This window comes from Dryobates pubescens, chromosome 4, assembly GCF_014839835.1.
Source record: "Dryobates pubescens isolate bDryPub1 chromosome 4, bDryPub1.pri, whole genome shotgun sequence".
Taxonomy (NCBI): domain Eukaryota; kingdom Metazoa; phylum Chordata; class Aves; order Piciformes; family Picidae; genus Dryobates; species Dryobates pubescens.
Genome location: NC_071615.1, coordinates 5670033 through 5791392, shown reverse-complemented (window position 1 = coordinate 5791392; position 121360 = coordinate 5670033). Strand labels below are relative to the sequence as shown.

General features: G+C 46.8%; 3 protein-coding genes across 8 annotated transcripts; 2 read left to right on the top strand and 1 right to left on the bottom strand.

Annotated features, from left to right (window-relative positions):
* The first annotated feature begins 4190 nt into the window (after positions 1 to 4190).
* Positions 4191 to 32435, top strand: SUN1 (Sad1 and UNC84 domain containing 1). 5 transcript variants are annotated; one of them, XM_054180370.1, is made up of 23 exons: positions 4191 to 4697; positions 10923 to 11020; positions 15453 to 15647; positions 15991 to 16181; positions 17219 to 17245; positions 17350 to 17541; positions 19182 to 19304; positions 20275 to 20358; positions 20683 to 20793; positions 22267 to 22365; positions 23005 to 23098; positions 23209 to 23267; positions 23997 to 24142; positions 24303 to 24527; positions 25011 to 25097; positions 25459 to 25502; positions 26520 to 26659; positions 27138 to 27388; positions 27931 to 28015; positions 28559 to 28674; positions 29170 to 29337; positions 30104 to 30196; positions 30626 to 32435. In XM_054180370.1, exons 2-23 carry the CDS (start codon positions 10944 to 10946, stop codon positions 30737 to 30739), a joined length of 2721 nt encoding a protein of 906 aa, XP_054036345.1. In that variant the 5' UTR covers positions 4191 to 4697; positions 10923 to 10943; the 3' UTR covers positions 30740 to 32435. The 5 variants fall into 5 exon arrangements, with proteins under 5 accessions (XP_054036345.1, XP_054036346.1, XP_054036348.1 ...); XM_054180371.1 differs by lacking the exon at positions 4191 to 4697 and adding an exon at positions 5894 to 6180; XM_054180373.1 differs by lacking the exons at positions 4191 to 4697; positions 19182 to 19304.
* An 840-nt stretch (positions 32436 to 33275) lies between these two features.
* Positions 33276 to 45871, top strand: GET4 (guided entry of tail-anchored proteins factor 4). Of its 2 annotated transcripts, none has more exons than XM_054180378.1 (9): positions 33276 to 33473; positions 37811 to 37889; positions 38305 to 38386; positions 39570 to 39719; positions 41301 to 41439; positions 43497 to 43637; positions 43721 to 43796; positions 43967 to 44039; positions 45590 to 45871. In XM_054180378.1, exons 1-9 carry the CDS (start codon positions 33319 to 33321, stop codon positions 45676 to 45678), a joined length of 984 nt encoding a protein of 327 aa, XP_054036353.1. In that variant the 5' UTR covers positions 33276 to 33318; the 3' UTR covers positions 45679 to 45871. The 2 variants fall into 2 exon arrangements, with proteins under 2 accessions (XP_054036353.1, XP_054036352.1); XM_054180377.1 differs by having other exon boundaries at positions 33277 to 33473; positions 41346 to 41439.
* Positions 45872 to 50094: 4223 nt separating this feature from the next.
* ADAP1 (ArfGAP with dual PH domains 1) lies at positions 50095 to 120237 on the bottom strand. The gene is made up of 11 exons (XM_054180376.1): positions 119912 to 120237; positions 107936 to 108066; positions 105849 to 105940; positions 94590 to 94672; positions 65629 to 65741; positions 62924 to 63070; positions 56685 to 56768; positions 53622 to 53684; positions 53156 to 53227; positions 52491 to 52719; positions 50095 to 51081 (listed from the first exon to the last, which is right to left on the bottom strand). The coding sequence occupies exons 1-11, from the start codon at positions 119994 to 119996 to the stop codon at positions 51053 to 51055; spliced, it is 1128 nt and encodes a 375-aa protein (XP_054036351.1). The 5' UTR covers positions 119997 to 120237; the 3' UTR covers positions 50095 to 51052.
* Positions 120238 to 121360: the final 1123 nt, after the last annotated feature.

Below are 121360 nucleotides of genomic sequence, written 5' to 3'. Positions count from 1 at the left end.
AGTTATCACCCTGCTTCTTTGTCTGTTGATATTAAACTCTAACATCTCATGGTCACTACAACCAAGATTATCCCTCAGACTTAACATCCACAACCAGTCCTTCTTTGTTTGTTAATACCAGGTCCAGCATTGCACTTGTTGGTTCTTCAACTACCTGCAGGAAAAAGTTGCCATCAATGCACTGCAGGAACATTTTGGACTGTGTGCTTGGCTGTGTGATCTTTCCAACTAATAGAGTGGTTGAAGTCATCCATAAGCATCAGGGCATTTGATCTTGAGGCTACTTCAGCTGCCTGTAGAAAGCCTCAGCAGCAGCATCTTCCTGGTTCTGTGGTCTGTAATAAACACTCACACCTGTATCACTCCTGTTTGTATGTCCCTTCATTCTTACACATAAGCTTTCAATGCTTTTTATCATCTCCCCCTGGGTTAAGCTCAACACATTCTAGTGTCTTATTCACATAAAGATTAACTCCACCACCTTGCTTTGTCAGTCTGTCCTTCCTGAACAGTACCTAGTCATCCATAACCACATTCCAGTCATGGGAGCTGTCCCACCATGGCTCTGTAATTGCAACAAGATCATAGCTCTGTGACCACACCCAGATTTCTAGTTCATCCTGCTTATTTCCCATGCTTCTTGCATTGGCATACAGACACTTCAGAGACTTAGCAGAGGAGTATCTGTTACCATTGTGGGTGTCACATAGTCCACCACCCTACAACCCCTGGGATAGCAGTGGAGCTGCTACCCTGACTCACAGTTATTCTGAGGAAGATCCTGCTTCTGCCCTGCCTTCCCCCCCCACTTTCATCTTCCCAAAGCAGCCCCTGCTCCCTCTAGATCATCCTCTACCCTGCCTAAACAGCTCCTGCTCCATCACCACCATTTTTTCCACCCATCCCAGAGCCAGGGGCAAGACCCTGAACCAGCCAAGATACCACACAGAGGAGCTCAGCTCCAGTAAGGAGGCCCAGCCAGCACCTGTGGATGATACTGGAGTAGTCATCAATTCTGGCCCTAACAACCGGGGGGCCACCAGGCCCCCCGGCCTTTGTTGTCACCACCACCATCACCCAGTGTGCACCAGGGGCACTCACCGGTGATGAGAGGAGGATCCCTCAGCCCAGATGGGCTCAGCTTAAGGCTTCTGTCTTTCCTGGGGGGGATTAAAAAGGGGAGTGGGCAGGAAGGGCTAAGTGGTCACACCTAGAGTGGGAGGAGACTCCAACAGAGCCCAGGTGCTCTGGGATTTGAGGGGGAAAAGGGTGGGAATGGGGCAGGTGGGGTGGAAAAGGGACAGATATGGTGGGAAAGGGGAAGTGGTGGTGAAAGGAGGGGATTTAAAAGTAACTTTTATTTTCCATATATCTTTTCATAATGCACAACTGCAGAACAAATGCACCAATACTTGATAAAATAAAGCACAATGGTGGCTATTGCAACAAAATCTTTCCATAATATCATTTTGCTTGGTGGGAAAATCTGTGCTTTTCTGGTCAAAATAACAAGTTTTAACACCATCTGCCACAACAAAGTTCTGGCAAAGCTAGCAGCTCATGGCTTGGACAGATTCACTCTGAAATGGGTCAAGAACTGCCTGGAAGGCTGGGCCCAGAGAGTGGTGGTGAATGGTGCCACATCCAGCTGGCAGCCAGTCACAAGTCGTGTCCCCCAGGGATCAGTGCTGGGCCCAGTCCTGTTCAATATCTTTATTGATGATCTGGACGAGGGGATTGAGCCCATCATCAGTAAGTTTGCAGATGACACCAAGTTAGGAGCAGGTGTCGATCTGTTGGAGGGTAGGAGGGCCCTACAGAGCAACCTTGACAGGCTGGATGGGTGGGCAGTGCAAGGCCATGGCTGCAATTCCCTTTGAATGTCTGGCTAAGTGTTCTCCTCTGTGGATTAATCAGGTCCATGGGAAGTTAAGGTCCATGCTTAGCACTCCTAGTATCTTTCTTTCCTGCAGCATCATTCTTCATAATTATAAAAGCATAGAATGGTCTGGGTTGGAAGGGACCTCCAAAGTTCATCCAGTCCAACCTCCTCTGCATTCAGCAGGGGCATCCTCAACTAGATCAGGTTGCCCAGAGCCCTGTCAAGCCTCACCTTGATTATCTCCAGGGATGGGGCCCCAACCACCTCCACAAACAAACTGTTCCAGTGTTCCACTACCCTTACAGTGCAGAATTTTGTTCCTAACATCCAGTCTAAATCTGCTCTTCTCTATCTTGAAGCCATTACCCCTTGTTCTCATTTTGAGGTGGAACTTCCCATGTTCCTGCCAGAGCAGAGCACTTCCCTGGCTGGGCTCTAGGGGAACAGAGGGAGATATATCCTAAAGAGGTCCTGATCTTATGCCACCGAAGAATTTCAGGGAGATTTAAACTAAGAGGTGATATTGCCTTGACTGTCTTAAGCCCTTTAATGTTTGCTACTCAAGAGACAGGAAAACAGGTGTGGAGTAAGTACAAGAAAGGAGTGCTCAGAAAAGTGAAGTGATTTACCCTTCTGCAAAGTATTCAGCCATATGGTGGGAGGAGGCGGCAGGTCAGGGGCTGCACATCCTACCAAACTGTGTGCTGGCTTCCAAGTGTTACTGGAATCAGCTCGGCTTTCACTGAAGCATGTTAAAGCTTTCATATAGCTGGAGAAAAAGTCTTTTAAACAGTAGTATCCTAAAATCTGTGCTGCATTGACATCAGCTGATGTCTTAAGTGAACATCTTTATCTTGCACCTTTTTCTGTTTAAGGACTAGCTGCTTTTACCCGTTTTGTGTCCAAGCAAGTACACAGTCTATTTACTTATTTGATAATTGCATATTTATTACCCAGTCTTTCTCAGCAAGCTGAGTCATTTCCCTCGCATGCACAAGTAAATACCAATTTTTGGCCTGATTACCCTTTTTCAAGTGACACTTGAACCATCCTTTTCTGCAGCACACAGCATGCTGATGCCTGCAAGAGATCTGTAGGCTCAGGGTGGGTAAAAGTTTAACACAATGTGACTCAGACACAGATTTGAAATTGAATGTATTTGTGTGCTTTCCCAAACATTTGAACAATAGGGCCTGTTTCATTGCCTCGGCTTTGCTGCTGAAAGCAGGCCTGTGACATTTCTGTGTGGTTGTCCAGCGGTTACTGTAGCCTGGTGTTGGCATTGGTGAAGCTCACTGGAGCACAGTGCAGGATCCGAAGTGCTGGGGGTGCTGTGCAAGTGCCAGAAGGCTTAGAGAACAGCAAGCAACAGACAGTGGGAAGGAAACAGCAAGAGGAGACACAGGAATACTGGGAAAGAAAGTCAATGAGGAACCAAGCAAGAGAGGCTGAAGTGAAAATTAGAGCTAACAATCCTCCTCTCTAGCAGTTCTCACTCCAGAGGCATCCACGGCTCCATTTTGCAGAGGGGGAAGCCGAGGAGGCACTGGCTGCAGCCGGCGGCAGGCCAGTGCTGCCAGAGGGAAGGGCAGCCCGGGGGAGCCGGGGCAGTGTCGCAGTGCAAGGGTTTGAGGAGGAGGAAAGCCCCAGGATGCGCCCACCATAGCGGCTGTGCGAGGGGCGGTATGTGAAGGCGGGGCGGGAGGCTGTGTGTGAGGGCCTCTGTGAGGGGCGATGCGTCACTGTGTGAGGGGCGATATGTAAGGGGCTCGATGAGGGTCTCTGTGAGGGGCTCTTTGTGGAGCTGTGCGAGAGTCGGTGTGCGAGGAGATGCGTGCGGAGCTCCGTGAGTGGTTCTATGTGGGGCTATGCGAGGGTGGGTGTGTGAGGGGCTCTATGTGAGGCGATGCGAGGGTCGGTGTGTGAGGACCTGTGTGAGGGGCGGTTACTGGCGGGCGGGGCGAGGCCGCAGAGGGGGGCGCTGGCGGCACGCGCCGCGCGGGCGGGGCGGGGTCTCCCGGCGGCCTCGCAGAGCGGGCGGGGCGAGGCCAATCTCAGCTGCCGCCGCTGCTGCCGGCGGTTCTGCCTTTCCCTCGCTCCGTCGGCGTCAGGTAACCGCCATCCCGGGCTCCGGCAGCTCCGGCCTCGTGTGCATGCGCTTTCCCCTCTCCGTCCCTTCCAGCGAGGGCGAGCCTCTTCCTCCTACGGCCGTTGGGTGGAGGCGGGGGCTATCTGTCGTTTCCCTCAGGGCTCAGGCCGCGTTTCCCCCGCCCTTCCTCAAGAGCGGGAGGGGGAGGCTGGCACACAGCTCGGCGCCAGCCCGCTGCGGCCGTTGCTGCGCTGCCAACCACCCCCCCTGCCGCCCCCGTTTAGCCGTCACCCGCTGACTGGTGGCAGCTGCCGCCCGCCACTGCTTCCCGCCGTGAGGGCCGTTAGGCAGCGGCCCGCGTGGGAGCTCCTAGGACGTTGTGTCTCGGTCTGCATCCTCCTCTGGGCTGGGGGGAGATCAGCGTCTTCCTTGGCTCGGGCAACTAGTCCAGGGAAGGCAGCAGGGAGTGAGGACGTAGCGTTGGAGAGCGGGCTGGCGCTGCTGGGTCAAATGCTGACCTCACCTTAGGGCCCGAAGTTACTTGGATCGGCGCTGGAAGGAGAGACGAATCTCTGCTATAGCTGTCTGCCTGCTTGGGTGCCTCTTGGCCTGGAGCTTGGACCGTTTTCTTGTCAGGAGTAACCTACATCTTTCCACTCCGATTTAGAAAGACCTGATAAGTGCGCGCTAGTGCATTTACTGCAGTTGCTGAGCTTTAGTGCAAAGGTAACGTTCCGTGATTAATGTCGTGGCCAGGTGCTGGGTGGTGCCAAACGTGTCATAGCTGTCCCCTTGGTTGTCACTTCAGGGCAGCTGGTGTCAGTGAACTGCTGCTGCGGGGAGTGTCAGACAGGATTTTGATGTAAAAGAATTTGGCATCACTCGCTGTAGTTTTATTGCAAAATATGATATTTCAGAGTGTACTCATTTCGAGGTGATGGAGCTGCCTTCCTGATGTTGGTTGCTCGTTAGTAACCCACAGGGCTACAAGTGTCTGAAACGTTGAACTGTCGAGAGGTAGCACCTTCTTCCTGACAGCCTCAAGAAGTTCTATGTCTTCTGGAAAGAAAAAAGTGTTTGGTTTGCTTTATTTTATGTATGTTTACCTTTAAAAGATGTTGTTTATAATGTATAACAGGAAAGGAAAGAGATTAGTAAATTTCATGTTGCTCAGTACTTGCAATCCCCTGTCCCACCCTGTCTGGTTTTCAGTTTAACATTACACAAAAAGGAAGTGAAATCTTTCGTTTTCTTTAAGGATTCTTGGTCTTAGTGCTTTGCAAGTGACTGTTACAGACCAATGCCGCTGCTGTTTTCAAGTTCTTGTCTAATTCCCTTTCTCACCTGTGAGGCATCTTACTATTTGCTAATTTTCTTAATATGATGGAGGTGAGTTAAAGGCTTTAGTAATCTTTATGGGGGGCTTTATGGACAAGCTTAGTAGGCTTTTTATGTTGATGTATTAGCAAATGTATTGTGTGTGAATATATGTATATGTGTCCTTAAATCTGTGTTGACTGACATGCGGCTTGGTGACTAAGAGCTGTGGACATTTTAGGCTTCCAGGTGTGGAGCTCGTTATAAAGAGGTGTTGGGCTGGATTTTATCGTGTTAATCATATTGAGGTTGTTTCATTGGGCAAGAAAAGCGTTTTAGGAACTCGAGACATGAAGTAAAACATGCCTTTTGTTGTCCGCCAGTGAGCTTGCAGTTAGAAGCAGCCCGAGCGAGGTGCTCCCCGGCGTTGGCAGAGCGTTCCCCGAAGCCGGACCCTCCCCTCACGGGGACCAGCGGGTTAAAAGCTGGGGGCTGGCTGCGGCGGCCGCGGCCAGTGAATTCAAACTCTGCCCCTGAGTGACAGGGAAACTCCGGGAGGCTGGGTCGGCTCCGCCGGATCCTGCGGGCTTTGTTGGGGCCGGGAAGCCATTTTGGGATCCCGCGGTGTGGCATGGAACAGCATGTCCTGTCGCCCGGGGAGCGCGCCCTGAGCCCGGGCCGCCACAGCGGGCGCGGCCCCCGGCCCCCCCCGCGCCGCGGCAGCCCGCCTCGCTGGGCACCGGCCGCGCTCCCGAGGGGGCCCCGCCGCGCCGGAGGGATACCTGGGCACGGTGCCGGAGCGCTCCGAAAGCCCCGGTTGTGTGGCAGCTGGTAGAGGCAGCTGGTAGAGGCCTTGAGCGAAGCGCTGGATCCCTTTAAATGCAGCGGCCTGGTGAGGCTTAGGCACTGAGCTCTTTGTGTCTGGGTGCGAGCTGGGCTTGGGGGTTCGTAGCTGAGAAAGGGCTCGGAGTGGTGCCATGCGGTGTGTCAGGTGCTGGGTGTGTAAACACTGAGCAGACGTGTTTGTTTCACCATATCTGGCTTCCATCACTCTTCCTTTTACAAACCAACTGAAGGGGTTCTTATTGTGAACGGGCCATGCTGCTGCTTTGTGAAGAGCCTCTTTGTTAGCGTTACGGTTTGACACCTGTCTTTGGGGATCTTTGCCATAATACTCAATGGTAATATTTGGTTAAAATGTGGGGCTTGTTACTTGGTGTGTTTGTGTTTGCTTATGTGTTTCAAAGGAATGCTAATATTTTAAGAATGTGTGTTTGGGTAAAAATGTTGATTTAACTTGAAGCTCTTTGCTCTTCAGCCTGTTTAAACTAGTACTTAATTTGATCTGTGGAAACATTCTTCGTGGAGTATATTTACTTAGGAATTCGCCATTATTTTACCCAAAAGAGTAATTTGATTGGTTATTCTGAACAATAGTAGAAAATAAAAATTTAAATTATGAGTAAAAAATGGCTTGCTCTCAGGAACTGACAGGGTTGCATCCTCCAGTTTCATGGTTATTAATAATTTGCCCAAAAGTCTGTTTAGCTTTTGTAGCACTAGTATGTTAAGTCATAGTGACTTAAACTTAGTTTGTTTATTTCAAAAGGTAAAGTTAGAATAGATTCTACTTGTAGTACTACCAGCATCTCTCTAAGACTTCAAATATATAATTTTTTTATCCCTTGTAATGTAAACATATAAGACATGCTTTCTTGCAAGTTTTCTCATTCTGTAACAGACTTCCTGGTTAATATTTCTACTCTGCCAGGGTGCCATTTATGAAATGGTGATTTACCACTTCCTTGTTCACAAAGGGACATCATGATGAAATGCCTAGATAGTATGTTGGTGGAAGTCTCTTTGTAACTCAAAAGATATAAATAGGGGTTTGTTCTTGACCTTGCTGGTGTAGTTTTGGTGCTTTCCCCCCACCTTGTGATGCTTCTGTGCTTCCACAAAAATGAAGAATACAGCAGTGCTGTATTTGTTGAGGCTGGCTAATTCTGAGGTAGTAGTGCAGCCTCATGTCACTTGGATGCTTCATAGACCAGATCCTCTGGAGACAGGCAGGGGGCTTTGCATGAAGGTAAATTCTGCTGCACTCATTATGGGAATTCTTGGGTTTCCTCGGGCTGTGGCCAAGTTAGAATGTGTGTCTTCTCCTGCCCTTCTACTTTGCTGATTTATTGTAATACTGATTCAGTTGAATTGCAAGGGAAAGATGATTCTTGAGGTTGTTGTCTGCTTCCTCCCCCCAAAAACCCTAATAATCCACTTGCAGGAAGGTGGGAGTTAGCTTAAGTTGAGGTGTATCTAGTGTTCACTTGCATTCTAGTTGAAATGAGTGCTTTTCTTTCTTAGGAACTGCCTTTAAGTTGTCTTATGAATGTATTCTTAGTACTTGAGGTTTTTTCATGTGAGTATATTCTTGGTTTTTTTCACTATACATCCCTTAATACTTAGATCTTTTTATGAGCTTCCAAAGAAAGAAAAAAGGCTACTTAAAGTTTCAGCCCAGTAATGCTTGCAACAAAGCTCTTACTAAAAGCCTACAAGAATCTGAATCCAGATAGAATTATGGTACCTAAATCAGAAATTTGCTGGGCACTCATGAGTGTTTAAAATGGAGCTAAGCACTGTGTCTACCTCTCAGGTTCTCTGCAGAGTTCTGTGGTTTAAAATTTCCCAAATATTTTGAGTGTGTTTCTTTCTGTTCTAGCTGTATATGAAAGAGAGTAACTCATGTATGAGAGGGAGTTACTGGCCTCCACCCATGATCTTTCCTGTAGCTTCAAGCGCTGTCTGTAGGATATTACTAAATAAATTCAGTTGATTGTTTTGTGGGTTTTGAAGAGATGGATAACGAAGGTGTTGAATTAGTAGCCAGGTGTTTTTTTTAAAAATCCATTTTCATAGTAAATTTTAGATGCCTGCTTCTGAAAATTGCAGTGGTTAACTGTAAAGATTATTTTCACATTTTAAGTCAGTTAAACTTGTTTTGTTGCTTTGAAAATTTGAGTAAAGGTTTTTCCCTTTGTGTCTGAATTAACTTTAGAGCATCAGACAAACAGTGAGTCAAACCAAGCCCCTGAGTCTTTTTGCACTGGTGTTTAGATGGCAAAGCTGTTATCTTTACTGGAAATCTTGGTGCTTTGAAAACCAGCTATTAATAGACTTACACATAAACACCTTCAAGGCTTCGTAGTTAACAGTGCCATTATCAAGTATGTACTTTATCTAATACTGACTTGATAGGTGTCAATAATATTATGAAATATAGCATAATTCTAGCATTTGATTTCTTCAGACATCAAGTAGAGAGAACTGGTGAGGAAAGGGAAAACAACGGGAAAAGAAAGGGAGCCAGTGTGTTGTTTTTCAAAGCTTGCCTTTGCCCTGCCCATGTGAGTAGCAGAGGCAGAGGGAGGAGCTGCATGGCTCCTGAAGCTCGTTCACATGGCTTCATTTTCCATGTGGGAAAATACTGCTGGGTGTCAAATCATGATATTGGCTTTTGAGTTGACAGTTAAAAACTAGGTTTATTGATGAAATAGTGTTCTAAGCAGTCACAATTACCTCCAGTGGAAACTAAACAGGCTTCACTAGCTTGTGGTTTCAAAATCTTTCTATTGGGTTGGACCAATTTAAGCAGATTAACCTTAATCATAGTTTTGAATTTCAGTAGGCACACATCTGACAAATCTGTTTGTCGTTTAAAACAAGTGCGATCTGATATCACCATCCCTCATCTTCAAATTCAGTGTATTTCCACTTTCAGTACTGGGGAATCATTACCTTCTGGTCCCCATTTCCTGTGTTCTAAAATGAGTTCCTATTTATTGTTCAGGTATGGCAGCAGTTATGTATTCTAGCAGGAGAATCAGACTGCTTTGCTAATATTTCCGCACTACTGAGCTAAGCTTCCTCTAAACAAAACAAATTTTACATACAAGCCAGTGAAAGCATTATGGCTCTGGAACAAGTGAAGTAAATGCAGAGAGAGTACTGCCATTATCTTTTTCTACTACATTAAAAAAACGTAAATAGCAGAAGTGAAACCTTTTTTTTTTATTAACTTCACAGATGTGAGGGTGGTGCTTACACTTCAATAGCTACAGTGTTTAGACTTGTGAGGTTTGATTTTTAAAAGAGAAGGAAATTGTGTATTCAGCAGTAATTGAAATATCCTCCTGCATTACTGACATGAGGATTTGGAGGCCACAGGTGGACTAAGAGCATTGTGGTGTTACATGCAGAGATTGCTTCTTGAGCTCTTATTACCTGTACCTGTGACTGTGTATTTTGTTTCTATTTCTTATGTATATCTAACTATTCAAATGAAAACTCTTATTTCAGCATAACAAAGTGCAAGATGAGATACTTATTGATAATTTGATTATAAGAATTGAAATGTAGCTAGGGTTTTTTTTTACCTTGGTTTAGACATGTCATCTCAGCTGTGTGGAATATCTTTTGCTGTTGCTGGAATGGGAACCATAGGTAATCTGAAAATAGCCAGGATCCCACTTTGCTAACCATGCAAATCCAGAATAGCCCGATCCCTGTTTAACTACAGAAAACATACTATCATAGAATCTTTTCTATAAAAACAAAACTTTTGTTGTGATTAATGAAGCTGAGAAGGGCTTGGGTTTTTGTGAACATCTTGAACTTGAAAGTCAAATCCTATGTAGTACCTTAAATAGTGACCCAGGCATCTGTGCAGTCTTCTTGATATGACAGCATCAGGGTGTTTTTCTTCCTGAAGCTGTAATACCTTTCGAAACCCCCCTGGAAAGTTTTACAAGTGTTGGCTGGACAGTTTGGTGTTTAGTTGTGTTTTGGAAGTGGATGGCACTCTGGAAAATGTACCTAATTCTAGCCCTGTGAGTCATTTTGCAGTTGGCTCCTCTGCTAGGGTGTGTATTCAGGGCTTTTTTGTGCCAGGAATAATTTAACCAATACCAAATATCACGGTTTCATGTGAAATGAAAGAAATTCCTGTAGTGCTTAGTGGATGATGTTCAAAGGTTATAGAGTAAAATAATTTGATTATATGTAAAGACTTCCTCAAGCTTCATCTGTTATGCTTTGTTGGTGCACAGTACAGCCTGTGGTTTGCTCAGTGGGCTTTCAAAGCGAAACTCATGGTGAGGAGATCTCTGAAAGCATGGCAACATGGTTCTTTCTATCACAGGACCACAGGATGTTAGGGGTTGGAAGGGACCTCTGGAGATCGAGTCCAGAGGTCAGAGCAGGACCACAGAATCTAGTGCAGGTCACTGTATGGTTAGCTTTTTTTGGGAATGCTAGTGTAAGTTATTTCCTGTGGAAGTGCTATAGCAGAGTTGTGATAAGAGTTTGGTTTATTGCAGCAATGTTTCAGAGAACTCGGAAATTGCTGAGAATAGACTGTTACAAAGAGTTGCAGTCAGAACCACACTGAGCTTCATGCAGTAATGATAAGGGATATCTAGCACCAGCAGCAACACTGCTGAAATACTGAGAGCTCCATATTTCTGGTTACAGACATTTCAATACTTTGTAACACAGGCTGAACAATGCAAGGGCTCTTTCGTTGACTTTCCATAATTTTAAGTCGTTGCATTACTCTATTTTCACCTTTTACAGTATGATTTGAAAACAGTCAACATGGACTTTTCACGTCTACACATGTATACTCCTCCACAATGTCTGCCAGAGAACACTGGCTATACATATGCACTCAGGTGAGAACTCTTTTCTTCTTGTAGAGAAACTCTGTTCTCAATGTTGTTAATTCTGGAGAGTTTAGCCTCTGTGGTAAGTAGCTAACTTCTTTGGAGAAGCATGCTTTATCTGCTCTGTTTTGAAACTCTCTGCTGCATCCCAGATGGAGGAAAGAACATGTGTTGAGCTAAGGACAATGACCAAGATTATGAGTCAGTGTTTATTGGTTGCTATGAATAACTAGTCTCCGCCTAGCTACAATTGCTGGTTTATTTCTATAAATACGTCATCAAAGTTCTTAGATATTTTCTGGTGTGTCTTGTAACTTCTCTGTGTGTTTTCTTTTGCGGCTTGGCACCATTTTCACTTAAAAAAAGCTGATTGATGTGCACTTATTGCTGCAAGTGTGGAATTGGGTTGCAACTCACATATTGATTACTCGTTTTAGCAAAACTACTCGTGTGAATTTAAAACCTCTATTCTAATGAACTTGGTTTAACTTGTCACTTTTCCTTGTGTAAAAAGGAAGGATTAGCAAGCACTTTCTTCAACATTTTCCTCTTGAAAAACCACTGTAATAATGGAGGAAAAGTACTTGAAACCCTGAAAGCAGGCAATGTACCAAGAGAGCAAATTTGCTACAGGCTTGTGAGCATACTCTTGCTATGTGTCTGCTGGCTGAGCCTGTCCAGAATGCTGTGTATTAATGATGTAGCTCTTTCCACCTTGGGTCAAACAATATTTGAAGAATCTGAGGGAAGTGTGAGTTGAGCAGAGTTGCTAATGGGACATATTCTCATGCTCAAGTTCATTGTCCCTCTGCCCCTTCTTCCCTATTTGTTTCTGATCTGGCTTGTTCTGCCTTTGACAGTACAATCTTTACAAAATCTGCCTGTGAGTTTCTTTAAAGAAAATGGCTTGTACGTGTAGTGCTGCAGAAAGGAGTGCAGTGGAGTTGGATACCACAAAGCTATTAATAGAGTTGGTTATGACCTATTAATAGAATTTATATTAATACTCCCTGGGATTACTGTCTGTTCATAACTATAGTGTTTCTCTTTTACCTCTTACTCCTTCAGCTCAAATCAGAAAAGCATTAAACTGATATAGCAAAATAACCTTTCTCCTTCTCGAAATTACAGCTCAAACTTGTGAATCTCACCCACTTGTCAACATATAATTTGCACCCTCCTCTTCAGGCTGATCTTTCCTTCTAGTCACTGTCATCTTTGGAGTTGTGTTGATTTTGTCAATTTGGGTACCATTAGCACTTCATTTTCTTCAAAAAATATATATTAACTTGATAATAATTTGGTTTGATTTTTTTTTTTCCTGTCAGAGCACTAAATCAGGGTGTAACTCTGCAAAATACTTATTAAAATCCTTTAACTTTTTAATATGTATTCTGAGACTAATCAAAGCAATAGCTCAACGTCTCAAGGCAGCAGCCCTGGTCAGAAAGTGTGTGAACATTCATATACTGATTATGTGCCTGAATCCATGTTGGAAGGCATCTGTTTAGCTATAGTTCTCTAGGTGTATTGTGTTCAGCTGTTATTGTCTTGGATCATCAAGAACATTGCTGCTTATTTCATTCCAAGGCAACTTACAAGTGACACTCAAGGTCCTCCAGACAAAGCTATAAGTGTGCTAAAATTGACAGATCCTGTTCTCACTCCACTTATGAAACTTGAAAATTAACCTCCTGAAGTCTAGGACATTATTATTCCGTGGAAGCTCATGTGAAGGAGGTATAAAGATGATGGCTAAGAGCTGGAAATACAAGACTAGCTCAGTCAGGATATCTGCCAGCAGCCAAGGGAGCTGTTTGTTGGTGGGAAGAAATCAGTCTTCACTGTTTGGCTGAGGTATCTAGGAGTCTAGTCTAATTGTGTCCCTCCTTTAAAATGTGGTGGGTTTTTTGTTAGCCATAGGTATTATATAGGTTGATTTCTCTCTGGTGGAAGGAAATTAGTTTAGCGGTCTTTTCTGTAGAAGAGAAAAAGGCCACTTTCCAAAGCATGGCAAGTTAGGAAACTTCTGTGTATTATCCTGCCAACAGATGATAAATAATTCATTCAATGTGAAGAGAATTATTATCCTCCATAAGTGAGAGAAACTAGTCTTTTTGCTTGAAGAAGAGATCCCGTGAATTGGTTTTGGTGTTTTGTTTTTGTTTTAGATGGTAGAGCCCACCCCCAGGCCATGTATTCAATCCAAACTGATACAAATGCTCATTTGAAACACTTAGGAACAGCAAGTGTTCATAAACAGAAACAAATTGAGGCTGGTCACAGCTGTCAGCTTGCCCTGTGTACTTTGTGTTCTCCTGAACTGAGCATCTGTAAAAAACATTGGATGAAGCTGAGGAAAAAAGCAAATGTGTAGTGCCAAACGAAAATAGCCAAACTCTGTTCTGAAACAACTGTTTAGGGAGGAGCTCAACAGTAAATTGCTGTGGCTGTGACCGTTTCAGAATGAAAATGGGAGGAGCTGTATTTAATTTCTATTCTCACTTCTGGTGTGGCAGAATGCAAGCTATCTAAACTGACAATTCTCAGATGTTGCAGAAATACTATCCTTTTATACCTAACCAAATATAGACTAGAAACCCTGAAGGTGTTTAAAAGATGCTGAGATGTGGTGCTGAGGGACATGGTTTAGCACCAGATTTGGTAGTGTTAGATAATGGTCAAACTTGATGATCTTAAAGTCTTTTCCAACCAAAATGGTTCTGTGATTCTGCAAATCCATTTTCACATGAGAAAGCTCCTACCTTACTTTCTCTCCCTTTCCACCCAGATGTAAGCAAGAATTAATAAACATCCTGTATGTAGTAATGTATGCTGGGTTTGTCTTAAGCTGTGCTTAGGCTACTGCCTTGCACAGGTTTGCACTGCACATGAAGCAGGTAGTGCCAAGGACTTTCTGTCAAATCTGTGTGCCTCTGGGTGATCAAAGTGATTTTTTTTGGATAAGCTTTGGTCTGGTCCTGTGGTCTGAGTGCCTGTCTGCTGCTGGAGCACCTAGATGCTTGCCTGCAGTGCATTGTCCAGGCTGGTTTTTTTAGCTGAAAGTAGTGCAATTCACATGCTCTGACACAGTCCCATCTTACATGCTTTGTTTTGTACTATGGAGCAATTGCTTTAATAGCTCCCATCTCATCAGTTAAATCACTACTGTAAGTGTAGCTGCTAAGTCTTCTGATGTTAACTTACTTGTATGCCCAAGTAATACAGTACATATTGTGATATTACTTTGTAGTGTTCTGGGATCTTTAACGATTCTGTGAAAAAGGTGATTCCATTAGCTAGTTTTTGCACAACGTAGTAGCTGTTAATATGTATTTTGTAAAGAGAGCTTCAATTTCTAATATAGATTGCACAGGAAAATTTATTCATTTAGATCTAATTTTCTTGCTTAACAAGGGGAGAAGGAGCTGCTTTTGTTAACAATAATTTGCTTTTAAAAAGCAAAACAACACCCCAAACTACTAACAAAACAATGACAACAAAAAGAAAAGTTAACTAGAAACAAACCAAAGCATTCCAGAGATACTGAAGTAACTGCTGTTGCCGTTATGTATACCCCTGTGGCATAAGAGGGCACAGGCTCCACAGACCTAGGGCACTTGGCATTTAAATACTTCAGGTCACAGCGCTGAGTGGTTCTAGGAGCTGGCCTGCTGCACAATGCTCTGTAACAGCAAGCTCTGCTCAGTACTGAATCTGTTCCTTTTGACTATAAATATGAGTATTCTGCTTTAGGCTAAACTTCTGTTTCAGTAAATGTATTTCTTACTGACTCATCTGCTTCTGTTTGCCTCATACTGCTGCTTTGTCTTCCTTGTAAATTTTCATGGAGGTTCTGGTAAAACTATGCAGCAGAGGTCCTGGGGTAATGATGTGAAGCTTGTCTAAATGTAAACTTCTGTAGGATAAAGCAGGGAAAAATGATCAGACTAGTAGTGTGGCGTATGGATCTTTGGTTCTCAAACAAGGAATTGGCAAATAAAAAAACTAAACTGTCTGTAAATGGATCTTTACCTTGTAACTTAGAGGGCATCATGATTTTTCCTTTGTTGTTAGGTGTGGTAAAGTAACTGTCCTAAATGGCTTCCTTTCAAATTGGTCCCACAAGAATGATATGTCTGAGGCTGTATACCAAATGCTTGCTCTGGATCAACTTCAAACATGATTTCCATGGTGGTTGTTTCTTTCTAACTGTGATTTGCTTTCAGTTGCTAAACTTCTAATATGATTTCTTAAGGGAATCTTGACTACCTACATGTTTCTAACTTACTTGGCTTATGTGGTGTAGCTTTTGGGAATTGCTCCATAACACTGGATAAACTGCTCTAATGGACACTAGGACTAGCTTGAGGGGTGCTCTTGTTATTAGTGGAATGTTGTCTTAAACTCTGCTAACTTTGCTGTTCTTATTTTGCTGCAGTTCAAGCTATTCTTCATCTGCTTTGGATTTTGAGACTGAAAACAAAATCGATCCAGTGTTTGATTCACCAAGAATGTCACGGCGTAGTTTACGGTTAGCTACTGCAGGATTTAGTAAATCAGATGATGCACAAAACGATGCCCATCATGACAGCTATTACACCGGGAGCAGGTCGTTAAGAGAACAGTCTTCTCAGTAAGCCTTTTTCTTTTCTTTTCTTTTTAAATGACCACGAGTTACTTTATTGGTTGGAGTCTTGAGACTTGCTGTTTGAACATGATAGTACAGACATGTATTGCCTGCGGGTTTGTTCTTTGTTCTCGGTGTTTACTGCCATACTTAAGAAATTACATTCAGCGTGTCGTTTGCAGTGAAGTCTTTGCAAAAGTATAGGTGCTTGAATGCAAGGATTTTCTTCTAAAGCTAATGTGAGCTGTCACATTGGTGTTAAAATACCTTGGCTGGTTTTTTAATTTTAAAATGAGAGATGAAGGTAAATTTAGCTCTGTGTCTTCTTTGTCTTTGCTTTGTTTCCTAGAACGGTGAAGCAACGCAGAAGTATGAATAAACAGTCTGGCAGTGCAAGACACACGCCAAGGAAAAATCTATCCAGCTCTCCCATTCTTAGCCAAAGCAGTTTCAACAGCCATGCCAGTGATGTGTCAATGGCATCCTCTGTATTGGGCGAGTCTTCGATTCGAGAGCAGACAGAAGTTGGTCATTTCTGGGGTAGGTAATCATTGCTCATATCAAACTGTGAAAATTGTCTGATACTGTCTTTTTCCCATCTGCCCTCATAACATGTGAGTGTACTTACTCTTTTGCCATAAATTTCTGATTGTTAAATGCCTACTGGAAATTCAGTCCGGTGCATAAACTTCACTTGCTGGCTTGGTCAATGTCAGGACAGGTTGCACAGTCAAGTGAATATGCTTGGCAAATGTATACAGTGCTGTGATGGAATACTATTGGATAGATGTAGTTATCTGCTGTCATTACTTTCTTGAAAGTATGCATAGGCTAGTTAAAGAATGGCAACAGGTAACTTTTCTTTGATATCCACAGGAAAAGCATTTTCTTATTTGTTCATAGACAGAAGTGTGTTTCAACTTAACATACCTTAATCTGAAAATTCAAATTAATGGTACTTAAGGATTTCTCAAGGGTTTTTGTGTGTAGCTGGCTGGTTTGGTTTTGCAAATATGCTTTCCTGGAACCTTCAATTTCATTGAAAAGGAAAATAATGGAATTGTCCACACAGTGTTGAGTAGATGATCAACAACTTACTGTGTCTTCCAATTCAGTCAGTATGCTTGTGACCTACCTAGAGTCCTGATGTTGTTTTAAGCTTAGTAGAACATGTTCTAAACTTTAGATTACCTGGCTCTTAAAACAGAGTCTGAAAAGCCAGTGGTACAGAAGTAGTTACCAAGCAACAGAAACAGCGTAAGCTTCTAATTAGCTGCTTTAAAGTCACATGGGAGCTAAGAAAAGGTGTAGTTGTCATTCATATTATTTCATCTGCTGCTTCTGTGGTAGGATGCTTTGGATGCTTTTCACTGTTACCCTATTAATGTCTGAATGTATGGATCTCTTCTGTGGTGGACTGCAAAATAGGTTAAATGCTAATCATAAAGTGGCTTGTCTTTGCAGTCATAGAACTAGTAGGACTTCTAATTTGAGTTTGTTAGATATCATAGTTGGTTCTGGGACTTTCTTATATTTGGAACCAAATTTTAACTAATTTTTTTTTTTCCTCTTTAAAGGTCTTGATGATGAAGGAGACCTTGAAGGTAACTCTGCTTTCCTTTTCTTTCCACATGCATTCTAGTTGATGTTAACTAGTGATGGCAATATTGATTTCAGTGCTCTTAATGTTTTACTCTTGGTTTGCTAGGTGTTGATACTACACTGATTCAGGGAAATGGTGATACAACAGCAGAAATGCAGCCCACAGTGAGCAATGGCTACACTTGCAGTGACTGCAGCATGCTTTCAGAACGGAAGTATGCTCTTACAGCGTATTCATCTTCTCACATCCCATCTTCCAGAATTTACTCTAGGGACAGGAGCCAGAAACATACATCTAGTAAGTCACTTGCTCTTGCATTTTACCTGGATACACTTTAGTTGGTGCATTTGCCATGTAGTGTTAAGTATTTTTCCTACCCAGCTAAATTTACCAATAATAAAATTCTAGCTTTGTATGAAATACATGGAGTTTCAGCTGATATAGACAAAGGTATTTGTCAGCTTCTGAGATAATAATTGACTTTTTTTTTTCCCCCAATGCTGCTGTAGGAATTAAACTATTTTAATCTAAATGCCATGGCATCTTAAGAAGCGAAATTTCCAAACTGAATTTAAACAATGGGCTGTTCCAGCCAGCAGTGATTGTAAGGGGCTTCCCATCTGGTGTCAGATCTACATGTCTTTATGACGCTTTTAGTCAGTTTCCAAACAGAAACTTCTATGTGGTCTATTTAGTTATTCTCTTAAAAGGAAATTTCAAGGTTGAGCAATATTTTTTTTTACTTTGTAGTGATTCTGTTATCCAAGAAATCTCTGAAAGGTCCATTCCTACTTTGTTTTGCCTTTTTTCTCCTCACTGAACCTTGCCACTATTAGATTGTTTTTAGATCTAGATCTCAACTGCCTGAAAAATCAGACTCCAAAGGGAAAAATGTATTCCAAATGGATTTCCTAGTCACTAATCCCTAAACCTCAGAACTGAATGAATCTCCTCTAAGATCCTGCTTTACCAAAGCAATCTCCATTTTATGGGTAGTTGTTCTCAGGTGTCTGCCTGTCTCTTGCATAGCATCTTGAGATTCCTGTTCCTCAGTTATCATGAAGAAATTGTTTCTTGAGTGGCCTTGAATTAGAAAGGAACCCATTTTGGTATAAACGTAGTTGTGTTCGTGAATGAGGTACACTTTCAGTAGCAAGAAATCACCTTGGACTAAGGTGTGACTTTGAATGCTTTGAGGCAAGTATTTCTCTTTGGTAAATATGTAGCATAGGTAGGAATTCTGTTACCTTAGCATAGTGAACTAAGAGTCCCAGTGTGTAAAAACTGTTTTCTGCGCTCCTGATTAGTATTTGTACAGGAGAATTTTACAAGGAACTCATCTTTGTATGTTCCTTTGAACTTTAATCCAGTAGTTTGGGTTAAACCTGAGGTGGGCAAGGGAAGGGGTGCAAATCATGGCAGGTTTTTGGAACATGGCTGACTCTAAGGAAGCATCTTTGTTCCCATGCCTCCTGTGTGTGTCTAGCACCTGAGGCAGAGCCCTGCATAAAGGTGAAGAAGGTGAGGAGTCCTCACCCTTTCAAATCTAAAATAAGAATGTAGTTTGTCTCTTTGGACCCTGTGACCCATGAAATCAGTATCAACAGCTCACATCCTTGAGAAATCTTCAGTTCTGTAAGCAAGGAATCCAGTCTATTTAGAGTTCTTTAATTTTCATGAAGAAAAGATATTCTTGCTGAAGTCTTATGTTCTGCCTTGAAGGCATTTTCACTAGGAAGTGTACTTACAAAAGCTTCTCTAATGTAGTGCATCCAGACTTCTCCCAAATCATGCTTGCTTCAGTTTTAGACTTCTGTCTAGACAAAGGCTTTTGGTGCTTCGTTCTCACACTTCCACAAGCTAACAGTCACCAGAGAACAGAAGTACATCTCCATGTAGGTGAATGATTTGTATTCACACTGTGTTTTTTTCAATAGGAGGAACCTATTTCTACATGAGTAAGATTCTACAATCGGTCAAACATGCTGCAGCATCTTTTGCATCACTATTAGTGCAATTATTTCAAATGGTTTTGCTGAAGCTGGGTTATGATTTTAAAGGTACCTTTTCAATTGTCTTCCTTGATCTCCACACAAAGCTACTGTGTTTGGGGTTTTTTCACTTATGGGCTTCATCTTAGCACTACAATGTTCTTTTTCTGTAGTCTTTTGGCTGGCACCTGTCTTTCTCCCCTTTTTTAATCTCTGTTCTGCTTGTCATACTTTCCCTCACTGTTTTGGAAGTACCAAGAGTCACATATGCGAGGTCTGTTTCAGTTAACAATTCAGACGTTGCTTTTTACTGGGAAGTGATAGAAGGCAATGTGTAAATTGAAAAACTCCCAACTGCTTGGTGTGATGGTGTCAAATCTTAACTTTTCAATATCTTTAGGTTTGGACTCTCTTGTTACTCTTAAGCCCATTGTGCACTTAAAGCTTCCTTAGATCCGTCTCGCAAAACTAAAACTGCCATCATCACTCTGCACTACTCTGAAGCACATCTTCTTTCCCCTGCAAATACTTAATTCTTCTGTGGTGCTTTCTCTGCTGCAATGCATGCTCTGCAAGGGAAATTAAGTTGCCATAGGTAGAAGGTAACTGATTCTGATTTTTGTGTGTGAATAAAACTCTCTCCTGTTCTTTCTCTCAGTGATTTATACCTTGTTAATGCTCTTTACTCAGCCTTTTCAGATCTCTTATAAAATCAGTATGGTCTGTTTGCAGAATGACAGGACTAGGGATTCAGGATTTGATGTGTTGTTACTTAGGCGTTTACTTACTGATTTTGTTACCTGGAGAAAGCAGAAAGGTCTTTGAATAAAAAGCTGTGCTGTTGCTTAAGAAGGACAAAGGGTTTGCACAGAGTAGGCTACTTTGGTCATTTTTGAGGTTTCCTGTGAGTAACATGGTTTAATTTAAAAGTGAACCAAGCTGGTTTAGCTGAAATCTGCATATGCAGTAGCTAAAATGAACATACAAGGCTTTGAACTTGAGAGTTAGGTTCCACATATGCTCTTTGAATGTGTTGCAGCTCACTCAGACTACTGTGCAAGCATGAATATAAAGGAGGTTTATAGAGAAGATAGCCATCTTGGTGTAAATGAGGAATCAATATGTAAGTATAATGATTGATGTTGTCTTTTAGCCCTGGTTTGTACACCAGGTTGTGGCTATAATAGTAATATCAGATGCCCTGTGATGCTATGTAAGCTACAAAGTAAATGTTTGGTTTGCAACTTAGGTGTAGCGGGGAGAACAGTGATTGTTTGGTGTACTGTAGTTCCCCAAGCAAGTTTTATTCCCCTGAAGTTTTCTTTGTGTGTTTGTGTGTGTTGTTTTTTGTTGTTTTGATAACTGATACTGTGAGAGAGACTTGTTCAGCTTATCTTTATTTGATCCTGGCTTTGTCCCATTAATCGACTGTTACCACAACCAACAGGTGATGACTGTAAGGGGAAGAAACATCTCGAAATACACACCACAGACCACATGCAATCCTCACGGGCTAAAAGTGTAGCAAGGACCATTTGGCACAACTTTTCTTATGCAGGTTGACTTGGACTTTTTTTCTTTTGCTTTTACTGCATCACAATATCAGTGTTTATCATACATATTGTTTTATATTTGTTTTGGGTTTTGTTGTTTGGTTTGGTTTTGGGATTGTTTTGTTTGGTTCGGGTTTTTTTTAACCTTTCATCTATTAAAGTAGGTTAGAAGTGTAAAATGTCTAGAAAATATTACTTAACACTTTTCCTGTTTGACTTGTTCTGATAACTGGTTTCTATACAAGCTTGGCAGGATGCTTAGCTATTAGTAAAAACAAAGTGTAGGGACAGCATACACCCTTGTATGATAGGAAGAGCAAGTCAGGTTGACTTACTGAGGTGTCCAGACTTCCCCAAAGTGCAAAAACTGCCTTTAAGTGAAAGCAGAGTGTGAGATATTGGTACACAAATTATTCAAGTAAAGAGGTTTTAATGTTTTATTTTTGCTCTGGTGATAAGTCAGTCTTTACAGGAATGTTATATAGAGATAGACTCTTCCCTGTAAGATAGGCATTCCCTAGCTTGAAGGATAGAAGCATCAAGAACTCTTGAGTGCTCTTTATTTAGCCAAGGCAAATTGAGACGCTTCAGTCACCTAAATGCTTGTAAAACGTTGTCTTGGTATATCTGTAATCTCTGACTAGATTGGCAAGTATGCCTGAGTTTAAAATGTAGGGTTATCTTCTAATAGTATGCTACTTAATTTATTCTGTAGAATGAACAATCCTTGTCTTAGATACAGTAAGTGTTGGCTTCAGTGGTCTTGAAGTTACAGCATTTTGTTAGTGTATTTGGTGGTTGTGGGTTGTTTGTTTTGTTTGTTTGGGTGTGGTTTTTGTTTGTTTGTTTTCTTTGGGGTGTTTTTGGTTTTGGTTTTTTTGGTCACTGGTTTTGTTCTTTTTAAGAGACTCCAAACCTGCAGATCCTTGGGAACATTCAGTTTAAAGAAAATTCAGATCTTGTAACTTTTAGTGGGGAACATTTTTCTGTTATTTATCAGTATGTATTAGACATCACTGTTAAATTCTTTCACTAGGACTTCAAATTTTTTGATCCCTCTTCTACACATGAACCTAGATAATAATCTTGACATGCACTTTGAAAAATACAATGCTTTTGAAGTAGTGATGTGCTTAAAACTTGCTTTTATAATAGTACTGTTTTTGCTATTCTCTCTTACTTAGCATGGCACTGTTAGGTAAACATGCTACAAAAACATTAACTTTGTTTGGAGAAGTGATATTCCAGCTCTATAGATGCTGTTGATCTTTCTGCTTATGCATACAAATTCTGTTTCTGAATCATCTTGGTTGTACTTGGCTTCATAGTTAATATTGGCTTTGCTTTTAAATAGTGGAAAAAAGAGATTTGTAGATTACTGAAAGGTGTGGTTTAAAATCATGCAGAACATGGAAAGGGCAGAAACCTTAAGCTCATTTGTGAATGTTATCACATGCAGTTAATTTGTTATGATTTAGGTTACTTTATGCTTCACATGTTGCGAACAGTGGGAGCAACAGGATGGCTTGTGTCTCAGAAGGTGGTGTCTCTACTTTGGCTGGCCATTCTTTCTCCAGGTTACTATCCTAATCCATGTGTGTGCATGGCCTGTTCCCTTTTACAGACTAGGAGTCTGCAGCGTGTGGCTTGCACCAGTTCATCTGTGCTTATGCTCTAGCTTTTCTATAGTGAAATGCATGTGCTGCTTTACCTTCTTTATTGACCAAAGTGTGCTTAATGAGAGGATATTTCTGTTCACAGGAGTAATGGGAGACTAACCAGACTAATTCATGGCAGAAAATATAGCGGGGGTCAAGAAGAATGGGGTGGGTTTTGTTTGAAAGTCACTTTTTGTCTCAGGATTCCTCTTAGCAGAAATTGATGCTGCTAGTCTGCATGTCTTGAAACATAACTGAGGTCTTCAGTGCCTGCTAACTTGGAAGCAAGCATTAATACTGAATTTCCAGCATAGCTGCATTGTTCTAACAAATGAACTTCCATCTTTTTGCACAACTATTGGTTTTGTTGAGTAGCTGATGCTACAATTCTGCTACACTTGTGTTACCTAGATGTTAATAAGCTGCATGTGTTGCCTGTACTCCTGCATTTCTCTGCTGTGCAAAGTATTCTTGGCCACATTTGCATGTCCCTCTCTTGGTTTCTTTGAACATGTGCTGCAGTAATTACATGTCATACTGCCACTTTTTGTCTTCTAGGGAGGGCAGCTTCTGGCATGTTCAGGTTGCTTAGATCTGGCTGGTACCAATTTGTTACTCTGATGTCTTTGCTAAAGGTGTTCCTTCTAAAAAGGTGTGTATCTTTGGAAAAAAATGTTTTGTGAACAAATAATTTGTCCAATTGTGAAACAATGCAATCTGATAAATGTACCATTTCTTGTAAACTTTCATCTCTTCCTCTAGATGCCTTCCAAATATCCAGGAGCTGTTACTGTTTCTTATCCCACTCCTGTTTCTATTAGGTATGTGAATTGTTTAGTTATATCACAGATTGGTGGATGCTTGCTAAAAATAGCATTTTTAGTTGAACTTTTGGTTTATGAAGAGGAAAAAGCAAAGTTTGTTTGAAAGCTTGAGTTATGACCCTGTTCACAAAGTACTGACAAGTCAGTGAGCTCTACTGTGGGAATTCAAACTCCTCTGTACTGGAAAAATAAGAAGTGAAGAAGTCACCCTGGGTAAAAAATGCTGGTGCTTCTCAGTAAGATATTGCAAAAATAAGTGTAATCTTTGTGAAATGCTAGGCTTCCATGGAAGCTTCTAAGTTTCTTCTAACTTCTATTAGATATTATGCAATGTGGTATGTAGTAAGTAGAGTACAGGACAAGATACTTTCGATTGTGTCAAAAAGCTGTATTTACATCTGCCTTTGGGGAGGATGGCCTGTCGTAATCCATAACTGCAATCTAGGTCCCCAGGAAGCAGCAGATGAAGGCTATATATAACATGGGGAAGTTGCCAGCTGTACCACTGTGTGAAGGGTGCTCCCTGATACTACTAAGTGTTTGACTTGACAATTTTAAAGCTGGCTCATGCTGATTTTTGTTTAGACTGGAGTAGTGTCCACTGTAATGTCTGCCTTGCAACATTAAGGTAGCTTGTGTCCTTTATAAGATGACAATTTGTAGGCACAAGCAGTCTCAAGGGAAAATTTTCTTGAACATCCTTTTTGCTTTTTGTGTCTGATCCAGGTGTATGGTTCTGTGGGTTTGATGGCTTCATTTCATTACTACCTTCACTGAACTGGACAAAAATTGATAGAATACAGAGAACAGATGACTCTAGTAGTGTTCCCAAACCAGAGGCTGATTCTTTTCCCCCTGTGCAACCTCCAAAGGTAAGGAAGAACAGTCTACGGAAGAACTCTCATAATGTTTAAACTTCTTTACTTGCACGCCTTCAATGTTTTGCAGTAACTACTTGACATAGAAGGGTGATGTAAATAAAGGTCTTGATTATTATATGTTAAAAACAACTAAAATATTTTTATACCTTAGGATACCATAAATGTCTTTGATCCTGGTCGTGTATATGATCTGGAAAAGCAAATGGCCTTCCTGTCTGAAAAATATCATCACCATGATGAACAATACAGCAAAGTGATGGTTCTACTCCTTAATCTTCAAGATCAGGTTGCCCAGATGAGTGACAAAAGTAAAACACTGAATCTAATAAAAAGTGTGATTGATCAACATCTTAAAGATCTGAAACTGGAGGTAACGGTAAGACAATCAGTTATTGATGCTTTTTGATACTGACCAAAGAATTCTGTTTTGATAATGAAGATTATTAGCAACTCAACTGCAGGATTTTTCTGTTACAGAATTAATTGATAGGTAGTAAATGCCAGGGAGTAGTCCTTGCCATTTATTCTTTCTCTTATTTACTGCTGACAAGATTTAATTCCAATTAGTTGGTCTAAAGTAGAATCTTACATTGCTAAAACTGGATTTGTCCTGCTTTCATATAACGAAAGAAGCCTTTTAGGAAGGATAAAGGGGTTTTGTGGTAAACTTCCCTGTGTATAGCCCCTACTACTGCTGAATCAGGCCTTTGTACTTAGTACAGATTCTATAACTTCTTGCAATACCTGCAGCTTCAGTCACTCACAGACTGAAATAAAAATCACACTTTGTAGAATACCTCAATTGTGCTATTTGAATACAAAATGAAAATGCAACACCTCTTTATTCCCTCTTTTTAAGACTGACTTCCAGGCTTTACATCGAGAACATGAGCTGCGCATCCTGACTTTGGAAGACCTACTTGGAAAGCTCTCTATTGAATCCAAGGTATTCAAGTTAGCTTTTCTAACTCGCTGTAATTGTAACCTGTTGATAAAGTTTTGTGTTGGCTACCCAAACCCCAGTTTGCTTCGCAGTAGCTATTGCACTTGGTTAACTCTCAAAGCTTGTTTATGTTCTTGCTTCACCTTTTTGGAGAAGGTTTCAGTGCAAAGATTAAAACTATTCCTTTGATCAGTGAGGCAGGTTTTATGGAGTTCAGTCTTGCTATACAAAAGCAGAAACAAGCTTGGAGACACATTCCTGTATATGTGGTGTTAAAATGTGTTTCTTTAACACTCTTTATCCTTTATGTCACTTGTGTTTCTTTCTGCATGTTAAAACCAACTTTTGTATTTGCTTTTTTTAGGGCATCCAGAAGGAGCTTGATATAGCCAAAGTAAAAACAATGAGGTATGAGGACTTTTCAAATACATTTCACTTAGTCCTGATGCTAACTGACTGTGATGTACAATTCTTCTTTGAAATACAACTCTTTTCCTTTGTGTCCATTTACTGACAACAGAAATTCTTAAGGTCAGTTAGAGTACTTCTGTCTTACAGTAGACTTTAACTGTGATACCAACATCAGACAAGGCCCACTTTGTGTCCTGTAGCAGTCCTACAACTAGAGTTTTTTTTTATTAGAGAAAGTTGTTTATATAGTGGAGAAGAATAAGTGACTTATCTTCTTCACTTAGTGAAGTTATACATTGTCTGCTCTTGATAGGCTTTATATTGAAGTTCTTTAATTGTATCAGTTCTAACTTTGTTCCCAGTGTTTGGTTTGTCAGCTATGGTACTTTCCACTCGTGTTCTGTGTAACACCCAGATAAAAAACTGCATCCCTACATTAAATAGTTTCCCTTTTGTGAACAGGAAACAAAACACACATATGCTGATTTGCAATTTAAATTAGATCTAAATGTAAAATGGCTTTGGAATGATGACTGATACCCTTTTCCATAATGTTCACCGAGCAGTGATCTGTTGGCCATATGTGACCTGCTACATGAGTTCAGCTTGACAGCTGCCTTTAATGTTATTCTGGTTTAAGTAAGGCAACCTGAAATTCACTGTAACTAGTGGCACACTCCTGTAAATAAAGTTTGACTAGTTTGCCAGAAACCTTAAATTCCAAAAAAAGTGTGTATGTATATATGTTTGACTTAGTAACTTGTCAGCCTGGTGATGTTCTAAAGGTCTGCTTGATTTGTTCACAACTTCAAAATACTTTTGCTTTGAATACAATAATCCTAGGTATGTTTTAATAACATCTTCAATTGCAAGCTCCCAATGTCCATGATGGTGAATAACTAAACTAGGAAAACACTCTGAATTAGATAAGTATGTTTACATGCCTTTGGAATTTGAGAAATGATTCAAACTGCTCTTTTCCTAATTATGAACTTTTTTTGGTTTTTTTGCCAGAGATGATGATGAACGTAGTCAACTTTTGTCTAAAGTTAAAATGCTAGAGCTAGAGTTGTCTCGGATGAAGTCGGAGCTGTTAAGTGAGGAAAGGGTGAAGACAAGTTGCAAGAAAATAGATCTCATTCATGAAAAAGTAGGTTCTGTAACTGTCCTAGTAAAACTTGGTTCTACTTGATGTCATTCACTAACTTTGTTGAAATGAAATGCACTGCAGTAAGGAATGTGGAGGTTATACTATTAAAGAATGTTAGTCTTTTATGAGGGGGTACTTTGCATTTGGTGTGTAGCATTTTACTAGATGAGCTTATGGCTTGTTTATCTGCATTTAAGATATGCAGCAGGAGTTCTGTATACAGTACTTTGCTGTTCTTACTGGTGTATTTTTCCTAACTCATAGAAATTGGGGTGGGGAATGTGGGGTGTGTGAAACTTATGTGAAAGCACCCGACTGGTCTGTTATTTCAGTGTCAGGCAATGCAGTTAGAACACATGTGATAAGTATATATTCAGGATAATACAGACGTCTGTCTTGAGCTCACATGAGACCATTATATATGGTACTACTTCATGGTTTATCAAGACTAATTATGACTGTTAATGACTTCTACTAGGTAGATGCCCAGGTCAAAGAATCTGTCAAGCGAATGCTTTTTGGTGATCGGCAAGAAGAGTTTCCTGAATCGCTTCTCCAGTGGCTTGCATCCAATTACGTGAGCAAAAGTGATCTGCAGACTTTGCTGCAGGATCTAGAGCTGAAGATTCTCAGGAATATTACTCTCCATATGTCTGTTACCAACCAAAAACTAACATCTGAAGTAGTAACAAATGCTGTGGCAAATGCAGGGATTTCTGGAATCACAGAAGCGGTGAGTGAGTTTGTTTTCAAAGGTTCAGATAAAACTTCAAGGAGTCTCTTTTTATAGGCATTTCGTAGAGCATGTTCATCAATGTAAGTGTTAGTGACTTTAAGAGATGTTAGGAACATAAACTGAAATGGGGAGAACTGCAGGAAATGCTTTATCAAGTGTATTCTGACAGCATTCCTTGTTGCCTGTTGTGAATGTTTGCTTTTTTCCTTAGTATGCTATCTTGAAAATTGACGAGCTCCAAAACAAATCCACCCCAAGTATACCAAGGAAATGCAGCTCAGGGTCTTGAGAAGGTGGGGAAAAACAAGAATGCAGCTTTTGAAGAAAATGCCAGCCAAGATGCAGCATGAAATAGTATTTTAAGTCAGACCATTATTTCCTTTTTAAAATGGTCTCTGGTGACAGAGGCTTTCAAAGACTTGTGATGGAGAGCAGCATCTCAAAGATGCCTATATACAGGAGTGTATATATCAAGTATTGTATCAGTTGATACTAAGTCTTTCCCTTTCCATTCCCTTTCTTTGTGTATACATCTGTAGCAAGCACAAATGATTGTAAACAATGCACTGAAACTGTACTCTCAGGACAAGACTGGCATGGTGGATTTTGCTTTGGAATCTGGAGGTAAATACTAGAGAAAACACCTGGGGGTGGTTTTGGTTTTGATTATTCATGTTATTTGTAGTATTTAGTTTACATTTCATGATTTTTATTAAAGGCTAGTAGAGCAGCATCCTTGTGTGTTGCCTGATCATCAGACTACTGCATGTTTACTACTGCTACTACAGTCTCTGCATGTTTACAGGGTTATGTGTCAGCTTAGGGATGTATGGATAGGGATAGAATAGTTATTCATTGTACAACTGGATAATAGAGAATCTCTGATTTGTGTGTGGGATATACAGGGATATAAATTGTCCCTAGGGAAAATGTGTATTTTTCAGCCCTCTTAAATGAAAAACCTTTAACTTGTTCTTAAAATACTATTGTGGAATAATAGAGGCATTGTATGCCTGGAAATATTATTACATTTTAACAATGTCTTAAATAGTTGGGGTTTTTAGGAAAATAAGTGGTGTAGTCATTAAGCTTTGCACAAATCACTTCCTTAAAAGTCTTCAGGGAAAAAAAGGTAACTTTCTGCTAAACTGATGTATCTCTTTTGAGGTGGCAGCATCCTGAGTACTAGATGCTCTGAAACGTATGAAACGAAAACAGCTTTAATTAGCTTGTTTGGAATTCCTCTCTGGTACTCCTCTCAGTCTCCCAGAGTGGTGATTCAGGTAATTAAAGGCCAAGTGAAGAAATCCAGTGATCTTATTTTGCACTGAGTGATTTGGTTTGTTTCTTGGATGCAGGATGTTTCTATCTAATATATTGGCTTGGGGAGGGGTGTGGGGTGGGTGCCCTGGGGTACTTTGAACTATGCTCTCTAGAGTGGGATTCTTCTGGTAGCTTCAGGGCACTGCTAAAGTTCTACTCTAGCAGAATTAAGCCCCTTTTAGGAGGCTTGGGTGGTGCATTGGACTTCTGTGAAGTGTGAGCACTGGCAGGATTCCTGTTGAGAAGTAATCTCAAGGTGGGCCTTTCAAACCACTGCTGGTAGTTCAGGTGGATGTGCTGTCTTCATGAAGAGATTATATTCTGCCACTTACTATCTAAGACTGTCCCTAATAATTCAGAAGTTATTACAACTCATTATTGCCAAAAAGTCATTACAAAATGCTTGGTTTTGCTGTCATGTCCCATCCTGTTCTCTCCCTCTTCATCCTGTCTAGCCGGACATATATCCTGGGAACTGCTGGGCTTTCAAAGGATCATTAGGCTACCTTGTAGTTAGGCTTTCAATGAAGATCTATCCAACATCCTTTGCAGTGGAACATATACCAAAAACACTTTCACCAACAGGAAATATCTCCAGTGCTCCCAGGAACTTTTCAGTATATGTAAGTCTGAACTGAAATTGATGTTTGTATGCATAAAGAACGTTATGTGTCTTGGAAAATAATCAGTCAAGGGAGGACAGCTAAGAGGAGAAAGTGTTTCTGTCACTGCTCTTAAAATTGCTTACAGTTTTGTATGAGCTTTGAGATCAGTATAAGAAGTGTTCCAACTAATTTGGGGGAAGTGATCTCTTTACTCTTGCTTTATACAGCAGACATTTTTGAAGGGAGATGATAATTTGTTGTTTGATCTAGTTCTTTCATATGCTTCTCTACTCCTCTTTCCCCATCTCCAGATTTTGGCTTTTCACCTTACCCATGATGTGCCTTAATGCTTTTAATTATTCTTAACTAGCTACACAGTTGTGTAGGGATGATTACAGAACACATCAGGCTGCATCAGAGTATAGCTGTGATATCTGAGAACTTTGTGCCTAGTTTTTTTAGCTGCTTAAGCAGTCATCTGCAAACATGGAATCTTGACTGCAATCTTGTTTATAACCTTGATGTTTCCTCATTCTTATTTATCCTGAGCAGTTGACATTTTACACTGTGATAGTGGTTTTGCCATGGAAATTAAGGGGTTTGAGCATGGCATGATTATTCTCAGGGCAGGAAACTCAACTATAGAGCTGTGTCTGTACAGGCAACACTTTGCTCATGGTCTGATAGACTTCAGAGTGCTGTCTGTTGATAGCTCTCCAGGTGTGTTTCTGGTTTGGGTGTGATTTCAAACTTAATGGAAGCAAAAATCCTTATCTTCTTACAGGGTCTGGATGATGAATATCAAAAAGAAGGCAAGCTTCTAGGACAGTATGTCTATGATCAAGGAGGAGAACCACTGCAGATATTTTCAGTGATGGTAAGTCTGGATGATAAGGTTTAAAGTGTTAGGAGAAAGATTCTTGTATTTTCTATGGTAGTGTCCAACAGCCAGTAAAGGAAAAAAAGGCCTCGCTCTGGGCACTGTGGAAACTGAGGTAGAAAGTACTTGTCTGGCTCAAATCCTATGGTCAGGATAGGTTAGAGGGAAGTACAGGTTTGTGCCATCTGGATGCTACTGGTGTGAAGACACTAAACACCTGAAGAGTCTGCTTCATGGTGTGTCTGTCTCTTCACAAATCATTAGTAGTAAGGCGCAGGAGGCTCTGTTGAAAGTGTCCCAGGAAGCTCCCAAGACATGACTTGGTTATTAACAAAAGTTGGTAATTGTGGAAATGGAAGCGACTTCAGCTGCACCTTATACCAGAAGCCTAACTGTGGTTTGTGTGTTTGCTTTTTGCTTCTCCAGGAGAAATGTGACAGCGCATTCCAAATAGTGGAGCTGAGGATTTCTTCTAACTGGGGACACGCAGAGTACACATGCCTTTATCGGTTCAGAGTGCATGGGAAACCTGCCGAGTAATCTCCGACACTACAGCTTTGGGGTTCCTTGCTGTACATTTTGTTCTCGATTTGTATATACCGGGAAGCCTAGAACACTGGAATCTTTAAAGGACAAGGATGCGAGATGTACACTGCAGAACTGTTGATCCTCTGATAAAGGCAGAAGACTGTCAGCAGAACTGTATAAAACAAAACACATTTATTTGCTCTAATGCTCAGCTTGTGATTGCCAGTTAGCTTTGTATTTTCGTGTCCATGCTGAGAGAAATAATGCATGCAACTGCTGTGGTTCATAAAGCCCAGTTGACAGGCAGGTGACACCTCTTTTATTACAAATGAATGTATAGGGGTTTTTTTAAAAAAGAATAAACACTTTCTGCAACTAGGAATCTGCTTTTTTAAAACCCAGGGCTGAAGTGCACACTCGTGTTAGCTTGGCACCATAAACCAAAAACTGTGGCACATCTGAAAACACCAACTGTGGCTAAAGGTGGCCTTCAGCTGACCCTTGGTTCTGACCTTTCTGCTGGCTCCAAAAGGGCACTTTTGATACGTGTTGCATATAACTACTGTCAGGGAAAATGAACACAACCAAAACTAGTTTAAACACCAGCGACTGAGAATGCTTTACTGTAATTTGTGGCCATGAATTGCTCTAAAAGTCAGGGAGAACTTTCACTGAAGTTATTTTAAGAGTTTTTACCATGGCAGCTTGGCCAATTTGTTGTTCTTTAGTGTTAATTCCAAATCGACCTTGATGTACTGACTATCTGGACTGGAGCTGAAAAGTCTGCTAAATTGCTTAGCAAACATTAGGATAGAGCAATTAAACAGTCTTCATTTGTCAAAAGGAATCTCTCTGGGACAAGAATTCCTTGGGCTGGTTCATTGTTATGCTCAGTAAATGCTGTACTGGGAGAATGCAGTATGTGGACAACACGACAGGAGTGAAGCTCTGGTTCCCATTTCCATGAGGGATGCCGTGCTGCCGTACAGGAATACGCGGGCATTCTTTAGATCACCCCCAGGAACCTTAGTCAGGTCTAAGCAGATTAGAGTTGTGTCTTGTGCTGAGAATGCACCATTTCCAGGTAGAACGAGATGAAACTGCCTATTGCCCCTCTTCTCCCTCCCCCCAGGGTTGCTACTTTGAAAATCCTTTTCAGAAAAGATTCCTGAAATGTCCTTGTATGCAGAATTTTTTATCTTGCCGTTCTGATGCATTTTATAGTTACACACAAACTGTTAACACAGGGAGCTGCTGACTGGTTTTCTGACTAGAGTTAATGTATGTTGCACAACAGTCCTCGAATGTTTAAAACCAAGTCTCCATGTAAAGAATTTGTTGTTGGTTGTTTCCGTTTCTCTTTTTTTTTTTCTTTTCCACTTGAGCTAGAGCCAGGACCTATGGCCTAAGCAGAGGAGCTAGATGACATGTGTACAGGTGTTTTCATATGCTAGGTTACATATTTAAAAGTAGAATTATCCTGTGTAAATTGAAATTAGGTAGCCAGGGCGGGAATATTTTGAATAACACTAACTTATTTTTTAAAAGAGCGAGATAATAGGACTTTGTGCAATGTATTTTTGTAAATGCTTTTAAAAAAAAAATGTCTGTTATTCTTTGCTGCCTCCAAACTGACAAGATGCTATTGAGATGTTTAAATAAAAAGAGTTTTAATTTTTTGAAAGTGCATGTAATATTTGGAAAAAAAAAAAAAAAAAGAAAGAAAATAAAAGTTTCTTTTCTGTATTTTCGATGAGCTGCTTCCATACGTGAGGATGCTAAAAGTGGTGTCGGAGTGGGGTAGGCAGATTCGATTTTCTCAAAGGGTTTGTTTCTAAATGCAAGTCTGCCTCTGAATCTCTCCAGCAGAGATGATGACTCTTTAAGTGTGCTGGGATGCCACGGGCAGGGCCACAAGCTTTCCAAGTGTAGCTCCACGACCAGGAGGGGATGATTAGGGCTAGAATTGCTTTTTTCCTTTATAGCATCTTGGCAGCCGAAACTGCTTTGCACTGTTCAGCACACCTTGAAAATTTTTAAGCAAAAGCTCTCCAGGGGTGGGTCATTTCTTGATTTTCAGCTGTGTACAATACAGCTGGGGGCTCTGGCCTGCTCCTTGGCTTGTGTTTAAAGCAAATTTCCTCAGCCTTGCCCCCGTCCCTGTGCCCTAACTGCTCTGCTCCTTTGTACCGACTGCAGCCCCCACAACGTTCCTAGAATTTTTGCATTGTACTTTTCCCCTGGGCTCACTGGTTTTGTGACATAGGAATCGATCGCAGGCCAAAGACTATGCGGGGGTTCTTGCTCGTTCTGGCCACCTCTCCCTTCCGCTGTTGCACCGCATACGCTCCCTCTGACAGGCCCCACTGCTGACCCTCCCCTCCGTGACAGCACAGCCCCACCGCCCCCGTGCTCCGCCCCCGAGCACCACGTGACGCAGCGCGCCTCGGCGCAGTTGTGGCCTCCTGAGCCTCGCGGGCCACCGTCAGAGTGGGCGGAAGCCGGGCAGCGAGGCGGGGCCGCTCCGGCGCTGCGTGCGTCTGCGCCCGCCCACCCCCGCCCTCTCCTCCCCCCTCCCCTCCTCCGCGTCGATGGCGGCGGCGATTATGGCGGCGGAGCAGGAAGCCGCGAAAGGCGGCGGCAGGAACCGCGGCGGCGTGCAGCGAGTGGAGGGCAAGCTGCGCGCCAGCGTCGAGAAGGGTGACTATTACGAGGCGCACCAGATGTACCGGACGCTCTTCTTCAGGTAGGGCCCGGCCCGCCGCCCTGCCCCTCCCCCGCCCGGCCTTCCAGAGCCTTCCCACGCATTCTACCCTTCTGCCGCCCGCCGCTCCCACACCCGTTCGCTATTGGCCGCCACTTCTGTCCATCTTAGTCTCTTGCTTCCTCATTGGGCTGTGAGGGGGCGGGGTAGGGCGGGTACGTGTGGTGATGGGTAGGGTGAGCGGCGCCGGCCCAAGCAGGGCCCCGGCCCAGCCTTGGGGGCAACGGTTGGTCCTCGAGTCCTTATGGTTAGGCTAGGCCAGGTCTCATCTCTTCAGGCTCGTCCGCCGCCGTAGGGGCGTGGCGGCTGTGAAGGGGCTTTGAGGTGGCGCGAGCAGCTGCTGCTCGCCGGGGTTTGAAGGTGAACTCCGACCGCGACGCGGTCGAGCCCTGCGGCCTGACCCGATCCGGCAGGCCCGGCTGAGGGAGGTGGCGGTGGTATCAGCAGCCGGGCACAGCAGGTCTCCCTGCCGCCGCCTCCCGAGAGCACACCGTCCCGTGTACGTGCAGGGGTGCGTTGCGTCATACTTCCCAGAGGTCACGGACTGTGCTTAATCTCTTTCCCCGTTCCCAAACCTCCCTTGGTGGCCACACGTCCCTAGGAGACCGAGTAAGGCCCTCTCCTGCCAGGCTGGATGAGCTCGGTGTGCCTCCTGGGCATCCCCTGGGGGCTCTTTGGGATCTTGTGTCCCTGGCTTCAGGTTTGCTGGCTTGTTGAAAAGGTCAGCTTGACTACGAAGTGAGTTGTCTCAAGGTTTTGGCTTGATTGTTGCACAGCCAAGAGACAGGGCTACTGTGGTGCCCGGTAGACGCTCGTGGTTGCAAGGATCACCTGCATGGGGGTATTTTACTAGAATCTATTTCAGTTGGTGTAATGTTTGGATACATGACAGTGACTAAGTAGAACAGGCCTGGACACTTCAGAAGTGTTACTACTTCCTGTTCTGTCATAAAAAGCATTTTTATTGCAAATCTTTTTTAGCTGTTCTCTGCCTCTGCAGTAAATTGTGGTTGTCACCTTTTCATCAAAATGTAGAATGCAGACCCTTGCTTTCAGGGGTACAAAATAAAGTATTTCTTTCTCTGAGCTTCCTCAGTTGGTCCCAGCTGTGTTTACTTGTTCTGCTAGGGGATGGTGGGTGGGAAAACTGCCTTCTGACTCTTGTTAGATGTCTTGTGGCAGCTGCTCAATGGAGCTCCTCTGAATTGGGATGGGAACAGGCCTGTGGGTATTCTCAGACAAATAGCCAGATATGTGGGGAAGAAGGTCTTCATGCATAGTCTGCTTCTGCTGCCAATATAGATTAGATCTCCTGCACTGCCAAGCACCATTAAATTAAAGCAGTTATTTTCTGCACTGACCTGATGGGATCAGCAAGGGCTAGGCCTTAAGACTGTATTTTAAGAATAAATTTCAGACAAAGCATGCCCTATTTTATAGTAAGGATTATGTGTTGTGATGGCTGCAGTGGCAGAAGATGACTTGGCTCAGCAGGTCACTTCTCATCCAGTCTCTGAATGCATTAACTCACATACTTTGCTTAAGCCTCCCTGAATTAATTTGGAATCAAAGATCCTGCCTATTCCATTTTAAATGCAAGAGAAGGAGGGTGCTCAATTAAATGAAAAGGTGACATTTGCATAGCTGAGAAGAGGGTTTTCTTCAAGGCAGAAAGTTGTAATGAGACTGTGAAAACTGTTTGGAAAGTCATGAAAGCAAAAAGAGAGTCCTGAGTAGTCCTGTCTGTCCTCACGTATGTTAATGTCAACAGTTTTCTGGAGACACTCTCTGTTCAGGAAGAGACTGGATGGGGTGCTTGGTGCCATGGTTTAGTTGATAGTGTTGGGTGATAGGTTGGACTCCGTGATCTCAAAGGTCTTTTCCAACCTGGTCTGGTCTATTCTATTCTATTCTATCCTAATGTGGAATTGTTACTGGGATAGCCATTGCTTACTTGTTTGAAACAACACTGGCCTGTAAAACATTTGTTCTGTCACGTGTTGTGTGTTGAACTTGAAATCCTGACTCAGAAGTCATAAACTGAGATATAATTGAGGGTGGAGGAGGGGAAGAAGTGAAGGAGGAAAGATTATTGTCAGTCTCCTGCAGACTGCTTATCCCTCCCTGTGATCCTCAGCAGGTGGAAAACTGCTGTTCCTTTCTGACCCTGAGCAGTGAGTCCTGTGATCCTCTGACCAGGAGTACCTGGGCCAGTATGGTTATTGCACAGGCTGGCTGGGTGGATTATTTTCTGTTAATGATTTTGAGGTTGAGCCAAACCTCCAAGTTTCACATCCCTGCTGTAGCTGCATTGGTGTCTCTTTTCCTGACACTTGTAGGTACTCTTTCTGGTAGCAATGACCTGTTCCAGGCTTTCCATTGTGAAAATATTTTGTCTCTTGTTCTAAGTGCCATTTAGATCAATGTTAGGAGTATTTATTTTTATTTAAAAGTCTTTTTTTTTAAACTAAGCCAAACATAGCCACAACTCTCTTAAATGTGCTTTCTGGTCTTCAGCAGTTTTCAGTGTTTTAAACCAGTGTCTGCTGTAATAATTCTCAGATTAGGAGCTCCTAAATAGCACTGCAAATCCAGTGGAAGTGGAATTCATGAGAGTGGATCTACAGAGTGTCAAATGCCTACAAGCAAACCTGGATGTGAGGCCAACTATAAAAAATGTGCTAGCTGCCATTGACTATCCCAGGGAGCATTTACTGTGCTGAATGCAAATCCAAATCCAAATTGTTGATACTTATTCCCCGCCAAACACCACGATTGTGCCATCCAGTATTACAGTTCTGCTGGTTTGGATGAAAGACCTGGGTGGTTTTTCGGATGATGAGCAGGGTGGGAGGACTGTCTCCTCCCTTGCTTGTTGTCTGATCTGATTTTACCAGTAGGAGCTGTCCCTGGAGCTGTCATGTGTGACAGGAGTCTCAGGTGCAGCACAAGAGCAGAGTATCCACCATTTGCTTGGTTTACTGTGAGGGTGGTGAGACCCTGGAACCCAGCTGCCCAGAGAAGCTGTGCATGCTTCATCCCTGAAAGTGGTCAGAGCCAGGCTGGACAGGGCTTTGAGCAACCTGGTCTAGTGGAATGTGTCCCTGCCAATGGCAGGGGGCATTCAAACTAGATCATCTTTAAGGTCCATCCCTAACCATTCCATGATTCTGTGATTTTTCCATCTGGTTACTGTCACCCTCTCCATGCTCACACTGTCCTGCCACTCCCCTGACTGCTTCACTTCACTACCAGAACCACTGAGCTCTTTCTGTTACCCCCTGGGGACACTCACACATTGGATCTACTGTACAGGGGTGCCTTAGGGGTGCTACTTGGTAGATAGCAAAGCAGTGTGGTAGAACTAACATTTTTTAGATATGAGTGACTTGGAAAGTACTTGGAAAACAGACTTGCTGAGAGGCAGTTAAGAGAAATGGAAGTTGGAAAGTGTATCTGCTGCCACATCTTAACTGCTTTTCTAGGAAGTTCTGAGTTTATATCCTAGAGATGAGACTCTCCAAGATCTTCAGTTAGTGGTAGTTATGATGTGCAAAGAGTCTGCAATCACAGCAGCAAGGCAAGAGGCTCCTGCTCTGAAGGTTACCACTGGGAACAAGTTCTTTTGTCCTTCACTCCTTGCTGCAGAAGTGGAAGCTGCAGCAGCTGTGTTTTGAAGTTTTCTATTTGAGAGAGCAAACTTGTTTCTGCTGTGAATTGCTGAGTCTGTGAAGCATTACACAGTAAAGCTTGCTGGCTCATCTTGCCTTCCTAGAGCTCATGAAAGACAGGCTGCTTTGGTTCAGCAGGGAACTAGTGTGTGGCTGATGTTCCCTGGCAGAGAGTAGTAGTGGTCAGAGAAACTTAAACCAGTGGAAGGGAGAGATTTGTAAGGAGAGGGCTGGAGTCAGTTGGGTGGTGCTGGGGGTGTGAGCTGTCCAGGAAACTCACTATGATGACTTTGGTTTTGTAAAGGATCTAGTGGGACAGTCTGGGCAGTGTCATTCAGTGCATAGGCATCCTCTGCTCAGGTGACCTCTTGGGATCATTTCCTTTTCTTTGTTTCGGCCCAAATTGCATTTGAAGCTCTCAGTTTTCATTCTTGATGCTCTTTGCTTGTATTCTGTCAAGTCTGGAACAGAAAAGAAATTCTAACTGGCAGTTAGTTACTTTGTTATTGACATTAACCTGTTGTAAAAATAAACCCCTTAATGCCTTTATTTGAGATTTTAGTGGTCTTTAATCCTTTAAAAGTAAGGAACTTTAACTATCCACAGCTATTCAGTGGTAATTTATCAAGGCTCTGATACTGTTTTCAGGTATATGTCACAAGGAAAACACGCAGAAGCAAGAGAACTGATGTATTCAGGGGCTCTGCTGTTCTTCAGTCACAACCAGGTAAGTCAACTGGTTTTGTGTGTGTGGTTGGAGGGCAGGGAGGGTTGTTATTCCAAGAAATCAAGGGGTGAAATGTGATTTCTCAGTGGTAAGTGTTCAGAGTAATTGCTTTGTAATCTCTTCGTTGAGCCTTTCTCCTCAAAGAAGGATTATGCCAAAGTGGAACATAAAGCAGAAGTGTTTGTGACTGTCCAGACAGTAATCATGGCCATGCTTGTTTTGCTTTGCTGGAGGCTTCTCTTTTGAGGCCATCAAATTACTATAATTTTTTTCATAAGGAAAGGTTGAGACTTGATACTGTGCCTTACCTGCAGATGTTGGTAAAAGCATTAAATCTGCCTCTGAGAAAATTCTGATTGATGTTTCTTCTATGTACTGATCTGTTCATCACTGCCAATATGTGTCTGTTTTGTAGCAAAACAGTGCTGCTGATCTGTCAATGCTGGTTTTGGAGTCCTTGGAGAAATCAGATGCAAAAGTAGCAGATGACCTTTTAGGTGAGGTGACCTTTGTGGTCAGTTTGATGGTCTTTAGATGTGCTTTCACTTCACAGTGACTGTTCTTAATGCTCTTGAAACCTGAAATTTTCTTGTATGCCCTCCCACATGGCTACAGGTTACCTTCATCACAGAAATGAACTGGGGGAAAACTTCCATTACAGAATAATGGATTCCTGATAACTTTGTAGGCCTAAAGCAAACTTGGCTGTCTTATGGCACCATCCTTTCCTCAGTGAAGCAGTAATGCATTGATGCACAGTCATTGATGTCCCCAGGGCTTCAGTGTGTGGTGGTTTGCCACCCTAGCAGTGCAGTAGTGTGCATATTCTTTGTGAGCTTTGGTAAGCAGGCAGTTCAGGGAGACCTTAAGAGCTGCCTGGCCAGACTACTGCTGTGTCAGGGGTTGTCCTGTCCTCTCCTCCCTGCACATATGACCTCTTACTTAATGTACCCCTCATTGTGGCACAGAAAGTTTAGCAATGACCTTGGTCTTCCTAGAAGCAAATATAAGCAAGAGCTTTTCTGCACCCCAGTCGCTGGCACTAACTCTAACCATCAGCATTATCACTGATAGAAGCAGCCACTGTCTGCATAACTGATGCTGTTAACTTCAGCAAGTGTCATCACTGGGAAGAGCTTGAGCTGAAAAGTAAAAAGACTGAAGAGATTTAGTTCTGTTCTAGCTCAAGCCAGGACATGCTGCAGTATGGGCAAACCACTCCTCCTAAGAACCTATGGATGGAGACAGACAGAAGCTGTTCTTGGATCAGCTCTGACATTTTGTATCTATGGCTTCTGGTAGTGCTTTTCCCAAACCTCCCTCCCAGTTTCCCTCTTGAGTGGCAAGCAGTCCCATAACCTGAAATCTTTCCTCCTTGGAACTGCATGGTGCTCTGGGGTGTCCTCTCCCAAACAATGAGATGGGGAAGCCATGTCTGGCTGACTGCAGCTTTTGGCTATGGGGGAATCATATCAGTATTGCTGGCTGGTAGATGCAGTATTGACTTGAGGTACAAGAAGGGACTGAAGTTCAAAGTCACTCTTTTTACAGAGGCCATTAAGGGAGCTTAAAGACACAGTAGCTCTGTAACTTCTGTGTTGTACCTGGAAAATGCACTAGAAGCAGCAGCTCATCCTATTTCTGTTAATACTAAATGTTTGTGAATCTTCTTGCTTCTAGAAAACTTGGCTAAATTGTTTAGTTTAATGGATCCAAATTCTCCTGAAAGAGTGGCTTTTGTATCCAGAGCACTAAAATGGTCCAGCGGGGGATCAGGAAAACTTGGACATCCAAAACTACACCAGTTACTAGCAATTACCCTGTGGAAAGGTAAGAAAAATCAGCTGGCTTTTCTGTGTTATGCTTGAAAATGCTGAAAGTATGATACAGTAAGGGAAGTACTTTGGAAATAATCTGAGGTGGAAATGATTGAGTTCTGCTGTTACCCGATTTTTTCCAGTAGCTGTAATTTCAAGCGCAGAACCCAAACCAGAACTGCTGTACAGCTCCCTGTAAAAGGAAGGCTGACTCCATCAAACTACCTCAATGTCTAAAGGACCATTAGGAGGAGAACTGCAGGGAGCAAGGCTGTTCTGTTGGGGGGTTTCAGTTTTCAAATCCTGACTAAACAAGACTGGAATACATCAGCTAGCATCCCAAACTGTCTTTGGGTCTGTACTTTTACAGACCGTGACCAGCAGGCTTATTGCAGAAAGAAAGCTGTCACCTTTGATTTATGTAGGGTTTTACCACTTGTGATGGGATGTAAGGTAAACCAAAGATCCATTAATAATTATTTTAATTGTGGATGGCAGCCAGTTTTTAGAGTCTTGTGTTCAAAAGATAAAAGAGGTGAGTGAGAACAGCTGAATAAATGCCATCCCTTCTGAGGGCTCTCCCGAATTAATAACTGCAAGGCGATTGTTTACTTTAAATTTTTCAGTGGCTGCCAAGTGATGATAGTGGTTTCACATAACAGCCCTGACCCCATGGTCAGCATTCCATCTCATTGCCTTTCTGCATGCCATACTGTTCTCTTGGGACTTAGGTTAGCTTGATGGCTGCTGCCAGCCAGAAAGGGAGGATTTTCCTCAGAGCATTTGAGTTAGAAGGCGAGACATGATTAGGATAAGAAACGGTTGCAACCTGAAAGTAAAAATCCCAATTTTGTAGCTGCCTGCTCATGCTGCTTTGGAAGAGCAGAATGCATGCATTTTCTTGGTATTTCAGTTTCATCAGAAAAGGCTCAGAATTTTTAAATGAAGCTTTTACATTCCAAAAATTAGCAGCTACCCAGTTTTGATTTCTTGGTGCAGCGACTTTACGTGACGCTGTGCTTCAAGTTAAGTGCTGACAAATCGCTGCCAGTTTTTACCCTTCTTCCCCTGAATAATTGCTGTTCTATTCAGCATATGGAAGCAATTTTAATTCTGATAGCAAGAGGGGGCTGAGCTAAAAATAGGAAATGCCTTCTTGCTGCGCACTTGGAAAGAAGGATGCTGAAGGTGCTGTTTGACTTCTTGGTGCACAAGGTCTAACGTGGAACTTCTTGGTTCTTCTGAGCACTGTTGATAGCACATGAAGTGTCAACACACAGCCAGATAAAAAGACATGACTGCAGCTCAGGCTGTTCATGCCAGCAGCAGCTGTGTTTGGTGGCATTGAATAAACTGTATTTAATAGCAATTGTTCAGATACATTGAGGGTAACATTTATTGTCTCCCTGTAGGAATTGTCTGTAATTTATAAAGTAAAAAGGCGACTCTCTTTTTGCTGGTTGTCTGGTTCATATACCATGTGTATAGCTCTTGTTCTTTTACCAGCTGTCATGTACAAGCCTAACAAATTTCTTTCTACATCCAGATATGGTGAACTGATTTCTTAAAAGCCATTTTCTTTTTCCTTTTGTAGAGCAAAACTATAGTGAATCTCGGTATCACTTCTTGCACTCCACAGATGGCGAAGGATGTGCAAATATGCTGGTAGAATACTCCTCATCCAGGGGATATCGCAGTGAGGTGGACATGTTTGTAGCACAGGCAGTACTACAGTAGGTGTTCAACTGTTAATATTAACTGTTTTGCTGGGGTGACACTGTGGTTGAGGCCAAAGTAATTGAAATCATGATAACTGTAGGTTAATCATACATCCTTATCAAAAGAAACTGTGAAACTGGCCAGAGCTTCTGAAACTCACTTGGCGAGGTCACAACAAAAGAAAAACATCTCAAAACTGGTCTGTTGAATTGTTCAGACTGGGGAGAGAAAGGAAAAGGAAAATGTGGTAAGGTCAAAACCTGCAGTGTTAGTTGCCTGAAGAATTCGTGTAACCTGTTTGACCCTGAAAGCACAACTCTTAGCTTTGTTAACACCACTGCATGTCTAGTTAGGGCTTACCTTGATGTTCTTACCAAGTCTGCACCTAAGTAGGCTCTATATTTACCTTTAGTGCAGTACTTAAGTTTCATTGTCCTAAGACAGAATTTGTCTTGGGTCACCCTGGGCTGTGAGCAGCAGGTTCTTGGTTTGACAGAGTTGCTGGTGGCCCTCATTTACTTCAGACATTTATTCTGCAGGAGGTGGGAATGCAAGCTATTACGTGCCTTTGCAGGGGCCGTTTACAATTAAGGCTGACAAAGCCAATTTTACTGTGTTTAATCAGCTGATGGCTTTCTTCAGTCAGGGAAAGCAGCTCATGGAGGAGTCTGAGGAGGAGGTGGAGACAGGACTGTGCAGCAGGGACTTGGGGAGGGGGTAGGTGTTGGGGGAGAGGGAGGAGGTGAGAGCGAGTCTGTCTCTTCTGGCAGCAGTGAGCTGTCATGTCAGATTTGTCCTGCTTTCCATAGCTGGTTGGTATAGACTGCAGTGCTTTTGAGCATTAGAAAATCCTTTATGGAAATTCACTATGTGAAGGGCTTGAATAATTTTATGGGGCTTTGTTCTGGATGGGGGGAAATTCTGGGGAGAAGTTGTCAGTAAGAGGTTGTTTTTTCAGCCTTTCTACAGCATCCTTTACTGGCCTGCGTCTCAAACACTGAACTAAATCCTCTTACACAGCAGTTTTAACGAAAATAATTGCAGCTCCTCGCTTTGCAGTAAGGCAAAAGAGCTCAATGCCCTTGCACATGTAAGGGTACAGAATTGGAGGCCAGCTTGTGACCAAAAATGAGACAGCTCGTGGCAGCCTTCCCAGTGCTTGCTGACAGCATTTGTCCCAGATAAAGTCTCTCGTTAGGCCTATGGGACTTGCAGAGATTGCCGGTTAAATTAACTGGACCTGAACAAAGACTTGATCCATGTGGGAAATCGATCTGTTAACTGGTGACAGATGGCTTGGGACCTCCAAGTGTAGCTTTAGCACCAGACTTTTAGACACGTGTGTCAAACTTACTAGTGGTCCTGATGCCGTGTTATTTTGAGGCAGCACTAATAGAGTGATAGAGTGATTGGGCACTGGCAGATACCTACCAAAAGGAGATGTGTTTGGGAGTAGATGGGACCAGAAGAGAGGTCTTTAATCAGGATTTTACCTCAGTATAATAAGCTCTGGACCAGTAAATGTGATGTCATGTTTAATCTGAATTACGTGACGGCCACTTTTGCCATGGTTTGGTTTCATTGATGCCCACTTTCAGTTAACCTTCCTGTGTACAATCTCTTTGGATCCTGGTTAAACTCATTCTGTTGCTATTTAATATCACAGTATCACCAAGGTTGGAAGAGACCTCAAAGATCATTGAGTCCAACCTGTCACCACAGACCTCATGACTAAACCATGGCACCAAGTGCCACATCCAATCCCCTCTCGAACACCTCCAGGGAGGGTGACTCCACCACCTCCCTGGGCAGCCTCCCTCCCAATCTGCTTATCCCACAACGCATTTCAGTAGCGATTTTCCTTGTTCTCAGTTGCTTCCCAAACTGTTGCCAAAGATGTACACCTCTACCAATCAGAGCTTTTGCCATCAGTTTAAACCTGAGATGATTTCTGTCTGCAAATGCAATAAAGAGTTTTGAGCATTTGCCTTCCTCCCTTTCCCTTTCTGCATGTGAAGCGACTTCTCTGCCTTTTTATTTTTAACTTGTTCTGTTGTGTTTTGTTTTGCAGATTTCTCTGCTTAAAAAATAAGACCAGTGCATCAGTGGTTTTTACAACATACACACAGAAACATCCTTCAATAGAAAAGGGGCCTCCCTTCGTCCAGCCGCTGCTAAACTTCATCTGGTTTCTGTTGTTGGCAGTTGATGGGTACAGTCTGATTTTCCTCATCTCTTCCTTGCTTTCCTTTTCTGTGGTTACTGAGATTACATTTCTGCTTGTTTCCTTTCTAGAGGAAAACTAACAGTATTTACAGTATTGTGTGAACAGTATCAACCTTCACTGAAAAGAGATCCCATGTATAACGAGGTGAGTTGCTCACGGCCGTAAACAGGATTTAACCTACAGAACTGATCTCCTGTCTTGTGATGTGTAGGTAGGAGTTGGTCATCTAGCTTGTGTGGTGTGACTGCTGCCTGTGGTATTTCCACCTTGTGAGTGAGGTAGCTGACATTGTTCTTCATCTTGTGTCGTTTCAGTACCTAGATAGAATAGGACAGCTTTTCTTCGGTGTTCCGCCCAAGCAGACGTCGTCCTACGGTGGGTTACTAGGTAAGCTTTATGCTGCCACTTGTTTATAGACACCACCAAGCTTTCCAGAGCAGTGTCTTACAGAAAATGGGTTTGCTCTTCTAATGAATTCATCAGGTTTTTCATAGCCTGTGGAAACAGTCCCTACTGTAGAATTCATGATGAGTTGGATGTGTGTGAAATTAACTTGGTGAAGCTAAGCAGGCTTTTCATTTTCGAGGAGGAGGGAAGCATGGAAATGACCTACAGTTGATTTCTGACATTATGGTATCACTTCCAAGTGTAAAGAAAAATCTTAATTCTCTTAAAACTTAATTTCCCCAGACTTCAGTGACTGATGGGCCAAGTCTGGGAATTTTGTAGACAGCTAACCAGTCCTGATATAAAATGAATGTTCCCAAAGTAGGAGTTTGGAAGCAGAATTTCCCTTCTAGAAGAAATGAAAGGGACTAGATAAATTCAGCCCTCCTTTCCCAGCTTTTGATTAAAATTTGAGCAAATTGAACTGATTGCTATTTTTTTTCCCTTGACAACTAACCTCCTCTGTAAACTGACTTAAAGGTGTACCTGCAAATAACTGATTCACTGATACCCAAAATTTGATGAAAACCATGAGCATCATAGATCCTAGATGCAAAAAACAGCTTTTCAGCAATTCAAGGATCTTTGTGAAGTGAATACAACAGGGAGAACCCACCAATGCTATAAACAAGTTCTGTTCTTGGACAGTTTCATGTCTGGAGGTGTGTCCTTCCTCACTTGGGTGGGTTTTTTCTTTCTGCTGCAAATACAGTAGATAATGTGACTTACAGAATCATAGAATGACCCAAGTTGGAAGGGACCTCTAAAGGTCATCTAGTTCAAGCCCGCTGCAGTGAGCAGAGACATCCTCAACTAGATCAGGTTGCCTTGAGCCCCATTGAGCCTCACTTGGTATATCTCCAGGGATGGGGCCTCAACCACCTCTCTGTGAAACCTGTTCCAGTGCTCAGCCACCCTTGTTGTAGAAAACTCATTCCTAACATCCAATCTCAATCTGCTTTTCTCTAATTTCAAACTCTTGCCCCTCATCCTATCACTGCAGGCCTTTGGAAACAGTCCCTCTCCAGCAGGCCCCCTTCAGGTACTGGAAGGCTGCTCTTAGGTCTCCCTCGAGCCTTCTCTTCTCTAGGCTGAACAACCCCAGCTCCCTCAGCCTGTTTTCACAGCAGATGTGTTCCAACCCCTTGATCATTTCCATGGCCCCCCTCTCGACCTGCTGCATCAGGTCCATATCCTTCCTGTGCTGAGGGCACCTGACTGGACTTCAGACTGGACTTCAGTGGGCTTTTTCCAGTGTACTCTTCTAGAGAAGGAACAGTATCAAAACACAACTACCCTGATCAATAAATTCTTAATGTAAATTAGTGTGGGAATACTGCTGTCCTGCTGAGACTCTTCTATACTAAAAAAAAGTTTTTTTTTCATTGTTGAATTTGGCATCTTAAGCAGGGCAGCAGGGGACTAGTGAGAAGCTTTTGAGGCGAGAACCTGAAATTAGCAATTTCGCCTGTCCTGTCCTTTCCTTCTAGGCAATCTTTTAAACAGCCTGATGGGAACTGGAGAAGATGATGAGACAGAAGAGGGCCAGGAAGATAGCAGTCCTATTGAGCTGGACTGAACGACCTCGTCACCGGGTGCTGTGTAGAGCTGACGATTCGCTGACTCCAAAGACACTTTGGGAATTGGAATCTTGCAGTTGTTTCTGGGCGCCTTCCAAAGGGCTCTCCTCCGGTCTTTTAGAAATGGTTGCTGAAATGTTTATAATGTTTGGTCTATATTATTTATGTAAAAAAAAAAAAATTAAAAAAGAAGAAGAAAGTAAGAAGAAAAGCAGAAAGAAAGAAACCAACACAACGTAGCCAAATGAACCAATGGGAGCAATTGTTAGCAGGTTTGCGATGCAGCGGCTTGGTGACTTTGATTAAAATGTAGTCTTCTACGGTTTCCGATGCAGTGTTCCCTTTTGCACAGTTAATTCAGTAAAGCCTAGATGTGGGTCTCGTACTTCATGGCCTACCCAATGCTGTCTTGTGTTACGAGAAAGCTTCCTCGCTGCCCCGTCGCCTCCAAGGAAGCTCTCGACAGGCAGAGGGTGATCAGTGGGATAATTCGTCTGCGAGGCTGGTGCCAAAAGTAAAGTACTGCAGGCCGAGCCAGGCAGCGTAATATGAGCTGCACACCCAAGAGACATTGATACCACGAGCTCGCTTCCACTGCCATCAGTTACACGCACGCCTTTCATCCTGCCTTGCACTCTACTTGAGGTCTGGCTCTGGCTGGGTGTGTTTTAACAGCTACTTCCTGAAAAGCACAAGGTTGAATTGCTCTTGAGTAAAAGCCAATCAGTGGAGCACAGGTAATTGGCTTCCACGTGGGTCTCTCTTGCCTGGGCATAAAAATTTGGCATCTAAAATACCTCCTCCTCTGGCTTGTGGCTCTACTCCTTGGGGGGACAGGTTCTCTTTCAGCGTAAGCTCACACTTAAGGGTAGGGTGAACAAAATGACTTGGCCACGAGTAGCGTAGGAGTTGGAACCGCAGCTGTACGGAAAGCAAAGGGATCCTGCAGAACTCTTGGTTCTTTATGATATATTTATTTTTCTTGGGGGGGGTGGGGGTTGTGATTGATTCATTTAACACTTTCTGATAAAAAGAAAGAAAAAAAAAGTAAAAAAAAAAAAAAACAACCAACCAACAACAAAACCAAACAAAGAAGAAATCAACAAACAATGGAATAACTTCAACCCCGGTGGTAGGCATAGCCATTCTCCATCCTCCTCCTCCTCCTCCTTAATGCAGCACAGCAGCTGGCAGTGGGGCAGTGACCAGATGAAAGGGTGGGGGAAACGCTTTATTTTTTCACGTTGAAAGTAAAAACAAAACAAAACAAAAAAAGTTTAAAAAAAAATATTACAAAAAAAAATAATTAAAATTAAAAAAGCTTAGATTAATAAACAGCAATCCTGCATGGGGGGGGGGGGGGGGGGAGGGAGGGAGGGAGGGGTTAATACAAATCTATTGACTGTATGACAAAGAAAAAGGCATTGAAAGGCAGACTTTGTGTTAATTGTGAAGTCTCAAATAAACACTTTATACCAGGACGGGTGAGAGCGCTGCTTTGTTCAGACTTCTGGGCAGAGGTCTTCCCTTGGTGGGGTTGGTTTTGGCTGCAGACCATCCAGACCTCAGCGCCACAGCTTTTACCTCTCTGCAGTGCAAGCAGGGTTTTAGCTGGGGACTGCTCCTCCACCCAGGATGATGCTGTAGGCATAATAAATGCTCTGGGAGGCCAGCAGTGGGTAAAAGCTATGTCAGGATACATGTGTGTGTGTATATACAACAGACATTGGATTATAAACACACACACATCTAAACAACTTCTTGAGTTGTGGAGCACCCTCTTACAGGAAGGATCAGGGCATGCTGGAATGTGTCCAGAGAAGGCCACCAGGATGAGCAGAGGGCTGGAGTTCCTCTCCTAATGAGGACAGAAGGAGTTGGGGCTATTCAGTCTGGAGAAGAGAAGACTCTCAGGAGACCTTACTGTGGCCTTCCAGTATCTTAAGGGGGCCTGCAAGAACGCTGGGGAGGGACTTTTTAGGGTGTCAGGTAATGATAAGACTAGGGGGGATGGAAAAAAAAATGGGTAGATTCAGACTGAATGTTAGGAAGAAGCTCTTCCCCATGAGGGTGGTGAGACACTGGAACAGGTTGCCCAGGGAGGTGGTGAAAGCCTCATCCCTGGAGGTTTTTGCAGCCAGGCTGGATGTGGCTCTCAGCAACCTGATGTAGTGTGAGGTGTCCCTGCCCATGCAGGGGGCTTGGAACTAGATGATCCTTGAGATCCCTTCCAACCCCGACAATTCTGTGATTCTATATTCTAGCTTAAATAATTGTGAGGGCATACAATTTTTAATACTATTAATTACACCCACAAAACCCAAGCTAGCTCTAGAAGTAACTGGCCTAGCCTGTCCTCTCCCAGACCTGCCTTTTCAAGTGAGTGACACTGTGTATGTGAAACATATGATTACATTTACTGTGAGTGCAATAGCTACAGTTATGCATATCCATATGCATGTGGGTATATGCCCTACAGTTCTTCTGAATTTACAAGCCCTATACAGCTCTGTAAAAAGCATGCACATGTCTATGTATACACAATGATAATTCTGCAATCACAAAAGTGCATCTACTGCTGTGTGTGAACTATATTTAGCCTATATATTTGCAAATTAAATGCCTGCCTAATGATAGCTACATCTATGTGCTATATTCAGAGCATAGAATAGAATCATAGCATCAATAAGGTTGGAAAAGACCTCAGAGATCAAGTCCAACCTATTACCCAATCCCTCCTGCCACCTAAACCATGGCTCCAAGTTACACATCCAATCCTTTTTGGAACACCTCCAGGGATGGTGACTCCATCACCTCCCTGGGCAGCACATTCCAATGGCATATTACCCTTTCTGGGTAGAACTTTCTCCTCACCTCGAGCTGCTGGATGATCCACTGTAGCTCCTGTGCAGTTTGGAGTTGCCTGTGAGTATTCAAGCAGCTTTCAGTAAAATGATTTCTCTGTTCCTAAGAAGTCACAGAATTTTAATGAGGCTGGAATAGACCTCTGAGATCATCAAGTCCAGCCTATCACCGGACACCACCACACTGACTAGATCCTGTCGCTAAGTGCCACATCCAATCTTTCCTTAAACACCTCCAGGGATGATGACTCCGCCACCTCCCTGGGCAGTCCACTCCAGTTTTGTCTCTGTGTGTGCATACCTAGATATCAAATGAGTATTTTAGATAAAATAGATACAATAGAAACCATCACCTAGACATAATTAATATACAGTGATACACATAAAGGTGTGTGCATGTGTGCAGCTCCTCCCTCTGCTCTTGCACTGAGCAGCTCTGGGTGGGTGCAGAGGGTTTCAGGAGCGTCCTGCACCCCCAGTGCTCTGCAACCACCCTCATCTTAGCCTGGAGAAGAGGAGGTTCAGAGGAGACCTTACTGCTGTCTCCAACTACCTGAAGGGAGGTTGTAGACAAGGGAGGGGTTGGTCTCTTCTCCCAGCCAACCAGCACCAGAACAAGAGGACACAGTCTCAAGCTGCACCAGGGGAAGTTTAGGCCAGATGTTAGGAAGCAATTCTTCACAGAGAGATTGCCCATTGGAATGGGCTGCCCAGGGAGGTGGTGGAGTCACCATCGCTGGAGGTGTTTAGGAAGAGACTGGACGGGGCGCTTGGTGCCATGGTTTAGTTGATTAGATGGTGTTGGGTGATAGGTTGGACTCAGATGATCTCAAAGGTCTTCTCCAACCTGGTTAATTCTATTTTATTCTATGCTAGGCTAGGCTAGGCTATGCTAAGGCTATGCTAGGCTAGGCTATGCTAAGGCTATGCTAGGCTAGGCTATGCTAAGGCTATGCTAGGCTAGGTTAGGCTATGCTAAGGCTATGCTAGGCTGTGCTATGCTATTCACGGACTTTTGTTTTAACGCGCTGTATTTTTAACACCCTCCCCCCTCTTCCCTCCCCTGCCCCAGCACCACGCAGCCACAGCTCTGACATAATAATTTATTGGTTCAAATGACATTTAGTACCACACTTGTCTTACCAGTGACAGAAGGAATGCGTACAGCCGATGAGATGCTCTCATTTACACACACCAACGTAAGAAACACTGCGGACAGGTCCACGGCTGGGGCTGGTACTTCAGTGGGCACTGGAAATTTCTTGTCTTTTTTGTTTTGTTTTGTTATTTTTTTTTTCTTTTTTTTTTTTTTGAGGGTTTAAAAAAAAAAAAATGTTACAAAAGAAAAGGTAAAATAAATCATCCAGCACATGGTGTGTGCAGGTCCCGGCCCACCTGCCCCGACCGCAGGAATTACAGTGCTCAACACAGCGCTGAAACATCACTTCAAGCAGCTTTTGTTTTGTTTGTTTTTTTTGGCAGGGAATTAAAAAAAACAAAACAAATTCAACCAAAAAAAAAAATTATTAAAAGAAGGAGGGTTAAAAAAAAAAATGTGCAACCACCAGTCTGGAGAAGCAACGTGCTGTTAGCCAGAGGGATGCGCCTTCCAGGGGTGGGCTGGGACAGGCTTATTGTGGTTCCTGTCGGCAAAACAGCACCTAATGCTCAGCCCCCACCTCCCAAACCCACAGCAGGCTCCCCCAAAATGGGGTGAACATCCCTGAACCATGAAATGGGAACGACCCAGGGAGCGCAGTGGGCGCCAACCCCAAAAGCTTTCCTTCCCTGCCATCATCTCATGGCTCAATGCAGGGCTGGGGGGAAGCTGTTCTGTCCACCCTAAGCACACAGCCTCCTCTTCCCCCCTGCCCCTCCTAAAGCTGGTAATGAAGCCAATGATTAACTCCTGGCTGACCCTAGCTGGGTACAGCTTCACCTCAGCTCCCCAGGGGAGGAGAGTTACCCTGATGCCATCAGGAGGCTCTGGCATTCTGCACATCACCACTTTGGGTGTTTCCAGGTTGAGGCTTCACATCCCATGAGGACATCACCACTCAGGGACCCACAGCCCCCACAGGAAGGGCTGGCAGAGAGCTGGGGCTGCAGAGGTGGTCAGCTTAGGCCCTCAGAGACCAAAGCCCCATCTGCCCCAGTTATGTGTCCCCAAGAGTCTTTGCCATCCCACCAAAGGCAGGTGGGACAGCCCTTTCAGGGGGTGTAGGGTGATAGAGTCTCAGGACCAGCTGTCCCAGCAATGCATCCCACAGAGCAGCCACAGAGCTGAATTTTGGGTTGGATCAGCATCTTCTCCAACATTTTGCTGTCACCCTTCTTGGTTTCCGACATGATCAAGTGAATGATGAGGGGAAAGGGAAGTATTATTATTATTATTATTATTATTACTGTTATTATTATTATTATTATTCATTATTTTTAACATTTCAAATAAAACCACGTTGTGTTGTAAACAGAATCTCGCTCCTCAGGTCTGCCCAGCCAGTCCCAGCTAAGGTTTATGTTTGAAATGGGCTTCCACTGGAAGATAAAAACAGAGAAAATCAAGTTAAAACCAGGACAAGCTGTGGCAGGCACTGACAGCCCAGCACAAGCCCATCCTGGGAATGGTCCTTGTCTTGCCCATGCTCCTTGGCTCCAATTATCCTTATAACTGGGTGGCCAATCATCCTTACAGCATCATGCCAGTGGTGACACAAAGGGAAGGATACAGAATCACAGAACTGCCCAGATTGGAACAGACCTCACATGGAGTCCAATCATTACCCTAACACTGGTGAGTCCTTGACTAAGCCATAGCCCTAAGCACTACTTCCACACAACTCTTAAATACCTCAAGGGATGGGGACTTTATCACCTCCCTGGACAAGCTGTCCCACTGCCTGAAAACCCTTTCAGTAAAGAAATTCTCCCTAATATCCAATCAAACTTCCCTTGGTTCAGCTTGAGGCCATTTTATCTTGTTCTATCACTTGTTACCCAGTTGCACAGATCAATCCCCACCTCTCTACAACCTCCTTTTGGGTAGTTGTAGAGTGATCACAGAATTACAGAACACATCCAGTTGGAAGAGACCTCAAAGCCCATCTAGTCCAAGCCCTGACCCAGCACTGAAGGGTCAGCACTAAACCACATCCCTAAGTGCTTGAACACCTCCAGGGATGGTGACTCCACCATTGCCATTGGCAGATCATTCCAATGAAGATATATTTCCTAATACCCAGCCTGAACCTCCCCTGGTGCAGCTTGAAACCATTTCCTCTGGTCCTATCACTTGACACTAAGGAGAAGGGTCTGGATTCCTCCTCATTCCAACCTCCCTTCAAGTACTTGCAGAGAGCAATGAGATCTCCCCTCAGCCTCCTCCTCTCCTGACTGAACAACCCCAGCTCCCTCAGATGCTCCTCATAGCTCGTGTGTACCAGGCCCTTCACCAGCATCATTGCCCTTCTCTGGACACTCTCCAGCATCTCCATTCCCTTCTTGTGGTGAAGGGCCCAGAACTTAACACAATATTCGAGGTGCAGCCTCACCTGTACAGAGGGACAATCACCTCCCTGTTCCTGCTGGCCGCAGTGAGAAGGTCTCCCCTGAGTCTCCTTTTCTCCAGACTAAACAACCTCAGTTCCCTCAGTTGCTCCCCATAAGACTTGCTCTCTAGACCCTTCACCAGCTTCGCTGCCCTTCCTTGGACATACTCCAGCACCTCAATGTCCTCAATACCATCCTCCTTCCTCTAAGTGTGAGACCCTCCTGCTTGGACGGTCTTTGCCTCCTCCCTGGGGTGGGGAAGGGCTGTGCCATTTCACACGCACAGGAGGGAGCACGATGCTGCGGCGGCCCCAGTCCCGCTCCATCTGCCCCATCCTCCAATGCACAGGAAACAAAAGGAGCCAAGGCTGAGCTCCAGCCCCCACCAGCCAACGCACCTGCATATTCCTGAGGCAGCATGGGCCGGCTGATGACCTTCTGGAAGGTGGTGATCCACTCCAGCTGGTCGTCCTCCGTCTCGCAGGCAAAGAGGAATTTACGATCAGGGGTGACGATGGTTATCCCGTGCTGCCAGTGGTTTCCCTGTGTGGATGCTGGGAGCCCCTCCAGGACCTTGTAGCTGTTTTCCTTGCTCCCAATAAAAACTTCCCCTCTAGCAAAGGCATCCTAGGAGACAGCGGAGGGCTCATGCAGGCAGGATTGCAAACAGGAGCTCTGCGTCCTGGGCAGCCAGGATGTGGCTCACCCTGCACCAACCAGAAGCCCCAGCAGCAGAGCACACCGGTCAAACACCAAAAGCACCAGCCACCCCATGGAGTCCTCCTCCAGCTCCTCCCAGGGACACCCATGACACACAACCAGCACCACAGGATCCAAAATCCTAAGCAGAAAACTCTGCAGCTGCTGCACAGGGTTTGCAAAGCGGTTTGGGTGAGTTTCCACACACGGGGCTACCGCAGGCTGGACACCATCAGGTCCACCTGGCAGTGAGGGTCAGTGCCCCCGTGGCTCTCTCAGCAGCCTGAGCTTCCCTGCAGATTATTGCTATTACTATTATTATGATGGTCATTCCCAACAGATAGCTCAGGAACCTTCCTCTTACCAGGGGATCTTTGAAATACATGAGCCGTCGGTCGTCCATGGTGAACCATCGCTTCTTGAATCCTTCTGTTTGCTGAAGAGTCAAAAAGTGCCAGGTTATACTTCACCAAAGCAGGGCAGCTCCTCTCTTACTGGGCATAACCCAGGAGAGTATCAAGGAGGAGCCCAGTGGGCTGCAGGAGTTGGGAACGGGTGGGTCTGGGGTCACCACAAGCCACCACAGCCAGGGGCTGCACCAGCTTGCAGGAAGGGGCAGTGAGAGGGGGATGGGGTGGTTGGTCTGTGAAGAGGTTTGGGATTTTTTCTTGATGTTTGCTCCCAGGTGAGGGAAGTGTCTTAACATATTCAGAGTGTTAAGGCTTTGCCTCTTTGGCAAGGGTGGGTCTGTGCCACCAGCAGACCCTTCATAGTCCTGCACAGAGCAGCACTCGTGTTTAGAGGGACTGCAGAAAAGTCTTCTGTCCTACCTTTGGCCCCGTTTTCTCCATGTACCCTTCCTTCAGGTAGTTTCTAGAAAGCTTTGGCACCAGCTGGAGCAGCCAAAGAGGAGAGAAAAGAGAGCACTGTCAGATGGCTAGCGGATCGCTGGGCGTGTGGGCAGGGCTGAGGTGGCACTGAATGGAAAGCCCATGTCAAGCTCACCCCCCAGCCCTCAGCCCACCCAGCAGCTCTGGCTGGATGCTTTAGCCTCCAGAGTACTCAGAAGAGGGGGTGCAGAAATGTGAAGTATCTTTGAGCACTTTGCCAGCAGCCCCCCAGGAGAAGCTCCTGGAACAAACCCCACTTCACTGGTCAGCTCTGGTGGTGCATCTCCTCCCCCAGCCACGGCAGGAACTCCTCACACAAGTCCTAAAGCACAATTTGCCTGTGAAACACAGCCTGCCTGGGCACCCCCATTCCTGCAGATATCACTGACAACAGCTACCAGCACCAGGGATATTTTTAATGCTGCTTAGTGACGAGGCAGTAGCTGTGAGATCTTTGCAGATGCCTCTAAAAGCTTCTCGCAAGAAGACAAGCCTCACCAAAACCAGGGCTGATGATTGTGCTCCTGCCTTTCACTTAAGCAGGTTATTAACAGCTCTGCTTGCCAGACCACCCTCCCACAATTCTGCCCACCAGCAGCTCTGGTCAAGCAGACATGTGGGCAAGGACACCCCAAAACACAACAGCCCAAAGAACCACACAGCTGTTCTGCAGCAGCATGGAACATCTTCGCCTTGGATGCCTCATTGTAGGCAATGAAGGCCCCTGCAGCATTCAGAGTCCTGGTGTTTGGTTCCTGGCACAGTGCTGCGGACACTTTGCTAAGCAAGGAGCTTGCCACCCTTGGCTCAGAAAGGTTCCTCTACCCTGCAAATGGGTCCCTGAAGCATCCTTCACAGAATGACAGAATTTCAGGGGCTGGAAGGGACCTCAGAAGATCACCCAGTCCAATCCCCCTGCCAGAGCAGGATCACCTACACCAGATTACACAGGAATGCATCCAGGTTAGTTTTGAATATCTCCAGAGAGGGAGACTCCACCACCTCCCTGGGCAGCCTGCTCCAGTGCTCTGTCACCCTCACAGTGAAATTTTTTCCCCTTCATATTTACATGAAACTTCCTATGCCTCAACTTCCACCCTTGCCCCTTGAGCTGTCACTGGGCACCACTGAGCAGAGCCTGGCTCCAGCCTCCTGGGACTCACCCTTTACATATTTATAAACACTGATGAGGTCACCTCTCAGTCTCCTCTTCTCCAAGCTAAAGAGCTCCATCTCCCTCAGTCTCTTCTGGTATGGAAGATGTTCCACTCCCTTAATCATCCTGGCACCCCAGGAGCTGCAGAGGCAGCCTGGGCGTGCTTAGGGCAGTGTGAGCAATTCGCACCTCTCCACCAGAGTCCACCCGGCTCCTGGCTAAACTTCTTGTCTCTTCAGCTCTCTGACAGGGCAAAGGTCATAAATGAGATGCTAATGATGGCAACACCCAGGACAGAGCTACCTTGTGTAGATAACCCAGAGGTCTTCCCCAGAGCTCTCCCTAGGCTGAGTGCTGTGAACAGCGGTTCAGTATTCCAAGGTCATAAACCGAACCTCACTAAACATTACACTCCTCTGTGTCCTCCAAAGAATAATTGATGAGAAGGGGCCAGCAAGTGAAAATACAAATATCTTATCTCCCACTGAAACTGCCAGAGGGTAAGAAGAGAAACACCTTCACCAACTGTTGAGCAAGTGGCAGGTCCATTATGGTCTGGGAGTTTTGGGGGGCAGTTTGATTCAGATGTGCCAACCAACTTGAACAGAAGATAGGGAAGGGGGTAGAAGTGATTGAGGGAAGTGTGTGCTGCATGGTGACTACTACAGCCAGCTAACAAGGCTCCTCTTATGGCTTTTTGTATGTTCCCAAGCTAATTTCTTATTAGAAAACAGTCTGAAGACCCTGCTGCTGGAGATCAGCTACCACCTGTGGGACCTTTCTTCTTTATCCTCCCCCAGGGATCAGGACAGTGTCAGAGCATGGGGCTGAAAGGAAGCTTTGGCTCTGGGGCTCCTTGGGGGTGCTTGGGCAGCCAGAGACACAGCCACCAGCCTGAGCCCCTCCCAGGTAACACAATTAGGGTTTGAAATCTACAAAGCCGAGGAGGTAACAGAGGGTAGCCAAGAAGAAGCAGCAGTGACGTCGCACACCGGCTGCAGTGCCACACGAGGCACCTGCTGCCAGCCTGCCTTAGCAGTGCCTCCAGTATTGCATTAGCAAAGGGAAATGAAATTAGCAGCTCCAGCGCCCGGAAAAGATGAGACAGAGATTCAGGAGGTGGCCTGCAGTGACCTGCACACAAGAACTCATCTCAGGGCTTGGCCACAGCACTGGCACGCTTGTTTTCACACAATCACAGAACTGCCTGCATGGCAAAGACCCTAAGATCAAGAGTCCAACCATAACCTAACATCTCCCTGCACACAACTGTTAGACCATGTCCCCGAGCACCTCATCTGAATGTCTTTTAAACATACCCCAGCACCTCAACGTCCTTTTTGGAGTGAGGGACCCAAAAACTGAACCCAGTATTTGAGGTGCAGCCTTATCAGTGCCAAGTACAGGGGTAAGATTCCTTCCCTGGTCCTGCTGGCCACACTGTTGCTGATAGAGGCCAGGATGCTGTTGGCCACCTGAGCGCACACACATCTTTTCTACCTTCCAGCCTTTACTTCGGTTTTTAACATCATAGCCACAGCCTCTGAGAAAGACACTCGTGGCTGCTGGATGCTTGACAGCACAGGAGTTACTCATACTCACAACTCATGCTCTGAGGGTGCCACATGTGGCGCACACACACACGTGGTCTCCAAGGGTGGGTGTTGGTAGCAGGTACTGCACGTGGGCTTGACATCCCACCACCACCATTTCAGTCCAGTGATTGTAAAACACTCTGAAGGATGAAGAGCTCTCCCCAGCCTTCCAGCTTGTTAACAAGATGCTAAAAATGAGCAAGAAGTGTGTGTGTGTGGGGAATAAAATAACAGAACTGCAGGAAAACTCACATCAACGTCACTGGCTCCAGGGAATGCCACTTGTAAGTAATGGAAACGTGCTGCCCGGATGGCATTGAACCAATCCACGATTTCCTACGAATGAGAAAGAAAAGCACAGTGAGTAACAGCCTGCAGGTAAAATCATGTGATCCTCTTGCATTTCACCTCTCCCATCCCTGTGTCCCAGTTGCAGTTTAGCAGCAGTCCTAAACCAAAATAAGAAACAGACAGAAAAGAGAGCACCGAACAGGCAAGGATGGGGAATGCCAAGCTGCTCTCCCAAGCGGCAAGACATCCACAGAGCTCTGCAGCCACTGGTGACCACCAAGAGGCAGAGGGAAGGATTTTAGCATGTCTGTGAACTGGTGAAACTTTGAAGTACTGAGCCCAGCATTGAGCTTGACCCTACAAACACTGCCTGACTCGCTGGCTTGGTGCAAAGGCAGCCTTGTACCTCTCCCCACCACAAGCCCATGCCATCTGGCCCCTCCAGCCATCACCACAGGCAGGACATGCATGGAATGCCTGAATCCCACCCACATTTTATCAACATACTTCAGTGTTTTGCTACCAGAGTAGCTAAATATCTCTTGATACTGGTACTCCAGTCATCAGTCATATCTGCCAGTCTGCTAGGGATAAGCACAAGGATACTCAAGTCACAGAATCACCAAGGTTGGAAGAGACCTCAAAGATCATCAAGTCCAACCTGTCACCACAGACCTCACGACTAAACCATGGCACCAAGTGCCACGTCCAATCCCCTCTTGAACACCTCCAGGGATGGGGACTCCACCACCTCCCTGGGCAGCCCATTCCAATGGCCAACAACTCTCTCTGGGAAGAACTTTCTCCTCACCTCCAGCCTAAGCTTCCCCTGGTGCAGCTTGAGACTGTGTCCTCTTGTTCTGGTGCTGGTTGCCTGGGAGAAGAGACCAGCTCCCACCTGTCTACAACTTCCCTTCAGGTAGTTGTAGTGAGCAATGAGGTCTCCTCTGAGCCTCCTCTTCTCCAGGCTAATCAACCCCAGCTCCCCCAGCCTCTCCTCATAGGACTTGTGCTCCAAACCCCTCCCCAGTTTTGTTGCCCTTCTCTGGACACCTCCCAGCAACTCAACCTCCTTCCTAAACTGAGGGGCCCAGAACTGGACACAGTACTCAAGGTGTGGTCTAACCAGTGCAGTGTACAGGGGCAGAATGACCTCCCTGCTTCTGCTGGCCACACTGTTCCTGATGCAGGCCAGGATGCCATTGGCCCTCTTGGCTGCCTGGGCACACTGCAGGCTCATGTTCAGCCTACCATCAACCAGCACCCCTAGGTCCCTCTCTGCCTGGCTGCTCTCAGCCCCTCTGACCCCAGCCTGTAGCACTGCATGGGGTTGTTGTGGCCAATGCGCAGAACCTGGCACTTGGATGTGGTCAATCTCCTGCCCTTGGACTCTGCCCATCTGTCCAGCCAGACTGAATCCTGAAATGAACACTGCCAGCCCTTTCAGGGGATGTTGCTGTGGCAGAGGGAAGACCATAGCAATGCAGAAGTCAGCCTCCAGCAAGAGCTAAACTTTGTTATGCTTTAAAAATTATTAGCTGTGAGGGAAAAAACACAGCAAAACAAAGCAGAAAAGGCTCTTGTGTGTAATTGAGGAGACCTCAGTTTGAAGGAGTTGAACTGGGGGTATCTCAAAAATGGCCTGAGGTGGCAGATAGCCTCCCTCTAAGCTCACTTTGCTTTGGTTTGTTCAGCTACTTGAAATTGCAGGGGGGAAAATACAACAAACCAACCCTTAACAGGGAAAATACAACAAACTAACCCTTAACAGGACATACACAGAGAATGCTTTGGAAAATTCTGACCTAGCTGTCTGAGGTTTTACTTACTTACCACTTGCTGCCCTACCCTAAGCAGCTAAGCAGACCCCAGATAGCAGCACAAAGAGGATCAGCAAGAGGAACTGAAGTTAAGGATGACCAAACCAGGCTGCAGGTAATGAACAATAAGCTATAAAGTTAAGATGTTGGTATTTCATACAGCCACCCACTGGATGGATGTAAATACATCTCTATGCAGGTCTCCTCCTCAGTTGTGATGAGAGACAGGGTCTCACCCTGCAGAAAAGCAGAGGCTAAAAGCCTCTTGCTGACTTCAGCAATTGATTGCTTCTCAGACTATTGATCATCCACTGCTGGAGGAAGGGGACACCACCACTTTTCTTTGTGTGAACCTGCTGCTGTGGATGCAAAGCAAGAAGGTTCAGTTGCTAAAAATTTTCTGTGTGCATAGTTCTGAACAAAGCCACAGGAAGAGTGAGGTGTGAGCAGACTCTCCCTGGTGTAATACACCAACACTGGACTGCTCAGACTCCTCAGTCATGAAGATGTTGGCTCAGCAGCAGAGGATCCTTCCACTGATTCTTCTGGAGCAAGCACAATAAAATGATCCACTGCCTGCACCTTTGCAGATGGCTTCTCCAGCCCCCCAACTTCCTCTGGACTGCTTGCAGTGCCACCACAGGCTCTCCCTCCACATGCCACCTCAGTGTCCCTCCAGTCCACATCCTGCACCAGAGCCACCCACGCTGCCTGGGCAGCCCCAGACTGAAAATCCCAGATAAAAACACAACTTGTTCTCACCATACTTGGTGTTCTTCCACCCCTGGAGCTCAAGCAGTGAGCACTTGTGCTGCTGATCAATCCCTCATGCCACCTCTTTCCATCCTGAGAGCTCCTGGTGTTGCTCAGGAAAGGGGAAGCACTGGGGAAGATTCCAAAGCTAATTTGCACAGAGACCGCCCCACAAAAACTGTATTTACAGCTCCTACGGCCTTCTATGGAGACTGAGCCCACCACTTCTCATCCTAAGGGCGACGGCAACACCAGGGATGGCAGCAACACACCGCAGCTTTCGAGCTGGTCCTACCGTGGCTTCCAGGGGAAGTCCTGCAGGGGGAGCTTCAGCCCCGGCCAGGAGCTCGGAGCTCTGGGAGAGCCGAGCCTGCAGCCTCCCAGCCTCCCACGCCCAGATGGAGAGCCGGGGGCAGGTGAAAGCTGGCTCCAGCATTGTGCCCACAGGAGGGGCAGCCCGGGTGAGGTGCCTCCAGAACACAGGGCAGTCTGCACACAGGTGCCACCCCACGTAGAGGATCTGTCTCCCACTCCAGCGGGTGCCCCAGCTTCACCCTGGCAGGTCCAGCACATCTGGTGGTGGGCAAGTGCTAACAAGGAACCACAACAGCATCCTCTAAAATGGTCAGAGCCCAAGACATCTTGGCCTGCCTCTCCAGACACCCACTGCTACCAGACACATCCTGAGAGCACCCAGATGTGCCTGTTTTGAGCAAGGTGCTGGGGATGGTTTCAGTCACTTGTTTGCCATCAGGACACACCAAGAAGCTGATGAAACCACCTGGCTGAGCCCACCCAAGAAGTACATCTCCAGCCAAGTCACATGTTGCTGTCCCACCCTGTGAAGCTGTGGGGTGGCAGCATGGCTACCTGCTTGGTCCATCCACCTCTCTCCCTTTGGATGCCTTACTCCAGCAGATGCCACCAGGGGGGCAGGGCTCTCCTGCCTGGTTTAGGGGCTGGATAGGCACACGTGGGATTATCCCATCTCAGACATGAGCTCAAGTTCTTCTGGGGTATTGAAGAGGAAGAGCCAGGTGGAGAGCAGCAGGTGATGCTCTGGATTACTGCTGAGCTCCTCGGCGGAAACCCTCACACCGGAACCTGCCTGGTGGGAGGTCAGCCAGATCAGTGACAGGATCAGGTGAGGAAGTTATCAAACCCCAGCTATATGAGACAGGAGCCTAAATCAGACCTGAGCAGTTCAATCCTGGGATACAAGAGGACACCCTGGGGCTGCCAGGAGAGGATAGGAGGGAGTGAAGGGCAGTGGAGGAAGGCAGGCATGTCCCAGGGCTGTCTCCAGTGCCAAAGGGTGGGAGCTTACCCCAGGGATGTCATCTTCTTGCAGCCCTTTGCTCAGCTGAAGGGGCACATCAGTTTCAGGGAACTCAAAGGAAATCCAGGCAGGCTGTTACCCAAAGGCATCAGAACACATCCTGCCAAACCTCCAACACGAGGCAGCAGCAACTGCTTGAGACCTGCAAGACTGCTCCCTTCACAAACCCTCATCAGAAAGCTCAGCATTTTAAACCCCAAGCCCAAGTAACAGTGAAAACCTGAGCCCATTCCTCACAGCTGGGCAAGGTGGACCAGCACAGCCCAGCAAAACACAGACAGGGGCACGATGGTGGATGGAGCTTTCATAGGAAAGAGCTTCTGCCTCTGTCTTTGGTGAAAACTGTGGCCAGGGAGGTACTTGAGAGCAGCTCAGCAATACCTGGCTGTCCTAAAGCAGCACCTGGTGACAAGCAGTGTCTGCTCTGTGCCAGGGGACTTGCACATCCCACCAGGCCAAGCAGATGGAGAGGAGGGTAAACAGAGGAGAAGCCCTGCTGGAGGGCTTCAAACCACAAACCACAAACACATGGAGCAAGACCCTGGAGGGTAAATAGAGGAGCAGTCCTGCTGCTGCAGCTCCCCAGAACCAACAAATGCACAGAGAAAGACCCTGTGGTGCTGCAGGGTGCAAAGGAGTGGGCAGGCTGAAGTGGAGCACAGGGCTGGAGAGACACAGCCCAGCTAATGAATCCCACTGTGTGGGCAGCAAACAAAAGCCAGGCAGGCACCACCACACTGTGCCACTTCCCCCAGAGCAGCAAGACCTGCCTGGCTCTAAGTGCTCATCATTGCTTTCTTTTTATAGAGAAATACACACATAAGGGAGGAGAGAGAGAGAGAATTCCTTTTGTGTCTGAATACAGCAGCACAGACACAGGCACACATCCATCCATGATGCCTGTGCCTACTATACACACAACACAGGTGTGTGCACACCACCTGCAGGCCTGTGTGCATGCACAAAACCAGGCAGTGCCACTCATTAACCCAACCTGACCCACACCTGACCCACTGCTTCCTGCCAGGAGCTCCTGTACCGTGCAGGAAGCACATCCAGCCTCTGCAGCTCAGCCCTGCTAGCACCACACACATCACCCAGCTCCACCACACCCAGAGCCTGAGCAGCAGCAGCAGCAGGGCTAAGAACAGCTTTGCTCACCTACAAGTGAAGAGTATCTTGGGTTTTGGTGGCATTATTGTCCCAGACAGCCTGGAGAGGAGCGACTGCTCTGAGCACAGCCTGCTTATCCCTAGCAGGGCTGCTTGGCTTGCCATGCCTGGATGAACAGCTGGGAATGGGCTGTGCACTGAGACAATCCTGCAAATCCCTGCTCTGTCCACAAGGGATTGCCCCCAGAAAGCCTCTCTGACAGCCAGGGTGCTGAAGAGGATGTAACACCAAATGCTGAGGGCACCATGACAGCCAGAAGAAAGCAGGTACTGTGAGCAGGACAGCTTTAGACTCTGATTTTGTGGCCACTGCAGGGCTGATGACATTTTATTGGGAGCCCAAAACATATGGGGAGGGAACAAAGTGATGAAAATTAGCCTGTGAGATGGCATCCACTGCAAACTCAGTCAGGTCTGCTCTCTGCTTGGACACCAGTATATGGAGACAAGACCCACTGGACAGCGTGGTGACTGCTCAGCGTAGCTCCTGTGCTGGGACCGCTGGGACAGCCTCCAGGAGAGCTCGGACCCCCCTCACTGCCTTGGTCTCCATGTCCACCTCCACGGACTTCATGCCCTCATTGTGCAAATGACTGCCCCAGATCTGTGAGTCCTCTTCCTCACACCTCCCTTCAGAGGCATGAGGGCATGGCAGCAAGGGGGCTTATGCCACTGCAAACCCGCATTTTCTAAAGCACAAGACAGGCAGAGAAACAAGCAGCTTCCTGGGTCTTCTACAATCCAGCTCACTCCCCTGCTTTGGGTCCTTAGAGTGAGCCCCCTCATCTTTCACTGCTCTACTCACCCTGTCTCCTTCTCCAGGGACCAAGAAGCCTGCCTTAAAAATGCCTCTGCCCCTAGGTTTAGTTCCATGCAGAGGAACAGCAATTCCTTCCATTTGCCTCTTGTTATTTAGAAGACAGAGTGTGCAGCCTTCATGCTTGGCAGGACACCACAAACACTCAGAGCTGGTTGTGCACCCTGTACCCCCATCACTTCCACACACCCCCAGCAGTTCCCAGCTCAGCCAGAGCCTGGTGTGCCACAGGCTGGCTCCGTGCCGTATCAACCCCCAGCACCACAACTCAACCCTCCTGGTTACCTCCATGCTCTCACCTTGCCATCTTCATGATAGACAAAGATGTTCCTTGTGCTATTGTCCTTCAAATAAGTGATCTGCAGTCCGTGTGGGTTCCCTATTTTCGCAGGCTGGAAAGTTGCATTTAGGTGTTCAATCTTCATAATTGCTTTGGGTTCTTTTGCCTGGAAAACACAGCTGAGTGAGCAAACACCCTGAAAATTGGCTCTCAAACCAGAAAGTAGTTCACTTGGTCAGAAAACACTCCTGATTGAGGCCATTAGCTAAAAAACACCTGACTCCCAGCCCTCAAAATTGCTTGGTGATGAGGCATCAGAGACTTTGCTCAGGTGTCAGCGAGTGCTGTCTGCCTGGAAACATTCTCTGTTCTGCAGCATTCAGCAGAGGTCAAGGGAAGCAAGGATAGGTGAAGTTTCATGACAGGATGTTGTGCTATAAAGACAAGCATCTTCACCGTGCCTCCAGTGTCACCCTCTGTTCAGCTGTCTCCCAACCCCTCCAGACTCTTTACCTAATGATAAGTGGCCACCATTTACAGCAGGGTGAATGCTGTCAAAGAAATAAATCCATTCAAGCAGACTGCTAACTAAGAGGCCAGGATGCTTTCTGCATTTCAAGCACCCACAGCCAATTCACCCTTGCCCAAGAAGATGTAGGATTACCCCCCCTTGTCAACTTCAGATCTGGGTGCTAGCCTGGCATCATGCCCATGTCCCCATCAAGCCCATCCTCTCACACAGGCCATTGGCTTTTGACTCAGCTCCTCCCTTTGCCCCCAAACTGGGAACTTTCTTTTTGGAGAGACAAATGAATACCTTACAGCCCACCTCTTAGGTGGGTTAGCCCAACAATAAGCCTGGATCAGGCCCTCCTAGGCACCAATCCCACTTGCACCCTCTGTGGTAGGTCAACTTCCCTTCCTACAACACATCTGTAGAACCTTACCACCCTTTCAGGACTGCACTGAGAAGTGAACCAGCATCACAAAAAGCCTTCTGATAGCACCAGTTTTAGGACACTGCCAGAGGCCAGCAGAAGGTAATGCAGTGGTGCTGTGGTCCCCAGCACCTCGTGGAAGTCTTTAAGCTTGTGGAGATGCTATCAGCTCCTTTGCAACTTGTGGGCACACAGCCATCATGAGCAATCATGGTAGGGAAATCCCAGCAAAGAGGACACATCTAGACAGCTTTGTTCCCATCACAGCTATGGTTAGCAATGAAGCAAAGCAGCTTCAAACTACAAGAGCAGTCAATAGCAAGTGAATGGGGGCTGCTGAGACTTTCACTTCTCCCTTGGTAATGACTGGCTCTCTCCTGTCCTGAGAGGCAATTGCACCATAACACAGCAAGCTGAAGGTGGTGCTCTCAAAGTCAGAGACCAGGCATGGAGAAGTGTGGATCAATGCTCCCCCCTGCTCTGCATGGTGAGTCCCAACATGACACCAAAAAAGTGGCTGGCAGCTCAGTCTGGGCTGCTCTCAACTGCAATGCTCAGGGGCAGCTCAAAGGTGAGAGGAAACAACCTGGCTTTCTCCATGCTGTGGAGCCAAACAGTAGAACATTTGTCTTCATCACAAATGCAGTTTTCATGGTAGTAGCTCCATCTCTCACAAGAAAGGAAATGTGCTCTGGGGAAAAAGACAAATGCTTCCACTGCTCGACTCTGGAACAGGCAGCCTGGAGTTCTTCCTCTGGGTTGCTTGTCACGATGTGCAAAGGAGGTTTCAGAACCCAGTGAGCACTGTGAGACAGTGATACCTTCATCACAACCTAGCCATAAATATGAAATCCATGTCAGCTGGATGATGCAGAGCCAGAGCTGAGAAAAACCTCTTTGTTGGTGGTTCAGGAAAAGCCTCCTGACTCAACAGAGCAGGACTGTCTGCAATCTTAGAATCACAGAATCTTAGAATTGTTAGGGTTGGAAGGGACCTCAAGGATCATCCAGTTCCAATCCCCCTGCCACAGGCAGGGACCCCTCACACTAGGTCAGCTTGCTCAGAGCCACATCCAGCCTGGCCTTAAACACCTCCAGGGATGAGGCTTCCACCACCTCCCTGGGCAACCTGTTCCAGTATCTCACCACCCTCATGGTGAAGAACTTCTTCCTAACATCCAACCTGAATCTCCCCATTTCTACTTTTTTCCTATTCCCCCTAGTCCTATCACTACCTGACACCCTGAACTGTCCCTCCCCAGCTTTCTTGTAGACCCCAATGGCCAGCAAGGTTTTCTCACCATGACCATGGCAGTGGTGGACCAGGCATGAATCCTGCCAATAACACTGCTGAGCTGCACCTGGTGCCCTCATCCTGGCATGGTCAGGGACTCTTCTCCCAGGCAACCAGCACCAGAATGAGAGGACACAGCCTCACGCTGTGCCAGGGGAAGTTTAGGCTGGAGGTGAGGAGAAAGTTCTTCCCTGAGAGAGTCATTAGCCATTGGAATGTGCTGCCCAGGGAGGTGGTGGAGTCGCCGTCCCTGGAGGTGCGCAAGAGGGGATTGGACGTGGCACTTGGTGCTGTGGTCTGTAGTCATGAGGTCTGGGGTGACAGGTTGGACTTGATGGTCTTTGAGATCTTTTCCAACCTTGTTGATTCTATGATTCAATGCTTATGAAGACTGTAAAACTACAAATAAAGTGGTGGCTTAGGAATGCCTTGGCCAGAGATGCTCTTACAGCTGTGAGCTCCTACCCCCCTGCAGCAGCCCCCTGTACTCACGTCGTTTTTGTTGAAGTACTTCAGTGCGCCTTCCCTCTCCGACAAGACGAACTTCCGGCTCAGGAACTGCCCATTGTCACGTCCTCTCTTCCACAGAAACCCTTCTCGGTACCCTGCAGCAGAAAGCAAGTGGCTGAGGCTCGGAGGTGAAGTGCCATGTGTAAAAATAGAGGCGGGGTAAAGTGCCACGTGTGAAAACAGAGATGGGGTAAGGAAAAGGAGAAGAGCTTCAACTTCCAAACCAAGCACAGCAGCTGTGTGGTTGGATTGCTCAAGGCATGAATGAAACAGGCCAGCTCCCTCACATTTGCCCTTCTTACTCTGTTCTTGCTCTTCTCCAACAGTCTGTGCCTCACCTGAAGGGAGGTTGTAGACAGGTGGAGGTTGGTCTCTTCTCCCAGGCAATCAGCACCAAAACAAGAGGACACAGTCTCAAACTGCACCAGGGGAAGTTTAGGCTGGATGTTAGGAAGAAATTCTTTATAGAGAGAGTGATTGGCCATTGGAATGGGCTGCCCAGGGTGGTGGTGGAGTCACCATCACTGGAGGTGACCTCAAAGATCATCAAGTCCAACTTGTCACCACAGACCTCATGACTAAACCATGGCACCAAGTGCCACGTCCAATCCCCTCTTGAACACCTCCAGGGATGGTGACTCCACCACCTCCCTGGGCAGCACATTCCAATGGCTAACAACTCTCTCAGTGAAGAACTTTCTCCTCACCTCCAGCCTAAACCTCCCCTGGTGCAGCTTGAGACTGTGTCCTCTTGTTCTGGTGCTGGTTACCTGGGAGAGGAGACCAGCCCCCACCTGTCTACAACCTCCCTTCAGGTAGTTGTAGAGAGGAATAAGGTCTCCTCTGAGCTTCCTTTTCTCCAGGCTAAGCAACCCCAGCTCCCTCAACCTCTCCTCATAGGACTTGTGCTCCAAACCCCTCACCAACTTTGTTGCCCTTCTCTGGACACACTCCAGCAAGTCAACCTCTTTCCTAAACTGTGGGGCCCAGAACTGGATCAGGATCAGCCAAAGCCAGCAAAACCCAACCAAGGGCAGCCTCATCCAACAACAGCACAGGAAAGACCCAGATGATGTTCATCTCACCACCGTGGTAGGAATTAATTCCTGGGAAATCAAATCTCTGATTCAGTCTCAGACACTGCTACCAGCCAGGCTCCTATCAGCATAACTGCTGCGTCCCGCAGAGCAGGCTGCACACGCTGGAGCTGAGCAGGAATAATGTCTCTCTGACAGCAGACAGACAGGCAGTAGGTGATGCCCAGCTGATACACTTATAACATGCAAGATTGGCTTAACGTGAGGCTGAGACGCTGCTGGGGCTCTGACGGCTGCTGACTGCTCTCTTGAATGGCAAACTGTTCAGCAGCTTGCTCTTGAAGTGTGTGGTTTAGAAACCAATGCCAGGCAGTTCCTGTTCCTGAAGGGTGCTGATTTTTAATGCCAAGCCAGTCAGAGCAATGGGAGAGTGCCTCAAAAGCCATTTCTGTTCACTCCACTAAAGGCAGAGACACTTTCAGAGCCTCTCTGTGTCTGACATTCGGGGAACGCTGGCATCTCGTAGGGGGCTGGACAAAGCTGGGCTTGGAGGAAAGGATGTCAGTGTCAAATGAGAGACAGGGGAGGCCAGTGACACCTCCAAATGCAAAGATGAGGGGATGCAGAAGGAAAGGCCATATTTTCCTTCAGGAACCCCCACTGGAGTTTGCCTGATTTAGCAGAGCACCAGGCACACAAAGATCAACTTTCAGCAGGTCCACCTTGGAGCACCTCGGCTCCACAGGTCTTGGCTGTGGGTCTCATCCATTCCTTCATCTGGAGGGCTTCATTACAAACCTCTGCATGGCAAAGGATGCTGCAGGCATTCCTCATTAAACTTGCTCCCCTCCACAACACATTTTTGGTGACTTTTCTTAACACTTCAGGGATGAAGAACACAATTACTCTGCATCTCCCCAAAGAGGATCTCAAATAATTGCAAATCTGTATAGTCTGTCTAAGGCTCAGCCCTGGCAGATGGACATCATATTGGTTATGTACAGAGAGATGGGAGCCCAGAGAGGTTTGGTGAGCTGCCCAGGACAAGACTGGGAGCCAGTGTCGAGGTCAGGCTGGAAATTCAGCTTTCCCTGCTCTCTTCCATAGGGAGATTTCATCATTTTTATCTTCTATTTTCAATCTTTTGTGGCAAAAGGCAACACCCAAACTCCACTCCAGTGAAGAACAAAAACCAAACCAACACAAAGTTCCATAGTTGATCTTCTGGCTCTTCCCAGAGCCATCACCTCTGCACAGGAGCTCCTGGCTCTGACAAAGCCAGCTGCTAATTTCACTGTACTTCAGTACAGATGCTCATAAATCCTTTGCTTGCTTCTTCCCCCCTTCCCCCCTCTCTTTTCTTCTTCCTCCAGGGCAGTGACACTGGGAGCTGTTCCTCTGCTCTGCCCAAACCTGCTGCCTGCACCTCTGTCAACATCCATCAGTGCAAAACACCATGAACTAGACTTGAACCCAAACTGAACCCCTCTAGGTTCCTCAGGCAAACAGTAAGTCAGCAAGATGTGTCCTCAATGTCCTGATCTAAAGGATTGTGAAAACAGCTAGAGAAGGTGCTGAGGAATGAGACTGCAGGAGGTTGAACAGGGAACAGATCTTACACTGGAGGGCATCAGAGCCAGAGAATTAAACCATCTCTTCCTCATCTCTGTGGGCTGCATTACCTTAGCAACAGCTTTGTATTTGGAAGTATCTGGCCAAATCCAGATCTTCATGAGGGCTGTTCTGCTTATGTTGAAGCTAAACAACCACTAGCCCTCTCTCACCTGCTGTCTGCTGGTGTTGGACCACTCAGCATTGTGTCACCAACAGGCCTGACTCTTCTCTCAAGGCACAGAACAAGAGATGTGACACCTGGCATCATCCTCCTGGATTGCCAGCACCCAACTGTGACCACAGAAAGCACTTCCTAATGAAGACCTGCTGGAGAGCACCTGTGGCCACTCTAAAACCATCACTCTTGCACTGCTAACACCACTGCTGTTTGGTCATCAAGTTTTCTGCATGATCTCAGCCACCTGCCAAGAAGACAAACCAACCACTTGCTTTTGTAGGCAATTCTGGCTCAAACTTGTGGCACTTGCAAAGAAAAGAGAAAAACCACCAAGCAGTAGTGACAAAGTTGCCCCACAGACAGCACACAACATAAAATGAAGTCACAGATGGGTGGCTTTGGCCTGTTATGTAGTATGAGGAACTGTCATTTCCAAACTCACTTCACCACCACAGCTAAAACTCTTGTGGGGCAAAGAAAAGAGTCACCACTTTGGTTGGCTGAAGATACTGTATGGCCTTGGGTCAGCCCCATTGCACTGGTGGCTGGAGATCCTCCAAGCCAGGCACCCAAAGTCAGCAGGACTCCTTGGGTGCTTGAGTCTAGCCCAGCTTTCTCACAGTCTGCAAGTCAGCAGAGGAAGCAAGGGAGAGGATTTTCTATCAAGACATAGTCCTTCCATCCAACTTCTGCCAGCAATGTGTTCAAGTTCCCCATTTTTTCAGAGGAGGGTGTTGCTACTTCCCCACCCCAGAAAGCTGTCACGGTGCTCATAAATGATGGGGGTGGGGTTTGGTCTCTGAGAATGTGGATTGTAGAAAGTGCCCCAAATCACTCTTTTCAGTTTCAGCCTTTGCTCTCAGAGAAGAGAAAAACCCTTCTGGAGGGGAGCAGCCAGACCCACTGGATTGAAAACCAAACCAACCCAACCCAAAAGCCTACATTCATGGCCTTTGCTTTCTGTCAACCTAAGTAAAGCACTATAACCATGGAGTTAACCACATCTGCTCTTCAGTTCCTTTGGCACTTTATTTTGCAATTTCACCCCAAAAGAGGCATCAGAACTGCTTGTTTCCACCATGCTTCTAGGGCCGTGGCAGAGCTAGGTCTGGTCCAAAGCTTTTGGGAGAAACATGTAGGTGCAGCCAAAACCCAGCGTAGCAACAGAGCCAGTATCATACCCAAGCCCAAATGCATCACCAGGAGGCTTCTTGCCTTCTTGTCTCACTGCAAGACAAAGCACAGGACACTGAATCAGGAGGAAATTGCTTATTTGTGTGTGCAGCTCAAGAGCAATTTCCTAGAATTCAGGCAGGGCAGCTCCACCTACAGGAGGAGGTTTTCTTTAAGCAGTTAAAATGCTTTGACCCCAATCCAGAGCTTTGGAGGAGATTTAAATACAACTCCATCACTTTGCTGCTGAAATTACAGGGTATGTATCACCACTTCTCTGCGTGTCAGAAGCCGAGTATCTTCTCTATTAACACTATAAGAAGTTAATTAAAGCAGAAAGGCAGATAGATGCTTGCTGGGGATGATGTGCCTGCTTTTCCTGCGAGGTTAAGGAACTGCATAATTATTTGGAGCAGCTGAGTGGCAAATCCCTGACATCCCACATCCCCGCTGGCACTGATGTCACAACCTCCTCTGAAGGCAGAGAGTCTGCAGGATCTTTCTTGTTTATTTTTATTTAGAATAGAGTAGGATTAACCAGGTTGGAAAAGACCTTTGAGATCATCAAGTCCAACCCATCATCCAACACCACCTAATCAACTAAACCATGGCACCAAGCACCCCATCCAGTCTCTTCCTAAACACCTCCAGTGATGGTGACTCCACCACCTCCCTGGGCAGCACATTCCAATGGCCAATCACTCTGTGAAGAACTTCTTCCTAACATCCAGCCTAAACCTCCCCTGGCACAGCTTGAGACTGTGTCCTCTTGTTCTGGTGAAACAAACCATGCTGTCCATAGCCACAGAGTTGGATGGAGAAGTCCCTATGGACTGGACTTTGAGGAGTGCTGCAGAAGGATCCATGCTCCTCCTGCTGCTGTGTCAGCAAAAATGGTTTGGTTTGATTACAGGAAGTTGTAGCAGTTCTTCCTGCAACACTCAGCCATCACCAAAGCAAGGCATCTCAGTGACTTCAGTTGGAATTGTTTTAAGCAGCCAGAACACAATTTTTTTCTCCTGGAGTGAGAACACCACTTTGTCCAGAGACAAGCTCATCCTCCCCCCTGCATAAGGTAATCCCCTCACAAGCAGTGCCAGGGTTGGCCACACAACTTGAAGAGCTCTCAGGGAAGGCTGCAGCCACACCCCTGCTTCACCGCACAGCACCAGCAGCTTGCCTATTTTTTTGGTTTTTTCTTCTTTTTCTTTTTGTTCTTCCTCTGTCTGCAGCTGTGCTGAGGAGCTTGTAACTTCCCTGAAAAGAATTCTGCAGTCATCTGCGGATAACTGCACTTCCTGCTGGTTACATGCTCAGCACTGCAGACACAGGCGGGCTGGAAATGGCAGCAGCAGGCAGAGGGGCCCTCAGACATGAGCATCCTTTCCCCCAGGTGTTCTCCTGCACAGACCAGGTGAGGAGCCACCAAGAGCTGCTGCTGCCCCCGCACAGTTCAGTGCTTTGGCAGGGAAAGCCTTGCCAAGAAGGACAGGAGAATGTGTTTGGTGAGCCTGCAGTCCACCCTCTTCGTGCCTAGGACACCTGAGAGGTAAGATCTTTGGATCTTTCAGGGGAGGTTTAGGCTGGATGTGAGGAAGAAGTTCTTCATAGAAAGAGTGATTGCCCATTGGAATCTGCTGCCCAAGGAGGTGGTGGAGTCACCATCACTGGAGGTGTTTAAGCAGAGACTGGATGGGGCGCTTGGTGCCATGGTTTAGTTGATTTGATGGTGTTGGGGGATAGGTTGGACTTGATGATCTTAAAGGTCTCTTCCAACCTGGTTAATTCTACCCTACCATTCCATTCCATTCCATTCCATTCCATTCCATTCCATTCCATTCCATTCCATTCCACCCTGGTGCATCTCAGGTAAGGATGAGTGCTTGGCACATCTCTTGTCGCACTCTGTGGCAGGAGTGAGAAGGGACAGGATGAAGTTATGTTAAGAGTGACATCATACCTCAGCCAGCCAGCCAAAGGAGCCCTGTGCACCCATCCCCACCAACACCCACACAGACCATTTGCTCATGCACACGCGTTTTAGAGGCGAGAATTTCCCATCTCTTCATCAATCAGTCCTCTCTTAATGAGCATTTAGCAGCCAAATTACCTTTGCTAAAGGCCATTTTGCAGAGGAGGGTTTCCTGTTCCTATGCAGCCTGCCTTTGCTGCCTTCCAGGAGCTCATAAAACAATTATTGTCCGCTACATTGTAGCGCCTCAGCTATGGATACAAGCAGCTGAGTAGATTGATTGCTTCCACAATACCCAATTAACCCACTCACTCTGCAAATGATTGACTCAGTCAAAGGCAATTAGCACTTGAATGGCTACATCAGACAGAAAGCCAGGATTTAGTAGATGATTGAGGTAACACCTTACAGACATCTCATTGGTCTTCTAAGGGAAAACATCACCATTAGAGCTCCTGCTTAGAGCTGGAAGTAGCTGAAGCCTTAGGTCCGTGGTTTTAGGTGGCACAGAAAACACAAGGGAGCAGGATCCCTTTACTCACAACGGGAACACCACCACATGCAACTTCTAAGGGGAACTTGAAAAGCATCGATGTCCCCGTTTCCCCCTCCTCTGCCTGCTCACACAGGACTGGGAGCACCAACCAGCTGAGCAGACCTCAGTGACCAACCCTCACAAAATGATAACTTTTCACAGAACCACAGAATGTCAGGGGCTGGAAGGGACCTCGAAAGATCATCCAGTCCAACCCCACTGCCAGAGCAGGATCCCCTACACCAGATTACACAGGAATACATCCAGGCAAGTCTCTGTAGAGTCAGTCCCCGAGTGCTGAGGGTCCAAGGTTGTCTCCAATCTTCCAAGTCCAATGTGTTTTAGAAAACCACTTCCAATATTAATGCCTTGCATGGCATCTTCTCCCACCACACAAAAAAAGCCATCTATACAGTTTGGATGTGGCAGCAGAAATACAGGGATCCATATCCTGTTTTCTCTCTAGACACATCACCCCAAAGTGGCACAGCCAAGACAAAGCCTCACTGTGGGAAGGTCAAGGAGAGCAACTCACACCCCCTGAAAGGGAGGGCAGAGCCTCTTTCAGATCATGTGCTTCAAGGTTGAAGCCAAGCAGCTCTCCAGAATACAGTGCCATTCTGCTTCATTTTGAGCAACAAAGCCTTTAAAATGGAAAAAGCCATTTGTTCAGACACCCAGCTGAATCAACACCTGAACTGAAGCCAAATGCATTGTCTCTGTGAAAAAAAAAAACCCAACCAACAACCCAACATGCAGCTGAGCTTAACAACACATCGAGATCCTGAGGCTGGTGGAAAGAAGAAGAGATCAGTCCCCATCCATAGGCATGTGGCATTTAAATGCAAGGTTGGACCCTGGCTTTCCAGACCCTTTTAGTGCCATCATGAATACACTTGCATTGCTGGCTCACAGCTCAAAATCCAAATTGCTTCTAAGCAAAGCCCCAATAATAAAGCTGAAATCCATTAAGCCTGTGATGTTTGCCACTATTTAAATCTGATTAAAATCGTACATGACACCACTAAGCCTAACAGTCAGAAAGCACTCCTGTCAGGCTTGATGTTTCCCCATGTAATCCAGACCCCCCCCCCCTCTTTCCCAGGGTTGTCAGCTAAAAGGAGCCATAATAAGAGATCATGTACCTAATCCAGCTTCCTAAGCTGTTTTTTAACTGGTTTCTTTAATCACATGTTATGATTCCCTACAGAGTAGCTCTCAGGTGACAAAGACATTAATACAGTCATTCAGACTCCCAGAAGGTATCTCAGATGGGATCACATTGCCCTTTGCACCAGCTGAATGCAGCAGAAACAGGACTTTGGTGGTGCCTCCATGGAGCAAGGGGAAGAAGCTGTCAGCAGGATGAAAGGTGGGGAATGGAGGCAGGAAGTGGCTGCAAGGCAATGTGGTGCAGCTTCCTCAGAACCTGGAGGAACCACTGCCACCATCTCAGAGGTATTGCTCCCTGGCCTGCCCCTGTATGGAGCTGGTCCTGCCTGGCCCTCTGCAGGCTGAGGGAGAACCCACCTACAGCCTCACATGCAACCACAATGACTTTCATACAGAAAGGGCACCCAGCAGAGAAAATAAAACCCCTTTGGGAAGTGTGAGTCTTGGTTTCCTGCTGACCACCTGCCTCCCCTCAAAACACTACATGGGGACAGCATCAGGAGAAAATATCAAGACATGAGCTTCCCAAGTCTTCACCTGACTGCTGCAGGGATATCAGGCTTGGTGCCCACCACAGAGGACGCAGCCACAGCTTTCCTTCTATCAGCTGATCTTACAATTGACCACCGATACGGCACAACTTCCACGGCGACTTCATTATTGAGCAAGTGCTTACATATGCAAGATAAGGCAGGAGCTGGCTGCTGCAGAGCAATTGGGTTGGATCTGCTGGGAGATGTTAAAATCCCTCTGCCACAGAAAATATCTTTACTGGAAGTCTTGCACTTGCGTTACCGAGAATTGGATGTGGAATCTAATTTTACTTGGAAATCAAATGCTTCCTCTTCAAGTGGCATCCCCACACGCCCACCTGGGAGCTGCTCACTGCTCAAAGAGAAGAAAAAAATAATAATAATAAAAAAAAACAACCCAGTTACAGGTAAATAACCTTCAGGTTTTGGTCCTTTGAAGCTGGAATTTCATTACATAAAGGCAGATGAAAGCTGAGAGGTTCCCAGCGCGATGCTCATCCCATTCGCCAGCACTGAATGCACTCAAAGCCTGATTTAGCTGGAAAAGCTGGGTGAGAAACCATTTAAGGACAGGCATGAAGTACTAAGTCATAATAACAGCCATACAGCATGTGCTGTCAGAATCATAGAGGCACAGAGTTGTTAGGGTTGGAAGTGACCTCAAGGGTCATCCAGTTCCAACCCCCCCTGCCATGGGCAGGGACACCTCACACTACATCAGCTTGCTCAGAGCCACATCCAGCCTGGCTGGAAAAACCTCCAGGGATGAGGCTTCCACCACCTCCCTGGGCAACCTGTGCCAGTGTCTCATCACCCTCATGGGGAAGAAATTCTTCCTAAGATCCAAGCTGAATCTTTGAGAGCAGCACCATTCCCAAACTAGAGACTGGGATCCTCCTTGGGCAAGTGATGCACTCCCCAAAGAATCTTCCCTGCAGCCATTGCAAGTTACACGCACAAAAGCTGCACAAGGTGTACTGCAGCTTTCTCAGAACCTGAAGGAACCACTGCCACCATCTCAGAGGTATTGATCCTTAGGCTGCCCCTGTATGGATCTGGTCCTGCCTGGCCCTCTGCAGGCTGAGGGAGAACCCACCTACAGCCTCACATGCAACCACAATGGCTTTCATACAGAAAGCAAAGGGGTATACACAGAAGGATTTGGGGATTAGGAATCTTTACACCTTTGACATGTACTACAGACAGACTACACCATCCTACACACTGCTGAGGCTTCAGCTTGAAATAACTGCAAAGTGCCAGGAACCACCTCAAGGTCTGGATTTCATACAGGCATCCTGCAGAACCTCAAACCACAGCTACAGGGATCAGGCTGAAATATCCTCCCAAGTCCTAAACAGTTTCACAGGGGTTTCTTAACCCACACCAGGACATAAAATCTCAGCCTGCTCACACAGATCCACCCAAGCAAGAATAAGATGAATTCAATCCCCTGACAAAGCTGTGCAGAAGTCAGCAGACAAGTTCACCACTGACTTCAGACAGGTTTAGGACCCTCTCTTCAGCGTCTCCCAGGCTAAAGCATTCCCCCCACGTCCACAGCATTGCTGTGCAACCATAAATCATGGAAGCCTGTCCTCAGAACATTCCTCTTTGTTTGCTTTGAAGGGAAATCCAAATGGCTTTGAGCGCATTTGCTGCGGTGCTAAGGGCTCCTGATCATCTATTATTGAGCATTCAACACATTTACAGTCAAAGCTATTGCTTTATGAAGGCAGTGGAGAATGTTTTTAATGAAGGACTGCATTCCTCTCCTGGCTGCTGGCTTTACAGCGGTCCCAGAAATCAGCTCCTACAGGACGCTGGTGGTACTGAGGAAGGGGCATTCAGCAGCCCAGCCACAACCCTCAGGCTGCATGAGGACATTGCATACCCTGGGTTTTTAATAAAACTAGCATCCCCTGTGCCCTGGAGCAGCATGATCCCACTTGGTGACCTCCTGTAAAGGAAAACATCAAGGCTAAATTCTGGCCTGACAAATCCTCAGCCGAGCCTCCATCGATTTTTTTTGCTACGCTCAAATTTCTCCTTCCAGCCTCTGCAACGTGTGAAAGTCTGAAGCTCACTTCCTCACTCAGCAACCTCTTGCATTTTAGGTATTTTGGGGATATACTGCTCATCACTGATGTACCACAGCCACTTCCCTCAAGGGCTGTCCTGGTTATGAAAACAGAACTGGCTCATGGAGGGAGCTACTGTGTCTGCACCTCAACCACAGCAATGATTTTAAAGCCAGCCCTACTTAGGCAGCTGGGGAGGCACCTCCCGCTTTGGTTTCACCGTAGGCATGCAAGGGGTGGGGTGTGGACAACTCTGCTGCTGCAGACTTTGCTGCTTCATTGGAGATTTCAAGGTGAAAACTCCTCTGGGCGTGCTGTAGGGGAAAAATGCAGATGGAGATGGGCCCAAGCCAGCCAGAAGCAGCAGCAAACACTTGAGCTTTTTGGTTGAGGCTGCTCTAAGGCTCAACTGCATCCTTGTCACACTCCAGGAAAAGACATGACCTCACTCTGGAAAAAATATTGTCTGGTGAGAGACAGAAGCTGTCCAGCCCTGCAAAGGTCTCCAGTGTAAAATGGATCTTCTTTAACAGACATTTAGTTAAGCTGGGGCAAGCTGCCATGAAATCAGCCTTTCCAGGTAGTTGGTTATTGCATTGCCTCCTAGTCTCTCCCTTCTCATTAGCAGAAGAAAGATGCACCAGGCTTTTGGTCCTGTGTCACTGCACAGGCAACATGAATGTGCACGGTGTGAAAAACCTCTGTGAGACCCAGGACACCAAGAACTACCTTCATAAGCCCTCAGAAATAGAAGGGGATGCTTCCCCTGTTCTTCCCCTAACTGTCTGCTATCAAAGCCATGGAGAATCAGCCTGATACTTCTTTTTAGCTCTCTCCAATTAGCACAGATCCATTTATCGACTGCAAAACCCCAAGGTTACAGGAACAGGCAGCCTGAGCAATGTCAAAATATACTATTTCAAGCTGGTTGACCTCAAGTAGGGAAAGCTCAAGGACAGGAGTGACTTGTGCTAATTAAAACTGAGCTGTTTCATGCACTCATTGATCTTAAAGCCTATACTCATGGGGTGGACTGACTCTTCCAACGGGGCAAGGGGCAAGCTCAGGGCATCTCCAGGGAGCATCCATCCCACATCCCAAAACCCAGGCAGCACATTAGGCCACTAAGGGAATCCAGAGGCAGAGGGGTCTCAGGCCATGTCACCCATGAGAAATTAAAGGAGTTCAGCAAACAGACACTGACCTCAGACTGACCACAACCAAAACTTCTTTGGGTTGAGTTGAGAGATGCAAATATTTCTGTTAAGGATGATGTAAAATGAAACAACAGTTCTCAGGTATGTTGTTTCGAGGGGAAAAAAACCTACCCAAACATTCTGCACACAGTGATCAGATGGAGGGGGGGGGAGAAAAAAAGCCCAAACCCCAAAATTTTCATATTCAACGCTTCACAGCCAGCCCTTTCCCGTTGCAGACAGTCCCACACTCCCCTTCCACTCTGCTCCTCCTGCAGCCACCATCACTGCCTGCTTTCATTTTCACACGAGAGCTGCAGCTCTTTGACTAATTATAGAAGCTTGGATCAGAGCTACACTGAAGGCAGCTTGACAGAACCAGCTGTTAAAATTACAGCTGGATCCTAAACTAGCTGTGAGCATCCAGCTTTAGCTTATGGCGGTGCTACCTCCCCACCCCCCACCCACTGGAGCCAGCTGTCAACACCTTGCTTGGCCAACTGCTCCTCCTCCTCCTCTGCTCCAGGTTCAGATCCACAGGTCCTCACCTGCAATTTTTGGCTGCCTAAATGCTTTTCTGCTTTAGAGGAGCTGAAGGCATCAGTGTATTTCTCTCTTTTAGGCATTTTTCTTTCCACCCCAGCTATCTGTAAGACCCATCACTACCCATCACTTCATCACTGCTATGTTCCTGGACTTCCTGGAGAGCGTAACAGCAGTTGCTGGCCTCTTGCCACGAGCCCAGGGAGGCAGACAAAAATAAAAATGCACCAAAGTTCTCTCTAGAAGAAAATCTGGAGCCTTTGCCTTTGCCTTCTGGTGGTGACTTTGTGTGGAGCTTCCTCAGCAAGGCTGGGAAATGGTGCAGCATCTTCCTTTGAGTTCCAGGGAGCCTCAGAAGGCAGCGTTACTCTTTGGGAGATGCTGCACTCTGGCTGAATCAGCACTTCCAAAGGCTCCTGAAAGGCACTGCAAGGCTGCTCCAGTTCTTGGTCATATGATGCCCACCCTGCAGAAACATCCACGCATGCTGGCACAGGAACAATGCCACATGCAGCTCCCTGCTTCCCTTGCAGGAGGAAAAAAACCAAACCAAACCAAACTGCTGTGGTCTCCCCTTGCAGCCCCTCCCTAGCTTGGTCTGTTAACAGCTCTTTGCTGCACCTTGTCCTCACTGTGGTCAGGTCTGTGTTTGACATTTCAATCATTTGTATTGCAAAGCTGCTCTACAGAGTGAGGGCTAAGAGGAACCCACCAGAGGCAGCTCCCAGGAGGATCTGCTTTCTCCACTGCCTGGTCTGGGCTCATGGCTGATGCTGCAGTGGATGGTGTTAGCCTGGCTGGGGATCACATCCAATCAAGAAACCAGCACCAGATATTTTTTGGTGGTGGTGGTGGGTTCTTTTGTTTTTCAAATGGATTTCTTTCCTTCCAAGGCAGTTTGGCTCAATATTTATTCCCCCCTGAAGACAGGCTGTTGTGTGAGTTTTCACTCTGCTCTGGATGAGGCTGCAGAGAGCAGGAGAACTGACCTGCACAGCATCATCCCTGTCTGCCTCCTACAGGAGTGGTGTCAGAGCATGCTGAGGTAGAAGTAGTTGTTTGTTTGAAGGCAATTACTACACTTCCCTCAAATTTGCAAGGATTTGGGGAAAGCTTTCTTGGAGCAAGTCCTGACAGGGAGTTGTATAATGTTAAGTGCAGGACCATACTGGGGAGGCATCAAAAGGACACTGCTGCTGTCCTGTCTGCTACAGCTGAACACTTTTTCCATTGGATTTCTTTCCTTTCTCCATTTCATTTCCTTTTTTTCCAGAGCCTTTCAACTTAATTTATTGCTCCCCATTAGACAAGAATTTGGGGAGAAATGAAAAATAAATATATATGCAAACCACCAGCCCCCAGTCCCCTTTTTTCCACACCCAAAACTCACAGCACAAGCACTGACATGTGGATGGAGATGCCAGACCTCGCAGCTGAGGGCATCGTGCCCTGTCCTGCACCCAGCGGATGCCAACACCACCACACCCAGCGTGGGCCAGGTGCTTGCACTGCTGAGCACCAAGCCCCAGGGGCTCAGACACCGAGCTCGAGGCACACCAAGCTGTCTTTAACCCAGGAGCACCATCCCCACGGTAAGTGAGATGTCTAATAGCTCTGTCCAGCCATGAGAGAGCTCAGGAGTGCAGGGAGGCAGCGCCTGGGGACCATTTCCCTCGGAGCCTGGCTCCCAGCGTGACTCGTGTCCCAGCCGGCAGCTGATGTCAGTGCCCAGAGAACAGAAGCCCTCTCTGTGGCTCCAGCAGCATGAGAAGGAGGTATCTGTGCCAGGCAAGGTTGCTTGCTGGAGCGATGCTCATGCTTTAACCCCCTCCTGACCACAGCACATCAGCCTCCAGTAACCTTGACACTGGGCTGGGAGAACTGCAGGGTTTTGGTTTCCATCCAGACACTCCCATACCCAGCCCTCTCCTAAATGCTCTTTGATTACAACCTCTCTGGACCAGGGCTGCTTTTCCAGTGCATCTAATACAGGGCCCAGAGCATTGGATGCAATCTGCACATAATGCTCTCATGGACCTTTAAAATGTAAAAATGCTGTTATATGCTTCCCTGAAACGAAACAGTGATGAGGTTTGCAACCTTTCTGGAGATGCTAGAACCCTACTGACAGATAGTCTGTCCTCCACACCCCTCTTGTCACACTTCCCACTGCCCCAACAATCACAAGAGATGCATCAGCAGAGCCTGTGCAGCACCAACCTCAAGGCCAGCAGCAAAACTCAGACAAGACAAATTCTCCAGTATGGTCCCTGTGGTGCCAAATCACTTCATACTCCAAGGCAGTGAGATGGGGCAGAGGTCCATGCCAATGCTGTGCAGAATTGATAGAGGACTAGGGGGAATGGAACAAAAATGGAAATGGGTAGATTCAATTTGGATGTTGGGAAGAAATTCTTCCCCATGAGGGTGGTGAGACACTGGCACAGGTTGCCCAGGGAGGTGGTAGAAGTCTCATCCCTGGAGGTTTTTAAGGCCAGGCTGGATGCGGTTCTGAGCAACCTGATCTAGTGTGAGGGGTCCCTGCCCATGGCATGGGGGTTTGGAACTAGATGATCCTTGAGGTCCCTTCCAACCCTAACAATTCTCTGATTCCATGATCTCCATGCCCTGGATTCCTTGTTCAGACCCAAATCCAGCTGTCTTCTGAGGTCAGTCCTCATCTCCATCTCCCCCAGGATGCAAACACAAACTGCAAGGGGTGCTTGGTGCCCAGCGGAGGAATTGCTCATAGTTTCAGCTGGGGACAGTGAAAATGCAGCCAGACTTTGGCACCAAGAGAGCAAGATCTTACAGCTGAGTGCAAAGAGAGCTGCAAGACAGTTTTGCTGAAATCCAGTAAAAGCTGAACCTGGTTCAGCCAAGTACCGGAACTGGCTGCTGGGAATTTACTGGAAAGAGTGATTTAACAGAAGGCACCAGTGATGCAATCCTAGCCTACACACCGAGCACCAGCACACGCTGCAGGGAACTGGTGTCATGACTTCCTACCGCAGAACATCTCCTCAGGCATGTCCAAATCTCTGCTCCGCAGAAGTCTACAGGAGTTTGCAACACAAATGCTGCACTACCCTGATTTTTCTCCCCTGATTTTTAGCCACACTACTAGTATTTTTTGATCTTCACCTCTGGCTCTATGAGGGATCTGCTTACAAGGATGGGAGAGAGGCAGCACCAAAGAGCACTTTGCAGCGAGGGATGCTCTGCAGATCTTGCACCTGGCACGTGCTACAGCTCTGCATCCTGAAAACGAGCATTTCCCAGCAAAGAGGGGCAGCAGCAGAAAATGCCAGGGCTTCTCTCAAAGCCCAGCTCTAATACTTGAGTCTTTCAAACATCAGAAGAGGATTTAATCCATTTTTGCACCTAGCATCAGATAACAGTGACATTAAAAAGCAGTCGGAGCAAAGCAGCAGCTCCTCTTTGAGGCTAAAAAGTAGAAATAAATTAACTCATTTCTTCATGTTGAAAATTCCTCTCTATGGACTAAGATCAAGGCCCACTAAAGCTTTTGACAGCTCTGTTTGCCCATCAGCCATGTGTGCATTGAGGTTAAACAGAGATTTATGCTCGCAGAAACTCCTGAAGACCTCAGACCTGTGGCTCCAGATTACAGATGCAGCCAAGGTTTCCAAGAACCACAGAATCACAAAATCACCAAGGCTGGAAGAGACCTCAAAGATCACCAAGTCCAACCTGTCACCACAGACCTCATGACTAAACCATGCCACCAAGTGCCACGTCCAATCCCCTCTTGAACACCTCCAGGGACGGTGACTTCACCACCTCCCTGGGCAGCACATTCCAATGGCCAACAACTCTCTCTGGGAAGAACTTTCTCCTCAGTCTCTCTCAGTCTAAACTTCCCCTGGTGCAGCTTGAAACTGTGTCCTCTTGTTCTGATGCTGGTTGCCTGGGAGAAGAGACCAACCCCCTCCTGGCCACAACCACCCTTCAGGTAGTTGTAGACAGCACTAAGGTCTCCCCTGAGCCTCCTCTTCTCCAGGCTAAGAAGTTCAACTCAGAACATGTTGGAAAAGCCACTTACAATTAGGCTATTTCTAAATTTCCAGCTATGGTGCAAATCAAGAAGCAAGTCACTGGCATTATCATAGAACCATAGAGCTGTTAGGGTTGGAAGGGACCTCAAGGATCATCCAGTTCCAACCCCCCCGCCATGGGCAGGGACACCTCATACTACATCAGCTTGCTCAGAGCCATATTCAGCCTGGCCTTTAAAACCTCTAGGGATGAGGCTTCCACCACCTCCCTGGGCAACCTGTTCCAGTGTCTCACCACCCTCATGGTGACATGGGAAACATGTCAGCAAGAAAAAAACAGAATGAGGGGGACACAAACTCTTGATTTGTATGGTACTATTCACTTTTCACATCATGCAGCCTGGGCTTTAAAGGTGATTTATAACTTTGCAGCATTATGCGGCTCTAAACCTTTTCTTCTGGTATTCAGAGCCTAATTTGACTTGCTGTTTAGAGAGTGACATTTCAAATGATAGAATCATTAAGGTTGGAAAAGACCTCTAAGATCATCAAGTCCAACTGTCAGCCCAACGCCACCATGGCCCGAAGTGCCAGGTCTACAAGGGTTTCTTTGTACACCTCCAGGGATGGTGACTTCACCACCAACTTGGGCAGCCTGTTCCAATGCCTGACCACTCTCTCAGTAAAGAAATGTTTCAGTAAAGAAATGTTTCCTAATTTCCAATCTAAATCTCCTCTGGCACAACTTGAAGCCATTTCCTTGTGTACTGTCTCCAGCTACTTGAGAGAAGAGACCAACACCCACCTCACAACAACTGATTTTTAGGCAGTGGTAGAGGGCAATAAAGATGTCCCCTCAGCCCCCTCTGCTCCACCTCCTTCAACCACTCCTCGTAAGGCCTGTTCTCCAAACCCTTCACCACCTTTGTTGCCCTTCTTTGGACACACTCCAGCCCCTCAATGTCTCTTTTACACTGCAGCAGCCAAAACTGAACACAGTACTCAAGCTGCGGCCACCAGAAATGCCTCCATGGCCATCACTAGCTTTTGAGTATGTTAATACAAACTGCTCTGCAGAGATTTCTCCACTGCTTAAAACACCAAACAGGCAGCAGAGATCATAAACTGATTTTCTTATCAAAGTTCATATGGCCTAATAACAAACCATTCCAAGCTGTGCTGCAAAGCCAGCCCCATTAGTCATCAGATCTGCTCCAGGATTGAACATTCACTGGAGCTGCCCTGGGTTTGTGCCACAGACCCTCAAACAAAGGGCAGGCAGAGCAACAGCAGCTCCACTCAGCCCTGTGCTGACACCAAAGGCTATTTTTATCACAAGGAGATGTTGTAAGCTCATAGGAGACCAGGGGAAGGTAGAGAGGGTGGAAAATACATTAAATGCTAAAGTATTTATATACCATGCCAGGTCACATAAGACGGCAGCGCATTGCCCTGCACCGTGGCCAGCTACACCTGCCCTCACGCCTGCAGCTGCACCGGGGCTGAGGCACAGCATGGAAGTCACAGTAGATTGTTTCAGACATACACCAAACCCAAACCAGCCAGCTGGCCCCCATCCCCTGAAAGGCAGCAGGATGCTCCTGCACCCACCAGTGCACCCTGTGCCTCACAAGGCTCCTTTCCCGAGCGGTGAGCTGGGCAGGTGACCTTGTTCTGCACCACCACATTCTCCCTAGGTACGTGCCAGTGGCTGGCCAAAGCCCAGTGAGTTGCTGCTGAGAGACAGAGAAACAGCTGCTGGTTTCTCTCATTGCTCTCATGAACCCAGCTTCCTAAGGAACCAAAGCTAATTGTCCATTCATCTCCTGCTCTGGTTTTTCAGCATCTTCAGTCAGCTCCCCACAGTTGCTAAGCACTCCACTCTTTTGCTTATAAGGCAGTGGGATTATTTACATGCTTAAAAGTCAGTCTCATCCCTGCTTTTGGTAGAACCACCTCTGTAGCAAGGCACTGCCTCTTTTTCCCTGAGGGGTCAGCATCTGCCTGCTCTTACTTTAAGCTCAACTGTACTGCCATCCTGCTCTGCATTTGTATGGTGCTTAGCACAGCACCATCTTGACCACCTGGGAAAAGCCAGGAGAACTTGCCTTGAGTTGGTGGAAATACAAACAGGAACATCAGTCAAGGATGTGGGCTGCATTTGGGGGGGGAAAGTGATGATGAAATCAACCTCATGCTGGTCTGCCTGAGAGAAGCTGAGAAGCAGCTGGCTACCATCCTGACCACACACATTAGCTGGCTCAAATCTCCCCCAGTGCTAAAAGCAGCTCTTGATTTAGCCAATAACGCCTTTGCAGGAACAGAGTTTCAATTCAGCTGCTGTACTTCACAGGCTTGTCTTGTCAGCAGCTAAAGGATGCTCCAGGAAGCACCTATAGCACTTCTAACCACTTGCAAGGAGATGGTTCCACACAACAGCTTTATATAGCCCACACCAAGTTGCTCCCACAGTTCCATTACATCAGATGTCGCCAGGGCTTGCAAGAGGAAAGGCATCGCACAGTCCACGTCACACTGCTCTGACCACAGAGCAGACCTCCCACCCCCAGACCTTCAGACGTCACAAACCAGCACATGCATCGATGGAGTAAGGCAGATTCCCAGCAGCCAAGGCAGAAATAGGGCAGGAAAAATAACCCACAACCCACCCTCCCTTCTCTTGCACCTCTCATGGAAGCCTGAATCTGGAGCAGCCTGCTGCCATGACCTTGGTGCTACGACAGTGCCCTGAACTGAGACTTTGCAGATGGCTCTTTCTTTAAGCCTTTTCACCAGCATCAATTTCTCTTTTGCTTCAACCATCCTTGCCCACGAGGGAACTGCAGCCAAGCCTGAGAAGGATGTATTGCAGGGCAGTGATTTATTGGCAATGGTAAGTGTGTATGTGAAAGGAGGCTGGAGAAAACGCTTCTCCTTTGAGCTGCACGCTCTCTTTCACCGCCTTATCCCCAGCGGTTTGCAGCACAAACGTCTTGCTGACTGCACAGAAGATGCCCTGGAGCCTGTGGGTCCAGCAAGGACACCCCCTCCTCCTCTTGTAGGGCCAGGGAATATGGACCCACACCAGACAAACAGCAGGCTGTGCAAACCCCAAAGCACAGCATTCAACTGGAAATTGCTCCATGAACTCTTACAAGAGCTGGTATGACAGATACCCCATGGGACAGTCCTGTTCTTCCTAAGACAGACTGCCACCACCCCCAGGACAGTGATGGGAGATGTGCTTTCAGTCCTTCCCAAGACTGACCTTCCCAACATCACAGCACTGTCACATCCTGGTGGGGCTGGGCTCTCACCTCCTCTGGTCCTGGCTGATGGACACAATTTTCCCATCGGAGTAGGTGATACCGCAGAGGAACTGAACTGTGTCCATGCTCATCTACCAGAAACCACAACCTCTGTCCACTACAAAGCCCTCTCCTGTCCCTGGCACCTCTTCCCATGCCCTCAGTGCTCTGCTAGTAACTGGGAACAGGGAATGCTGTTAGCTGGAGTGGACAGGGTGTTTTTCTGAGAGAACAAAGAATGTAACAGGAATAAGTCCATGTCTCAGGAACTCTCAACATATGACAACTCACAAATAAAACCCATGAACTGGACTAGTAGTTTGACACCCCCAGACACCCATCATCCCACCAAAACCATGCCACCACCCTTCCTCTCCCCTGTCCCACATGCATCACTGGGTTTTACTGCCTATGCAAAGCAAAGAGGGCATGGACAGCTCACATGTGGCTTCACACTGCCTTCTGCATGAGCCTCTCCTTAAAGACCACATGCATTAAGGGCTTAGCAAATGTCTCCAGGAGCCCTGATGCTTTATTTCTTTGCTCTGGTTGCCTGGCAGAATATTCCCCCCCGCCCCATGCTGCAGACTGCCTGATGTGCAATAAATCCTGTGCCCTTTCAGGCTGCCATTAGCAGTGGTTTGTTCTCTGGGTGCTGCTCAGCCCAGTCGTGCAGCGGCGTGGAGAGCAGTGCTTCGCTTCTGAGGTTGGGAAAAATCCCTTGGCAGGGCCGGTGTCCCTCTGACACCCGTAGCTCCCTGCTGGTTTGCTGAAATGGGATAAGGGACAGGAGAGGACAAGGTCTGTCAGTTAAAATAATTGAGTTTTAACTGCAACACTGCTCACCACTTCGTCTGATCAGGCCCAAAATAAACTGCATTACATCACTGCAGGTCAGACTGAGCTAATCAGGGTATCCTTCTTACACTGAGAAAGAACCTATTTATGTCCCGTGCCTCTTCTCTTCTGCTTTGCAGGCAGAGCTCCTTCCAACTGTGCAAGTGCAGGGGAAAATTAATTCAGCCTGCTGCCCAAATTATGCAAGAGCCACATGGAATGGAAAGTGCATATTAACAGATTTTACTATTTCAGGGCATTCTTTCATGCCTCCTAATTTATTTTGCCATCATATTTGCAGACAAATACAAAATAACATATAAGCCAAGTGATCTTTAGGGTGTTGACAGAAGACAGCAGAAGTGAGCAGGCACCTCCAGACAGTGTCTGCCCTTTGTAACTACCTGAGTGAACCTTGAGCTCTCTTAAATAACCACAGTAAGACCTAGCCCATAGTGCTATAGACACAGGAACACAAAGCAACGAAAGCTAAAGTCCTCTTCATCTTTGACCTTGCTAATAGGCCCCCAAATCTTCCTTGTATCTTCCAGTGTTTTCAGTTGCTCCATTAGAAGCTCTCAGGCCATCTAAGGTTGTGGTAACAGCATATTGTCTTACTCTGCATTCCAACAGACCATCCCACCCAGCTATATGACTGCCAAGCAAAGGCTCCTCTGACTTGGGCCCCAAAGGGTAGGGTTTAAATCTTCAGCTGGTGTAATTTTGAATTCCTCCACTTTTTCACTGGGACCTTTCACAATTTACATCAGCTGAGGGGCTCCAACCTCCCATGACTCAAGAATCAAAGCAGTGATGCCTGCTGGCACTTACTACCCTTTCTCCCTTGCAAATGATGCATTCCCACCCTGATTGCCTTTGGGAACCAAATGTCTCAACATGAAAGATATGCAACAGCATCTGGCATGAGCAAGGGAAAATCCCTGCTGCCTGGTCCTGCTGCAAGGGAATCACACCAGTGTGCAGAGCTGGTAGCAGCACTTTTTATCAGCTGTACCTTGCTGTGAATCTTCCCCTGTTCCTGACTGCTCTTCCATCTGATAAATTAACAGCAATAGGATTTGCTGGTCTATTTATAGGAAACACAAGAAGGCAGCAGCTACAGCAAAGGTGCAGCAGGCTGCACTCACTGATGCTGTTGCTTGTGCCCACATTGAGCTGGAAGCAACTACACCCTGCTCTAAAAGCATATAATAAACCAGTGCTGAACTGTCTCATGCAATGCTTTCAAGGACAGGGTGGCAACTGCTTTTGCACTGCCCAGCATCTCTGTGGGCTTGGTTGCTGGAGATACCCTTCAGCCCTCTCTGGCTGCACCAGCCTTGTCCATAGAATCATAGAATTGTTAGGGTTGGAAGTGACCTCAAGGATCACCCAGTTCCAATCCCTCTGCATGGGCAGGGACCCCTCACACTACATCAGGTTGCTCAGAGCCACATCCAGCCTGGCTGCAAAAACCTCCAGGGATGAGGCTTCCACCACCTCCCTGGGCAACCTGTGCCAGTGTCTCACCACCCTCATGGGGAAGAACTTCTTCCTAACATCCAATCTGAATCTACTCACTTCTAGTTTTGTTCCATTCCCCCTAGTCCTATCATTGCCTGACACCCTAAAAGGTCCCTCCCCAGCTTTCTTGTAGCCCCCTTCAGATACTGGAAGGCCATAATTAGGCCTCCTCAGAACTTTCTCTTCTCCAGACTGAACAGCCCCAGCTCCCTCCTGAGGACAGGTGCTTTCACAGTCCTAGTTAAGCCATTTTCCTGACAAGCACTGAGAGATTAAACACCTGGTGACCTGAAGACATGTCATCCCTGCCCACAACTCCTCCCAGGCCGGGATTCAGCTCTTCCCAGGGCACCAACTTCCCCTGGCATCTCAGCAGTAATGGGATGCATCCATCAGAAACCAAAGCCAAGCTCAAGAGGAAAAGACTCCCTTTTGCTCTCTCTTGGCCACCTTCATGTCCCATCCTCTTGTCTGTGGCCTGAGATACTTCAGAGCAGCTGCAGCTTGACCAGGTTACAATATTAGAGTTCTTCAGCCCTTCAGCCACTGTTCCCTTTTGTTTGCTCCATGTCTCCCTTGGTTAAAATAAATCCATTTAATTCAGAGGAATCAAAAGCATCCAAATGGATTAACTTTCAGCAGGACTTTTGGGAAGCATTGCAGTTACTGCTGCCCAGCAGCACCAGCAGGGGGGGAAAAAATGTGCAAGCTTTTTAAAATGGATCAAGATCTTTTTAAAACCTTCCAACTGCCTTGAGATTCAGATCTGGACTTGGGCAGCAATTACCACCATCCTCCACTGCTAGGAGAATGCAGCACCACTGTCCCATTAAGCTCCATTAAAAGGGATAATTAGCTGGAGACTGACAGTAATTCAGCCAGTTCATTTATCAGAAAGGATAAAGCCAGCCAGAAACACAGTAATGGGAGGGTCTTAAACCCAGTATTATCCTGTGCTGTTGTGCAACAAACGTATCCCCAGCAGAAGGGACAAGGACCACGCTGTTAATTGGGCTTGCTGGGGTGCAAATGATGTTTTGCTTCATAAAGTCTGGCTATTATTTAGCTCTTGTGCTACAGCTGAATTGAGAACTCAGCTGTGTAAAAGGGTGCAGCTAAGAATCGATGGTGGATCACCAAAACATTTAATCACTCCTTCACTAATCTCCCTGCACTACCTGAATCCAAACTGACTCCTCACACTAAAATCAATGCTGTTAATATACTCATTAACCATGGCTCTTTTGGAGAAACAAAGCCATCAGAGTCTGAAAAACTAACTGGGGAGCACAGGAACTGAAAGCTGTGTACAGCACAGGGCTTGTGCTCCAAGGCTTCTTAGGGGAGCAAGAAAGTCTCAAGGAATGTCCCCACAGGAATTTCCACTACTGAGAGTGGGCAGCTGCAGCTACACCTGTAACAGCACATCCCTGAGAGAGGACAGCTGGTGTTGGACTAATCCAAGACCAATGGATCCACAGCCATGGCTCCTGCTCAAGGCAAGGTGCAAGAGCTGGCTTCGATGCTCAGCGCTGCCCACACCAGGATTCCTGGTGCAGGGATTCCTGCACATGCCAGCATCTTTGTTTCCTCTCCTCGAGAGGTGGCCACCAGACAACCTCATGAAGGTCAACATGGCTAAGTGCAAGGTCTTACACCTGGGTTGGGGCAATCCCAAGCACAAAGATAGGCTGGGCAAGGAGTGGCTTAAGAACAGTCTTGAAGAGAAGGACTTGGAGGTGGCTTGATGAAAACTCAACATGAGCCAGCAGCGTGTGCCTGCAGCCCAGAAGGCAACCATGTCTGGGGCTGTATCAAAAGAAGTGTGACAAGGAGGATGAGGGAGGTGATTCTGCCCCTCTGCTCTGCTCTTGTGAGACCACATCTGCAGTGCTGCATTCCAGTTCTGGTGCTCAGCCCACTGAGCTCAGTTGATTGTAACTGGCACCCTCTCAGAAGAAGACCCAGCATAGTTAAGTGGTCCTGGTAGTTGGGTTATGATTCAACTCAATGACCTTAAAGATCTTTTCCAACCTTAATGATTCTATGATTGTGGTTCTGCTACTTCCCATCACTCTGTATGTCACAAGGCAGACATTTCCCATTGGCCTGGGAACTAGCCAGACCTTTTGGGGCAGCTGTTGCCTTTGCATCCCATATTGCCTCTTATTTATACACCATCAGCTCAAGAGTTTGCCATATCCTCCTGCCAGGTTTCCCTGCATGACTATCTCTGCTCTGACCTGCATGTCTGACACTCCTGTCCCAAGACTCATTCCTCCTAAGTCTGTCAGTTCAGCTGTGATAGCTTCTGCTTGGCATTTACAGGCTCCAGACAGTCTCTCCCCAAAGGATTTTCTGAAAGACACCGAATTTCTGGCCAGGGTTTTGTCATGCTGCCTGGAAATGGATGTTAGTCAAACTTATTCAAAGATGTTTTTTTTTCTTTTTCTTTCTTTTTTTTTTTTTTTTCCTTAATGCAATTATTGAACAAATATCAGAATGCAAAATTGCCCCTGGGATTGGAAAATGGAATTAAATCTTCCAACAAACATGAGAAAATGGATAACGACGTCTCTATTAGCAACAGAAATGTTTCATGCTTAGAAACTGGTAATCTAACACCCCTCCAGGGAATCCAGAATGGGGAGAAAAAATGGTGTAAGAAAGCACTAGAAAGAATGGGATGTACATACATTCAAGTGAGACACAGGCTGGATGTGGGGTGGATAGGAGGGCGTCCTCCTGTTGGTCCCACTTCAGTGCAGCCACAGGCAGCTCAGGAGGTCATTGGTGGAAAGCAATGGCCCAGATCCTCTGCAGTTCCCAACCGTGCTGAGCCAGGCATAATCAGGCACAGGAGGTCCACCCCATGCAGGGTACATCCTCCAAGCCACTGGTGTGGCCACAAAGCTGTAGCAAGCAGCGAGAAGGGCAGAGCTGGGATGTGTTGGCGTGGCTGAGCTTTTTCTGCAAGCACCAAGTTCCAGCTTGTCTTGGAGGGCTTATGGATGGCACAGCCCAGATAAACTCTGACATCACAGGCTTACATCAGCTAGGCACACAGGGGGTGCAGCACTGTGCATGATACAGTGACAAAACACCCACGTTTCACCCAAGTGATACAAGAATTGTCACAGTGTTCACAGGAACACCTCTGTCAGGGACATGGGAGACTTGGCTGTGCTGGGTTAATAGTTGTGTTTGATGATCTTGTGGATGCCTCATCCCTGGAAGTGTTTAAGGCCAGGCTGGATGAGGCTTTCAGCAGCCTGGTCTAGTGGAAGGTGTCCCTGCCCACAGCAGGAGGATTGGAACTGGAAGATCTTTAGGGTCCCTTCCAGCTCAAGCCATTCTATTTAGGCTGGATGTTAGGAGGAAGCTCTTCACAGAAAGAGTGATTGGCCATTGGAATGGGCTGCCCAGGGAGGTGGTGGAGTCACCATCACTGGAGGTGTTTAGAAAGAGACTGGATGGGGTGTTTGGTGCCATGGTTTAGTTGATTAGATAGGTTGGACTCCATGATCTCAGAGGTCTTTTCCAACCTGCTTAATTCTATTTTATTCTATGATTCTATGATCTTAAAGGGTCTTTTTCAACCTAAATAATTCTACAATCTCCAGCATGCTGCTTTCCTACAGGACACAGGGTTTCCCCTGGGCTCCCTGGGCACCTTGCACAGGTGAATAGAGCAGGAATGGCAATGGGAATGGCAATAGGAATGGGAATGGCAATTGGAATGGGAATGGCAAAGGAATAGGAATGGCAAAGGAATAGACCAGGTTGGAAAAGACCTTTGAGATCATCGAGTCCAACCTATCATCCAACACCATCTAATCAACCAACCATGGCACCAAGTGCCTCATCCAGTCTCTTCCTAAACACCTCCAGGGATGGTGACTCCACCACCTCCCTGGGCAGCACATTCCAATGGCCAATCACTCTTGCTGTGAAGAGCTTCTTCCTAACATCCAGCCAAAATTTGCACAGCTCCTACCCTGGGTTTTAATGATGGTATAGTTCTCAAAGACAAGGTACAACCTCGAAGTGTTCATAGACAACCTACAAGGTGCCCACCAGCCTGCCCTCCCTTCCTCCTCCCAAGAGCACTGCTCATTTACAGTGGCCTACCCTGCACTCTTCCCTTCTGCATTTAATGGCTTTGGAACTGCAAAGAGAGGGGAGCAGACCTGTTTCTTCCCCATGCAGCTAAATGCTATGCAGCCACATTACTGCAGAACACCTACAAAATCTGCTGCTAAAATAAACTCCCATTTGAACTCTGCCTGTAATATTTTTTTCCCCCTTCCAGAGATCTCAGAACACGCTGCCCTTCTTCCCACACAGCGCTGAAGCACCTACTTGACTTTAACCAGGTACAAGCTCTTCAGGGAGCTGAAAGGGCTAATCGTGCTCCAAATTACCTGCCAGGAGTACCAAGTGGAATCCAGGCTGCAGCATCGAGAACTTGCATGGTGCAATTGAAAACATTAGTCCTGGGTGAATGTTCTACAAGCACTGGCAGATAGAATCACAGAATTGTTAGGGTTGGAAGGGATCTCAAGGATCAGCCAGTTTCAACCCCCCTGCATGGGCACGGACACCTCACACTACATCAGGTTGCTCAGAGCCGCATCCAGCCTGGCTGCAAAAACCTCCAGGGATGAGGCTTCTACCACCTCCCTGGGCAACCTGTTCCAGTGTCTCACCACCCTCATGGGGAAGAACTTCTTCCTAACATCCAATCTCAATCTACTCATTTCTATTTTTCTCCATTCCCCCCAGTCCTATCACTCCCTGACACCCTCAAAAGTCCCTCCCCAGCTTTCTTGTAGCCCCCTTCAGATACTGGAAGGCCACAATTAGGTCTCCTTGAAGCCTTCTCTTCTCCAGACTGAACAGCCCCAACTCCCTCAGTCTGTCCTCATAGCAGAGCAGCTCCAGCCCTCTGCTCATCCTCGTGGCCCTTCTCTGGACACCTTCCAGCACCTCCAGATCCTTCCTGTAACAGAGGCTGCAGAACTGGACGCAGTACTCCAGGTGGGGTCTCCCCAGAGGGGAGTAGAGGGGGAGAATCTATCTATGAAATCAAGCTATTTGTTGTTAATAGAACACATCCAACTCCAGAGCACTGCTTGGAAACACCTAAAATAAAAACTGTGCATCATGTACTCCCCATGAATACAGATACCCCACACACAGTATGTGCATGCCTCATGTATCCAAAATAGGAGAGCAGAAAGGCTCTAAACATAAATTGGGAATATACCAGATAGGGCTTTAATTGGGGTTTTAATAACAGCCAACTGCTGGAGCTACCTGCTTTTTATTAGTCTGGAAAAGCAGCACAGAAATAGTATTTCAACCTTTCATCTGTAACATGGTCTTTGCTAATAAAATTATCCCAGAGTCATCCAAGCACATAGCTGGTGTCACCTGCTTAATATGCAGGAGAAATTAAATGCCACTTACACAGAGCAAAGAACTACCCAGCTAATTTCATGCCCTTTCGTGCAGCCACGCAGCCAACGTGGTCAGGCCCTGCATCCCCTCTTCAGAACCTGCCCTTCTGCAGGAACACCATCTGACCCCATTGCTACGCCATACCAGCCCTTTGCAAGGCCACCAGCACTCTGCCCAGCGTGCTGGGAGAGCTGCAGTGAGCTTTGCCACAGGTACTGGCCCTTTGCAATTGCAAAACCCTCTGCATTTGTTAGAATGTTAGGGGTTGGAAGAGACCTCGAAAGATCACCTAGTCCAACCCCCCCTGTCACAACAGGATCACCCAGAGTAGATCACACAGGAATGCAGCCAGGCAGGTTTTGATATCTCCAGAAAAGCAGATTCCACAACCCCCCTGGGCAGCCTGTTCACACAGAATGAAGCCCTGCCTCCCCTCTTCAGAACCTGCCCTTCTGCAGGAACATCATCTGACCCCATTGCTACGCCATACCAGCCCTTTGCAAGGCCACCAGCACTCTGTCCAGGGTGCTGGGAGAGCTGCAATGAGCTTTGCCATGTGTGCTGGCCCTCTGCAATTCCATAACCCTCTGCATTTGTTAGAATGTTAGGGATTGGAAGAGACCTCAAAGATCACCTAGTCCAACCCCATCTGTCACAACAGGATCACCCAGAGTAGATCACACAGGAATGCAGCCAGGCAGGTTTTGAGTATCTCCAGAAAAGGAGATTCCACAACCCCCCTGGGCAGCCTGTTCACACAGAATGTTAGGGATTGGAAGGGACCTCAAAAGATCAATTTACTACACTAAAAGGTGGTCAAGTACTATTGACAGCACTTAAGTATTGTGGAAAGACAACAGCAGAGATTTGGTGACAGTGGTGCACCTGGCATGCTTCCCTAGCATTAACCAAACCATGCTAATAATCCTCCTTCATCTCTCCAAAGCATGAGATGAGACAAACACCTTTATCTCCATTCCAACCCAGCTTCTTGTCTCCTGCTACCAGAGATGAGCTCACTGGTACTTTCTCTGACTGTTCTGTGGTGCACAACCCACAGAAGTCAACAGAAAGACTCTTCATAACTGATTTCATAGAATCATAGAATGGTCTGGGTTGGAAGGGATCTCCAAAGGCCACCTAGTCTAACCCCCTCTGCAGTCAGCAGGGGCATCCTCAACTAGACCAGGTTGCCCAGAGCCCTGTCAAGCCTCCCTTTGAATGTCTCCAGGGATGGGGCCACAGCCACCTACCTGGGCAACCTGTTACAGTGTTCCACAACCCTCATAGTAAAGAACTTGTTCATGACATCCAATCTAAATCTTCTCTGCTCTAGTTGGAAGCCATTGTCCCTCATCCTGTCGCTGCAGACCTTTGTAAACAGCCTCTCTCCATCCTCCTTGTAGCCTCCTTCAGATATTGGCAGGCTGCTATTAGGTCTCCCCAGAGCCTTCTCTTCTCCAGGCTGAACAACCCCAGCTCCCTCAGCCTGTCCTCACAGCAGAGGTGCTCCAACTCCCTGATCATTTTTGTGGTTTGTTTCCATCAGGTGTTAAAATTCCCAATATTCCCCACCAAACATAGGGAACGCCAGGAGGGATCTTTCCCAAGAGTTTATTCTTTGTCCTCCTACATAGTTACATAGGATCAAGATATATCTATAAAGAACACATAAACAATGACAAAACCCAAAGAATATGGAATATGGAAGGTGCTGGACATGACAAAACTTATCTGCCAGAAGTGTCTCTCACTACCTGCAGAATAAGGCTCCTGCTTCTCGCTGTGAATGAATTCTTTCCGCTCATATTTGGCTCTGATCCACTGTTCCCGCAGCAGCCTGGAAAAGAAACACAAGAGACAAGGAAGCAGGGTGCAAAACACAATAAGAAAGAATCCCCAATCATTTAATTCTTCAATCAAAATATGAGTGTGATTTAAAAGTCTTCCCAAAAATCACACTGGGCAGTCTGGCGTTGAGGGTTTCCTCTCTTTGCTGCTGGACAACAGCAATAAATCATTTGCCTGTACAGCCAGTTTTACTGGAAACTTATTTAATACAATGTATAGGTGTAGCAGTAGAGCCTCTTCCCACCCACCCAATCAGCCACTGTATGTGTGCCTCGCTGTATGAATGAGTTTAAACCTCATTTCCTCAGACTCCCTTTGTGGTGGGTTGAAATTTCCCCCCCCCAACTTTGCCAGACCAGCTCAGTTGGAAGCAAATGAAAGCTGTATTTACAGGCAGAACTACAATCTACACTGGAATGCAATGAATGTGTACAAAATATACAGGATTTACAGTATTTACAGATATTTACAATTAACAAACAGCACAAGAACTGCCCTGGTCAAGGACAAGAGGAAGCTACTAAGCTTCTCCTTCCGCTTCTCCTTCCCTGCCTACCCAGACCTCCCTGTACAAAAAGGAGAAAGGAGCAGAGAAAGTTGCTGTTGAGGGTGATGAGACACTGGCACAGGTTATCCAGAGAGGTGGTGGAAGCCTCATCCCTGGAGGTTTTTGCAGCCAGGCTGGATGTGGCTCTGAGCAACCTGATGTAGTGTGAGGGGTCCCTGCCCATGGCAGGGGGGTTGGAACTGGCTGATCCTTGAGGTCCCTTCCAACCCTAACAATTCTATGATTCTATGATTGTAGTTTTGCTTGTAAATGTAGCTTCATTTGCTTCCAACTGAGCTGGTCTGGCAATTTTATAGTGGTGGTGGGGTGACAATTTCAAGCAACCACAGGTGTGAAGAGTGCAAAAAGCCTCAAAAAGACCAGGGGCAGAACATAGCTGGGAAAGGATACAAGGGCTGTGGATCACAGGACCCAAGCACCAGGGAGGTAGTGAGAACCCACCTTGGCAGAGCTATTCCAAGTTCACAGCCTGTACTGCTAAGTCTAAGAAAGGAAACATGCCTATGACAAAGTCCTCTACTTTTCATGCTGAGAATGGTACCAGTGACTTATACACCAAGACTTTAACTTTCAAGAAGGGGGGAAAACCCCCCAAAGCCCAACAAAACACCCCAACACAGGTTATAAATACTTCCCCCACCACCTTTTATTTTACACAAACACTGGAACTAATGAAGTCATTTAAGATTGGTGCCTATGCTAGAAATTGCTGCAAACCATTTTTAACTGTACTTAGTTCTTAATTGCCCTAGAACCTGAAATAGCTCAAGCAGGCAGAAATCACACGCAGAAATAAAGGCATGTGTCATCCCAGCTTCACAGCAGGCATTTTCAAGTGGCCTACACTGATGACAGGGAAAGATCCACCAGCATTGGGCATCCCACTTCCCCACGTTGACTTCTCTGCCAATGAAATCTGGTGAGGTGCTTAATGATCTCCTCTTTATTGCTGGAGATGCAAATGTAATGCCCATGTTTTTCAGCAGACACACTCCAGAAACACTCAAAGAAGAGAAATTCACTGACATCACTCATGAAAATTTAGCTGCAGGTACAGCAAATACGTTCATCCTACCTGAAAGACACTATTCAAGGAGAACCGTGGCTGTAATCACTCTCCTGGCACTAAAGGAAGAAATAATGACACATATTTTGTCCCACCTGCTGTTTCATCTCCTGGATTGGGGCGCCAGCCTTCTCCCTCAAGGCTCAGGGACCAGCACAGCATCCCTCTACCCAAAACTCAACTGTGAGCTTCTGCTGTAACAAAAATAATGCACCAGCTCTGCTTTTCCCCCTTCTGTTCCTGTTTTCATGACTGATCTTTAGTTGTCACACACACATCTGCAAGTTTGACTGTGAACTCTGGAGATGAACACCCATCTCCCTTCTGCTGTCACCCTGTGCTATGCTCTGGTTTGAGTACAACCCATCAGCCCAGGAGGTTCAGGTGCATTTTGTACAAGTGTGTAAGGGAGCTCTTGTGGCTTGAGCAGGATGCTCTTTCTGGATCTGACAACCACAACCCAGCAGCCTGCAAATGCAGGAGACTGATGGCCCCCAAAGTAACAATTTATTGCCTGCTTCAACAAATCTGTGAAAATTTAAACATAAAAATCAACACCAATACTTAAATCCATTACCCTTCTTGCAATGCTTCCAGGCTGGCTGCTGCAGCTTGTTACCACCACAGCCATTCTTGGATCTTTTGACCCAGGCAAGCAGCACCAGAACGAGAGGACACAGTCTCAAGCTGCACCAGGGGAAGTTTGGGCTTGAGGTGAGGAGAAAGTTCTTCACAGAGAGAGCTGATAGCCATTGGAATGTGCTGCCCAGGGAGGTAGTGGAGTCACCATCCCTGGAGGTGTTCAAGAGGGGACTGGATGTGGCACTTGGTGCCATGGTTTAGTGGTCATGAGGTCTTAGGTGACAGGTTGGACTTGATGATCTTTGAGGTCTTTTCCAACCCTATTGATTCTACGATAAGATGATGAAGAATTTAACTAGAAGGAAGCAAATTCACACCACCCTCAGCTCCAGATGACTTCAGTGGATTCAGCAGGAGCTGCAGCTGTTCTGAGTTTCTGGAAGTCAGCCTTCCAGTAGGAATCTTTAAATAGAGCATCAATTAAGGTCCATGTGCAGCAGAGGGAAAACACTCTGACTGTATAATGCAAACACAACAGCCGCACTCTGCTGCTCTCTCACCTTGGGGAGCATCACTCTGCAGTGACTGATCTCCAACAGCAGCAGTTCAGTATCTCCACAGCTTTTGTGCAGGAGAGCTCAAAGCGGGCAGCCACGAGGCACCTTGTCCAAAGGGGTACCCCTGAGAAGCTGCAAAATGCTCTCAATAACCTCTCCAGCATTTAGGTCAGGATGTGAGTGGCTCTAGTGGCAATTCCCACCGCAGACAGGACTCCAGCCACCCCACTTCCCCTGTTCACAGAAAGTGCTTTCTGACAGCTCATCCATTCTTCCCCTTTCCCCACCATCACAAACCCAGACTCTTTCAGCAATAATTTCCCAGAAACCTTGATACAACCAAGAGAGGCCCAGAGTCAGGACAACTCATTGCAAGGCCAGTAGCTGCAGCTTCTGCTCCAGGGGTTATTTATAGAAACCAGAACAACTCCACCAAATGAAACTGAAACGAAAACCCAGCAAGGATGACGAGGAGTCCAGCATCTCCCTTCAGTGCAACAGAGAGGTTGAGCAGAGACTTGACCAGGCTTGCTCCCACAGACTGGAGGCAACCTTGCCCTTAAAAAGATGCTTTTGAGTCTGGTGTTAGACTGCAGTTTCGCTGAAAAAGCTTTGATGAATTTAATCAGGAGCAGGAATTTGTCCTGGTATCTCTAGCACCTCAGAGCAATTGTATAGCAGGGACCATCCAGAGGTCCCTGAAGCCATACAGACTTCTCCATCATTTTCAGTGGACTTCAGACCTGATCTCCATCTCACTGTAAGTATTCCTTGAGAGGCCTTTGAAACATTTGTTGCTGTGTTTCAGTTGAAATCTATTTGAATATGCATGTAAGTAACCTGGGATGGACATCACATAGAGGACCCTCCATCTAAACCACCTCTTGGATACCAACAGGGGTTCTGAGAGCAGAAAGGACTGGAGCAACAGCCTCATGGTATTTAATTGCTGGTGATGGGCTAATGGACCAGAGACACCATTCCTGTTTGTTAGAAAAATAGAAGTGCATCATTCCTAAACTGTGGAGATGAGCAGCTTTTGGGATCAACTCAAAAAGCTTCAGCAGCCCACCTAAAGTCTGCCAGGCTGCTGGTTACAGGGAGTGTGTCATTTTTTGGCAATTAGAACAGAAAGGTCTTTGTCATTATCAAGATAAAAATCGGGGGGGGGGGGGGGGGGGGGGGGGGGGAAGGAACAAAACACACAAAAAAACCCCCAACAAAACAAAACAACAAAACCCAACCCCCCCAAATCCTAAGGGAAAACCACATTTCATAGAATCATAGAAGCAACATGTTCTGAACTAGAAAAAAGAAAGAGCTGGATCTGGAGGTGCTGGAGTGTGTCCAGAGAAGGGCCATGAGGATGAGCAGAGGGCTGGAGATCCTCTCCTATGAGGACAGACTGAGGGAGTTGGCACTGCTCAGTCTGGAGAAGAGAAGGCTCCAAAGAGACATTATTGTGGCCTTCCAGTATCTGAAGGGGGCTACAAGAAAGCTGGGGAGGGACTTTTTAGGGTGCCAGGTAGTTACAGGACTAGGGGGAATGGAACAAAAATAGAAATGGGGAGAGTCAGATTGGATGTTAGGAATAAGCTCTTCCCCATGAGGTTGGTGAGACACTGGAATAGGTTGCCCAGGGAGGTGGTGGAAGCCTCATCCCTGGAGATTTTTTAAGGCCAGGCTGGATGTGGCTCTGAGCAACCTGATGCCAACCCCCCATAGCAGGGGGGTTGGCACTACATGATCCTTGAGGTCCCTTCCAGCCCTAACAAATCTATGATCTGTGATTGCATTAGCTGTGTATCTGAGACTGAATTCTGGGGTAGGAGCCATTGTAGTGAAGTCAATATCCATGGCATCAGGTCCCCTGTCATTATGTACTTCTATGCTGGAGCTGGGTCCTGGATGTTGCTTTGCAGTGGGTTGGTTTTGGCAGATTTCAGGATGTGGAGGTTTTTAAGGCCAGGCTGGATGTGGCTTAACAATTCTATGACTCTATGATAGGGCTGCACTGGCGAGGTGGCAGGTCCAGAAGTCAAAAAGCACTACCAACACCAGGAGCTCCAAATCTCTTTTCAGGTCCTTGTTTGCTTTCCTGGCCAGCCACAGGAAAACAAGTGCTCTCTGCCAAAGGGCCAGGAGGAAGGCTGCAGAAGAAGCCAGTGGAGCAGTTTGAGCTTGGTCCCACACAACTGAAATCTTTTGCTCACAGCGAAAAACACCACAGGAAAAGCTCCTAACCTCCAGCCTAAACCTCCCCTGGTGCAGCTTGAGACTGTAACCTCTTGTTCTGGTGCAGGTTGCCTGGGAGAAGAGACCAACCTCTGCCTGTCTACAACCTCCTTTCAGGTAGAGAGCAATAAGGTCTCCCCTGAGCCTCCTCTTCTCCAGGCTAATCAACCCCAGCTCGCTCAGCCTCTCTTCATAGGGCTTGTGTTCCAAACTCCTCACCAACTTTGTTGCCCTTCTTTGGACACCTTCCAGCAAGTCAACATCCTTCCTAAACTGAGGGGCCCAGAACTGGACACAGTACTCAAGGTGTAGCCTAACCAGTGCAGTGTACAGGGAGAGAATGACCTCCCTGCTCCTGCTGGCCACAATGTTCCTGATACAGGCCAGGATGCTGCATGGCTGCCATGGCTTTTTGAAGATGTGCAACAGCCAAGAGCCCCCAGTCAGAGGTGAAAGTGGCCCAAAAGACATCACACACCATCCACTACTATTCTCTGATTGCATCTTCCTGGGCCACCACCAAGACCAGCAAAGACAAAAGCCACGAGTGTCGTCCAGGAACGCCATTTCCAACCCCCACATTTGTAGCTTCTGGAATTTGTCAGAGGTTTTTCCAGCTAAAACCAATCTGCTTTCCACAGGCAGCTCTGTGGACACAGCTATGCCAAGTTTCTGTCAAACAATATTTTTTTTTAAATGAAATTTAAAGTCCAAGTCCAAATTTTGGCTCAGACTGCAAGAAGAGCCACTGCAGCGCAGACTAAAAACCTTTCCTAGCTTCATACTCTCCCATCTTCTCCTATCTGGAAAGTCCTCACTGTGAGGATTTGCCTTTAAATGGCTGTGTGGAGACATGAGACAGCTGCTGGGGAGCTTCTTCCAGGCACTCTGTGCACCACTCTGGCTTGCAGAGCCTCAGGAGTGAGGTATACCATCCACCCCCTCCCAAGACCAGTCTCCAACAGCAAGCTTCTGGAGGAGAGCACAAGACGGGTTGGGTGGTTTGGGTTTGGGTTTTTTTTTTCAGTTATCAAGGCATAAAAAAACCCCTTGCATTATGGATCTGGAGAAGCTAAAGCTGAATCTGAGCATGCAAAATTGCAACATGCCCAATTAAAATGCTAACTGATTCCTTTCTCATGTGGTTGTTTTACATGCACGGTCCAGTTCACCACAAGACTGTTTTTTTCAGAATGGTTAGGCACAGATTAAAAGCATGCAGGAAACAGCCTGCATTGGTACCATCTTAACCTTGTAGCAATTTCCCTTGGAAATTAAAGGAGTTAATAGGAATTAACAGGCTTAGGAGCTAACAACAAAGAGAAAATGAACAATGACAAGCAGAGAAGATCCTGTGGCTGGTCGGAGCTGAAGGAGAGGGAAGACAGCAGTGATGCTCAGAGACTTCCTGAGGCCAGATTCCCCAATCTGGGCCACCAAAGGATGCTCCAGCACCTGGGAATTGATGAGCAGACATTCAAAGAGGCCAGATTGCAGCACCTCGAGCTTTACATCCAAGACATCAGGCACTTATAAAAGCCATGGATGAAAAAAATCTGAACACCTGCATGAATAAGTAGGACCCTGAGCAAAACCACTCAACTTTACCCACCAAGACATTAACCACCAAAGAAGTTTATGAATAAAGTACTAGCAAAAGGAGGTGACAGAGGACACCAGGTGAGAAGCTTGCATCCTTGACCATCATTATGTCCCCTGTATGGGAGGGGACCACACTGATCGTCAGAAAAATCAGACTGAGGTGGTGGGATTGGTAGCTCCTCTACCAAATAAATCAAACGTTAAATGAAAGGGGGACAAAAAATAATACAGAAATCCAGGGATTCACTTGGTGATTTTCTCTCTGCACATTTCAATTGTACCATAATCCAATGAGACAATCCTGCTAATAACTGTTCTTCAGACGACTAGACAAGATGACTCCTCAAGATGTGAGCCTTACTGAGATACTTCCTCTCTCTGACTGATGTCTCATCTCACTCTAGAGAAGACAACCACACAGCACAACTCATGGCATTTAATTCTGCCCCATTTTTCCCTGCCCAGGTTCTCAAATGTACTGGCAGGCAGTATAGTGAAGTGTTCTGCATAAGGAGCAGATGTAGCTCCTGCTTAACCAAGCATGGAGAGAGGAGCAGAGCGATGCGCTGTGGCTCATAGGCAGCTCCGCAGAACTATGCTCTGTGTTCCTGAAGCAGGCAAAAAAAAGGCAACAGAAAATGATGTTACGTATTGGGCAGGGACATGTATGGACTTCCAGTACTGCAAAACACCAGGAAGAGCTTGTCTCTGTCTTCTCCCATCCGTTTTCAACCAAGCATCTGCCTGAACAAAGCCTTTTCACAGACTCACAGAATCACCAAGGTTGGGAGAGACCTCGAAGATCATCAAGTCCAACCTGTCACCACAGACCTCATGACTAAACCATGGCACCAAGTGCCACATCCAGTCCCCTCTTGAACACCTCCAGGGATGGTGACTCCACCAGTGATGCTACCAAGCAGTACTTGCAAGGTATCTGCCCCAGAAAAAGCTGGGTTAAAGCTCTCAATCTGCTGTCCTGTTGCACAAAGCTGGGCCAAGACCACTCGTGACCATCCAAAGAGGGGCTTTGTGGTTTTAATTCCTCACCCAAGGCTTTTTTGGGCCAAACCAGCAGTGGTACAGGAACATCTGGAATTCATTTCAGCCTCAGGGACTCCCCAGTGGTACAGAAACTGGCTGCTCTGCTCACTGCTCCTGATGCATGGGCCAAGTTTCTGGCAGACAGAAGATGGGAAGAGAACACAGAAGAGGATTTTTTTCCTTTGGTTGGGTGGTGGTTTGTTGGGTTTTTTGCCTATGCACAGCTGGTAAGTTCTCCCTGGGCAACTCCAGAGCAACCCTCCAACTTCTCTAACCTTTGCCAAGTGTCTGCCAGAGCCAAGGAAGCCACAATGAGGTTTCTGGAGGATGCAGAAGCCAGATGCTGCAGGCAAGCACCACGTATTTCCCAAGGAGTCAAACACAACATCATAGGCAAAAAAACCCAACCCAACAAACAGCAAAGGACAAGCTGGAGCTGCAGGCCTTCTTCCCCCTTGCTCTGAAATTTGCACTTCTTCAAGAAACCAAAGCAGAGAGATTTCAGGAGCAGCACCGTGGAACGCAGCTTCACACGAGCAAACAGCCTGTCCTTACTGTGGCTCTTATGTCAGCAGCCTGCCACGCCAACTCTGAGGGCAGCTCCCCCAAGGTCTGCCCAGCCACTGCAGCTGGCCAGCAAGGTTTGTTGTCATTAGAAGCATCCCAGCTTCTTGATGCTGCAGAATGTGGGCTGGCACACAATGGCACGGCGCCAGCGCTGGATGGAGGTGGGGAGGTGGCATCCACCACACTGCTCCCCGGCGCTGCGAGCTGGGAACAGCTCATGCTGTTGCAGTGAGTGGACTGCAGTGAGGCGGGGAGAAAGCTAAATATACACCCCTTTAAAAAGCAGCACTCCCCTGCTCTTGTTTAGTATGCATCTCTTGGAAGGCACACGGAGCCTCTAACTACAGAAAGAAAAATACAACCTGGCACAACATCCTCACAACATTCCCAATAGGAAATGTACCCACAGGTGCTTATACTGCAGCACTGTCAGAAGGAGATCTGCTACTGCAAGAGGTCTCATCTATCCCAAAGCACCCTGCAGCTATTGCACAGACCCAGAAGCGCTGTTCCAGAGAACACCTACACGAGCAGAGCTCCAGGCTCTGCTCAGAAATCAGGACATCCAGGCTGAATATTGTCCCAGTGCAAAACAGGCATAAGGGGGAGAGCACAAAAAAGCCAGAGGTTGGTCTTCTAGCCCTGCTTCAGCCAGTAACTCAATAAATAACAGAACAGAAACAAACCCCAAAAGTGCTTAACCTTCCTCCTCTTGTTCCTCACAGGTTATAAGCCCATCTAGGAGCCTCTCCATCAGGCAGCAGGAAGGGTTGTGGACAGAGCAGATGCTCCAATGGCATCAGCCAAGTGCCAGCAGGGTCCCCTCTGTGCCCACAGACAGCTTTGACAGGGCTGGAGCTGGAGCTCAGCCACTGCACAGCAAAGCTCCCCAGAGCACAACTGCTCTGTGGAATGGAGAAGGAAAAAACATCATAATGGCAAACCCTAAGCTGCATTATCAAAGGAAGCCAAACCAACCAAATACAGAACCAGCCACAGACTTTGATGTCAGCCCACTAGCAGACAGCATGAAAGCACTTGCGGTCTCTAAGCTGTCTGGGCTGCAGGGTGAGCTTTTGCTGCCTCTTGGCCTGGCCCATACAAGGACAGGTGGGTGCAGAGCTCAGGAATCCCCAAGCTGCAGAGGGATCTGCCCCATGTCCAACCAGGCTCCCCTAGCACAAGCTCTGCACACCCTTGAGCAGGCCTGGGTCATGGAAAACAGCCACAACTCTGCTCCTGAATAACCTGAAGAACAAAATGGCATCTAAGGCTGGAGTGCAACATCTAACTGTGTTAGCAGAGGAATTGGACCAGATGATCTCCAGAGACCCCTTCCAACCCATATCATTCTATGATTCTGGGAGACTTAAGAGTAAACAAAACTAAAACCCCCTAGAACTGTGCTTCTCCTGCTAATAAGTAGGTGAAAAGTCTTGTTTCTCCACCCTTAACACCACAGGTACATGGGAATCCCAAACCATCACAGTCAACTGCTGGGATTTTGGGGCTCGGTGATGCAAACATGGCACTGGATCCTCTCAGGACCACAACAGTTCACAAGAGCTGTCTGTTCACCAAGTATGGCATCCACCTCCCAGCTCCTGGCAGAGCCAGCAACTTCTCCTGCCATATGGGTAGCATGGAGAACTTGGGGCACTGTTCTTCTTCCTTGTATCAAAGAGAAGCTAAGGGCAAAGCAAAGGAAACAAGCAGGAATAACACTCTGCCCAAAGACTTCTTGTTTCAACCCCAAGTCTGTGGAGAAGCACCATTTTAGGAAGTGCAATCTATTTAGACAGCAAGAGGCAGCTGATGCACAGGGGCCACCACAGATGCCATGGGGATGTTGAGATAAGCATCATCAAACTCTGGCCACCAAGTCCTGCAGCAATAGGATACATCTGTCCTTGGGCTGCCAGCTCTGCTGCTCAGGGGAGAAAGAGGCAGGACTTTGTGTATGGAGGTGGATGGGTCAATGTCATGCACAGAGTGTGAAGAAAGGTAGGAAGCCTCTCTGTGTTTGGAGCAAAACCAACAATCCTGCTGTCCAAGTGTGGACAGGCAGAAGCTGGCAGGTTTTGTCCTTGACTGCCACAAGGCAAGTCCCCTCCATCTCTTCTAGCCAGTGGCTTTGAAGCATTAATTTTCTATATGAGTCCTTATTAAATCACAGCCCTGACGTTTCATAGCCTCACTTCCGAGTCCCCAGGAAACACCACATGAAGCATCTTCCCCAAGCCAGCTACAAGACTGGTTTCACAAAGATACAAACCCCCTGCAGGGTCTGCAGGACCCTCAAAACCAATTTCAGTTCATCTTGTTGCTCCCTGGATAGTACAGCACATGCTGGCCACTCAGCCCTCCCGGCCTGTCAAATCTACCCCGGTAGAGGTAGAGAGAGGTGCAGGATAAACCAGAGAGGAAACAGCTGTGTGGGAAACAATTCCTTTTCACTTGCCTTCACAGAGGAGATCAGTTTTTATCTAGGCAAAAGGAGAAAACCCACCACCTTGGCACTAAATAACACCCTCTTGGCATTAGAAGTAACCTAGCCTCTCATGTAGCTGATAAGCAGATTCTGCAGAAGGACTATTTGAAAAGGCAGAGGAAATCAATGGGTAGAAATTGGCATTTTTGTAGCCTCAGAAACTCGGGAGAGGCTGGGGAACAGACCAGCTATTGACTTCCCTGCATCATCTCAACTTGCACTTATTAACCAAGATCCCACACGCAGCCTAAACTCTACCACATGTGTGCAGAAGAACAAAGATTTTCTCAGAGCCTTTTATAAATGAAACCTCCTCTGTGGCTACAGTCAAAAAAAAACAACCAACAACCAACCAACCAACCCAAAAAATAATCATGCTAGAACTGAAATATTACAGAGGCTGCAGCTGCACAAACAAATAAATGCTGTTTACCAGCAAAGGTATTTACTTACTGACAGTCAAGAAATGTTGGCTTGTAATAAAACGGTGGCATTTTAGACTCGTATTTTGCTTTTGCTACATTGTTCCCATTGGAGGCCATAAACTGTAACAAGAGGGGAGAAAAGAGAAAGAAAAAAAGAGAGAGAGAGAGAGAGAGAGAGAGAGAGAGAGAAACAGTTTTAAAATGTTAATGGTATTTTCCTTTGTCTTCTTTTGCTACCGAGGAGCAATAAATTTCTTGGGACGGGGCCTCGCTGTACTTGCTGAGAGGTTTCCCCAGGACTCTGCACAGAAGGGATGCTGTTAAAGCCTGTGCCTGCAAACCAGGGCTCAGGGATGCTGCTTATTATTGCCAGGGCTCCCCTAAGCTTAATGTGACACTGAGGACAGGTCCATGTCCCAGTTAGATATGCATGAATCTCGCTGGTCCCCATGGGAGCAGAAGGCAGCACACAGTGACATGGGAATGCGATGGCTCCCAGGGAGTCCAGTGCAGAAATTAGGTGATCAAGAGGACAAAGCCTGGCACTAACTTCAAGTGTTACAGCTCCAGCAAGGTAATAGTCTCCAACAACATGCTCTTTGCTTTGGATAGCATCACTTGTTTCAAAAGGATAATTTTTTGGGTGTCAGATAGTGATAGGTCTAGGGGGAACGGAGCAAAACTAGAAATGGGTAGATTCAGATTGGATGCTAGGAAGAAGTTCTTCCCCATGAGGGTGGTGAGACACTGGCACAGGCTGCCCAGAGAGGTGGTAGAAGCCTCATCCCTAGAGGTTTTTAAGGCCAGACTGAATGTGGCTCTGAGCAAGCTGATCTAGTGTGAGGTGTCCCTGCCCATGGCAGGGGGGTTGGAACTGGATGATCCTCGAGGTCCCTTCCAACACTAACAACTCTATGATTCTAATTATATTTTCACAAAGCTATGCCAGCAACCTCAGGAAGGAGCTTGAAGTATTTCATAAACAAAAACTCTCTGCCTTGACAGCTTTCCTTTCCTTCTGATCTCATATAGGAATGGCTAGTTAAGACCTCTGCAAACCAAACCACTTCTTTCCCTATTCATAAACTTTGTTTCATGAAAGTCACTTTCTCAAGTGTCAAAAGCCTCTGCTTTTAGTTTGTTTGTTGCTGGGTTGTTTTTTTTTCCCTTAAGCATTTTTTCCCCCATTATTTTCATGTCTGTGAGCTTCTCAAGTTACATATTCTGTTCTCAAAAATATCATGGCATGGAAACCCCATACCACACAAAGGCCTATTTTCTTCCTAAGACACATGACTCCATGAGCTGTGGCTTTCAGGAAAAAAAACCTTCAAATCTACGACATGCAAGATAAAGATCAGTGACTGACAGCATTCTTCATGCCTTTAAAGACACCAACAGTCAAAGCAGATTGGTCTCCTGGCTAGACTTGCCTTTAGCAACATCACCCAAATCTAGATGTGTGTGTGGCATAAATAGGGAGAATTAAGACTGTGAGGGTTCAGTTCTTCAAGATGTGAGTTTAAGAATCTTAGTATCATAGTATCAGTCAGGGTTGGAAGGGACCACAAGGATCTTCAGCACTAAGTGAAGCGAAGGCAGAAAGAGCTGAGCTGGGTAGGGGCAGATCTAGTTACCATCCAGTCTAGACCAGAGGTGATGTAAGAAACAGGAGAAAGCAAGTTCTTTAAAATTAGTAACATCTACACACTATTTCACTGACATTTTCACAGGGGTGGGTGAAACCCTGACAGTTTCTTCATGAAATGGCTATTCCATTCTTCAGCCAGCACCATGGACCTCATTCCCACATTCAGGAATTACAGAATCACAGAACTGTTAGGGTTAGAAGGGAACCTCAAGGATCATCCACTTCCAAACAACCTGACATGGGCAGGGACACCTCAGGTAGCTCAGCGCCACATCCAGCCTGGCCTTAAAAGCATCTAGGGATGAGGCTTCCACCACCTCCCAGGGCAACCCTTGTGGTGAAGAACTCTCAAGACATGTTTTCTGAAATCATATTTGTTGTGGCATCTTTAGAGAGGACACCTCTGCTAGTAAAACACACAGCAACCCAAGCTCACTGGCGCTTCAAGCCTCAGCTGCACCTACCTCCACTTGAGCATCATCCCAGTCATCCAGACGGACCGACTTCACCTTGCTGACTTGGGGGATATTGCGATGGATTCCTGAACAGTTCAAGCAGATGAAGATCCCCAGGCTGTGGGACGCCCAGTCTGGGTCTGAAAGCAAGAAGGAAAGAGAGAATTGCATGTGACTGGTCCATTGGGGTTCAGCACAGGAGGAAGGAGAGGCAGTGCAGGACAGGATACAGCAGGGGAGCTCAGGAGTCAGCGAGTACAAGTTCCCCTGATTTGAAAGGCATCAAAGAGCTGTACAAGCAAAACAGAGATGTGTGCTAGTTTCTGTGGATATTAACATAAATTAAGCTAACCATTAACAGATTTGCAACCTCAAGTGCAGCTGGTATTCACAAAAATCCAGTATACAGACAACTGCATATGCCTGAGAGCTCCAAAACTATGCTCACATGAAGAGAAGAGGTGAATGCTCATCTCTCCTCAGCAAATCCCACCCAAGCACTGCATGGAACAGAAATCACAATCAAAACAAACAGCTCAGGGAAACTGCTGTGCTGCTCCCTCGCCTTGCTCTGGATTCATTTTGATTTTATTTTATTTACTCTTTTTGCAGGGGGAGTGCTCCACAGAGAGCCTCTCCTCCCACCGCTACGGCTGCTCGGCAGCACAGCCCTCCATGCCAGGAGGTTTCCAGCCTTTGCCTTGATGGAAAAATGCTGCCAGTGGCGGCTCTGGACTTTCTCTGAGTGAAACCACACGCTGTTTACGGCCCTGAGCTGACATCTCACACAAAGCACTTCAAACACAAGTCTCTCCAAATGCCTCCTCGGCAGAGGCATTGCCTGAAGCACAGGGAGAGGAACTGGAGGAGGGCAGGGGACAGGAGCAGAACACATCCACCAGTGTCCCTGGCACTGCCTCGCCAATAAAGTTAATACAGAGATCTTTGTTTGAACTCAGACTAGCAAATGTCAGCCCCTGCTATTTCAGCTGTGACCCAGCAGAAAGAGCTTCCTTGCAAGTCACCAAGTCAGCCACTAAATCCTCAACCTCCCCCCAGGGGAGGTGCTCTCAATCCCATCTTCCCCTCAAGTCCCCTGGCACCATCCTCCTCCAAGCCCCCACAGGTGGGACCCCCCCATGGCCATCCCATTGCATCATATTGTGAGCAGTAGGGGTAGGTCTTCCCTTCTCACAAGCTATCCCCAGTCGTTTGTTCCCCCACAGTAATTACACCAAACACTTGCTCCTCACAGCACAGCAATTGTTTACAAAGAGCAAGGGAAGGAGCTTTCTCCTCCAGATCCATATTTAACAGGCTGGCTATGCCAGCGTAGCAGGAACAGGCTGGGCGTTGAGGGCTGCTACCAGCCCCTGCCCATGGGGACAGCCACCAACCTCCCTCAGCACACTAGGGAAGACCGGTTTGGTTCCCCAGAGGTGGCTGTGTTCAGATAAAAACCCAACAGCTAAATGAGCAGCCTCATCGGAGGCAGCTGGGTCCCCAGCCAGAAGAGGGAAGCAAACTCCCAAGCTAGTACAAGTCCCATACACCATAGCTCCCTTGGCACAGCGCTGGGACCAGCAGCCACAAATCAAGGTGGGAGTTGCTGTTTCACACGGTCTCTTGCCCTCACATGAGACTCCAACAACTACTGCTCAGCTCTGACAAATAGAAGCCAGTCAAAGCAAATCAATCCAAGCACACTGCAGCAGCAGCCAGTGAGGACACGAGGTGCTCTTGCCCTACCAGCCCAGATTCCCACACTCACCCTGCTCCTCTCAGGAGGATGAGGCAGCTCAGCTTTACATCACACCTGAGCTCACTGTCACTTATCCTGATTGCTGCCAGTTACTGGGTGAAAGGTTGAGTTTTGCATGTTCGTGGATGTTTCTATGCTTAACTCCCCACATTGTCCTCTCCCATCTCCAAACACATAGGCGGGCACCTGCTAAGCTTCCTACCATGAAAACAGTCCAAGGTGCAGCACTGCTGCCCCAGTGTAGCCTAGGACCATGGGACCAAACCATGTGAGTCAGGCAAGGTGAAAGCACCTGAGTTTCTTTTTCAACTCATCTCTGACTTCCACACAGAGGATCAGGCACAAAGAACAGTGATAGGGTTTGGAGGATGGGGTGGCCACAGAGCAGTGGCAGCAGTGATGAAGCCATGGCAGCAAAGTGGGAGAATAACCTGCAAGAAGATCCTTAGGTTCAGATGGAGGAGGATTGAGGATGGACCCTGAGCCAACTCACACCCAAGCCATCGCTTCTTGATGTGGGTAAACAGCACCTCAAGCAACAGGTTTCAATCACAACTAGGGCTTAGAAGCATTCTTGATACCAACAGGATTGTCTTCAGACTCTTAAACATGCATACCCTCTGGTCCACACAGTGTCAAGCCACATCCAGGCAAGAAAGCAAAGGCCAGGCTACATGCAGGAGCACACACACAGTTTCCAGATAGCACTCCAGAGGAGCAGACAGAGGCAACAGGGTCAGCACTGACCCAGGCCTTGGAAAGGATGACTTCAGCTTCTCCACTAAACCAACACCTGCTAGCTATCTCCTCCTAATCACCTTCCTTTCAATGTTTCCTCTCTTGCCTAGAGCCAAGGTTTGTGTCCAACATCAATAGCACCACACAGAGCAAACTTTGATTAACACCAGGACAGAGCTGCACTCTTCCCTCAACTCACCAGATCCCACACCAGCAGTGTGCATTGCTGCCATATACTAACATCAACTTCCACTTTATTGCCCTTCTGGTTTTAAAAACACCTCTCTCATAGATCCCAAACCATGCAGCAAAGGGGGATGTAAGAGTTGTAGATCCTTGGCTGGTTGTGTGCTGCTTGCCTGTGAGAGCCATGGTACAAAACTACACAAATGTGGCTTTTATTTATTAGTGCCAAAGGGAACACCAGGCAGAAGGAGAGCTCAAAGGACTCTGGCACTCAGTTAGCCCCATCCAAAAAAAAACCCAAACCAACAAAACATAGCAGGGAAAGTCTCCCTGAAATGTCACTGTTACAATAAATTATCAGGGATTTCTCAAGACTCCTGCTCTCCTGGCTCAAGACAGCTACCTGAGAAAGCAAGTCAGCTTCTGGAGTCTAGCTGAAAGCCAAAATCAATTTCTAAACATCTTCTGAACAAGCCAGAGGGTTATGGACCCACACAAGCCTCTGGGCTGGTGCCTCCCCGTGATCCCTACCACACCACTGTTCTGCCTGTGGACAGGAAGGAGGACAGTGGAGGATTCCTGACCTTGTCTCCTGGAGGGCTCTGCCAATGCTGCTTCCCCTTCACCCCCACTGCCCACACTTTTGACATCATTTTCAGAGAAACATTGCTGTGAGACCTCTACACCCACACATCTTCTGCAGAAACTGGTGACAGATCCCCAGGCAGATGGCTGCTGGCTGGAGTGAGCACCCACTTCTACAGGGCTCATTTTCCAAACACCTTTGTAAAGCTTGGGGCTGATGGTGGCTATGGGGCTCCTCAAGCACATCACAGTCCCTCTCTCTTCATTTCTGCTGTCCACCACGAACAACATGAACAATTCTCACCTCAGGAACATGGAAGACAACACACTGCAGTGATCTCCAACTCTGGCACAATCACAGGCTCCAACCCTATATATGAGTGTGCCAATGCAGATGACAGATAAGACACCTCATCAAGCAGGCAAATCTGTTCAGGTAAGTGTGTTCATACCAGACAAGTCAGTTTTGGGGTAGCAGCTTTAGTTCAATGAACCAGGCTGCAGGGATGGTGGTGCAAAAACCTGCCTGGAGGGAGCTGAGATCTCCATTGCCAGCTGAACCACACCTTGCTGCAAGACACTTCCACTGCTGTTACACATTCTCCATGCCAGACATTACCTGTGAGTTCAGTAATTTTAGTTAAGCCATCTGATCTGGGCACCTAGGTGGCAATATATCATAATCTGGACCTTTGGGGCACTGACCAAAACAAAGACTTTTACTAAGCCCCCAGAGTTGCTAGCAAACAGCAGTGAAGGCTAATGAAAACTCTCCAGCATGCCTAAGTTCCACACAAATGACTTTACTCCAGGTTTTTTTCAAGCCAAAAGGAGTAAACCCTAACAAGAAGCAAGGGCAATGTAAAACAAATAAAGTGCTGAGAGTGCAGAAAGTCTCTTCTCATGCAGCATCACTGCTCCAGAACAATCAATGCTGGCTCTGGAAGGCTTCCACTGCCCAATGGGGCAGAGATTTCTGGTCACCTATAAACAGATCACAATGGCTTTCAAAACAAAAACCTTGATGCAAACTTGATTTTAGCAGTTAAAGAAATAAACAAAGCTAAACAGCAGGTCAACAGCATCCTGGCCTGTATCAAAACCAGTGTGTCCAGAAGTAGGGAAGTGACTGTGCCCCTGTACTCAGCCCTGGTGAGGCCACAGCTTGAGTATTTGGTTCAGTGCTGGGCATCACAGTACAGGAAAGACATTGAGGTCCTGGAAGGGTGTATAGGGAAGAGCAACGAGGCTGGTGAGGGGTTTGAAGGGCATGGCATATGAGGAGTGGCTGAGGGAGCTGGGGTTGATCAGTTTGGAGAAGAGAAGGCTAAAGGGAGATCTTACTGCTCTCCACAACTACCTGACAGGAGGTTGTACTGGGGTGGGTGTTGGTTTCTTCTCCCAAATAACTATGAAAGGGCAAGAGGAAACAGGTTTAAATTGTGCCAGGGAAGGTTTAGATTGGACATCAGAAAAAAATTCTTTACTGAGAGAGTGATGAGGCACTGGAACAGGCTGCCCAGGGAGGTGGCAGAGTCACCACCCCCGGAGGTGCTCAAGAAGCTGTAGATGTGGCACTTCAGGATATAGATTAGTGGTCATGGTAGTTGCTTTACAGTTGGCCTCGATGATCTTAAAGGTTTTTTTTCCAACCTTAATTATTCTATGAACTCAGGAGAAGAGCACTGAGGTGGTATTTTCCCCATCTCACTCATCTGTAGGCACAGCCAGAGATTAGAGAAGTATCCAAAGCAAAACTAGAACCCTTGGGCAATACAGCTGAATTCAGAATTAACTTCCCTACTCAGCACCTTTCACCACCACAGCCCAGAGAACAATGAACTCTGCAGCTTGAACTCAGCATTACCGAAGTCAAGAGCTGCCTATGGAGGAAAAAAAAGGAAGGTTAGACACAGAAAACACTAAACAAGAAGAACTAATAGAAGACAGATTTTAGACAAGTCAAAAGGAGAGCAGATTGGAAATAGGATGGCAGTGGAATGTCATTTAAAGAAAATTAATTAAAACAAATAAATTATGTTTCCTGTAGCCAGAATATAAACATAGGGCTCTGGTTTGAAAATCCCAAGATGCCCTCAACCCAAATAAAAAATCACATGAAGCAGAGCAGTAGCAGGCTCAAAGCAGCCCCAAGAGCAAGAACTCCAGAGTCCCAAAACTTACTCAGATGCCCCTGCTCCACCTTTTGCCTCCAGCCACAGTTATCACCGTATCTATAGCACAATATATTGCTGACCAAGACAAAGACCTGTGAGAAGGTGGCCAACGCACGGCAGAACCCATTAATGCATCCTTCAGCACACTAACGATGGCCTGGCCCTTAATTAGCTGCCTGGCTGCATGCCCCCTTGCACCAGCCGGTGCTTTGCTGGGATGGAGGTTCAACAGATTTTTTCTGTTTGAGGTGATAACAACTAATTAAGAGGGGAGAGAAGGCTCTCTGGAGGTAGGCAAAGCCTTTCTTACCCTGCGGTAGAAAGGCAGCTCATGCCCTAAGATACAGGATACAATCACTGGCATTTTAGTACAATCAACGCAAGCCAAAAGACTTTGCTGCTTCTCGCTCCACTGCCCCAGCCAGGAGAACCTCGTGTTCAGCACTGGAGTTCTGTTGCTATTTACTTTAGGGAAAGATTAAGAGCTTCATAAACAGACTCTGGTCATGCATGTTTAAAAATAACAATAAAAGCCGTTAAAGCTGAAGCCAAACAGCCTCCCACCAACACTCCTCTCCAAGTAGGAAAATTTTTTTCAGTGAAGGCACTAAAACTTGCCAAGGTCTTTGTATTCAGCTTGCAGGTCCCTGCAGCCCCTCTGCTTGCTGCCTGCAGCCCACAGCTGGGCTGCGACCCAGCAGCAGAACCGGACAGAAAACACCATCACATGAAACCTCTTCTGCTTCAAAAAGTCCTTTTCCCTGTAGAAGGTGACTCGAGCTAAACAACGGCTGTGGGATTTATTTCCCTTCTTACCCCTTCCAATCTGCTTTACACCCAGGGAGAAGGAAGGGCTGGCAAATTCTTGGAAGACAAAAAAAAAAGGGGGGGAGGGGGGAATCAGTGTTTAAGTGAGAGGACAATGGAGGTGCTGGAACAAGTTTCCACTTTTAGCTTGAAAATGGAAAGCCCATTTCACGCCATTAGAGAGACAAAGCTCTGGAACAGCTTTCCAGTAGGAGGTAGTGGGGGCAAAAGAGAGAACTATCTACAAGGCAGAGCCCCAGCTCTCCCCAGAGGGGATAGAGAGATGTTGCTGCAGGTGACAACACAAGGTAGGACCTGGTGACAGTCAGTTGTCTTTCCAATCTGTGTTTCTAGGACCGGCGGTTGGACAGGGGGAAGGGGAGAGTTGAGATCTGATCCTTCCAGTGCCCTCCTTAACCCTGAGCAAATGAAGCAATCCCCGGCACGCCTGTGTTTCCTTCTAATCACCATTTTCACTTCATGACATCAAGGGAATGGAAAAGCTTCACCTGCTTTAGAAATGAGACGATGCTGGGCCCGCTGGAAAGGTGTTTACAACCACCTCAGCCACACACCACCCACCCTCAGGCTTTCACGTGTTCTGTTACACCAAAATACCAGATCTGCTCAGCTTTGCAACACAAAGCTCTGATACCAGACTACTGCACACCTTCAGCTCTTCCTCCGCCCCTCATCCCCTCGGAGCCTTGGGCACGGAGACCGACGTAACCCAGGGTCCACGTCCCAGTAATCCATCCCAAATAAGAAAGGTGAAAATGATAAGAACAAGCCACACAAACTGCTGCGGGAAGGTTTTAACTGCAGAATTCCTTTGATGGGATTTCCATTTCTGTCTTCAGAGCTTCCCTGTCCGCCTACGATGTAAAATTATTCTCACTCCGTGGAAACAGGAGCCTAAGCCACAGCAAAACGGAGTAAAGAGAGAAATACTCGAGGTCTTGTTATGGCCTGAGATAACCATCCGTCTCATGATGTGAGGAAAGATTGCCCGAGACAAAGAATCATTTAGCGAGGGGGAAGGAAAAAAAAAAAAGAGCTGAACTGCCACATTAGTCTTGAGGAAGAAAAGATTATTCTAATGCATGGAGAGCCATTACACACCCACAATTCAGTGAGATTGCTCAGTTTGCACTTAAGACTGCATTTACCATGCTGCCTCCACTGTGAAAGCACACAGAATCATCAAAGAATTGCTAGGGTTGAAAGGGACCTCAAGGATCATCCAGTTCCACCTCCCCTGCAATGGGCAGGGACACCTCACACTAGATCAGGTTGCTCAGAGCCACATCCAGCCTGGCCTTAAAAACCTCCACATCTTGAAATCCACCAAAACAAACCAACATGCAGGACCCAGCTCCAGCACAGAAGTACATAATAACAGGGGACCTGATGCCATGGGTATTGACTTCACTACAATGGCTCCTACCCCAGAATTCACTCTCAGATACACAGCTAATGCAATCACAGATCATAGATTTGTTAGGGCTGGAAGAGACCTCAAGGATCATCTAGTGCCAACTGCCCTGCCATGGACAGGGACACCTCACACTACATCAGCTTGCTCAGAGCCACATCCAGCCTGGCCTTAAAAGACTCCAGGGATGAGGCTTCCACCACCTCCCTGGGCAACCTGTTCCAGTGTCTCACCACCTCCATGGGGAAGAACTTCTTCCCAACATCCAATCTGAATCTACCCATTTCTAGGTTTTTTCCCATTCTCCCTGGTCCTGTCATTACCTGACACCCTAAAAAGTCCCTCCCCAGCTGAAACTGGAAGGCCACAATTAGGTCTCCTTGGAGCCTTCTCTTCTCCAGACTGAACAGCCCAAACTCCCCTCAGTCTGTATAATGTTTTTACATTTTTACAACCAAAATGGTTTTTATTCAAAACCACCTTCCATTGCTAATTAAGGCTTTGTAAAGATGCAATTAATAAAAACCTGACTAGCAACTTTAAAACCCCAACCAAACCAAACCAAACTAAAACCCAAACCAAAACCCCCCAAACAAACAAATCTGCAAGTGAAATAAAAAATATGTAACCTCTTAGGTGTTTTTTTTTTCCACTCTGATTTTCAGTATCTACTTTACCATCCATTCCCAGCTGTCATGGTAAAGGCCACTGCAAGCCTGTTCTCCCTACCTGAGACATGCCCTCAAAATCTGGGAGGAATTCTGAGCAGCTCTGCTTTTGCATGACAGATTTTTCTGCTAGACATACACAGTGGTCCTGGGGAAGACGTGGATCTGACCTTCCTGAGCATCACATTCAATTCCACAGTCTGCTCAGCTGCAAGTAAAGATATCCTGTGCAACCAAGGGAGCGTGTCTTACACACAGCAGCCTTGCTTGTAGAACTTGGCCACTTAAATAACCCTCAATCACAATTAAGCGGCAAAAATCTGGCCCAGACCCAGGCAATCAGCAGGTTTTGCTGACATCTCCCCAAAGAGATGCAGTGGCCCTGGAGGGATGAAGGTACTTAGTGTAGGAGGAAAAGAACAGCCTCCCCTGATGCTCCCTGTCCATTCCAAGCTCTGGGCTTTTTTTTTTTTTTGCATGGTCACAGTTTAGCTGCAACGATGCCAAGCTGAGAGCTCTTTTGCATCAGGAACTCAGGATTTTGTTACACAAGTGTCGAAGAGCTGGGACAAGCCTTTATTCCAGGGCTGTGGCTCCAAGCCTCACCCAAATGCCAAAACAGTAACAAAAGAAAACAACCTTTATTAACAGCAGGGAATTAAGAGAAAAAGACTTTTCACTGACTGGCTGATTTCTGAAACAAGTATTTCCAAGAGAGAAAAGAAAAGCCAGCTGCCTTCCAAACACACAGATTAAAGTGACTAAGAGACTTTTCCCCTGTTACATTTATCCAACTCTTTGTTATCAGTATTCCTGAGCTAAATGGCTACCTCTTCACAGAATCACAGAATGGTAGGGATTGGAAGGGACCTTGAAAGATCACCTAATTCAAACCCCCTGCCAGAGCAGGATCACCTAGGGTAGGTCACACAGGAATGCATCGAGGCAGGTTTTAAATGTCTCCAGAGAAGGAGACTCCACAGCATCTCTGGGCAGCCTGTTCCAGTGTCCTGCCACCCTCACAGTGAAAAAGTTTTTCCTTATGTTCCCATGGAGCCTCCTGTGCTCCAACCTGCACCCACTGCCCCTTGTCTTATCGTTGGACACTAAGAGCCTGGCTCCATCCTCCTGACATTCACCCTTCAGGTATTTATAAACATTAATGACTCTAAGCTAAAGAGGCCCAGAACTGGACAGAGTATTCCAGATGTGGCATCACCAGGGCAAAGTAGAGGGGGAAGAGACCCTCCTCCATCTACTAGCCACACCCTTTCTAATACACCCCAGGAAAGCCATTGGCCTTCTTGGACACAAGGGCACATTGCTGGCTCATGGCGATCCTTCTGTCCACCAGGACCCCCAGGTCCCTTTCCCTTACACTGCTCTCCAGCAGGTCAGTCATGGGTCCTGTATTAATGGGGGGTTTCACATGGGAAGCAGCAACAATAAATCAGGGATCCTGACCCTTCTCTTAACCCCAGCTGTACCAGATCAGCACTATGATACACACACATGGCAAGGCACAAGTACGCTCTGCTTTCCTCATCTTCTGTTCATTCCCCTCCTATCTCTTCTTTCATTCTCACTTTATTTTCTCCACCTTAGTACTTTTCCAGTGCCTAGATGTCCACCCAGCCCCAACTCTCACCTTTATCCTTCTATGCTCTCCACTTCTCTGCAAAGAACCTACTCACACCCCAGTCTAGAGGCTCTCTGGACATCTTCCCCCACATTATCTCATACCCAGAAAAACCTGGCCTGCCACTTCTGCCCAGGATGAATAACAGAATTCCAACTGAATATTCTATATATTATCTACAAACAAAAATTACTTAACTTATGCCAAGTTAAGGGTGTCTCAATTTTACTGTCAATCCTAGGTGGATGAGCACATGACAGCATCATGAGCAGCTCTTGTTTGCCAAAGAAACTGAAGCAGAGAGATCACTAAAGAAATTGGGTTGATGAACAGAGTTCCAGTCCCAGGGAAGTAATGCTGTGACAGTTCAGAAGAGAGACTGGGTGTTATTAATATAGGACAACCTATGTTACAAAAGACGCTGGCCCAAATTCTCTCCAAGTTTCAGATTCACCTAAGACATCTCCACAAATGGCACCAAAGGCAAAATACTGGGCTGTTGGTTTAGAAGCCCTCTTGGAGCCTTTAACACCATCCCTCTTTCCCTGACGTGAGCTATTTTACTGACCTACAGCTTCATCTCCATCCTGCTGATGCTGAGAAACTTCCCATTTTGCAGAGGAGCTTTATATTACACACAGGGCAAGGGAGAATTACCCCATCGATCTGAATGGCCCAGGGTTTTAGAGGTCTTCTCCAGGAAGAAATAATGTAGACAGACACCTATTCAGTAAGCCCAAGCTGCGTTCAGCAAGATACCCCAAAGGTGGGCTGGTACAGTTGCACAGCAACACCAGCCAGCAGATGGGTGGGAGCAGGCAGAGCAGCGCAGCGCTGCAAAGCAGTCCACACCATGCAGAAAGTTCTTTGTCCTTTCCAGATGGGTTCCAGGGGACATAACACATCTGAAAGTGAACTGCAGTGTCCTGAGTTGTAGGTTAGGGACATAAAACGATTATTAATGGTAAGAGCAAGGATGGTGGCATCCACCAGATCTTGAAATCCTAAATAAAACAATAGCTGGAAAAATAAGGTTCAGCTGATGTGCTGGGTTTCCTCTAACCTACAGAACGACAGAGGCTGAAAAGAACATCCTTTCTCCACACCTCTTCAGAGCCATCCTGCTCAAGCTAATACAAGTGTAGGTGTTTCTACAGGGTGCTTTTTTTAAAAACAAAAAGGAAAGTTATTTGCTATGCATTTTTCTAAGCTTCTTCACAAAGGCAGGTCCCCCCACACCACACAGACCCTGCTCAGTAAAAGGAAAGGCTTTCCCATGCTCATATTCCAACCTCGACAATGCACTATCCAAAGAGGAGGAAGGTACCCCCAGATGAGATTTCCTCCCCTCTGCACACCGAGAGGACTCCAGATATTTCGGCACCGTCCTCTGCATGGCAGCGCGCAAGGCTGGCACCCATCGATGGCACGCTGGGCAAAGGTTGGTGGGCAGGTTGCCCACGGCAATACCTCTGCTTCCCCCCATCTGTTTGCTCACTGATAGGGCAGGAACAGCGACAAAACCCACGTTGTTGGCGAGGGGACACGGTGGACAAGCCATCACAGGGCAACCTCCGGCGCACAGCCTCCCCCCAAGCCGCCCGCTCGCTGCCGGGTTAACGACACCCGGGCTGCACTGCAGACCGCGGGGACCTGCCGGGGATGACATCAGCGCTGCCACGGCCGGGCGAGGAGCCGGGCTGGGAGGCGGCGGCCGGGGGGAAACACCTCAGCCGGGGCTGGTCCGCGGGTACCGCGACAGCACATCCCCATCCCTCCACCCTGCCCCGAAGCATCCCTGCTGCACTCCCGCTCCGGGGTGTACGGGAGGGTCGAGGCGCAGCCCCCGCCGTGCCTGGAGCGGACAGACCCCCACCCTGCCGCTGCCTCCGTGCCATGCCGTGCTGTGCCGTGCCATGCCGTGCCGTGCCACGCTGTGCGGGCAGGTGCGGCCGCCGCCCGCGCCCCCCGCCTCGCCCTGCCCTTACCCGGGGCGGCGCAGTCGGCGCACGCCGCGTTGCCCGGCCGTTGGAGCAGCTCCAGCAGCGCTTTCCTGCTCTTCTCCTTCGCCATGGGGGCGGCGGGCAGCGGGGCGGACAGGAGGTGCGGGGCTCCGCTCGGCTCCGCCGCGGCTAAAGCAGCTTCATGGCGCGGGGCGGGGGGCGCTGGCGAGGCGGGCGGCGCGCCCGGGCTGCTCCATGCGGCCCCGCTCGCCCCGCGCAAGGTGAACGCCTCCGGCGGGCCGGGTCGGGCCGGGAGGGGACGCACCGAGGCGGATTTTGCCCTGGACGCCTCCTTATCCCGCTGCTGCTGCCGGAGCTGGAGCCGCCCGTCCGGGCACCGCGCCGGTTCCGCCTTCCGCCGGGCCCGGGGGGCTGGCGACTCCATGAGCCGCTCGCCCGCGACCTCCAGCGGCAGCTCGTCGGCGGGGCGACCCGTCCCCGTGGGGTGTCCCCGACCATCAGGGCATTCCCCCCCACACCCCTACCCGGGTGTCCCTAGCCCCCTGGGAGTCCCCATCCTCCGACGCGCTCCCCATTCCCCGGCGGTACCTTCCCAGGTTTAGTTTGGGGGTGACCGTGATGCGCCCTGGCTTCACCACCCGGGGAGGAGATGATTTTGCCCACGATGTGGGAGCTAGCATGGCAATGGGGAGGGAGAGGTCCGGGGGCCTTTCGGGCATAGATTGTGGTGCACAGCACCCCAGAACTCGTTGAGGGAGGCCTCGCCACTCAAGAAACGTGGCTGGCGCATGAGCTGTGCTTTTGGGGCACATCTTTAATGTTGCTGGCATTTAGAGGTACTCATAAATGGTGAACTGATACCCACTCATCCTCCAAAATGCTCCTTCTTCATCACCACCTTCCAATGTCTGCATCTTGGCAAGACTGTCCTCCAAGCATCTTCCCGTGCTTTTCACACCCCTCCATGGTGCTGAGGAAGTACTGGGGAAGAAAATAACCCTCGGGGCAGGGTCACAGTTTCCCTTTGTCATCATGGCTGTGTTAGCAGGATGGAACAGAGGGCTGCAGCAACTTGGACCATCTCATGTCACCTTACAGGGCACAGCCCTGTCTGTTTTGCCAGCTAAGCATTAGAAAGTGATTCAAGTGGGTAAAATGGGAAGCCTTTGGCCAAGGAGGAGTTCAGAACTGTGCCTCATTTGCTGCTGCCCTAACCCCAGCTGAAACCTTCCCCTTAGGCATGGGTCACAAGCATCTGCAGCACTGCTATGGCCTATTTGTGGTTCATATAGCTCTGCTTACAGAAACAGCTTTGGTTTTGCAAAACAAGTCCCCCATTCAAATTGCCCATCTCTGCTTCCTCAAAAAGAGCAGAGCACCGTCCTCCAAGCTCAGCTCACACTGTCCATGCTCCCCACAAGATTCAGGGTGTGCATGAGCATCTGCAGGAGGAGGCTGCCCACAGTTCCTGAA

What these genes read in the sequence shown, in the direction of transcription:
- SUN1 (XM_054180370.1), top strand. Translation starts at nt 10,944, where the DNA reads ATGGACTTTTCACGTCTACACATGTATACTCCTCCACAATGTCTGCCA. An exon ending in GCCAAAGTAAAAACAATGAG is followed by an intron (nt 25,503 to 26,519) that starts GTATGAGGACTT and finishes TTTTTTTGCCAG; the next exon opens with AGATGATGATGAACGTAGTC. An exon ending in CTCCCAGAGTGGTGATTCAG is followed by an intron (nt 28,675 to 29,169) that starts GTAATTAAAGGC and finishes CATCCTGTCTAG; the next exon opens with CCGGACATATATCCTGGGAA.
- GET4 (XM_054180378.1), top strand. Translation starts at nt 33,319, where the DNA reads ATGGCGGCGGCGATTATGGCGGCGGAGCAGGAAGCCGCGAAAGGCGGC. An exon ending in TACCGGACGCTCTTCTTCAG is followed by an intron (nt 33,474 to 37,810) that starts GTAGGGCCCGGC and finishes TACTGTTTTCAG; the next exon opens with GTATATGTCACAAGGAAAAC. An exon ending in AGCAATTACCCTGTGGAAAG is followed by an intron (nt 39,720 to 41,300) that starts GTAAGAAAAATC and finishes TTCCTTTTGTAG; the next exon opens with AGCAAAACTATAGTGAATCT.
- ADAP1 (XM_054180376.1), bottom strand. Translation starts at nt 119,996, where the DNA reads ATGGCGAAGGAGAAGAGCAGGAAAGCGCTGCTGGAGCTGCTCCAACGG. An exon ending in CGCCGACTGCGCCGCCCCGG is followed by an intron (nt 108,067 to 119,911) that starts GTAAGGGCAGGG and finishes TCTTGCTTTCAG; the next exon opens with ACCCAGACTGGGCGTCCCAC. An exon ending in TGTATTTCAAAGATCCCCTG is followed by an intron (nt 52,720 to 53,155) that starts GTAAGAGGAAGG and finishes GCTGTCTCCTAG; the next exon opens with GATGCCTTTGCTAGAGGGGA.